General features: G+C 38.0%; 10 protein-coding genes and 1 long non-coding RNA gene across 15 annotated transcripts in view; 3 read left to right on the plus strand and 8 right to left on the minus strand.

The window, feature by feature from the left end:
- Positions 1 to 526: 526 nt before the first annotated feature.
- LOC125230136 (differentially expressed in FDCP 6 homolog) lies at positions 527 to 30,544 on the plus strand. The gene is given in 11 exon segments (XM_048135171.1): positions 527 to 759; positions 22,026 to 22,214; positions 22,874 to 23,014; positions 24,686 to 24,876; positions 26,281 to 26,326; positions 26,920 to 27,125; positions 27,510 to 27,705; positions 28,159 to 28,295; positions 28,555 to 28,691; positions 29,139 to 29,263; positions 30,131 to 30,544. Coding segments are annotated over 11 exon segments (1,593 nt in total). The 5' UTR covers positions 527 to 666; the 3' UTR covers positions 30,263 to 30,544.
- On the plus strand, positions 15,138 to 16,901 carry LOC125230132. 2 transcript variants are annotated; one of them, XR_007177492.1, is made up of 3 exons: positions 15,138 to 15,519; positions 16,017 to 16,055; positions 16,175 to 16,764. XR_007177492.1 is itself a non-coding variant. In XM_048135167.1 (3 exons), the coding sequence occupies exons 1-3, from the start codon at positions 15,948 to 15,950 to the stop codon at positions 16,789 to 16,791; spliced, it is 384 nt and encodes a 127-aa protein (XP_047991124.1). In that variant the 5' UTR covers positions 15,912 to 15,947; the 3' UTR covers positions 16,792 to 16,901. The 2 variants fall into 2 exon arrangements, 1 of the variants encoding a protein (XP_047991124.1); XM_048135167.1 differs by lacking the exon at positions 15,138 to 15,519 and having other exon boundaries at positions 15,912 to 16,055; positions 16,175 to 16,285; positions 16,627 to 16,901.
- Positions 30,545 to 30,919: 375 nt separating the features above from the next.
- LOC125230130 (dynein regulatory complex protein 10-like) lies at positions 30,920 to 33,334 on the minus strand. The gene is made up of 4 exons (XM_048135164.1): positions 33,232 to 33,334; positions 32,165 to 32,294; positions 31,552 to 31,722; positions 30,920 to 31,215 (listed from the first exon to the last, which is right to left on the minus strand). The coding sequence occupies exons 1-4, from the start codon at positions 33,321 to 33,323 to the stop codon at positions 30,997 to 30,999; spliced, it is 612 nt and encodes a 203-aa protein (XP_047991121.1). The 5' UTR covers positions 33,324 to 33,334; the 3' UTR covers positions 30,920 to 30,996.
- A 6,755-nt stretch (positions 33,335 to 40,089) lies between these two features.
- LOC125230118 (dynein regulatory complex protein 10-like) lies at positions 40,090 to 47,394 on the minus strand. Of its 2 annotated transcripts, none has more exons than XM_048135147.1 (9): positions 47,163 to 47,394; positions 46,782 to 46,889; positions 46,235 to 46,267; positions 44,922 to 45,081; positions 44,198 to 44,330; positions 42,970 to 43,119; positions 42,185 to 42,314; positions 40,880 to 41,050; positions 40,090 to 40,368 (listed from the first exon to the last, which is right to left on the minus strand). In XM_048135147.1, the coding sequence occupies exons 1-9, from the start codon at positions 47,385 to 47,387 to the stop codon at positions 40,174 to 40,176; spliced, it is 1,305 nt and encodes a 434-aa protein (XP_047991104.1). In that variant the 5' UTR covers positions 47,388 to 47,394; the 3' UTR covers positions 40,090 to 40,173. The 2 variants fall into 2 exon arrangements, with proteins under 2 accessions (XP_047991104.1, XP_047991103.1); XM_048135146.1 differs by having other exon boundaries at positions 44,198 to 44,333.
- A 1,773-nt stretch (positions 47,395 to 49,167) lies between these two features.
- LOC125230115 (dynein regulatory complex protein 10-like) lies at positions 49,168 to 72,757 on the minus strand. 2 transcript variants are annotated; one of them, XM_048135142.1, is made up of 11 exons: positions 72,675 to 72,757; positions 72,120 to 72,249; positions 70,306 to 70,550; positions 69,882 to 69,989; positions 69,758 to 69,775; positions 69,205 to 69,367; positions 68,790 to 68,925; positions 67,875 to 68,024; positions 67,377 to 67,506; positions 50,708 to 50,878; positions 49,168 to 49,482 (listed from the first exon to the last, which is right to left on the minus strand). In XM_048135142.1, exons 2-11 carry the CDS (start codon positions 72,247 to 72,249, stop codon positions 49,234 to 49,236), a joined length of 1,500 nt encoding a protein of 499 aa, XP_047991099.1. In that variant the 5' UTR covers positions 72,675 to 72,757; the 3' UTR covers positions 49,168 to 49,233. The 2 variants fall into 2 exon arrangements, with proteins under 2 accessions (XP_047991099.1, XP_047991100.1); XM_048135143.1 differs by lacking the exon at positions 69,758 to 69,775.
- LOC125230138 lies at positions 54,588 to 58,946 on the minus strand. Of its 2 annotated transcripts, XR_007177494.1 has the most exons (6): positions 58,340 to 58,946; positions 57,765 to 57,881; positions 57,303 to 57,423; positions 56,992 to 57,061; positions 56,433 to 56,528; positions 54,588 to 54,745 (listed from the first exon to the last, which is right to left on the minus strand). It is a non-coding gene; the product is annotated as an uncharacterized LOC125230138 (long non-coding RNA). The 2 variants fall into 2 exon arrangements; XR_007177495.1 differs by lacking the exon at positions 58,340 to 58,946 and having other exon boundaries at positions 57,765 to 57,931.
- Positions 72,758 to 74,043: 1,286 nt separating the features above from the next.
- Positions 74,044 to 93,024, plus strand: LOC125230341 (dynein regulatory complex subunit 2). The gene is given in 11 exon segments (XM_048135473.1): positions 74,044 to 74,178; positions 74,338 to 74,460; positions 78,956 to 79,069; positions 79,343 to 79,481; positions 80,724 to 80,947; positions 87,118 to 87,315; positions 87,833 to 88,027; positions 89,291 to 89,338; positions 89,341 to 89,442; positions 90,125 to 90,351; positions 92,806 to 93,024. Coding segments are annotated over 11 exon segments (1,650 nt in total). The 3' UTR covers positions 92,951 to 93,024.
- On the minus strand, positions 82,571 to 84,698 carry LOC125230122 (uncharacterized protein DDB_G0284459). Its single transcript, XM_048135153.1, has 5 exons — positions 84,627 to 84,698; positions 84,024 to 84,524; positions 83,741 to 83,953; positions 83,189 to 83,315; positions 82,571 to 82,790 (listed from the first exon to the last, which is right to left on the minus strand). The coding sequence occupies exons 1-5, from the start codon at positions 84,681 to 84,683 to the stop codon at positions 82,681 to 82,683; spliced, it is 1,008 nt and encodes a 335-aa protein (XP_047991110.1). The 5' UTR covers positions 84,684 to 84,698; the 3' UTR covers positions 82,571 to 82,680.
- A 1,798-nt stretch (positions 93,025 to 94,822) lies between the features above and the next one.
- On the minus strand, positions 94,823 to 95,455 carry LOC125230131. The gene has a single exon (XM_048135165.1). The coding sequence runs from the start codon at positions 95,318 to 95,320 to the stop codon at positions 94,901 to 94,903; it is 420 nt and encodes a 139-aa protein (XP_047991122.1). The 5' UTR covers positions 95,321 to 95,455; the 3' UTR covers positions 94,823 to 94,900.
- Positions 95,456 to 112,526: 17,071 nt separating this feature from the next.
- LOC125230342 lies at positions 112,527 to 132,857 on the minus strand. Its single transcript, XM_048135474.1, has 16 exons — positions 132,243 to 132,857; positions 130,668 to 130,860; positions 129,952 to 130,143; positions 128,796 to 128,874; positions 128,217 to 128,398; positions 123,403 to 123,556; positions 122,028 to 122,213; positions 121,189 to 121,342; positions 116,229 to 116,357; positions 115,468 to 115,666; positions 115,149 to 115,343; positions 114,759 to 114,837; positions 114,218 to 114,405; positions 113,772 to 113,931; positions 113,367 to 113,552; positions 112,527 to 112,876 (listed from the first exon to the last, which is right to left on the minus strand). Exons 1-16 carry the CDS (start codon positions 132,612 to 132,614, stop codon positions 112,672 to 112,674), a joined length of 2,853 nt encoding a protein of 950 aa, XP_047991431.1. The 5' UTR covers positions 132,615 to 132,857; the 3' UTR covers positions 112,527 to 112,671.
- A 435-nt stretch (positions 132,858 to 133,292) lies between these two features.
- Positions 133,293 to 144,179, minus strand: part of LOC125230135 (pre-mRNA-processing-splicing factor 8) — a 32,153-nt gene continuing 21,266 nt past the window's right edge. The window contains 14 exon segments of the mRNA XM_048135170.1: positions 133,293 to 134,359; positions 135,981 to 136,260; positions 137,534 to 137,638; positions 138,197 to 138,295; positions 138,690 to 138,855; positions 139,287 to 139,502; positions 140,148 to 140,341; positions 140,756 to 140,929; positions 141,222 to 141,335; positions 141,587 to 141,758; positions 142,518 to 142,712; positions 143,032 to 143,223; positions 143,603 to 143,763; positions 144,021 to 144,141. Coding sequence (XP_047991127.1) covers positions 134,199 to 134,359; positions 135,981 to 136,260; positions 137,534 to 137,638; positions 138,197 to 138,295; positions 138,690 to 138,855; positions 139,287 to 139,502; positions 140,148 to 140,341; positions 140,756 to 140,929; positions 141,222 to 141,335; positions 141,587 to 141,758; positions 142,518 to 142,712; positions 143,032 to 143,223; positions 143,603 to 143,763; positions 144,021 to 144,141 — 2,350 coding nt within the window. The 3' untranslated portion in view covers positions 133,293 to 134,198.

A 144,179-nucleotide genomic window follows, 5' to 3' on the forward strand; every position in this document is an offset into this window, starting at 1 on the left:
GACGATTGGGAGTCTCTACCAATTGGTAGAGCCAGATTATTCCGTTGAATATACAAACACGAATGAGATGAAGCGATCAATTAAGATAGAAAAGATAATGCGAGATATGATCATATGACTAGCCATTTTTCAGAGCTTTTAATATGTTCTTTTGTAAATGTGTAGGTAGGCGTCTATTACATATAAGTGATATAAGTATGTAAAAAGTTACTCGTACTTATATGTTTAGTTTCTATCGTGCTGCTAGTTATTGTTATCTCTGGTTTGTCTAATCCGTAATTATAGAAGTTGACTATTAAACAATTTGAACGCTCCGTTCATTTAGCAAGAATTTTCTATTGACTGTAATGTGTGGTACTGCGGATTGTCCACGAGTTTTAAGCTTACAAAGTGTACCAGATCCTGTAGGGCTTACAATGCACAGACCACAAATCATATCGGTCAGTCAAGCAAGTTGCTTCGACCATTTCCTTTCGCTTATCGCCAGTACTGTGCCATGCCAGTATGCCAGTACTCACTTCGGACGCGCGAGTGACGCACGCGTTCCATTGGAATTCAACACGCTCGTCTATTGTTTCTCAAATTGAATTCAAATATTCCGATCGCCTTTTGTTATTATATATTTGAATTGCCGGTTCGATGGTATAGTGCGTGTGATTGGTGGAAATGTCGGCGCTTTTGAAGAACGTTACAAATTGCATTTGGCACGCGTTCGATTCGCTGCAAAATAAGGATGTAGTGCATAAATCGAAGTTGAAGGTGAGATGTTTGTTTATGTCTAAGTTATGTTTGCATGCTTATTCTGATTTTGTTTGCTGTTATTTAGGCTTATCTCCGAAACAAAAGAATGAGATTAGGTAGGGTTAATCGCTGCTTGAAAGTGTGATTATTAATTTTATGTAAGTAGGTAAAGTTTATTATTGCAAAGCGTTTTTGTTTAGATTGTTTTATAAATATTGAGTCATCACTTTTGTTTACTATAATATGTATGATTTAACGTCAATTTAACAGCTATTGATTAGAGTTTGGATAAGTTACCGGAAGGTGCTTTAATTAGTTTAAGTATTTCCGAAATTAAAAACCTAAAATCAGCTGCTCTACTCCAGTAGGTAGTCGGTAGAAATTCATATAAAAATATAAAGTTAAGCAAACTTATAATCAAATTGTTGGCTGGTTTTCATATGACTCAATCTATCCTAGTTGTAGTATGTACCTATATTGTACATTCATATTACATAGACATTCAAATTATTAATGTAATCAGTCCAAGTGACTAGCTTCGATGAGAACAGAGACTTTTGTTTTGTAACAACACATGAAGAAAAAGATTGTTTTCTAAGTATTAGAAATTAATAAGTGAGTGTACCTATCCATAGCGTATTTATACTTAAGAAATTCTTTCCTCAAAACAAAAAACAAAATTTGCAAACTTATGCAACAATATCTTAATGCAAAATATTGACAAAGGTCACGCAAACAACGAACAATACGGACATCCTTCCCTTATCCAGGTCAATTGGGGTGTAAAGGTGAGAGTGAGGTATGGTGACATATCATAATGTCACTTCAGACTGTTCAAATCTGAGGGACGGGTTAGCATATAGGTCGGGCTTTCTGTTCCATTTACTTAGGCTGGTTTTAGTGTCGCGTGGAGCGGACTAATAGGCAGCGTATAATAAAGAGTAACGTACAGTATGTCTTGCGTGGGCGACGGTCGCGCGACCGTCGCCGTCGCGTCTCATACTTCCATATCGATAAGGTTTGATTTCGTATGCGTCGCATCGCCGTCGCGCAACCGTCGCCCACGCAAGCCACGGCGTAAAACGGACGGGTTCGCGCGGACGACAACATCAACTTCATGACAAATTGGTCGTGCGGATCGGTCCGCGTGACACTAACCAGCCTTAGCGTAATGCCTGAGTGGCCACTCGGAGCGGAGCGTTTAGCGGGGCGGTCAAGCATGCGTCCACCCTATAAAGCGTCGATTGGGACACTTGTACGAGCTTCAATTGTTTGACATGAACCCCACACGCCCCACTCCGCTGCGCGCCCAATATGAGCGTGCATGCGCTCAGGGGCCCGTTTCTCGAAAGGTACAAGCCTTGTATTACAATTGCGCGAACTGTCAAATCGTATGGGTTGTCATGGAAACACACTTGTACTTAATACAATGTTACGATTTGATGTTTACAAAAACAATGTAGCCTGTATTTCTCTAAGTAATCCTTTCTACAGAAATTACGTACCGAAACAAATGTACCTATTCGATATCTACATAGTAGGTACGTAATTTTATACGGACCTCTTATTATTTTAATAGCCACTTTAGGACACCAAAGTTTATTGTCACACATTAAAAGGCATTTACGTATATAATTATAATGTAAATAAAATACCGTCTTATTGAAATTGTACATAAACGACAGTCAAAACACTCGCACGAATAATTGGCCCAATTTCCATATCAGTCGAAAAATGTACATAAAAGTGATAATTGAGCAAAATTACCTTTATTAGCACTCTGTGCAACAGTGCTTTCTCGTGAAGTATTCGCCATGAGTACATAAAAAGCTCAGCAGAGCTTATAGGGGAAAGGGGACGGTCGCTTCTCCATACAAACGTAGGTACTACACTGAATATAGGACATATGAATGTTTATACATAATTTGACGTACGAGTACATAGATAACACTGATACATAATTTAACAACAGCGATGTCCCTTATTATGGCGTTGTTATTGTTATAAAAATGTGGTCAAATTGATAACTTTCTCCTTTTTGGTGTTGGTCAAAAATAGTTCCAATGCGCAGGTAATTCCATACAATTTTTAAATAGCCTCATTTTGAAAAATCAATTTATGCTTTATCGTTGACTACTTTAGTAAGTAAGTATACCACTATACCTTGTGTCAAAAGACCATTAATCATCAAGAATATGTTAATAAGTTTTTTGCAAAAATTTCATTTTTGGCACAAGATTTTATCGCCGACTGTATCTTTCTTTGAACAGTCATCTACTGGTCTCTGGTCTCCGAGACGTTTCTAAAAACCCTTACTCGATGGGTTACGACGTTTCATGACAGAGTTCCTATGACCACCTTTCTGCTCCATCAGCTCCATGATACCATAATATTGCATTGTCACGTGATTTACATATGCGTGCAAAATTTCAGCTCAATCGGAAGTGGGTCAAATTTAGCTTCTACATTTTGACGCACACTAACATACTAACAAGGCAAGTTGAATAAAAGCTTGTATGGCAGGCGATTTCGGGCGGTCGTCAACTTTCGTCTAAAAGCCCGTGCGAGCATAAAAGTACCGTTGCACTCTTACAAAGGTGTTACACTACTTACACCGTTCTTATGCACAGTGCACACTGCACACACTCATGTCTACATTATAGCAGATTACACAGGACGCGTAGCCAACATGCAACTTGTTAAGACAGTACAAGAGGGTCAATTCTCCATACAAACGCTCTCGATTATTTCCTCCCTGGTTTTTGAAGATAGAGCAATGATTTTTTGATAGAGCAAAACTTACAGTATGTCACGAAATTACGAGCATTCCAATAATTAATACCACATGTGAAAATGAACAAATATATCGTATCTAAAATAATTATTTCTCGCATCATAACATTATCTCACGTTTTGAATCGCACCAGCTGTCGAGAGTCGAGCGAGACAGAAAGACTTTCGTGTGGATTCGTTTTGTTATCACAGCGCAAGCGATCGTCACCTTGGCTAGGCTGGCAGTTCAGTAAAAGCCCTCTTTTTAGGGTTCCGTAGTCAACTAGGAACCCTTATAGTTTCGCCATGTCTGTCTGTCCGTCCGTCTCAGTAACCGTAAGCACTAGAAAGCTGAAATTTGGTACCAATATGTATATTAATCACGCCAACAAAGTGCACAAATAAAAAATAGAAAAAAATTTTTTATTAGGGTACCCCCCCTACATGTAAAGTGGGGGCTGATATTTTTTTTCATTCCAATCCCAACATGTGATATATTGTTGGATAGGTATTTAAAAATGAATAAGGGTTTACTAAGAATGTTTTTATATAATATTAATATTTTAGGAAATAATCGCTCCTAAAGGAAAAAAAAGTGCGTCCCCCCCCCTCTAACTTTTGAACCATATGTTTAAAAAATATGAAAAAAATCACAAAAGTAGAACTTTATAAAGACTTTCTAGGAAAATTGTTTTGAACTTGATAGGTTCAGTAGTTTTTGAGAAAAATACGGAAAACTACGGAACCCTACACTGAGCGTGGCCCGACACGCTCTTGGCCGGTTTTTTTTTTAAAATGCACTCATAGCACGAGATTGTATGAAGGTATGTGGATAGGATAAGGCAATATATCGACAAAGGATTAACTAGGAAAATGGAAGGCGAAAGATGTTTCCAGAAATCGGTAGGTATTCTAAATTGTATCAAACTTTAGACAGGAACCTAAACTAATGTTGGTATTAGTGCGTTTTTACATTATCCGATCCGATATCGGATGTCGGACCGATATCCCACACATTACTGACGGCCGGTCTGGCGCAGTCGGTAGTGACCCTGCCTGCTACGCCGTGGTCCCGGGTTGGAATCCCGGTAAGGGCATTTATTTGTGTGATGAGCACAGATATTTGTTCCTGAGTCATGGGTGTTATCTATGTATATAAGTATTTATATATTATATATATCGTTGTCTGAGTACCCACAACACAAGCCTTCTTGAGCTTACCGTGGGCCTCAGTCAATCTGTGTAAGAATGTCCTATAATATTTATTTATTTATTTATTTATTTAATGTTGGTATTATCTGCTCTTAAATATAATTGAGTACCTATTAGATCCGTCGGCAATAGGTATCATAGAAAATAACAAAATCACTGACTAGAGGCATCTTTGATTAGAAGCAGATCTTTTCATTATGATAAAACTGTCTACATATTATAATCGAGTTAAGTATTAAGTAAGTGTAGAAAATATTCACTTAAGTAGGTAGGTATATTTACAATGTAACTTCCATATATCTCATGTAGGTAAACAGTCACTCTGTTAGGTAGCAAATAGTAAACTTCAATATTTGCTGATTTGCATTTATGGCTCTGTCAACATTATCTATTTGCTTATCTATTTATCTCTGTATACATAGCTTACCTACTTTGACATACATATTTATTTGTTTGAGATAAATATTTTAGGCAATAATATCAATAATGATAATATGTTTTTTTGCAAAACTTTAATTTTTGGCACAAGTTTTTATCACCGATTGTACTTACCTTTTTTTCAACAGTCATCTACTGCTCTCCAAGACGTTTGTAAAAACCCCTTACTCAATGGGGATACGACATTTCATAACAGAGTTCCTATGACCACCTTTCTGCTCCATCATCAAATCAGCTTCATGATACCATAATATTGCATTGTCACGTGATTTACATGTGTGTAAAATTTCAGCTCAATCGGAAATCGGGAAGTGGGTCAAATTTAGCTTCTACGTTTTGACCCACACTAACGTACTAACAAGGCAAGTTGAATAAAAGCTGGTAAAAAGTGACATAATTATACCACCTAGTTCAATGTAGGTTTAGATGAAAGCAATTCTAATCAGTGGTCAGTGTATAGCAACATTATGTTAGGTACCGTTTTAGCAACTACGGTACCGTATCTAAATAATGTATATACCTACAGTATCGCTGTCATGTAATTGTTAGCGCATAACAAATTAATAAAAAACACGTCCGCTAATAAGGCTCGCTCGCAAAAGTCAGGGTATATTTACAATGGAAATGTCGCAAGGCGTCGACAGTCGCGCCGTTTACGGCAGTACGACATTCTCGTACCACGTCAATCCTGTAGTTGTCGATTTTCACGTACAGTCAGCAAAGAAAGTGGTTTACCACTTTTTGACTCTACTTCAAACACATACGATCAAAAAGTGGTAAACCACTTTTTTGGCTGACTATACCACCCAAATAGTATTGAATCACGTAGCACCTTTATTTTTAGAACTTTTTTCTCGTTGTTCTTGTATTAATTAAGACACTATTTTTATTTCCACTTTCTTAAAATAATGAAAGCGTTCAGTAAGTTACTAAGAACATATCACAGACTAAGTGCCCGCTATTAAAAGTAGCCCCAGTAGGTACTTAAAATGGTATGTATAAATGTCCGACCATGTAAGGGCATTGGAAACAGCACAGAACAAATAATGCGCATTTAGAGTAGTGTTTGCATAGACAGACAAATGTTAATTTTACTCCAACCGGATATCTTGGCGCCTATGTTGCAAATTAGTATTCCTTCACATTCCTAAAATAATATACCTATTACCTACATACGTTACTACACATACTAAACTTGGTTGTGAGGCGAGACACACTTGTGTGCCTACAATAACCAAAATTACGCAACTATGGGAACAAATCAAACTACTATAATATAAATAATCGTAAACTAGAACTTTCCTTTGCTAATCCGCGAATAGATAACGTGCAAGTCAATCAGTGCTAACCTGTTATAATTACTTGCGTATTTTTTACATGCAATTAATTTTCCCACCCTCTCACCGCAAAAATAAAAATAAATACGCAAATAAATATAACAACCCACCACCAAAAATACAAAACTCGACACGTGTTTCGCCTCTCTACGAGGCATCCTCAGGAGCTGATGTTGACGGTCCGAAGTCCCGCAACTGACAGTCAGTTGCACAGGCAGTGACAGTCAGTGACAGGCAGTGTCAGTTGCGGGACTTCGGACCGTCAACATCAGCTCCTGAGGATGCCTCGTAGAGAGGCGAAACACGTGTCGAGTTTTGTATTTTTGGTGGTGGGTTGTTATATTTATTTGCGTATTTATTTTTATTTTTGCGGTGGGAGGGTGGGAAAATTAATTGCATGTAAAAAATACGCAAGTAATTATAACAGGTTAGCACTGATTGACTTGCACGTTATCTATTCGCGGATTAGCAAAGGAAAGTTCTAGTTTACGATTAACATGGATTTCCGGAAAGTAACGCCTGATTCCATCGATTATAATATAAATTAAAAATCGAAATAAGATGTCATATATTAAAGAAAAAATTACAAGCACCACCAGTGGTGAAGGCCGGATTCGAACCGGCGTCTTTAGCAATCCGGGCTAACGCCATGAACCCCTAGGCCACCTCGCCACAGCGGAAGCCGTCGAAATTTCTCTTCTATATGTCATCTTTGTAACTAGGCGTCTTTGACCAACTCTAAGGGCAAGCAGTAGGTGCTTGCACCCAGTAGCGGCTTGCCCTAAAGAGCGCTTGTGCGGTGCACTCCCAAAAATAATCACAATTAAACTATAGTAATACATCAATTATGGTACCTCAAATTAATGTATTATACTGTATAAAAACTATCGCAAAAAAGTCCAATCAAACAATTACTTATATTTCCTAAAAGTTCATTAAACAGTCTATATTATAATCCGCCAATTCCCTTCTTATACAATTTCATACGCACCGCACTCAACGGAGCGCTTTGAATTGCGCTCCTATGGAGAAATATTCAGTACATTCTCTAATACGAAATTCAGTAAGAGCGAAAGAGAAGTTTAGTCATAGCTCCGCGCGTGAGACAGAAGATTATGTATGAAATATTAGGTAAATCTGGAGCGCCGCTCCTAGGGACGTTTGACCACAGAGCTATATCAAGATAGAAAGAAAAAGTATCCTATTTAGTACCGCGAACGGCAGTCTGCTCGACGATTGGATGTCAAAATTAGTTTTCCATTGCGGTTTAAATATGACGAGCTCGATTTGGCGTGCGTTCAAAACGAGCGACCTATAAACATGAAATAAATGCTAGAATAATGTGTATGTAATGAAAATAAATTGATTTGTTCTTAGAGTACGATCGATGTAAAAATAAGCCATGAATTCAAACTGTCGAGTCAATTCACATTCGTGATATCAAGTATTTATCTATTTATTCAACAGATTAAAAAGTATGCAACACAAATTAAATTACAAATACATCCATGCAAAAATCTTAAACTAACTTATATTATAAATATACTAAACTACATTAATAATTAACTAGGATAATCCAATCATAATAAGAACACCAATCAATGCGAAATGTTACACGATCGGTCTCCCTGTCAACCGCAAAGCTTTTTCCTTCTATCTCAATATAGGTCTGTGCGTTTGTCCTTGATTACCGTCTCGGTTGCACCGCGCAGGCGCGATATTCGTCGCGGTCTTCCGCGACCCGCGTATTTCGCGCGCTATTTTGTTAATTGTTAGTAAACACTAGATAAACAAGTTTTAAGGCACGCGCGGGAATACAATTTTGCCTTATTTTGAAACCGCATAATTAAATTGTTTTTATTGCAAGTGTGTGAGAATGGATGGATACAATGTGACATTTATAAAAGAGTGTGAAAAAACTTTTGCAACGCGATTAGAATTAAAAGCTAAAGGACCACCGCGGCTCGACCTTAAACTTACGCAAATATGTTTTTCAAAAACCAAAACTTTTACACGTGTTTTTAAAACGGAACAGTATGAAAAAACACCGTGGTTATGTGGATGTGAAAAAAGTGACAAACTGTTTTGCTTTCCATGTCTTTTATTTGGAGCGGGCGCGGATGGCGGAGGTGGTGAGTCTGCATGGACCGATACCGGCGTCAGTGACTTATCACATCTTTCGATAAAAATAAAAAAAAAACATTCACAATCCCGCATTCATTTACTGAATGAACTGCAGTTTTCGTCTATTCATTTTTATGTTTTACTGTTATTAATACTGAAGGTGGGCAGCTATATAAACTAAATAAAGAATATTTTTCATTGAAATTTTAACTTATAGTTGGCATTTGTTGGAAAATTGAAGCAAAGAAAATAAATGCATCCCTGAGCCAATTTAATATGATTTAAATTTAATCACATTGAATAAGTACAAACAGGAACACTAGACTTATGCCGTTGTAATAGGAATTACAAATACACAGTTAATAGTGTTGCTTATGTTACTACATACATGTAGAACCTTGGGCCTTACGATGATTATTTGAGTGAACACCCACAAATTACAGCCGCGAGCCGCCTCTGCTTGCACCTCCTATACGAAACCTTTACAGGTTTACGTATAGCTAATTAGCTAATAGAGAGACTGGTGATGCCATCTATACGCAAATATTATGGGACAAAATTATTAAAAAAAGAATTTGTGCGGAAAAGAAGAAGTTCGAAACGAGTGGCGATAAATTAAAACACGACCGGAGTGAATGATTTAATCGACACGAGTTACGAATTTCCTTGTCACACGTGTATCGTACGACGTTTTTCAATACAGCCACCCATCAAAGTTTTGACCTGACAAAAAATTAACCACTTCTCGCACTAGTGCGTAAAAAAGCACCATCTGTAGGTACTAAAAAACCATTTTAGATGTTGTAATTTAAGCACTGATACACAACTTAATAGCTCTACTTTTTATTCCAAATTTCATGGCGTCCCTGAATGGTGTCGTAATATAATAACCGTCTCCATACTTCGTCCTAGTACGAATCCTATCTTATCCTTGGAAACCAGCATTCGCTAAAATAGTACATTTCGATACAAGTGCGAAAAAGAGGAAGTTCGAAACGAGTGGCGATAAATTAAAACACGACTGAAGGGAGTGTTTTAAATCGACACTAGTTACGAATTCCCTTTTCGCACGTGTATCGAACGACGTTTTTCAGTACAGATGGACCTCCGAAGTTTCGACCTGCCATATAATGAACCACTTCTCGCACTAGTGCGTAAAAAAAACACCATCTGTACTGAAAACATACTTATAGGTACCACAGTATAATAAAGAGTACTATCGTATACTCAACAGTCTTTTTTGCTCCGAAACGTTGTCACTTCTTGTACAGTAACAAGCCGCAAAAAATAGCATATTAATAGGCGTTGAAATATTCTATTTATGTTTGTAATGATTCATCCATAAAGTTGTCTGGCTAAAATGGCTATACGGTAAGTACGTAAGGTCATACTCGCAATAATTGGACACGTATTAGTAGTAGCTGCAAATAAATAGGTATTTACCTGACGCAATATTTATGTTTGCTAGTAACTTTTTAGATTTGCGTTATACTCGTAGGGATAGGATAAGTAGAACATTCGTGATGTCGTTTAATTTTCCTTTTGCCGGGAAATGCTATCACAAACATTCGCCAAATCCTTGTACGTATATGTATGTAAAACTGTAGACCCTTAATGAAAGGCAAAAAATACGATGGCACACATTTTGTCCTCTGCAAAGTCGGTGCGAACATACCTATCTTAAATATAGATAGGCATTTGAGGCCTTTCCACATATATTAAAATCGGCTACGTGAGCCACATGCGAGCACATCAACGTAATCAACAAAGGAGTTGAAAACAGTCACCATGGTCGGATACGGCCGGGAGAGAGAGATATGCGTACCTACTAAATATCCATACTAATATTATAATATTATAAATGGGAAAGTGTGTGTGTCTGTTTGTTTGTTTGTCCGTCCTTCACGGTAAAACGGAGCGACGAATGTGTGATTTTTTAAGTGTAGACAGTTGAAGGGATGGAAAGTGACATAGGCTACCTTTTGTCTCTTTCTAACGCTAGTGAATCCGCGGGCAAATCTAGTATAATATAACTGGTAAAACAGTAGGATATTAATATCAACCACAATCATTGATAGGTTGAGGACAATCGCTTATACGTGTAATATTATCCACGATATTACCTACACTAACATCGACATAGTTTTTGCTGAGCTACCGACAGGTTTAATACCTGCATTAGATTAGGTATTACCTAACCTATTGACAAAAGTCGTTAGGGTAGTTTTAAGTAATCAAATTTTATAATCTCATCGAGTTTCGGATAATGATGATAGAGATATCTTGGATATGATTAATTGATTGATTTGTGATATGATTAAATAATTGATTGATTGTAGGTGACATAACAGGAACATATAAATATATGTAAATAATGTTAAGGACATGGCGGGATGACCTGGATGCATTTTAACCAAAATAGTGGGAAACGCCGACAACAGGGTCGAACAGAGTGAAAATAAGTCTTTTTGCAAAAATGTTATTTTTGGTACAAGCTTTTATCGCCAACTGTACCTTTTTCTTTCAACAGTCATCTGCTGCTCTCCGAGACGTTTCTAAAAACCCCTTACTCGATGGGGATACGACATTTCATAACAGAGTTCCTATGACCACCTTTCTGCTCCATCATCAAATCAGCTCCATGATACCATAATATTGCATTGTCACGTGACGTGATTTACATATGTGTGCAAAATTTCAGCTCAATCGGAAACCGGGAAGTGGATCAAATTTAGCTTCTACGTTTTAACCCAAACTACTAATAACTAATAACTAGGCTTAGGACTTTTTATGGCATACCGTGGTTCTAAAATCCATGGAGTCGACATATGAAAAATTCTCGAAGTCAAAGTCAAAGTCCAACAGTATGATGTTATATTAAATATAAATATTTATACATACTGTCACAACGTTACCTAGTTCATTTTAATCGAACGTAGTTAATTTGAGCTTGTGGTAAATTTAAGCTTGTAAAAACGAGGGAAGGCCTTTGCCCAACAGTGGGGCACTAAATGAGGATAATAAAAAAATGTTATTAAAATATTGTTCAGGAACTATAAAAATGATAATTTGTACCAGACTCTACAATGTAGAGTCCACATTGTAGCCCCAACAGCCTTGAAATGGTTCTTGAACGTTTGCGATTTTTACGTAAAAACTTCTATATTTACTTAATATAAAATGTCCTGTATGAACGACAATAGTCTTACCTAGACCTACTGTAAATATTCTTGTTAATAAATAAATAAAATAAAAAGCCTTTTATTTCTAGTTCGTACAGTGAAATATTACAGAAATTGAAAAAATATATCTTAACATTAAAATAACTCACCCAAAAAACCTTAAAGGAAGTGGCGGTACGTTAACGATGCTTCATTAATTTCGTCTTGAGCCAGGTCGAAGATGACAATAAGTTGGGCAACTTTAGTATTGAATATATCACACAGTCTACACACTCCAAAAAACCTTTAAGGGGTGCTATTATGACGATTTCTACAGGAGGTCGAAGGTCAATTTGGGCACTTTAGTATTGCATGTATCACAGGCAAACGCTCTCGGCTATTTCCTCCCTGGTTTTTGAAGATAGAGCAATGTTTTTTTCTAAACAGATTATTATTATTTTTATCTGTGTCGTGAAGGAGGAAACAGTCGAGAGCGGAACCTCGATTTTAAACATTTTTTCGCAATAATTTTTGACTGAGTTGTTCTTAATGGACTTTTTTTTCGATAAATCTAGTTTCGATAACACTAGTATATTAAATTAGAATTCCTAAATTGAAAGGGGGGCTCCTTTCCATTTTAGTATTTTCGCTCCTGTAGCGTCTTTAAAAATACAACATAGATTACTATAAGTATCATAATAATTTTCATAATAGTAGACCGAGTTAGTGTGGGCGATAGGTCATTCCTCGCTGACTCACTGTCTGACTGTTTTCGTACACAAATTATAAACTGAACATAATATAATATTTAATATGCTGCCTTATGATATGTGAATAAAGCTACTATTATATTAACGGGCGAACCGAGAAGTGTTAAGACTGAACGTAGGCGACGTAATTGATTACTATAGACAATGTTTACAGTACCGATATTTTGTCAAGGCTAACATCCTAGGTAATTATATGTATCATAAACCGTACTACTGCCATGTTATTTAAAATAAATGGTTACTTATTAGGTACTCGTTGTATTTTGCGTTTGGCCTGGCCAGCCATATAAGAGCTCATATGAGAAAAAAAAAAAACTGATTGGATCGCCGTCATCGAAATCGATGTGGAGGACTAATATTTATTTTGCGTACACAGAGAACTACCTAAATTGAACGAACCTTTTGCAGTCGAGTTTTGAGAGAAGTTTTATTTAATAATAATAAATATTATAGGACCTTACACAGATTGACTGATCCCTACGGTAAGCTCAAGAAGGCGTGTATTGTGGGTACTCAGACAACGATATATATAATATACAAATACTTATATACCTACATAGAAAACGTCCATGACTCAGGAACAAATATCTGTGCTCATCACACAAATAAATGCCCTTACCGGGACTCGAACCCAGGACCGCGGCGGCGGGTTATTTGTTGAGATATTTTCGCAGACTCTTCTTCCTACCCTTATCCCACGATAGGTATGTGGTGTCGGTACGACTTGTCTTCCTCTTCGATTCTTCTTTATCTTCCGTCGTCTCAGTATTCACTTCTTTCTTTCTAATATCCTCTTTCACACAATCCGTCTAACGTTCTTTGGGTTTACCTCTCCCTCTCCATCCATCAAGATTCATCAGACCTCTAACATTATTTTGCCTATATCTTCGCAGAAATTTTAGGTATTTCCTGCAGTTTAAAGAAAAGTACTTATAACATCTTAAAAATTGACGAAGGCTTTCATTTGATATTCATTAAGTGGATAATTTGTAGCTTAGATGGTAAAGCACTAGCCATCCAGGTGCTGCTGTGACTGTGAGTTAAGCCTCAATTCTAAAGGGGTGTGGGTGTTCTCCTATGATGTCTCAATATCTTCAAACATCTAAGACTGGTATAAGAATCACAGCGCTTATTAAGACGACATCATGTAGACAATTACATAAGGCTTTCTGTTTCCAACCACGCCTTGTTAACAAGTAGGTAATAGCCGTGATTCTAGTAGGTACATCCTGGCGGCCGCGAGTTCATTACACATTCTTACACAGATCTACTACTAATTAAGTCCCACGGAAAAGTTCAGTAAGGCTTGTACTGTTGGAACTTGAACAATAATATATAAATACAGTATATATACCTAGAAAGTACCCAAGACTTGAATATAATAGTATAAAATTTTATGTGAGTATTCATTCGTTTTAATCCATAGGTAACCCTATCGCCGGACGCCGCGCACGTGCGCACACAGGCGGATTTTCTTAAATTTCTGGCCAAAACTAATGGATTGAAGGAAACGTTAGAAACGCTGAAATAATAAAATAAAAACACAATTAAATTAAACTACAGCTTTATTTATGTTCGATTTACTGTTGCAATTTTTTTTCTATATTTTATTAGTTATGTTTTCTTACATGTCCAATAAATACTTTAATTCTTTTGGATAATCATTTATTTTTGTATCTTGTTTGTAATGTTTTCGTGAAATATCCGTTATGTAAGGATCAGATGATACTAGAAGGTTATTGAACACATCTTCTATGTTTTGGATTCGAGTGAATTTTCTCGAATAGCGTTCTCTATACATTTTTATGTCCTTATTTCTGGATTCTTGAGCTTCTTCTGAGAGTAATCCTAAAGGCACTATACAATTTCTTATTATTTTATGGCCATGAAATAAGATTTTGTGTGCAGTTGTTGGTAGGGGTACCATGGATAGTGTTTGATAAAGACAACAGCTGTCTTTGCACAATAAATTTTAAATTTATTTGGGTTGACTGGAAACGTACTTGTGAGAGCCAAAAGGATTATAAGAAATCGATATATTAAATTTTTGTTTATGCCAGTAATTTCAGCTGAATCTTCGAAAGAATGAAAAAATTTTCTTGCTGTATTCCCGTCATTGCTACTACCAAAACCGGGTTTGGGTTTGTCCACTATGAGGCCCATCTTTTTTCTAAATTCTTGAAGATTGTTAAATTTTTCCTTATTATCGTTCGAATTCCACGTTCTATAATATTCAAGCAATTGTTGACGTCATTACTAAGGAACGTTAGCTATCTACGACTTGTCATGATGGATCACGTATAGCGTCGACTTACTCACTTAGTGGCTCATTACTCCGAGATAAAGTAACGTAATACGAGGTTTGGGGTCGAGGTGCCACTGTTACAGTTACCGGCATAAATATGTGATCATTTCCACAGACTAAGATATAATAGCCAGACGTAATACGCAGTACTCATTTCTATTGGACGAATTACGCCTCGCGCTTTCCACCTAAGTATACGTGCAACTAGCGCTTTGTTCAACCAAATTTTGGCACGAAAAAAGGCGGCTAATTTGAAAAATGAAGGGCTCAGCGGCAAATTGTTTTCATAAAACGCGTGACATCCTAAACCTTGACATTGTTGGCGGAATCAGAGAACAGAAAAAAACCGTTTAGACATATTTAAATACCTAGTACAATTGATCCTTTCATTACAGTAGTTTCAGCATAGTCGATAAAATACATAGTTTATTTATTTTTGTTTTATTTATTTACACAATCCTTACATATGTTTCAGGATTAAAAAAGAGGATGAATACTGGACTAATAATCTGGTAGAAATTATTAGAAAAAGCAGGAATGAAACTGATTGGTACCCTTCAAATTCAAGCGTGATTTGTAGTGTACATTTTGACGATAATGATTTCTACACCACAGAAGGAGGACGTCTCTATCTTGTGAAAAATGCGATACCAAAGAAGGTATAAATACAGAGTGTAACAAAAATGGTGGTGATCCGTTTAAGGGCGTACTCAGTATCGTATTCTTATCAGGAAAAAGTAGATATTTTTTTTTTCGCTAAAAAAATTTTCACTTTTGTATGAGCCTTATACATATAACATATAAAAAAAAATTTGCGAAAAAAATTTTTTATCCTACTTTTTCCTGCAGGCCTAGCACATGATGGCCGCGGGAGTATGTCGCCGCGAGATAGACTACCTGTCCTTATGTCATTAATACAATTAGACAAAGACGTGTCATCTATCTCGCGGCGACATACTCCCGCGGCCATCATGTGCTAGGCCTACTGATGAGAATACGATACTGAATACGCCCTTAAACGGATCACCACCATTTTTGTTACACCCTGTATACGTTATATTATTATAATATAGAGTATGCACGTAGTATGTATTTCCTAAAAAGCGTTTTAGTAATATTTACAGCGATATTTAATTATAATTTATCGTTATTGCAGTTTTTGGAGCCTTCATGTTTCCAGGAAGAAAACTTAGTTGTAAGTAATATTAGTAATTTAGCAGCCCTCTAAAAATGTGGACTTTTGTTTTGTGCGTCATATATTTTTCTGTTGCTTTTAATGTATAATATAACACAAAAAAATATTTACTGTTTCAGGATTCATCTATACCTACAACGGAATTAAAATCAAGTACCGTGGAATTAGACCAACCTCACACATCTCAGAAACTCAATCTCACTGTGCCTGGATTGCCATTTGAAGCTGAAGTACTACTTTCTCCTTCTTTCTAACGTTAGACGGGCATTTTTCCACTTTCTATAAATAAGTAGATATATTAATACAAATATTATAGAGAATTCTCACACAGATTGGCAGAGTCCCACGACAAGCTCAATAAGGTTTGCGTTGTGGATACCTAGACAACGATATATTTAATATAGGTACAAACACTTAGATACATATAAAACATCCATGACTCAGAAACAAAATATGTATGCGTGCTCATCAAGACATCATACAAGAAATGCCCTTAAATGACGATTCTTTTTTTTTCTTATTACACTTATTATTTTATTATATACATCATTATTATTTTTTATATTTCTAGACTGGAGCCCTGGAGACAAAGAGTACACTCGTGGAAGAAAAAGAAACCTCCGACCCAAAAACTCTCCTCTATGTACAAAAGGCAGGTATCTGTAATACAATAGGTACTTACCGTAAATTAAATGCAACTAAAATATCACTGTTGTTTTATATGTTTTATAAATAACCCATTTATACACTTTTAGGATTCATCCATGACTGTACCACCTGCTTCAAACGAACGACCTTCAAAAAAAGAGTCAGATGTACATTACGTTTCATTTAATAGTTCAGAGATTTTACAACAGGTGTGCTTCAAATTTTATAAGTACCTACTTAGTACATGCATGATATTTCAACAGTAGATTAGTGTAGTGTAGAGTTTCCAGGTAGTTTAGAGGAAGAAACGTAGAGTTTCCACGTAATTAGAGGAAGAAATGTAGTTTTCAGGTAGTTAGAGGAAGAAATGTAGAGTTTCCAGGTAGTTAGAGGAAGAAAATTCCTAGTATACATTACATAAATCCTTTTTTATATTTTTAGAATCCTGATAATAATGAAGCTGCCGATATTGATATAGAAAACCCTTTGTCTGTGTTATACACTCCCAAAAAACGTCGTTTAAAAGAAACAATCATCAAGAAAGATATCCTCATAAGAAACCTACGACAGAAGTTAAGAACTGCCAACCAAAAAATTAAAAGATTACAATCTAAGAATAAATCTTTAAAAGACATTGTAAAAAATTTGAAAGAAAATAATTTGATAGACGCAGATTTATTTGGTAAATTGAATGATGATTTAATAGCGGCCAATTTGTTTAACAATTATAATAGGAAAAAATTAAAGAAAAACATCAAATACTCTCCGATCATAAAAAAATTTTGTCTGACGCTAAACTACTACTCCCCAAAAGCTTACGATTACGTCAGAGATACTTTTAATACATGCCTTCCTCATCGTAAAACTCTGAGTAAGTGGTATGGCAATTTGAAAGGAGATCCAGGATTTACCGAAGAATCTTTTCAGGCTTTGAAAGCAAAAGCAGAAGTTAGTCGAAACAAAACTCTATGCTCATTAGTTTTTGACGAGATAGCAATCAGGCCTCAGCCTCTTTGGGAAGGTAAAAAAAATATTGGGTTGGAGGACATGGGTACAGGGCCAAAAGAAGGTGCTCCTCTGGCGTCACAAGCCCTAGTTTTCCTCATTGTAGGAATAAACAACAAATTTAAACTCCCTCTGGGATACTTTTTAAGTAACTCTTTTTCAGCAGAACAGAAATCAAATTTAATTAAACTATGTCTTACTAAATGTTTTGAGTCCAATATCGATGTAATCTCTCTCACTTGTGATGGCCATGCAACCAACCTGAATGCTCTGCAATTACTAGGATGTAATTTTAAATTAAATGAATTAAAAACAACATTTAATCATCCATGCAATACTTCTCAGGTTGCATGCTTTCTAGATCCTAGCCATGTCATAAAACTTTTAAGAAACACATGGCATTCAAAACAAATTATTGTGGACGGGAATGAAAATAAAATTAAATGGAGCCTCCTACAAAAGCTAACTAAACTTCAGAATGACGAGGGTTTACACTTAGCCAATAAACTGTCAAACAGGCACATCTATTTTCAGAATAATAAAATGAAAGTTAAACTGGCCACTCAAGTTTTTAGTACAAGTGTTGCGACAGCAATGAAAGCTTGCCGAGAAGCACTGGCACTTAATGAATTTCAAGATTCAGAGGCTACAGAGAGCTTTATTAAAAAAATTAACGACATGTTTGACATATTCAACTCCAGGAATTTAACAGATTTTGACTACAAAAAACCAATTTGTCCTCAAAACAAAGATTCAATATTTACATTTTTAGAAGACTTGAAAGACTACATAGTTCAGTTAAAAATAAAACACATGACCAAGCGCAGAGTCAAAATAAATGGTAGGTACAAATATTTAATAACACGTTACTATCAGCCTATATTAGAAGCTCAGTGTAAAACCGGTTTTATTGGAACGATAATAAATATACACAGTTTGAGATATTTATATGAAACATGCATACAAAATGATAAAATCCTTGATTTCCTGCCTACATACAAACTTAGCCAGGATCACCTTGAAATGTTTTTTTCGTCACTTAGAATGCAAGGTGGTTTTAATGATAACCCGAACGTGAAGCAATTTAAAGGAAACTACAGAAAACTCTTAGCGCATTTGGAAATCCGCTGTTCCTCCACAGGAAATTGTGTTCCCATGGAACAAATAGCCATATTAAACTGTACCTCTACTACTCAAGTTATCAACACCACTACGCCAACATATCGACACATCGATGATAGGGATGACACTTGCGATTCTCTAGATTTTATGGAAGAAATCTCTGGCGAAGCCAAAGATCTTGCCAAACGATTAGACGTTGACGACCTAAACAACTTCAAAAAACTGATCATTGGTTACTTGGCAGGTAGCATTGTTCATTATGCATCAAAAAAACTGAAGTGCCAAAAATGTACTGCAAGACTTTCTTGTCATGAGAGACTGAATTTTCATAAACTGATCAACTTAAAAAACAGAGGGGGTCTGCAGTATCCATCCACAGACGTGTACGATATTTGTTGTATATGTGAGGTAGTTATCAGGAAGGTTTGCAAAGAAAACATTAAATTATATAACGATAAGCAATATGAATACATAATGACAAAAATCCAAGAGAAATTTATTGGAAGTGACAGTGTATTTAGGAGTTTAGAAAATGAACACACCTTTGCCGGAATAGAACACAAAATAAGCCTTATTAAATTCGTTGCAGAAAAATATATGTGCATTCGTTTTCACCACATTACGAAATCAGACTATATAACCCGCGCATTTTTAGGTAAAAGACAGAAATTTAGAAAAATAATACAGTTTACTGGTGTATAAATAAAACTTTGTGTGATTTTATTTATTTCCTATTGCCCCAATGGATGCATTGTGATGATTGATAAAACGAGGAGCCTAAACAGATGAGACAGCAGATTTAATTCTATCCACGTATTTATACGAAAGTAACTGTCATAATTTTTTGTTAATATTTAAGTAGGTAATTGTTAGGTAGTTATTATATCAGAATAACGGCACCCTCTTGACACTAATCATATATTTCTGGTCAGGCTTCATTTTGATTTAACATGGTGTTTGCACATGGCACATTTATTTTGAAAAATAATCGGGGTAAATTTGTGTGATATGGTAACACTAAATTGACATCGTCCGCCATTGTACTGTCACAACTGGTCTTCGGGGAAACTCTCTCTGTTATATACTTAACTCTATGATCATTTCTATACTTTGTCACATAAACGTCTTGTTTGAAATGTCATACGAAATTGTCAAACGATTTAAAGCGACAAGGTACAGAAATCATCACTTATTTATGCCGGTGACTGTACACTGAAAGCGAAGATATGGTCAAACAAGTCTTTCTGTTCCGACTATGACTTGCAAACATTCATTACATAATTTTTAAGAAAACAAAACCGCCTTCCTTTGGGGTTCTAATTTATAACAAATTACCAAAAAGCATACTAGAAATAGATCCGAGATTGTTTAAAAATGCCCTCAGAAAGTGGTTGCTGGGGCGCTGTTACTACTCAATCCAAGAATTTATGTCTGATGAAAACCCGTAATGCTCATTGATTATTTTTGCTTAATTTTGACATGTGTAATTTTACTATTATTGTTCCTTTTTTTTTCTTTTTCAATCTTCGTTATTTCCATTAATGTAAAAATAAATTTAAGTTATTTGTTGACTGCTAAATTAATTCAATAATTCTAAAATTTGCATGTTAGCTTTATATTGCATGCCTATCATAGGGTAGAACATAAGGACCTCCTTAAATGTAACACCACACTGACTGTAACAAAACTATGTTCTTGCAATAAATATATTTCTATTTCTATTTCTATTTCTGGTGATAAATACTTTCAAATGTTGGATTATGTTATCAATTCGTCTGTATATTTTTTAATGTTTGTTATTCGATATCTCCGTCATTTCTGAACCAATTTTGAAATTCGGATGATTCTGAAGTACTTACAGATGATAATGATTATCAGAACGGAACTCTAACCAGGGGCGGCTCACTCTTCATCAGCAGTTCCATTGCACCAAATGTCACTGTTCTGGACGTAAGTGCATGCTGTTCTTATAAAAATACCATAGTCACTATAAGTGTGCCGTTCAGATTTTGAGGAGTTCCGTTCTGACCATCATTAGCAGTTCCACTGCACCAAATGACACTGTTCTGGACGTAAGTGCATGCTGTTCTTATAAAAATACCAAAGTCACTATAAGTGTGCCGTTCAGATTTGAGGAGTTCCATTCTGATCATCATCAGGAGTTCCACTGCACCAAATGTCACTGTTCCGTACGTAAATGCGTGCTGTTCCTTTAAAAACACAAAAATCGCCATATGTATACCTTTCAGATTTGAGGAGTTCCCTCGATTTCTCCAGGATCCCACCACCAGAACGGGGTTCTGAGAAAAATGGGACCAATCTGTATGCATATACATTCAATAAAAAAAAAAATTTTCAAAATCGGTCCAGTAACGACGGAGATATCGAGGAACAAACATTAAAAAAAAAAAAAAATACAGACGAATTGAGAACCTCTTCCTTTGAGATTTGGAAGGCGGTTAAAAATCACGTTACCTGCCTACGACTCTCGTGTCTCTCGTGATGAATCACGTATAGAGTCGACTAACATAGTGCCTCTGTGAAAAAGTAACGCAATATGATTTGTTTTGGAATTCAGGTTAAGCCACGGCCACAGTTATTACTTAATAAATAAGACATATTGATTCTTAACCTTGTACCTGCACCTATCAGATAACTCCAGAAAATGTTATTTGACGATCAGACACTTATGACATTTTCTTATAATGAACGCTAGAAACCCAATTAGTTTCTTACAAAAGTTAAAATTACAGATGAAAACAAACAATCAAGAACTAATTGAGAACTGATTAAATTGTATGAACTCATAACGCTATCAGATAGAATATTTTAAAGAACACAAGCTTAACCCTTTGAAAGTCAACACAGCCAGTGCGTGACTCTGTCTCATTACGTGCGATAATTGACACTTCGGAGAAGGCTCTCGATATTTTAAGTACCTACTTTTCGGCTCAAAATGAAAGAGAAACATGTTTGTATAAGGATATTTAAGGGTCTACACTGGCAAATTAAAAAATAGATAAGCTTAGGCCGTGCTTAGGCCCTTGCCCTCAACGTTTAGGGAGACACATTTGTGCAAAAAAAAAACATTACACGGATTTGGGGGGTAAAAGGGAGCAGAAGTTCGCTTTGTAGGTTTTTGTCTTCACAGCATAGATTCCTGATATTTAACTAAAAACCATCTTGATATTACAGGTCCTGACAGCAAACATCGGCACACTCCTCGATTTATACGGAGTAGAGAAAGGCCTCGACCACTTCAAATCGTCTGCTGAGCTGACCTTCGACGAGTTCAAACACTACCTGCAGCATGAGGTCTTCAGCAGCCTGCCCAAAACTACCACCCTACAGGTCGTCAGAGAGTACGAGACGAAGATAAGTGAGGTAAGTCTTTTAATAATGTGAGGGTACAACATCTTGTTCGCAAAAATTTGCCTCCCCTCAACTTATGCGGGGTAGAGAAAGGCCTGGACCACTTCAGGTCGTCTTCAGATCTGACTTTCGACGAGTTCAATCACTACTTGCAGCATCAGGTCTTCAACAGCCTACCGAAACTACCACCCTACAGGTCGTCAGAGAGTATGAGACGAAGATAAGTGAGGTAAGTCTTTTAATAATGTGAGAGATACAACATCTTGTTCGCAAAGGTCTGCCTCCCCTCAACACGGGGGGAGAAAGGCCAGGAACACTTCAAGTCATCTTCAGAGCTGACCTTCGAGGAGTTCAAACACTACAGCGGCCTGCCCAAGACCACCACGCTACATCAGGTCGGTGAGACTGATAAGAACATACGCGGAACAACCATTTTAAATTACTACTTAGTTCAGATGAACTACTTGCCGGTAGCGTGAATATGATCAGCGAGTCTAATATTTGAGAAACCGAGACCTTTCAAATGCCTTAATCTGCATGATCCAGAAGATAAAATATCCAGCTTATTTCGCCGAACTCGAAATACCAATATTCGTACAGTTCTATTGGCGGCGACACGAACACCCTCTATGAAAAACTGTAAGCGGTTAAAAGGTTATTGTTATTTCCAGGTATGCTGGCTGGTATGCCGCAAGCACCACTTGAGCCGCGACAAACCTGTGTTTGACGACGAATCCGTCTTCAAGCTGTTCCGTATATTCTGCCTGCTAGCTGATCTAGTGCAGGATGCTGATGAGCCCGACCGTTATGTGGTAAGATCTATTAGATCATAAATAAAATTAATAAATAATGCAAACATTTAATTTAAGCAACTACAGGGCAAATTGTCGATCGTCTAAATGTAAACTTTCATCATTAAATGCGAGCAAAGTCGCATAATTTCCTTCACTACGCTACCAAAACAAGGACGTGGATGATGTCCGTGACTGAACAAGGCTATAAAAAGCTATAATGATAAGGATAGAAAATTCCAATCCAGTCAATACATAATGAAACGTCATTTAAAAGTCAGGACTTCAAATTTATGAAGCACAAATACAATTATTAATAAAGAAATCATTATGATTAATTACCATTTTAACCCGATAAATAACGAATTTCGTGAGAGGCGTAGAGAAAGCATTCATATCTTTTGTTCAAGCTATCCCACCCACTTTGCCCCAGAAATTAAAGGTTATCCTCATTAAGTTAATCATAAATTACAATCAATAAGTACCAACCTATCATTAAAAGCGCACATAATTTTATCGCTAAAAAGGTTGGCCATGTTTTTGTGGACCTCCCGGGACTTGTGACGTCACGCGTATCAAATGTCCGTGCGTTAATCAGACTTGCTTATGAAAGTCCATGTGGACACCATATGCGGCTGAGAAATGTCGTTGACATTTACAGTCAACGAGATAATAAATATAATTATCTTTTCTCCTCACTAGCTCGGAAACACGTGTTTTGTCCTTTAATACCAGCGGGTAAAAACGCATTTTATCCACTAGTGGGTAAAGTAATTTGACCTTGTATAAAGTCAAATTAACTGCTTTAAAATTGATAAAAGTAGGTGAATCTACTAATAAAGATGATTTACCACCTGTGAAACTACTGGAAGCAGTGATAAACGCATTTTTTGCGTTGTAGTTTCCTCGCTATAGTGAGGCGAAAAGTTTTGTGTTACACTCGGGTGCAAATGTATTTTACTTCTCGTGTGTTAAAAAACTCGCAAGTTCAGGATTCTATTCTCGAACCACTCGCTTCGCTCGTGGTTCAACTATAAAATCCTTTCACTTGCTCGTTTTTCAATTTCACACTCGGCGTTAAAATACAACTTTGCCCCCTTGTATAACAAATAACTATTGTAACTGATATTGTAGTCAATTAAGTTTTGACATAATCGTAGTGTGTAAATGCACGTACTTTTATCGTATGTTATCTAAGTTTTGGACACAAGTAGTGTGTCATATAATAGGTATATTTTATGGACGATGAAAAGGGATTGTTTTTACAAAGTAGTGAGCAGAACAAATCGAAGGAGGAGAAATGTAAAGATTAGGTTTTCAAAATTAGATACGGCGGTGCAATAGACATGAGATAAGCAAATCTCGTCAAGCACCGTCTCCTCAAACCATCTCTAATAATGTACCTATAGTTAGACTTCATTATTAATTCAGTATCATAACGGAATATCAGTAACCAACTAACCATCTCTTTGAATCGCGCAGTATTCAATAATCTGTCTGCGTAGCCGAATGCACAAATGCTCACGAAACGCTCACGATAATATTTCTTTCGTAGCTATCTATCTCTATCGCTTTTGCGTATTGGCATAACAGAGCCGGAGTACATTTCTATCTATTTCGCATCGCAGAAATGCCATTCGGCTACGGGGCCTGGTGAACTTCAAACCAAACCAATGTTTTCATGTTCCCCAGGTTGTCCTCCAGCCATCAGAAGCCGGCATCGTTGCCGAACAACTAGTCCACTGCTTAGGCCTCCGCTGGGACGCAGCCGACTGGGAGGCCCTAGGAGCCTCCATCGGACATTTCAAGTGGCCCGCGTTCTTGGCGGTTCTTGAAGCCAAGTATTGCTGCGAACAGCTGCATGCGGCTGCTTTAGTTGAAGCCGTTGCACACAGGCGGATTTTCTTAAATTTATGGCCAAAAGTCTATGGTATCAAATCAACTATAATGGTCACGTGACTTTATTTTTCTAATCTGTATGCTTCTTAGCATTTAATGACAGTCCGCATGACAATTTAAATGAACGTTTTCAATACTACCCACACTAACAAAGTATCGACTTCTGATCAAAGACTAATTACTTGTTAAAGATAAGTTTATTTATATAAGATATTATCTTATTTTAATGTGTTCAGTGCAATTTATATTATGGATTGTGAAGCTGGAGGTATGTACCTATGTTTTAATATAAATGGATATACTTTTAAGTTTGTCTGCACACAAGAAAAAAAAAGTTTATTTACAATCGGAGTTACGCTTGCCGGATGCTTATATTATGCTACAAAGTTATAAATTCAATAGAATTCCGCTATTGCGTAAAGATTTTAACAAAACACAACGTATTAGCTAAACTTTTTTGATAGTTTATATTGCTAATACGTGCTACTCTGTTTTTTATTAGTCAATTATCAAGTTGAAGTAGAAATCACGAAAATATTTAGTTTTTATTTTTTCTTTGTTTTTAGGTTCATCTTCTCAGGATATCATCATAAGCCGTCAACAATTGCTTGAATATTATAGAACGTGGAATTCGAACGATAATAAGGAAAAATTTAACAATCTTCAAGAATTTAGAAAAAAGATGGGCCTCATAGTGGACAAACCCAAACCCGGTTTTGGTAGTAGCAATGACGGGAATACAGCAAGAAAATTTTTTCATTCTTTCGAAGATTCAGCTGAAATTACTGGCATAAACAAAAATTTAATATATCGATTTCTTATAATCCTTTTGGCTCTCACAAGTACGTTTCCAGTCAACCCAAATAAATTTAAAATTTATTGTGCAAAGACAGCTGTTGTCTTTATCAAACACTATCCATGGTACCCCCTACCAACAACTGCACACAAAATCTTATTTCATGGCCATAAAATAATAAGAAATTGTATAGTGCCTTTAGGATTACTCTCAGAAGAAGCTCAAGAATCCAGAAATAAGGACATAAAAATGTATAGAGAACGCTATTCGAGAAAATTCACTCGAATCCAAAACATAGAAGATGTGTTCAATAACCTTCTAGTATCATCTGATCCTTACATAACGGATATTTCACGAAAACATTACAAACAAGATACAAAAATAAATGATTATCCAAAAGAATTAAAGTATTTATTGGACATGTAAGAAAACATAACTAATAAAATATAGAAAAAAAATTGCAACAGTAAATCGAACATAAATAAAGCTGTAGTTTAATTTAATTGTGTTTTTATTTTATTATTTCAGCGTTTCTAACGTTTCCTTCAATCCATTAGTTTTGGCCAGAAATTTAAGAAAATCCGCCTGTGTGCGTTGATGAGATATACGATGTGTTTATCGAGGATATTATTAAGAAGGTATGTAGGTTGGTAAATATGACCAAATTGAGAAACCCACCTCAGTCAAACTATAATGCGAGTCGCTGGGAGCTTTCATCGGGCACTTCAAGTGACATTAGTAGCAGTTCTAGGTCTTGGGATCAAGTACTTATGTAACTGTAAGCATGCGGATTATAACTATAATCAGAAAAATCTAGAATTTACTCGTAAGTTGCTCCACTTGCTCCGCTCAGCTCTATATCTGTCCCATTTAACCACGGGCCATTTTTTTTTTCAAAGTTGTCCACCCCGCTTTTTTTGTAACATGGATATTTTTTACGCGATTCATAGTCGCGAGGTCTTTCGATCCTGATAGGAGAAAAAAATGTCCCAAGATTTCCATACATTTTTCAAACCTTCCATTCCGTTACCGCCATACAAAATGTATGAAAAAATGGTAACGGAATGGCAAAAAACCTTGGGACATTTTTTTCTCCTATTAGGATTGAAAGAGCTCGCGATTCTGAGTGGAAACCACATAAAAAATTCCAAATAAAAACAAGTGGGGTGGACAACTTGGAAAAAATGGCCCGCTTAGGACACTTAGACATTATTTCTTCGTAATTTTTCAGGGCTACCTGTTCAAACGAGGGTACCTGCTGCCAACCATGCGCGAATACTGGTGTGTGCTACAGCCCTGTGCCCTCACATACTACAAGAGCTCGGCGCAGAGAGAACAATGTGGTCAGTTCTATTCTTAACTTACTGCCACTCTTACCACTGCAATGAAATCATCATCCTCCTTGCGTTATCCCAGCATTTGCCACGGCTCACAGGAGCCTGGGGTCCGCTTTGACAACTAATCCCGAGGTTAACCCGAAGGGTAAACTAGACCTTATTGGAATTAGTCCGGTTTCCTCACGATGTTTTCCTTCCCCGAAAAGCGACTGGCAAATATCAAATGACATTTCGCACATAAATTCCGAAAAATTCATTGGTGCGAAAGCACGTACTTACCGCTAGGCTACCAGCTGCAATGAAAGCTGGCAGAAAATCTTGCTGCCTTTGCTGTTTCGTTTCTCTTATTCAATAGGATCTTCTGATGGTTCACTGCGGCCGCCTACACATGATGATGAATGAGTGCTTAAGCTTAAAACTGTAACTTACGTAGAATCGAGAGAGTAGGTACTTGTTCATTGTTATGAATAATATTGTTAATTTCTTTCAGGAGTCGTCTCCAATGGGTATCAGCGCTAAAGCAAGCGGCGGCAGTATCAGGCGGGGCGGAAGGCTATCAGCGAAGGGCGCGGGCAGGAAGACGAGGGGCGGGCGCGCGGAGGGAACGCGAAGCGCGTGAAACTCGTGCGAGGCTGCAGCATGAAGTTCGTGCGCGATTAGCAGCAGAAGCGCAGGCGCAGGTGAGAACAACGGGTAACAGTATTAAGGGGGTGTTGATTGAAGTAAATGGGCAATGTATATGGAAGACATAGTGCGGAAGAGCGGGGGGAATGCGAAGCGCTTGAAACTCGAGCGAGATTGCGCAGGTGAGGACAATTAGTAATTACAGACGGTTCGATAATGTCGGCGATACTATACCATCAATCAATTGGTGAAATCCAGCGTGAGGCGCCTGAGACTAGTACGGAACTATCGGTGAGGTTGTTCCACATGAGGTGGAATCACTTGGTATACTTCCAACTCTCCGTTTTGTGACCACCTCGACTAAATTTGCCCATTTACGAATAGGTACTTGACAAGCATAAAAGTACCTACTTGTTATCCATTAGGTTAGCAACCTCACATTAAAGCAGAAGAAAAACATTACTTACGTTAAAATTGTTGATGAAGCATCTATTGAAATTTATTTGCAGGAGTTAGCAGAACTGGCACAACAGGACAACAAAAAACTGGAAGAATTAAAAACAACGCAAACAGAACTAGAACGGCTTCTACAGGAAGAGACTCAAGCAAAACGAGACGAAGAGATCGTTCGAGCTCTTCAGGCTAGGTAATCACCACCAAGGGAGAAATGGGTTCTCAAAACTGAAAGTTACAATTTACAAGCGGAAGTCTCTTTCGTGGGGCCGATTTATCGAAGCTACAAGTTACAATTTACAAGCGGTAAATTGTAACTTGTAGCTTCTTGTATTTAATGTCTAATATGACAAGTTGGAAACAGACTTCCGCTTGTAATTTGTAACTTTCAGTTTTGAGAAATGGGCCCCTGGTCACCAGAAACTGGTACATATTATAATTTTACCTTTCAGAGTTTTAGCTGAAGAATGGGAGAGAAGAGAAGAACTAGAAAGACTCCAAGAAGAGCAGAATAGAATGCTGGAGGAAGAGCGTCTAAAACGAAAACAATTTGAAAAACTTCAGGCTGAAAAGGAAGCTCAATACAGAGGTAAGACAAACATGGGAACATAAGGCTTGAGATTGACAACACTTCGCAAACCCAAGGTATGATAATTATTGTTTAGTATCCGGACTTTCTAGTTATTACTTTAAAGTAATAACTAGAAAACATGTAATAATAAAACAAAATTGGTTATGAATAAAGGGCTTTAATATAATAAATCCGGACTTTAGGTACGAATTCCCAGATTCTAATTTGCCTACATTCCTAAATGGGGCAGGCAGAGCACATATAACGACTCAATTTTCAGTGGAACTCTTAGCAATTACAGAACGCGGAAACGAAAAACGAAACGAAAGAACGAAATTGTGATATTGCAAAAGTTGCTAGCTCATCGCCTACACCACAACTGAACCCATAAATTACAGCTCATTTCTGTGACACCCACGGGAAAAAGTAAATGCAAAAAATAGAGTGATTAATTAATGTTTTCAGAAGCAGAAAAACGTCTTAAAGAGTTGGAGGAGGAGAAAAGAAGACTCGACCAGGAGCTTAAAGCAGCTCAGCAGAAGATATCCAAGACTGACCACACTGCGAAGGCTTTGCACGTACAACTCAGAGTAAGAAATTGTTTTTGCGCTTACTCTTAGACCTAGGTACTACAGAGACCGTATGTGTAGCTTTTATCTCTTTAATCCTTATGAAAATGGAGGGTTAACCCTCGGGTTAACCCAGCATTTTAGATGGAATTTGACAGTTGATAGCCCACTAACCCTGAGTAAGGCACTGGTCCCATCGGGAGCTAGTAAGCTATGAGCTATTGGCTATAAAAACGAACAAAAGATAAGCACTCCCGTGCAAATAAAAGAGACACGGCGATTTTGATAGCTCACCGCTGGGCGAGTAACTATAAACATCGCCGTGTCTCTTTTATTTGCACAGGAGCGTCTATCTTTTGTTCGTTTTTATAGCCGATAGCTCATAGCTTACTAGCTCGCGGTGGGACCAGTGCCTTAAGTGGTTGGGCCTTAGAAGCACCAACGAAATTTTGGTGAAATCATTACCTAAGTCCGTTTTCACATTATCCGATCCGATATCAGATCCAAGAGAAAAAATCAAAGATGATTTAATGTTCAATATCCAAGATGGCGCCTGTAATGCTTAGGATATCGGTCCTACATCCGATATCGGATCGGATAGTGTGAAAACGCACTAATGGTACTTGTAAAATCTCGACCATCTCTCCCACCATGTATTCCGTCACTCTAAAGCAGATATAAACTTACTAGCTTTTTCCCGCGGCTTCGCTCGCGTTAGAAAGAGACAAAAAGTAGCCTATGTCACTCTCCATCCCTTCAACTATCTCCACTTAAAAATCACGTCAATTCGTCGCTCCGTTTTGCCGTGAAAGACGGACAAACAAACAGACACACACACTTTCCCATTTATAATATTAGTATGAATATCACGTATGCTTTTGGTTACAGGATTTGAAACCAGCAGTATTAAGGTCTCGCCGAGCCGTGTCCTTCATGCCAACCACCAAGAGTTCCTCCGACACGCTCATCGACCTCAGAGCCATACACTGCAAGGTCTTCGACGATGAAGACAATTTATGATCTGATTAAACACTCTTAGTCTTAGTTATCCTCCTTGCGTTATCCCGGCATTCGCCACGGCTCACGGAAACCTGGGGCCCGTTTAATATTTAAACTAAGTATGAAATATAATTATTACCTATGCATTTTACTACGAAAAACCCAACTTTTGTTTCTGTGGTACGTTTATGAAAATATAGGCAACTTGTAATCTGAGCTATATAATATAATACTTAATTACAGCGTAGCAAATCTTTAATATAGCCTACCAATTATTTGGTTAAATAAATTTGAATGTTTTTATTCATATTGTTTTATTATATTACTTTATAAACTATAAAATAAGAAATAACCTAGTACATTATAATCAAAAATTAAATTAAAAAGTAACTTTAAATATGCTACCTACTCATAACAAAATTAAATCTTTAAAAATCAACTAACTTCTCACTGTGTTTCGTTGCTTTGCGCGTGTGGCTAATGAGGAAGCACACTCAAAGGTTATGACAGATGACGCCACCTTATTAGTCCATTGCACAGATAAAGAATTTCATACGTGAGAGCGAGGAGATAATATATTTTTCTCTCACACATATGAAAGACAATGGCACTTGCACAGGCGCCGCCTGGCGGGATAAAATGTCAGTGTGCCTCCTCATTGTACTAACATCATGACAATCAGCATCTCCAAATGGCCACAGATCAAAGGTTATACTTACCACAGCTCCTACACAACTCCAATCTAGACCCAAATATTATTGGCCTTCAGCTGGAGTTTCTCCGCCTTCTTGCGGCTTGCCTTCTTTCGGTTGATTCTTGGCTTCCAGCTTGGCAGCTTTGGCGGCTGCCTTTGCCTCAGCTTTCTCTTTTTTCGCTTGTTTCGCGGCTGCTGCAGCAGCCTTCTTAGCTTCAATTTCTGCTTTCCTTTCCGCTGCTTCTCTTTCAGCTTCCATTTTCTTCCTTAGTCTGTTCAACTAGAATTCGAAAACGTTTAGACGTTAAAATTATACTTTTTGTTTCAAACGATTGCGAAAATCATTACCATTCCTTTTACAGGCATATTATATTAAATATGTTCTGTTACTGACGGCCCTAGTGCAAGATTCATACAATATACCCTACATTTCCTAACTTTCTGTGTTGATGTGAGTTAACAACATTCAATACCAGACAAAATATGGCGCACTATGTCAGAAACCGCTTGCTTGTTTGGAGAGAACACGCCCAGCGGGTTCTCCGGCATCTGAGCAAAGTTTACGAGTGCCCACCAGGTGGGTTCTTGGTTGCAAAAGTGTTAAAAACAAAATTACCTTCTTCTTCTCAGCTCGGTTCGACAGAGTAGTCCTCCACGCGACTTGTATAACCCTCGCGGCGTGCTCAATGATGAACGCGTTCAGCTTATTCGTCATCTCCTGGTGGTACTCGGCTTCTCGTTCTGCCATCAGTGGCTCGAACTCTTTGTTTTGGTTGTCTAATTTAATCTGTGGAGACAATGGCATTGCTTGATGAATAGGGTCTAGTAGGAAGTCCTTTCATATTAAACTATTACTATTTGATGAGTTGTCATTTGATATGATGTGCCATTTTGGGGAAGAAAGCACACTTGAGAAAGAAAACAAACATTTTGAGGAAACCGAACTAAATCCTATTTTGCCAAATAAACAATGTATGATCCTAATACTCCTAATTAATTAACATGGCGCAGTCGGTAGGATCCGAACCTACGTTCCCAAAAGGAATCTGATTTCCATTCAGAAACAGCAGAAATATAACGTCAGGCCGTCCTTTTCATACTACTAATTTGTTATCGAGATAGGGGATATCGCACCGATGCGATAGTTTATCACACTCTAGTGCTACGCCTGCTTGAACTTGTTGCCAAAGTTTCTCATGAACAGTACCAAATGGCAGAGGAAGAATTACCTTAAGGTTTTCGATCTGTTCGACCTCGTCTTCGTACATCTTGGTCAGATCATCCAGTTCTTCCTGCTTAGCGGACATTTCCACGTCATACTTCTGCAGCCAAGACTGCAGTTGGGTTTCGCATTTCCTTCTGAAAATGTTAGAATAAAAATATAATGGCCTATTTTGCCACATGGTGGCAAACAAAGATACGGCCCGCCTGTTGGTAACCAGTCATCGTAGCCAATTGACGCTTGCGAAGATGTTGCCAGAGATGTTACATACGATCGATATACAATATCATCTATAAGAAACGATTAATTACCTAAATTTGTTTTTCATCATGCAGAAACATCTGCGAGCGATATTACATATTTTTAAATTAAAGGAAAAATGGAAAAAATTTACACCTCCGGCAGGACTCGAACCTGCGACCTCTGGCCTTGCCGGGGCCATCCCGCTTCCAACTGCGCCACGGAGGCCTGCTGGATGTGTGCGAATTTATCCATGCCTTCCCTCAATTCTCAACCGCCCTAGGGTGGCGTTATAGCAAACATCTACTCGTAAGAATAGATGTTAACAGGCACTGAAGTCTCAATTTACATTGAGAATTTGCCAGTAACAATGTTCTACCCATACTAAATTTGTTTTTTATCATGCAGAAACGTCTGCGAGCGATATTAGATATTTTTAAATTAAAGGAAAAATGGATAAAATTTACACCTCTGGCAGGACTCGAACCTGCGACCTCTGGCCTTGCCGGGGCCATCGCGCTTCCAACTGCGCCACGGAGACCTGCTAGATGTGTGCGAATTTATCCAAGAATTTATCCAAGGGCAGAGGTCGCAGGTTCGAGTCCTGCCGGAGGTGTGAATTTTTCCATTTTTCCTTTAATTTAAAAATATGATTAATTACCTACTTTATTATTTACTGTAACGTATAACGTTTTGCCAAATCTGAACTGAAAACTAGGCGAGAATTTCAATTTTTCTATAGTCAGTCGATGATTAGATATCCTTACCTAGGCAAAGCTAGACGAAACGGCAGTAGTTTTCGAAATTACCCACCTGAAGACACGAAGTTCTTACCTGCGATCCCGCAGTTGTTTCTCAGCCAACAGACTGTGATGAAGCAAGGCGTGATAAGCATCTTGGCTCTCAATCTCTTCCTCTTTCAGCATCTGGTACTTGACCGTGTGCGCTCGAGTGGCTAGCACCATTTGGCGTTCAGAGTCGAGGCTGCAAGGGTGTCAGATTTTCATAAAGAAATGCCTATAATGGTCTTATCCGTTCGAGCTTTGTCTACTAATTAGTTAGTTATCCCGCCTCATAAAAACCCACAACCGCTTTTTTAGGGTTCCGTAGTCAACTAGGAACCCTTATAGTTTCGCCATGTCTGTCTGTCCGTCCGTCCGTCCGTCCGTCCGTCCGTCCGTCCGTCCGTCCGTCCGTCCGTCCGTCCGTCCGTCCGTCCGTCCGCGGATAATCTCAGTAACCGTAAGCACTAGATAGCTGAAATTTGGTACCAATATGTATATCAATCACGCCAACAAAGTGCAAAAATAAAAAGTGGAAAAAAATGTTTTATTAGGGTACCCCCCCTACATGTAAAGTGGGGGCTGATATTTTTTTTCATTCTAACCCCAACGTGTGATATATTGTTGGATAGGTATTTAAAAATGAATAAGGGCTTACTAAGATCGTTTTTTGATAATATTAATATTTTCGGAAATAATCACTCCTAAAGGAAAAAAAAGTGCGTCCCCCCCCGTCTAACTTTTGAACTATATGTTTAAAAAATATGAAAAAAATCACAAAAGTAGAACTTTATAAAGACTTTCTAGGAAAATTGTTTTGAACTTGAGAGGTTCAGTAGTTTTTGAGAAAAATACGAAAAACTACGGAACCCTACACTGAGCGTGGCCCGACACGCTCTTGGCCGGTTTTTATGCTATGAGTACAAAAACCTAACATTCTGTAATACCTCGAGTTTTACAAAATGGACTAGCCCGATTCTGCTTCAAAAACTTGTTAATTCACCAAAAACCAAATAATAATTTGTATTATTACTAGCTTTTGTCCGCGGCTTCGCTCGCGTTAGAAAGAGACAAAAAGTAGCCTATTTCACTCTCCATCCCTTCAACTATTTCCACCTAAAAAATCACGTCAATTCGTCGCTCCGTTTTGCTGTGAAAGACGGACAAACAAACAAACACATACACTTTCCCATTTATAATATTAGTATTGGATCTCTATGATATGATATTATTTGGATTTACCCATGAATATTGTTTATGATGTTCTGTCAATGCAAAACACGGATCTATGCTCTCTGTCAATATCAATGGTGTCAATGATTGAAATAAAACAACCCTGGGGATATTATATTTTGTATAATCAAACTAGGCGTGTGACTTGTTCACTTTTCCACTATAAATATCTAGGTCATCATCCTCCTTGCGTTATCCCGGCATTTGCCACGGCTCATGGGAGCCTAGGGTCCGCTTTGACAACTAATCCCAAGATTTGGCGTAGGCACTAGTTTTACGAAAACGACTGCCATCTGACCTGCCAACCCGAAGGGTAACTAGGCCTTATTGGAATTAGTCCAGTTTCCTCACGATATTTTTCCTTCACCGAAAAGCGACTGGCAAATGTCAAATGGCATTTCGCACTTAAGTTCAGAAAAACTCATTGAGCCGGGTTCGATCCCGCGACCTCCGGATTGAAAGTCGCACTCGCACATTCTTACCGCTAGGCCACCAGCGCCTACCTACTACTAATGTAGCTGGGTACCTACTACTTAATGTTGGAGATTAACGTACATTTGTTTTTTCCTCTTGATAAGCGCCTTATGATCGCTAAGGGCGAGTTCTTGCTTCAATTGTGCTATCAAGTCCGTCTTTTGTCGCATTATACGCTCATGCACTGCTTTCTCATCGTGCAGATACTTTTTATCTTCTACATTGAAATGAACAATATTCGTTATTAAAAACTGATGTAATTAGGTAATTATTACTCTTCTTAGGCCCACTTGCACCAACCACTTACTTAACTCAGGGATAGTGGCGGGTGGTCAACTGTCAAATTCCATATAAAATGGTGGGTTTAACCCTCCATTTTCGTTGGTACAAGTGGCCCTTAAGCTAGTGATTTTTACAATATTATTATGTATATTATATGGATTACAAATGTATTTCAAAATACTGGAAAAGTTTTTAGTACCAGACCTAGTTTTAAGAAAATATTACAAAGAAACGAATAAAATCACCGCTTAAGACGAAAACCTATCCTTGAAGAACAAAACAATCTCTATCTGAATAACAAGTCATTAATGGTAATCAACTAACCACAAATTTTGCCCAGACATTCGTTGTTACTCTTCTCAAGCCTCCTTGTGTTTATTATCGCTGAGATCTCCTCTGCAGCCGTGGTTTTCATTTGCACCACCATCAGGTCACGAAACTGTTCCAACTTTTGCAGATACTTCACTCCGGGGGCGGGGCTTTTGACCTAGATCATTGTAGCTAGTGTCTCATCCCTCACAAGGCTATTAAAAGGCGACTAAAATGCAACGCGTACTTACATAATATTTACTAAACTTCTAAACTGATGTGTCTATTAGATATAAGTAGAACATAAAATTCGCTATGTTCCGAGGTGGGCGTAAATATTATATTAAATAGCTGCGACACAGATTAATACTAATGCAGCTGATTACGAACAAATTTGTTACTAAATGTATGTTATTATGTTCAATAAAAATCTTTTAATCTTCAAATATATACGACTAGAGTCGCGTGCGACCAGCAAGACAGTTTGTGCGTCTGATATCAAACGCAATGTCGACGCGTCTTGTCGTGTTTACGAAACAAAATGATTAAATATGTCGGATACTCACACGAGTTACAAGCGACGCGTAGTGTACGCGTTTGAAACAAAAACCGACTGAGAGTCGCTTGAGTAGCCTCGTGAGAGATGGACCTAAGGCATGATTGGATAATTCTGACTAGTTACTTCAAAATAAGAAAACCATTATCCCATCATTAGTTCGCTTTAAAAGTCGCCCCACATTTTGAAACCTTCGGATTTGCGAACTAACTATCTTGCCTTGTTCGTAAAATCAATCGTGGAATGTTTAAGTGAGCCCATATACATTCAACAACTACTTATTGTTTTTCCACACAGACTCTTCTTAAATATTGGAAAAATAATTATTTGAATATTAAATAAATAAATATTATAGGACATTCTGGTAAGCTATATAATCATGGTAAGCTCAAGAAGGCTTGTGTTGTGGGTACTCAGACAACGATATATATAATATATAAATACTTATATATATAGAAAACATCCATGACTCAGGAACAAATATCTGTGCTCATCACATAAATAAATGCCCTTACCGGGATTCGAACCCGGGACTGCGGCGTAGCAGGCAGGGTCACTACCTACTGCGCCAGACCGGTCGTCAATATTGGAACTAGGTACTCATTAATTACGTTGCATCGAGATTCGAGAATAAAATAATTAAGCCAATCGGTCTTCATTGCGCGAAGGACAGGATCGGAAAAATCACATTCAATTTCTTCGTAGACGTATTCAAATTTACTTACGGGATTTGATTCACCGAAAACCTAGAGTGGGAAATATCAAACGCTATCATAAATATCACAAAAATCGTAATAGAAGATCAAGAAAATATCCAACACAGTACTCAAAATGTACTTACTCTATTTAAATTTTCGGAATATGACACATGCGTCGGTTCCTTGCTGCATCTTGGAGGATAGATTTTTTTCATCTGCGAAATAGGGAGTGAATAATAGTAGGAAGCATATTTACTGCGATGTTGTACATTAAATCTTGACCTCAAGCAAAGGATTATATAATTGAATCCTAAGCGTAGCGAAGTATCCCAAAAAAAATTCTGCACGTAGTGAGGGATTCAAATATTAACGCAAAGTAGAAATCATTAATACACACATAATTAATCTAATATTTTCACAATATCATTAATTCAGGTAGTATTTATGTTCTAAATATTAAGTTAACCTAAATAATGTACATATTCAATTGAGAAAAATCTTGTTCTCAAACAAAAAGGTGTATGAAACTTGTCTCCTGAAAAAATTGACGGTAGGTCTTCTCTAAAGCCGTTGTCACGTAGCACTATGGGATATGGTAAATATCTCCAAATAGACTTATATAATAGCACTAATAGTAAGAGTTATTGACCTGTTCCGTGATTCTTTCTACGTGCGGTTTCAACTCCGGGTAGCTGCACAGAGTGTACATCATGTAGCACAAGTCAGGGTTGACACGGTTTTTCAATGATAAATCTCCCTGAAATCAAATCATAAAGCATTTAATTTCTAACAAAACACATGAGTTTCTAAACGAGTTGTTATAAGTACAAGTTTTGTATTTCGTCAGGCAAAAATCTGTGGAAAATCTGTGCGAAATGCTTATTTAAAAATTTGAAATAAAAACGCTAGAAATCTGAATCCAGTGGTATTGGCCACTCGTTTTCAATGTTAATATTACTAGAATTTAAGTTAAATAGCTATAATAGTGATGATTATTATTTGGCGAAATATTACGAAATACAGATATTATAATGACTTGATGCTGGACTGAATTTTTATTATAATCATATAACTACTTGTTATCTGTTAATGGTTAAGATATTTATATAATAATATTTAAAACAATCCTCACCCCCTGAATATCTTCCGCCGCCGCCATGTTCATAAGACTCTCGGAGTACAACAGAGGACTGTCATACCGGTACAGACCAGCATTAACAACCTCCAAGTGCTTCTTCGTCATAATGTTGTCCAGTATTCTCTCATTCAGCAATGTTCGAATGCAGATGGCTACTTTAGTCTGGTATACCAACTTATCCAAAGACTTTGTGATGCGGTCTGCTTGGATATTGCATTCCATATCGATCGGAGAAGACCCTGATAATGAAAACTACTACTTAACCTCATGGATCCCTGTCAATTTTTTGTGCTTTTGAATTAAGAACTAATTTTATTCTTGTAAAAGTTCAAACCCTATGAGCCTCAAGATACTAAGTATACAAGACCCAGACTGCGCCTCTCAATGCAATGAACAGGCAATGTGTGGTCCTGGGTGCGTAGCCGAATGGCACAAACGCTCACGAAACGCTCACGAAACGAAACGCTAATAGATATCTATCCCTATCGCTCTTGCGTATTGGCGCGACAGAGCCGGACTACGTTTCGTTTTCGTTTGGCGTCGGAGAAATGCCATTCGGCTACGGGGCCAGGTCTCTCATCTCACGCTTAAATCTGTGCGTGCGGAACGCTACAAATAGAGAAACATGGCGGGAAACCATTAGAAAGGCTCTGGAGAATCAAAGATCTTAACTGTACCATACAGATGACCTCGGCTGCTAAATTTCCTGGACACTAATAAAGTTCCTCTTGCAGTCAAGTGAAGTGCATGTAAGTGGGTTGTACAGATTAGCACGGCATTTATAAATAATCATCTTGGTAAGTCAATATTTGATACTCTAGGAGTTAAGACGTAGTATTGCAATCACGAAGACGCTTTTCGGTGAAGGAACGGAAGGAACCAGACTAATATCAATTAATGAGATTTGTTGTCCCATCTCTTTCGGGACGTCAGATGGCAGCCGCTTCCGTAAAAAACCTGACAACTTCTGGAATTAGATACCACTGCTAAGAGCACCCAAGGCTCCCATGAACCGATGCATAAATTCGAGAAAACGTAGATGAAAGTGACTATAATTGAGTAGTACTGAAAGGTAACCTACCATCGTCTCTCTCCGCTTCATCTTTAGCCCCAGAGTGTACAGAAGCATTACTGCTGCCAGTCTTAGAGCTGTCGGAAGTATATTCCGACAAGGAAGAAGCTGATAGTTCCGTCATTTTCAGTTGAAGGGCACTGTCTAAGTAATCAGATGGATGTCAGTTAATTATTCGTAGTTATAAAATTCTCGAAAGCAGAAAATAAACGTAAAGAAAAAAAGAGGAATTCGTTGTGAAGGATGACAACTTGAGAACTTTCATGAGAACCATAGACATCATATTCATACACATGATGATTCAAATCAAATTCAAATTCAATTCGTATTAAAACCTCATCAGGAGCTAGGTTATCGTCGATACTCGATAATTGACTCGATATTAGTTACTTAACGGTAACCACTTAAATATCAATTTGCTTAGGTATCATCAAGAGATTTTCCTGCTAGTTTTTGGCTATTTTGCCTTATTTATGTTTACATCAAAGAATATAATACTCAGTAGAAGACATTACCTATACATGTACAGAAACTAAAGCACGGCTACAATTTTTGTACGGAGCAATACTCTTCATAACCCCAAGAAGTCCAAGACCATTTGTATCTGCTTCCTTCCTTTTCAAAATCACTTACATGTACAAACGCCATCATCTTATTTACGGTCGATATCGATAAGATTTTAATATTCAATTAATACAAAAAACTTAATTCCATGATCGCCATCGATTACCGACTTAAGAAAAATTGGTTCCTGCTTACCGATTAAATTTCACCATGTAAGAATGCTTTTCTTCGTTCAGATTCAACATACCTACCTTCGCTCTCACTGTAACTATGTAATTTTTGCTTGCTTGTTATCAATATCATAATAAAATAAATACAAATCATAACGTCTGCTGTCATCTTTTGTATGTTATATGATATATGATGTACCTAATTTCCTCGGTGCAATAAAGCTATAAATAAAAGTTATTTGTTATTTGCATTTATTATTTTATTCCAAATAACACAACAAGTTAAAAATAAAGTACAATACCAACATTAAAACATATAAACAAAAATTAAAATAAATCTAAAACAAAGGTAATCTTCAAAACATTACAAAATATATCTTTTAAAAATAATAATTAGGTAATTATACAAAGAAAAGATGCTAGTTGATAATCTTCATTGTGTCGGTACATGCTCAAAGCCAGCACAAGATAGAGAAAATGAACGACAACAGCTGAAGCTTATTTCTCATCTTCCTGTTGTTTTTCTTTATTAGCTTTAGCTTCTAGTTTTGCAGCTTTAGCTGCTTCCTTAGCTTCTGCTTTTTCTTTTGCTCTTTGCTTCTTTGCTAGCAGTTCTTGTTTCTTGGCTTCTATTTCTGCTTTTCTAGCCGCCGCTTCTTTCTCCGCCTCCATTTTTCTTCTCAACTTTGTCAACTGAAAATTGAGTGGAAAGATAAAATTACAATTTGATTATTTTGTATGGAAACATATTGCGTTTTTATTTTTTCTTTGATTAAAATAAACATTCTTTCATATCTGAAATAACCTCTCCAAACACGACGCAACGTTATAGAGAGACAATAAATTTAAAATAGAAAGAGCATTAATTATTTTCGAGTCGATCAAAGTTGAAAATGTGCACGTTACGTTAATGGAACTAAAAGCTGGAGCCGTAGCCGAATGGCATTTCTGCGACGCGAAACGAAAACGAAACGCCGCGAAAGGTTGGCTCTGTCGCGCTAATACGCAAGAGCGATATCTACGAGCGTTTCGTTTCGTGAGCGTTTCGTTTCGTGACCGTTTCGTGAACGTTTGTGCCATTCGGCTACGCACCCTGGTTAGATCACTGACTGAGGCGGCATGGAAAACAGTGTCAGATACTAAGATTCTTTACAAGTTTTATTGGTCCGACCATCACCCATTAAAATAAGATGTAATTAATTACCTGTTTCTTTTCTTCGCGATTCTTACACGTAGTGCGCCAAGCATACTGGATGACTCTGGCCGCGTGCTCAATGATGAAGGTCTCCAACTTGGCCGTCATCTCTTGGTGGTATTCTCCCTCTTTCTCCTCCATTAGCGGGAAGAACTCCTTGTCCTGAGCCGCTAACTTCAGCTGTGGACATAATATTCAGTTATTAAATTTGTCTGTTAAAGAGTGGACGGGTCAGGAGGAAGTTGAAGACCTAGGCGAACTTTTCTTGATCAAATCGGGGAAATATTGCAAAAAGGCCAGGTCAGAAGTACTCGAAACCGACGAGCGTGTATGAGAAACGTTATGAAGTGTATGAAGCGAAAGTGGTTTGTCAGGATCGTAGTTAATGGAAATCCGTGATCTCTGCCTACCCCTCTGGGAAACAGGCGTGATTGTATGTATGTTGTTGTTTGTTAAATTAAAACATGTGCCATGAACTAACTGAACTAATCAGTCGTTTAAATTTTCACGATTATTACACACAATAACTTTTAAAAAATCGGAACTTCTCCGAGACGACGGGGACAACGCCATCCCTGAAACTTTGGAGGTTAGTATTAATAAGTACTTTTAATAATAGTAATACGCGATTAAGTCCTGATTTAAACGGTATTATGAACTAATATCTGGGCGACCGAGCTTCGCTCAGTTCTATTTTAATATATCACGTCTTTAGATAAAAAAAAAACTCTTATAAATACAAAAACAAAAAAAAAAGACAAAAAACAACAACTTAATTTCTGGCCGGGATTCGAAACCCTGACACCTACGATCTATCTGCGTACATTAGACCGACCTCGTACGACTGAGCTAAGCGGAATCGATGCGCGCGCGGCGAAATTAACGACCATATTTTACGTTTACTAACGTAAAAGAAAAAGTCACGAAAACTCGAAAATTTGCGTTTTCCGGGATCTAAGGCTACGCTAGATCCATTTTTCACTCCCGAAAACCCCCACATAACAAATTTCAGCGAAATCGTTAGAGCGATTTCCGAGATCGTCGGTATATATAAATAAATAAAAAAATAAATAAATATACAAGAATTGCTCGTTTAAAAGTATAAGATTTTGAATAATTTCTATTTGTAATATTTATAGGCCAATACAGGCGATTTGTAACTCAACCAAACTGCAACTTACACAAGACTTATTTATTTATCCACGTTCTAAGCTTATTTCGATGCGTGGTTTGTATCTAATTTTGTAATTATCAATTGTAAACCTTGAGCTAACTCACAATAGACCTTATGCAGAAATATGACGTTTTTAGTACCTTCAGTTCCTGGCATTTCTTAAACTCGTCCTCGTACTCCTGAGTTATCTCATCCATCTCTTCCTGCTTGACCGCCATTTCTGCGTCGTATTTCTGCAACCACGACTGCAGCTGCGTTTCTGCTTTCCGCCTAAGGTTTAGAGCAATTGAGAGTCCCCTTCAATAACTATATGTATTAATAAGATTTGTATTACGCCTACGATCTCTTGTTTTTTTTGAAAAACTGCTACCATTTTTTCGTCCAGTTGTAATATGACTGTAATCCAATATCCTGGGACCTAGGCTAAACCTAGAATTTGCCATGGAAATTGGAATCTTGGCATCCAGACGTGCGAAAAAAAGTAGCCACATCTCGTGGCCCCCTGAGTACGCTACGAAGTGGATTCGTCCTTGATAGCAAACCATGACCGGCCTTTTCAGATGTATGGGAGCGTCTGAGCTTAGCTAATATCGAAGGGAATGAATGAGACGCCATGAAGAATGATCACCAAATCACTATATGTCGAAGGAGCATTATACGGTGATGATTTCATACCAGCTTATGCTTATGTGCGAAATGTCATTTGTTATTTGCCAGTCGCTTTTCAGTGAAGGAAACATCGTGAGGAAACTGAACTAATTCCAATAAGGCCTAGTTACCCTTCGGATTAGAAGGTCAGATGGCAGTCGCTTTCGTGAAACTAAAGTCTACGCCGAATCTTCGGATTAGTTGTCAAAGCGGACCTCAGGCTCCCATGGGCCGCGCCAAATGCCGGGATAACGCAAGGAGGATGATGGCTTCATACCTGCGATCCCGTAATTGTTTTTCAGCATGCATATTGCCAGTGAGCGCTTTGTCATAAAGCTCTCGGCTCTCGACCTCTTCCTCCTTCAGCATTTGATATTTGACCTTATGGGCTCGCGTGGCCAGTACCATTTGACGTTCAGAATCCAGGCTGCAAAGATGTTCCTTGATAAGTATAGTGAATCACAGAACACATCGAAAGTTTAACATCAAACATGAGCTTTTAGAATTGTCCTACACCATGCTTAGCTAGGATAAATGCACTGATTTAATCATGCTGCCAATTTTATCACTTATCCACGTGGATAAGACATCTGTCACTCTCACACTGACATACTTGCTAAAGCGTGACGGATGCTTTATCCACGTGGATAAGTGATAAAATTGGCAGCATGATACGCCGGCAGTACCTGGGTATCGCCAATGATCTGGCAGGAAAGCATGGTCGCGCGACCATAGGCCTATTTCTCAAAACTGAAAGTTACAAGCGGAAGTCTCTTTCCAACTTATCATATTAGACATTGACAACCTCTAGTAAATTTGTAACTTGTAGCTTCGAGAAATGGGCTCCATGTCGCCGCGAGATAAATGATATAATGTCAGGCCGTCCTTTTCGGCCGTATTTATAAGTGCGATAGGCACGGCCTGATGTTTTATCGTTTATCTCACGCGATATTGCCTGCCTGGAGTGTAACCAATAATCATATTATTTCAAAGTGCGCTTAAAGTTTTAAATCGCATTGTTTAGTTTGACCAGTGATTACTCACAGAGTACTTACATCTGAACGTCTGCCAAGTTACACCAGTTTGACAGGACTGGCTTCCATCGAAGCCAATTGACCCATTGTTTATTTATTTATTTATATTGGGTACTTCATAAAATCGTACAAAAATATGAATAAATTAAGACTTTTGAACGATTCACGGTTACTTTCATTAGACTTGTTACATTGACCGGGATGATTACCTTATTGATTTTTGTCGAGCTCCCTATATTTCGTCACATTTACATGCATCATTATCCCGAAAAATCAAATAGGTAATCACGGTCAACATCCCGGTCAATGAAAGTACAGTCAACCAATTGGAACTCTAGGCCACTGTAGAACTATGTCGTAGTGACGTTATAAATCAGATTGTAAGAAATCTCTTACTGCATGTCATTATGACATAGTTGTACAGTGGCCTAGGGTTCCAATTGGTTGACTGTACTTCTTAAATATGCTTACACCTGTTTTTTCCTCAAAGCGGCAGATTTTAGCCCGTTCTCTTTTAGCTCCCGTTTCAGCTGAGCTATGACTTCCGTTTTATGCCGGACTTGCTTTTCGTGCTCTAGTTTTTCATCCACGAGCCTTTTTTGGTCTTCTAAATCAATAATGTTAATTTTAAGTAAACATACAATTATAAGTAACCTACCGTCAATATCGTAAAATTATGATAATTTCTTTACAACGATTCGGTTGAAAAATATTAGGTATAACACGCTCTGCAACAGAGCCCACGGAATAGCCATATTGACCCTGCTAATACAATAGAGATTTGATGATTTGGAATTTTTTAGAGTTGGTTGATCGACGTAAATATTTCTAGGGATTCCCTAGTAGGGAAGCTAGGGGAGTTTCTAGCGAAGGGGGAAACATGACCCTACTTACTAAACCCACTCCGGCATTTCACCCTCTTTGCCGTTCGTGAAGGCGCGCTGGAATCGATGATGTCAATCACTACGGTGCCCTCCGGCATTGCCCGAGTTTACGACCAGGGCAGGGCACCAGGGATCAGAAACCCTTGACCCCCTCCCTGGCATCAAGCATGGGGACAAGTCCCATATGGCTCGAGGTGAGATAGTGTCCAACCCCTGGAACGCCGTTGTCGAAAATTTGCTACCGAATGAATAACCTTCAATATATTAATTGCCGTTTAAATTGTCTGTAACATATCTCTGATAAAATATACCTGCGATTTTCACTAGACAGTCGTTGTTGCTTTTCTCGAACTTCCTGGTACGGATTATAGCTGAAATCTCCTCGGCAGCCGTGGTTGACATCCTCTCCACCATCAGGTCACGGAACGTCTCCAGCTTTAGCAGATAATTCAATCCATGCGAGGACAGGCACTAGAAATAGTCATTTTTCTACTTGTGGACTGTAATCTGTCAATTAGGACACCACAGACTAAACTATAAGTGCTAACTTTTCAGTGTTGGATACTCTATGGCAGTTCCGACTCAATTATAATAAGCTCATTATAGTTGACTTTAGTTAACTGTAATAATTTCAAAAATAGAACTTCATACAATTTCTATACTAATTTGCAAATTTTCCTGCATCTGAAACACATTTTTTTTTATCAGTCGCGTTATCGGCCAATCAGAGACGGTTATTACAAACAATTGGTTGCTAATGTTGATACAACGGTGAACGACTCTATTAACATTAATTTTAACTTGCATGAATGATGATATTTCCGTCCATTGATGATGAAGATGATGACTCGTAGAAAAAGTATTGTATACAATAGTGATATAATTAAGCTTTTCACTCTCGTACCGTACTATTAGGCCACTCAGCAAGCTTCGTGGCCTAAACATGGTACTCGACTGAAAAGCTTTGTATTATATCACGATTGTATAAAATACTATTATGTGACTGATGCATAATGAGATGCATTAAAGATGAGTAGGTAGCGTCTCTCGCCTTTCGGATCGTTTCATAATAAGATAATAAGAGTGTTTTAATGCCTAATTATGTACAGTTGCATACATAATTCTATAAAGGTATGTACAGTTGCATACATAACTTTTCTATAATATGTACAGATATATAATAAGTCTTTCATTTCAATGACAATTTCAGATGGGGACTTAACCGTCCATATAATTTTTCGGGACCGCTTTGAAGAACGCCTAAAGGCGTAGTGTGTTGTCGTGTCCGCGACGCCAGCAACGCCTAAAGTTGCTATGGCGGACACTGTTAAAGCAATTGCCTTGCTGACAGGATAAGGTTTATTTTCGTTGTTTACTAGTAGAGGTATTGGCGTGTAGGCCACAATTTGACGCGAGAGGCAAAGCATTCAGAAGGTTAGTCGCGTATCACTAGATCACATATTCATTCAACTGACCTCCAACGTTTCAAGGACGGCGTTGTCCCCGTTGGTCTCGGAGAAGACTGTCTGTTTCATTAAGGTCAAAGTTCCTATGCTAATGTGATGTTGGTTTTAGGAACACCCGGTATATAATTAGTACAAACAATACACAATGTAAAACGTACCTGTTCTAAGCAGCTCAAGTTGTCTATTTTCATCTGAAAATTACGCAGCCATATATTGCATCCATCAATCAAACACTTGAAAATATAGTTACATACAGGATTTTCTTTCATTTTAACAATAGGCAAATTTTAACAAAATATAACCTTCGTATGGAAAACTCCCGCAGAGATAATTTCTTTTCCAGTAGTTATTTGTTTTACAGGGGAGCAAAGTTCTGTTGTTAACCGCACGTGCCAATATTGATACCCGAGTAAGCAAGCGAAAGATTCCAATAATGAAAAGCGAGCGTTATTTTCAATGGTATGGGTCAGTGATTATTACAACGTTTAGAAAGGCAAGCGCTTTATGAAGACAATTGGCCGGTAAGCCCTCCATTTATCAAATTTGCCGCCGTTTTTTTAGTGCCAAGATATGGTTGACTATCTATATTTATCAGATTTCAGCGAAATTATCTGCACATTGTTTGTCTTAATATAACTAGAAATCCTCGCTGCGAGAGTTTGCTGTAGGAAAGGTAAAATAAAATATTTTCTGATGAAGACTAACTTTTTCCACGATTCGTTCCACATGAGGCATCAACGCCGTATAGTTGGTCAGAGTACACAACATTATACTTAGGTCGGGGTTCACACGGTTCTTCAATGACATGTCACCCTGAAATAACAACGTGTTGCAACGTTAAAATGAAATACTACCAACGTCGGTTGCTAAAAGGCGCCGTGAAGATCAAAGAAATTTTCACGGGTACCACGGCGGTCACGGTGGTGTAGCGGTCCAACATGTTGGAACCAGTGATTCCGGCTTCGCCACCAGTTTGGCTTTTTCTTTAGTGTATGGTAAGTGCGCCTATTAACACGTTCGGCAGCTTACTGCTATTAGAAAATAAAGAATAATGTAAAAGAAAAAAGTTTCATAGCTCATGCTTACCGCTTTCACATCTTCGAAAGCAGACATATTAGTACAACTGTGAGACGCAATAGGGCCGTCGTACTGAAAAATAATAAACGCAATGTCGTCCAAATCTTTGGGGCTCAAAATTTGTGCCAATATTGGATCACGCATCAGAGCAGGAATGCTGAGCGCTAGCTTCGTCCGGTACACCAGTTTGTCCAGACACTTTGTGATGCGCTCTGTTTGGATGTTGCACTCCATGTCTATTGGAGACCAATCTAAAACGAAATAAAGAGAAAAAGAGAATGCATATACAGGTACATAGAAATACTAAATCTAAAGCTTTCCTGTCTGGGCAGGACAGTTTCAATTTGAGGCAGATAGGGTGAAATGATTTATGTAAATAAAACCTCTTTAGTTGAGATCCCTTTTAACCGATGTAGTTTCCATCCTTAATCAATAAATCTTCCGAGCCAAGCTGTTTTTAGGGTTCCGTAGTCAACTAGGAACCCTTATAGTTTCGCCATGTCTGTCTGTCCGTCCGTCCGTCCGTCCGTCCGTCCGTCCGTCCGTCCGCGGATAATCTCAGTAACCGTTAGCACTAGAAAGCTGAAATTTGGTACCAATATGTATATTAATCACGTCAAGAAAGTGCAAAAATAAAAAATGGAAAAAAATGTTTTATTAGGGTACCCCCCCCTACATGTAAAGTGGGGGCTGACATTTTTTTTCATTCCAACCCCAACGTGTGATATATTGTTGGATAGGTATTTAAAAATAAATAAGGGTTTACTAAGATCGTTTTTTGATAATATTAATATTTTCGGAAATAATCGCTCCTAAAGGAAAAAAAGTGCGTCCCCCCCCCTCTAACTTTTGAACCATAAGTTTAAAAAATATGAAAAAAATCACAAAAGTAGAACTTTATAAAGACTTTCTAGGAAAATTGTTTTGAACTTGATAGGTTCAGTAGTTTTTGAGAAAAATACGGAAAACTACGGAACCCTACACTGAGCGTGGCCCGACACGCTCTTGGCCGGTTTTTTTTGTACTAAGCATGCAATAGTTAACGCTCCGTTTCGTATCGTAGTAATTTCCCTTCATCGCTCTTTCGTATTCGCGTGATAGAATAGAGCCAATGAGGAGGCACACTGACATGTTATCCCGCCAGGCGGCGCCTGTGCAAGTGTCTAGGTATGTCAATGTCACTGTCATTCATATGTGTGAGAGAGAGAAAAAATATTATCTTCTCGCTCTCACGTATGAAATTCTTTATCTGTGCAATGCAAGTGCAAATTACTAATAGGGTGGCGCCATCTGTCATAACCTTTGAGTGTGAGATATTTTAATTGGAAGCTCCGGCTCGGCTGTGGAATGAGCTCCCTGCCGAGATATTCCCGATCAACTACAGTATGGAGTTCTTCAAAAAAGAAGTGTACAAGTTTCTAATAAGTCGGCATCGTGCATGTGACATCCCTTGAGTTGCAGGCGTCCCTAGGATACGGTGAATGCTTTCCATCATACGGACCGTATATGACCACGAAGCGTCAACGATTTTAAGTTATGCCTATTAGAGGCCCTGATACGCTACAATATGGCTATTTTATGGCACATACCTGCAATTTTCTCAGATTCATCTTGATCCGTCAACTGCGAAGTGATGCTACTGCTGTTCCCTGTGGTCTCAGACGGACTCTCAGATACAGATTGGAATGATTCACTCATCGTTATAAAATATGATACAGAAGATTATCAAAATGGTATAGTGTAAGAAATATGAATAGCAAATCTATAAAAATAAATCCTTAAAAAACTCCATAAAAACTTATAAATGCTTTCAAAGCAAAACAAAAATGACACTGTCAGTGTCGTAAATTTCAAGATTTGTCAAGTATGTATGATGATTAAAAAATATATCCAAAAAGGCGGGAGCAGTTTTGTGAGTTTTACACCAAAAACTAAGAGATGTAAATTCAACGCTTTATTCAATAAAATATCTAAATATATTTGTTTTATGCCTTCAAAATCATAATAAGACTCACCTTCACTGTTTTAAACAAAATCTAAAAAAAATGACGAATTAACGTTTAACATGATCAATAAGCCATCACTTTTTAGCAGTCTTTTGTTTCTTTTTTGTATCTACGCTTTTGAACGGTTTCTTTATTTTAAGCTTATTATCTTTTATTAGAGGTTTGTTTATTTCAGGGTTATCATCATTTTTCTGCTCCTCATTCGTTTCAGGGCTGTGATCAGCTTTAACGACTTTGTTTAATTTTTTAGACATTTTCTTTTTCCGCAGCTTTTCAGCTTCTTCCTTTTCCAATTTCCTTTGCTGTTTTTGTAATTTCCAAAGCTGCAAATATATCTTCCATTAAGACGATACGGTAGGGGTCAATTCTCCATACAAACGCTCTCGACTATTTCCTCCCTGGTTTTTGAAGATAGAGGAATGATTTTTTCAACACAGATTGTTATTATTTTTATCTGTGTCAGACCGTTTTGATTTTTTTGATATTCTGCTTTTTAAAGATTCTAGAGCCAATCACAAATTTCCAAAAACGGCCTTTTTCATTGTGGCGCAAAAAAAGGTGTGATACTCAAGATTGGTAACAATTAACCAAAAAAGCTAAACGGTCCGACATAGATTATTTCATTGTTATTCAGATTCTCAAATTTCGTTCCGATTGATTAAGTTTTGAAGGAGGAAAGAGTCGAGAGCGGAACCTCGATTTTAAAGATTTTTTTGAAATATCTTTTGACTGAGTTGTTCTTAATGGACAATTTTTTTTCGATAAATCTAGTTAATAACACTTGTATATTTAATTTCCTTTTCATTTTAGCATTTTCGCTACCGTATCCTCTTAAGTAAACAGACACACAACGTGTATTTTAGTTACTGTATCCATCTTCGGACTTCATTATCAGACCGCGTTATTGATATGAATCATATGGCACCTATTATATGGTCAATACCAAAGTTATGAAGTCAATAAATAATTGAGTATTTTTTTATCTTGTTTTACAGATCGTTTAGAAAACGGACAAATGAAACTTTAAACAAATGCAAATAAATGTTGAAATGACTCATAATAATTGTAGCCTAAACCAGAAAATGTTAATTACCTAACACGTTTTGCTCTAACTGTACGTATTTGTATCTATTTATAGTATATATCCTACAATCAAATATAAACCACGAAAAAAAAACAAGTTATTGATTAAAAAAATCATTTATTAAGTACTTAGTTAATTACATTATTTGTCATTACGCTTTCTTCTTTCCCTTTTTACCTTTCCCTTTCTGCTGCGTGTAAAAAAAGAAATGAACACATGTAAGAAAGACATATATAGCTACAACCGGCAACAAATGTGGTTACGAAAGAGATCACTAAAAAAGATGTAGATAGATCATAGACGTACAATTTACGTTAGAAGCGTTCAACTTTTTAAACATTAATATTCTTTAATATTTTGCTTACAATATTAATAACTTATTTTTTATAATTTGACATACATATAAAAGGTATGTACATATTGTACATGTACATTACAGAGATATTGATTTCTGATTACATTACCTTCTTCTTTTCAGCTCTGTTGAGAAGGACTTTGCGCCAAGCCGACTGGATGACACGTGCAGCATGTTCTAGAAGGAACTTCTCCATCTTCAGTTTCATCTCTCTGTGATACTCTTCTTCTCTCTCCGCCATTAAGGGAATATACTCTACGTCCTGGAGTTTTAGTTTCTCCTGAACATGAAAGAAAACCTTTACGAACATTCTCGTAACTTATTTCTTAAATGAGCGTGCTATTGTTACTTTTGAAGGCCTCTGACTTAAATAACTTTAATTAAATTAGTATACATTTACTACGCCTCTTTGCTATCTCTGTTAAAGAGGCTGATCATAAGCCTTACCCACGTGTATGTTGGTGCTCGAGTCGTGGTGGTGATACTGATAATGAATTGATGATATTTTCAGTGTGCCTGCATGCGTGATGACACTACTCGTTGATCGTTCACATGTACACACACAGACATGGAAAAAAGATGCGCGACATCTACAATTGTGTGGGTTTAAGAACTTGCGACAAGCGTATTCAATACAAATCGCCCAGCATGTCTGGCCCCGTAGCCGAATGGCATTTCTACGACGCGAAACGAAAACTGTAACAGAACAAGCATCTATGACGAGGAAATGGACTCGTTATTACATATAAAACTTACGGCGAATCAACTTTTCCTTGACCAACTTTTTGGTGCATATTTCCTTCGGGATTTCATTGAATATTTTAACAAATAATATCTGCGAAGCTTTATCACATGTTTAGTTACGTCATCACTCATAAAATTCACTATTATTTGATGCACAACTTATTGGAAAAAGCTTATTTACAAACTATATTCACATGGATGGATTGTTGACATTGACAATCTGATCTGACAAACGAATGACGTTCCGATATTGCGTCTTGGTTCTAATTACAAGTCAGAGAGGTAATAATCACTGATATTGATTATTATACTTCCTGAATATATCATTCAATGTAACAATTAGGAACAAATGTGATCTTTCATTGCGAAGTTACTTACTAAATTGATTTAAACAATCTTTCACAAAATAATATTTACGTAAAAATATTTACGAAACACTCCACTATTGGACTACATAGGTAACAATATCAATAGCTCTGTCTCTCTCTAAAACACGTGCAAGCATGCAGATGTTACTACTGATAGGTAAACGATTATTTGCTGAGAGAACATGGACGTTAAATGTATAGGGTGTACGGCTTAGTAAACAAACCAGTCTCCATTATGTCCCCAGTAGGTCTCCAGTCTCCATTATGTCTCTGTTGTGTCTCCGGTATGTCTCCAGTCTCCAGTATGTCTCTGTTATGTCTCCATTGTGTCTCCAATATGTCTCCATTATGTCTCCAGTCTCCAGTATGTCTCTGTTATGTCTCTGTTAAGTCTCCAGTATGTCTCCGGTCTCCATTATGTCCCCAGTCTCTGTTGTGTCTCCATTAGATACTATAAAAGGGTCGGAGCGAGCCGACGCGCGTCATTCTTAAAATATCTACAAGACTAACAGTGTCTCTGGCTTTCGTGTGTTACTGGTGAGTGAAGTTGTTCTGCTATTATTTCTCTGTTTGTTTTTACTTGGAAATTATTCTAAGTGATTGTAAACTTTGAAATTGTGTCTCTGTTTGATTGTGCGGGGACAATATCGTCGTACAATTGAATTTAGACCTGTGGTGGAATTGCTTTACTGTCAGTTGTGGGGTTATTTTAGTGTCCTATTTATAGTGTAGTGTTACATTTAAATTGATGTGTATAGTGAAGTTTTCTGTGCTTTGTTTCATGAGTGCCGTTAAGCAATACAAAGACTGGGTCGATGTATGGCTGGTGCTTGGAGATAAGTCTGTGTTTGGTTTTGTAGGGAGTAATTCCTGCAAAACTAAGCTTAGATTATAGCACGTAAAGGAAACTTCACTCGTTTGTTTAGTTGGTCAGTAAAATTGAATTTAGTAATTTTCTATGGGGTTATTTTGTGAAAGTTATAAGCCAGATCATTGTTTGTGACAGACTGTTGTCCGGCTAGGCGCTTCTTCCCTTACGGTGTCAAATAAGAGGCGTTTAGGGGTCTTTTTGTTCCAAGTGGAGGGCTTGGGCGCCTTATTTATACTTACAAAAGGCGTACTTTCTCACCGGTCTCAAAGAGTCCAACTGTTAGATGGAAGTGAGGACTTTCACGATTGACGAAAGACATTAGGAGTAATCCTTGCTCACTGAAGTCGGCAGTATTTGAGGCTGGGGTCCTATATATATTTATATTTATTTACTCGGTGCTCTAGTCCATGCTGGCGTTGGCCGCTGGGGATTTCGGTTGTGATCGATCCACATCTAAGTAAAGTTGATCGCAGCTGGGTCTCTCATGTGGCTGGTACCGGTGTGTCCTAGAATACTGGATATATACACGGATAGGGCGATCTACTCTCTGCTACCCTAGCCCGCGGGCAAAAGCAGAGGGGGGGATCTAACCAACACAAGCCTATAGGTTGCCTATCTCAGCTTCGCTGGCTGAACTGTACAGCTCTAGTAGGGATACACTTGCGCATATTCTGAACACAAGATCTATGGTAAGTGATGGTCTGTGTTTCAGATATGCTAGAGTAGGGAAAACGATAGGACTAGGGTAAAGTCACACACTATTTCTATGAAAGTAGAGTTCTTTTATGATTGGTCTTGGAATATAATTGGTCAACGTGTATTGTGGAGAAATAATTTAACTACTACTATTTATATGGTTTAAATGGACTTTAAATGTGGTGTTTACTATCTTAAAATATGTGGTAAAACTGGTAATTTATAAAATCTCTTATTACTTAATTTATTTGAGTGAAATTAATAATTGTGGTAGCAATTTCTGATTTTTCGGTGTGGCTGCGGGACACTTAGTGTTGCTAACTAGGTTTTTCAAGGTAAATTCTATCAAGTTGGTTAGAGAAACAAACTATTCTTTGGAATAAAAAGCATAAGTTTGTTATAGGGCCCAGTGGCATGCGAGCGCCGTCCACTGATGGAAAGTCAAAAGCTTAGAAAAGTTAGTAGACTTGCTTAGTTCTTATAAAAGTTAGCGACTGCTCGGTGTTTCGATAAAACATTAGAAAGATCGAGAAGTTATGGTCTATTAGCAGTATTGGGGAACGGGGGGTTTAGCTAGTGAAAAGAAACAAAATAAAAAAGGGGTTAGTTTGTAGATAGATAGCCCTTCAGGCTTACTTGCTTAGGATGCCCGATAATGTGGTTTGATTGGGCCTAAGGATTCCAGACGGTATCGCAAGTTCTCACCCCAAACCGGAATCGAAAATAGAGCGTAGCCGATGTTTTCTAAAATATTTTTTAATATTTATTTCATGTAAGTTTCACTCACTAATTTCTATACTAAAAATTTCTTCATTACGTCATTAATTTTCTCACTCATAACTTTCTAGGCCTAAATCTGATAAAATACTCTTCTATAACACTATATTTTTATGCTACAATAACCTTTATTCTTCTTTAAAATATAAATAAATAAAATTTTAAAAATTAGTCAAAAATACAGCTGATACTCATTAAAGGATCTAGGTTATCGCGGTTCACGTCGAAGGGTTCTACTTATTCACGCTAGACGATCACAAGGCCAAATTTACGGGGTATATTTAAAGGGGGGTTAGCTATACTGTTGGTTAGCCAAGTAAGTAAGTAAATAAATAAGGTGAGCGGACATTTCAGTTACATTTGGTTCCGTGACCAAGGGATCTAAGATGTGCTCTGTAGAACACATCTTGGATACCAAGGTTTATAAATAAATAATAGGAATTAGCCTTACCAGGCTACATTTGTTGTTGTGAAAACGAGTGGGTGTGCTGTATTTCTTGACTTATTTCATCTCTAAATAAAACTCATATACCTAATATTTTTATTCAATCGCTATTTCATAAAAACTAAAATAACTTTATCGTTAATAAACAAGTCTGTAGTATTTTCTTCCATTGTTCATTCTTGCCGCGTTCCGAGCGAAGTCATGCATCAGTACAGAACCAATGATATTTTCGTTTTCCTTTGGTACCTGAAAAATAAAAAAAAATAAATTAAAATAGCGTAGTAAACATAGACAAAATCTATTTCTAGGAAATTAACTCATAATCGTAGTGGTTGAACTAAATATCGTCCCGATTAGGCCATTTGATTTGCATTGCTACGTAGCAATTGTTGGCATTGGCACATCTTGACGTTCCTTTGCGCCTGTGCGTAGTACTATTATTTATTCTGTGTCTTAATGTATGTTTAATGGCTGTTGTATAGGCGGGGCTAGTACGTAAAATACTAGGTACTTATAGAAAAAATATTCATGTACCTAAAATAAAAGAAGGCGCGGAGCTGTAGTAGTTTAGAAGAGTTTCCCACCTAGTAATCGGAATTGGAAACATAAGTGTGTACACTATGTATAATAGCAATAGAATTTCATGTCAAAACAAATTGTGCTCTATCGGCCTAGTACATTTTCATAGCAGGTTCTGCCATCTTCAGGGCTATTTTGAAAGCTTTACATCACGTTTGCGCTTTACATTGGAGATCGGATAGCTTCGATGCTGTCTTATATAGTCCATGAACACTCTCTGATGTTATGTATGTTCCTGGAAGACGTCTGTTATACAGAATTTCATTTATAGGCAGGATAACTACTAGTTAGGACAGTAAGTAGGTCGTTATCATAATCTAGGTGTAAGACTATATTATCTCAGATAACCTAGGATACCTAAGCCCTAGATTTAAGACCTAGTAATACAAGAAGATAGGCTCTAGTCTAATGGCTATGGGGGCGCGATTATTCATTGTCGCGCTGAAGTACAATATTATATGGGGCGTCCCGCCATTTTTCTATGAATGCTGAATAGCTACACGCATGTGGTACTATGACAAGTACACCCTTCGATGGATGGTTTGTTTGCATTTCAGTTGTAACTCTATAATCTATAAATTGGCTCACAGGATTTCATACATCATACAATAATTTGGCATATTGTTTGTACGGTTTGTACCAAATATTGTCACTGTAGTGCAGCCGTGAGAAGAACAGGTTTCTGTCTGTTAAGATATACGTATTAATCATGTTAGGACTAATTTAGTTCATTAGCTTATAAGTCATCATATATTTTCATATTACATCCGTAGTAAACAAGCATATGTCCCTCTTGATGGTGAGAGGTCACCATAGCCTATATCTGCCAATTATTTCAATAAATTAAATCCACTGTACGAATTTCAACTTTCTATACGCATATATTTTTACTGTAGTAACACAAATAAGTATGTATGTATAAACAAGATTTTCAATAGCTTCATATGACATGAGTTCGATACCTCACATGATAAGCTGTAGGCTAGTCTAAAATAGTAAGTGTAAAACCATACAATCATTATGTTCGGTAGATTGTGTACACAGCTTTTATACAATATTACACAAGTCAGGAGTATGCCAACATACTGTACTTCATTACAACCATGTCAAACATATCCTACGAAATATTAGCATTACCGGCATCTGGGAGGTCGTACCTCGCCATACCTTAACTCCACCACTGCTTGATCATTGTCACAATTGCTTAATGAATTTCATGAAAATTGATTGAAATTTGTAATATTCCTGTTAAGTAGGCATAGATAATAAGCACTATTATCTTTATAAAACCATATTTTACTGAGGTTCAGAAATCGTATGTAGTATGTGGTACGCATTAAGTATGTAAACTTACCTAACATGACCGGGTCCAGTCTGATTGTCGGATTACTTTGTTGTTCAGTAACATTGAGCATGAGCTGGTAGTGTAGATCAGTGAGCCTTTAGTACACTGAAAGGAAATAGTCAGACATTAGAAATTTTCATATATTATAGAATAAGAAAAGGGTTTTGTTTTAGAGTTAGGTTCTGCCAAATAGGGTTCAATATTATTTCATTTATCTACTCACGGGGGCGCGTCCCTTAATTTTGGAACTAAGACACGCCCGTGAGAAATATTGTGTCAGAAAATACAAAGTATACAGCAAAATTTACAAAAAAAAAATATTAAAAAGTTTGAGAACCTCTGCCTTGCAGTTCATAACTACATGAGTTAGTACATAAATAAGTTAGTAAGAAGTTTGCTTAGCCAATAAAATGAGGATGAGTCAGTTAAGTTTGATTTTTACCCGGTAGCTCATGCCTCGCCGTCTTGCATACTTCGCTTAAATTTTCTAGATATAATATTAAGGCCATGAGCTGCTCACTTTTAAAATTTAATAATTAGAATGTGTTATTATAATATAACATAGTACCTTTCATCTATATGAAGACAGTAGATATATGAAAGAAGGACCGGGCTGAAGCGGTGACTCCCGAGTAAAACTGAAATTGAAGATATGAAGGGGTTAGTTAAAATAGGGGATTAATTTTAGAAAACTTAGTTATAAGTATCACTAAGATCGCATATTTTCTATCTAGGGCATTCATGGTTCAGAAAAAAAAAGGAACGACCATATCCATTTTTCTAAGTAATGTAAAATTTCCTGCCGAGTCGTTTTACTCACTAAGTAGGGTTAATTAAGTTAAAAAGTAGCTTTTTAGTGGCAATGATACTTGTACTTACTTGACGATAGTGCAAAGACGGAGTACAGTCCATAAAGGACACACCGACAAATTCCTCGGTCAACCTGCATGTTGCCGACAGCTGGTTGATGTTCTTCAATGATGATAACCCATTTCATATACTGAAAATTAATACATACATTGTTTAAACTCAATGTAGCAGAAATAAAATCTATGCTAAGTCTGGATTTTTAGTCTACATAATTTTATTTAAGTATCAGACGTCAAGTTTTATCTTTGAAAAATACAAAATTAAAGTTTGGACAAGATTCAATGCTTATTTTTAAATGCCATGACATTCGTTTGAGGTCCTACAAATATTATTTTCCATAGCCCATAAGCCAGCGTTTCAGAAAAATAATTGAGAAGTTTATATGTTGGTACGGAAACAACGTTACAATTTCCAAGAACAGTTAGGTAGCCTAGATCAAATAAATTAGTCGAACATATTTTTAATGCTTACCGTTTAACCAAGGTATGTTCAGTTTCTATAAATATTGATTTCCATAAATTTGTGGCAGATGTGTAGAAATATCGGGCATTGTAAACTTTCCAGAGAAATTCCAATTAGATGTTGAAACTGAAAAATCGAACAACCATGTAAACCTCATTGAAAGTAACAAATATATTTTGTTAGTTAGGCCTATTTCACATACATTTAGATCCTCTTAGGGAATGTGAAAGTCAGAAATTAACGTGGGAAATTTACTATAATTAACTTATCTGACGACAGAACAATGAAATAAGCAACATTTCACCATATATATTCGGTCTAGTCGTTGTAGTATGTTCTGCCGGGTTTCGAAAACACATCAAATAATAAAATTGGTAAATTGGTAAATGGGTTAAATTGTAGCGTAGGCGAGAGGCTGGCAACCTGTCACTGCAATGTCACAGTTTCGTTTTCTTTCAACCCCTTATTTGCCAAGAGTGGCACTGAAGCTTTAGTTGTTTCATGTGCTCTGCCTACCCCTTTATGGGATACAGGCGTGATTGTATGTATGTATGTATGTATCAAATAATAAAACAAAAGCTTACCTTTTTTTGCAAAGCTGCTTTTGGAGAAGGCAATTGTTCACTTTATTAGTAGAGACATAGCCCGATAAGACATCCTATACATGGGCTGTTTGCTCATTAGATCATGAGTATGAGCACTAGATTCTTCTATTATCTTGATGAGAAACACAACTAAACACATGTCCATTGCATTCACGTTTTTTTTTCCCAACACGAACGTTCATATTGTACATAAAATAATGTCATGTCAATTTCGTAACCTCACTTTCGTTATCGGAAAATTACATTGCAATTGCAGTTCGGAGTTCAATTTGATAAAACAGGCTCACTTTGTCGACAAAATTATTTAAAAGTAACGCGTGTTTAGGGCAAATAATGTTTTGTTTGCATTTTCTTAGTTTGCAAAATGACAAAATGGCGAGTATGGACGGCTCATGACCGGCGTCGGCGCCGAATTGCCTGTCGGTTGTTTAAGCCGATTAAAATAAAGCAGATATTTAAATAATTCTAATTGTAGATCACGTAATTAATGACGAGCTTATAGAAAACAAAAACGGATCTGCTATTCTTTCGCGAATAGAGCGGTTTGGCGATAAACATGGCAGGTAGATTAGAGAAAATAATTTAACCACAGATATCATATATCTTCGCCAAAAGGTGTTCTATCGGTGACATTACACAAACTATCATTGTTTTTAAGTTGGTACGCTTGATCGGTCATACAATTTTCGACAAAAGATATTCAGTAATTCAGTAATTTATTGTCCGGTGTTGTCATTTACAAAACCTTACTTCACTTTTCTCTACTTCATTATAGTAAAATTAATACAATAGGTGTATTTAAATACAAAAGATTTTGTTAATTTAATTTTCTATTGCTTAAATCACATCAAACTATTCAAGTTGTGTAGATTCTGAACGGTATTTTGTAAATAGGGCCTAACACATGTCCCCTTACAAGTGCGGTCCGACCGTCTGTTAGATCCTTAAAGAATCTCACAATATATTTTTAATCTGGTCACACTTTTGTAAACCGATGCGCACACGCAATTTCCTACGCATAAAGGCAAACCTACACGATAGTTTTCGTTCGATTTCAATAAATTATGAAAAAAAAAAAATCAATTATATATTTCTAATAACTAGTCAAATATTTGAACATTATGATAGGCTAAATTTATGATATCAAATAATTGTTTTGTTGATTTAATGTTTGTGACTACACAAAACACTTTAGTGTGTTTACAATGAAAATACGCCTTATACGCCCATGAGGACAATTGTAAAAGAAAAAAAAAACGGTTAAGGATGACAATATTGACAGTGACAGTTCCTTACGAAAAAAATCTGAGCGCGAAGTTATTAAATTTTATTTAAGAAAACGATTTCACAGAAATTACAGTGTTGTGTAGCTTCCAATAATTAGTATAGTTGATTGTGTAGAAGCACGTGTGATTTTTAGTGACGTCTTATTATCAGACGAAGAGAAATGTTAACTACGGTTTGAAACGAAGAGCTCTGTTAGTGAAAACATAGTAATTTCAATTAGTTTTAGGCCATAATTAGTTAGTTAAAAGAAGGTGTTAGTGCAATAGTGCAAGACTTGAGTACATGGAGACAGAGTTAGCAACAGTTTGGACGCGAAAAATATGAAGTGAACATTGAGATATTTCGTGGGACGTTCGAGTTGAAGTACCCGGCTTTTGATGTCAACTAACGGAGGAGTAAGAGTTTTTGAGCCTGGTCTCATACCTGCTCATAGGACCAATGTGTTACTGAAGAATTTCAATATGATTATGTTGTTAGTGGTGCCATATTATGCCACACTAAACAGAAGAATGGAACAGAAATGCCGATCAAGAAAAATACATATATGTAAGTGTTCAAAACCCCAGTTAATTTACCCTACGAGTATTTTTGTTTTATCAAGCAAACAAGACGGAGTTTTATAGTCTGCAGTAATTTTTGAGTTAGAAAAATTAAAGTCACTTAGCGATCAGACATCATATTTGAGGAAAATGACAAAAAAAATAAATTGTAGGTGAACGTAAATGAGACGTACGTCTCATATGGTTAAAGTACCTAGATGGTCCTGCAACCTTAGTTGGCATATTTTTTTTTTTTTGGAAAATATTTTAACGCTTGTGATTTTTATTTTATCTTTCCCTCTGTTTATTGGAAGTCTTTAACTTAACTTTAGTTTTAACCTAAGATAGATTCTTACCACAGCAGTGTTCTGTCATTGAACATAGTGGATCAGCGGGGACGGTGGAAACATGCGGTGAAAACTTCAGTGTGTGTTTAAGTGCATGCTTAGTAACGCTAGTGAAATAACAAGTGTTTATGATATTCGATTTATGCAATATTTTATTTTTTGACCAATGATTGGACAAATAAGGACTAGCCAACTTTAGAGATGAAGAAATATTCATTGGTTTCAAGTTACTTGCTGTGTTCAAAAATAAGTAACTGGATCTTTTGCGGTTATGCTGATTGTGATCAAGTGTGCAACGTGTCTTCGGAAGAGGTTTCATGGTGTCCTGGGTTATGACACCGACTGAGAAGAGAATAGTTAGGAAGATCTTGAAATATTACCTACTTGCGTCGGACCAGGGCCAGTGGAAATGCCTCTGAGGAGGGTCAGCAGGATTTAATCATCATCATTAGCTACTCAAGAACTCATCATAGAACTAGCCAAGTATGAAGGAGAAAAAAGGAAGAGAGACACCATGACCAAGTTTCTCAGCCCATTGTCGTGTTTGTTAACAATTTTCTAAGTTTGCTGCAGCTGCAAATGCCATGAAGAAGGAATAAATTGTCTGAGGTTACAAAAGACTGTCGGGGCATGTTTTACAATATTGAAGACACGGACATAGAATAGGACAATACAAGTTTTAAGCTCGTTTCAAGAAAAATTCATTATTTTGTTATATTATTATCCAATCAAATAAAAGTATTTTGAACCTACTTATGACATCATTTTGTATTTTATCATAAGGCAATTAAAACCAAAATAAAATTTTGCAGATAGTTTGAAAAAAAAAAAAGGGAATATATTTTATCAAAACCACATCAAATTTGATGTTACATTATATTTTACAAAAAATATCAAAACCATATCAAAATTAAGGATACATCATATTTTGCGGGAAAAAATTGAAAATATGAAAACCACTTCAAAACTGCAATTACTTTTTTTTTTTGCAAAATTGTATTATGCGTTTATTATGAACATTACATGATGTGTAATGTAAATTCTATGAGTACATTGGTTACAAGTCAATGACTTCTTAGTAAAGAATGTTTATTTATTGCGACAAACTTATGTGGAACATTATTATTTTTCTTTCTTATCATCATCATCATTATCATTATTTTAAACGTGTCATGATTTCTTCAAAATTTTATTGAGATGCAGTGTTATTATTATAGGGGTGGTAGAAGTCAAAATTTTGTCTGAAATTAATTTTATTTCTATAGTGATCTGTGTGATAAAGGGCTTTATTGGCTAGCACATCGTATAGTTTCTCTGTCATTTAGTAGTTTCGTTCCTAGGATTATAAAATGGTGTATGGTGGATGTAAATTTATAATACGGATTTTTTTTTATTATCTAGATAAAGAAGTCGGTTCATTATATGGACAACAATTTTTTTTTTTTAAATCTTTATTTTGTAAGAAGAATGTATTGGATATACATTGTATGGTTAGATTATTTTAATATAACAATAACTGGACATCATAGTAGCTAGTCTGCCTGGGGTAGACGTTAGGAAAATCGAGATTGGTGGAAAAGCTATTTTTCATTTCAGTTATTACAGTTAGCAGTGATATTTATTATTTATGCGTTATCATTTATTACATTATATAGGGTGGTATACTGTACAATATCGGTAATCACCAGTGCAGATCCTCGTTTCTAAGCATAACTCGGTCAGTATTTTGTTCTACAAAGATCGGAGTAGGGAGGGCTACTATTTTGTTTAAGTGACTGTACTTTTATAAATTTTTTGCATTTTATGCTATCAATTTTGCATTGAGGAATGTAATAATGAACAAAAGACAGGGAAATTGAATACAGGGTAGAATCCTTACAGTGATTGACTGTGAAATAAAAGATGTTTACATAAAATGTAACATTTTGTTTCGTACGAACATTTTATTTTTAGTATGTGCATCAAACAATTTTCACACATTGTCAAATTGTTTGCGGTTAGTAATTACTTTATAAAATTAAATATAGATGTATAAAATGAAACCTATCATAAATAAATTGAAATTTTCTTTGCCTTCGAGTCAGGGTAGAGTAGGGTAAAATGGGATAGGTAAACTTTTAAAATTATTATCTAGTTTCTATTTCTATTTTTATTCTTTATTTTGATTACTTTTAAAAGCGCTGGCTTTCTGTAAACAATCGAGTGAAAGCGTAATTGAGGAGGAATGAACGAGTGTATGTGTATTGTGTATAAGTTAGAGGTGATGAATGCTTATAGATGTATGTTTGATAGATTGAATGGCTGGATATGACGGATGTAAGATATGAAAGTGTGTCTCGAATGTTTTATTTTATGGAATGAGTGGATTGATGCAGACAGACAGCGCTGGAAAGTGGTCAAAACTAGTTTGGTCGGAATTTGCGGGGAACAAACAAGGGGGGGAATTTTGGGAACACATTAATCATAAAATTCTTATTGGTTAGGTTAAAATCCAATGGATTCGACCCATTTCAAGGGTAGTTTTTTATGATTACTACTACACAAGGTAATAAGACCCATACGAAAACCACACACCTCATCTTGAATGGGATGTATTTGACAATCGACATATTTAAGGGCCGATATCGTCTAGTGAGAACGAGGCTCTTTTCAATAATTGTTTCCTTGTTATGTTTTCCAATTGTGGAGTTTAGTATCATCAAATCATTTCTTCATTTGATCATGATATGGTACCAAGTTGAGGTGTATGCATGCATGAGGTGTGTGCATGTATGCTTATGTCATTTAAGGTTTGTTTTATAAAAAAAAAACACATCCAAACAAATCTTAAGTCAGTATATTTTATTCAAGTATGAGACATGCGCCAAAGCATGTGGCTGGAGTGATTAGGTAGAGAAATTGGTTTGAGTTCCGACAATGGAGATTGAAGGCTCTGGACTTACAATGAGAGCTCTAAAGGTTTCTTCGTAATTGCGTGGGAAGTTATTGTGAACTCGTTGAAATTATTACGATAATTATTCCGGTCCAACAGTGTGGATGGAATGAATATTCGCCGCGACCGGGGAACGAGCTAGCAAGAACGGGTTAGTAGGACCTATCAGATTCACAACCTGATATCCCTGGCGGTGCGTGGACTCTGGGAAAGGAGTTCTCATGGTTCATTGTCGAGACTCTGATGAGCTGATTTCAAAACTGAGTCGCTAGCAGTCGTATAGTATTGGAATACACACCACACAATTAGAAATGGGGGGGGATATTTCCGACTGATCTAGAGATATTTTTCTTTTATTCAATTTTATTGCTTCTTTTGCTAAATAAGATTGGATTTTTTTACTAACCACTTTGTATTTTGTAAAAGAAATCCAATCTGGGGGCGAGTTGTAACAGAACAAGCATCTATGACGAGGAAATGGACTCGTTATTACATATAAAACTTACGGCGAATCAACTTTTCCTTGACCAACTTTTTGGTGCATATTTCCTTCGGGATTTCATTGAATATTTTAACAAATAATATCTGCGAAGCTTTATCACATGTTTAGTTACGTCATCACTCATAAAATTCACTATTATTTGATGCACAACTTATTGGAAAAAGCTTATTTACAAACTATATTCACATGGATGGATTGTTGACATTGACAATCTGATCTGACAAACGAATGACGTTCCGATATTGCGTCTTGGTTCTAATTACAAGTCAGAGAGGTAATAATCACTGATATTGATTATTATACTTCCTGAATATATCATTCAATGTAACAATTAGGAACAAATGTGATCTTTCATTGCGAAGTTACTTACTAAATTGATTTAAACAATCTTTCACAAAATAATATTTACGTAAAAATATTTACGAAACACTCCACTATTGGACTACATAGGTAACAATATCAATAGCTCTGTCTCTCTCTAAAACACGTGCAAGCATGCAGATGTTACTACTGATAGGTAAACGATTATTTGCTGAGAGAACATGGACGTTAAATGTATAGGGTGTACGGCTTAGTAAACAAACCAGTCTCCATTATGTCCCCAGTAGGTCTCCAGTCTCCATTATGTCTCTGTTGTGTCTCCGGTATGTCTCCAGTCTCCAGTATGTCTCTGTTATGTCTCCATTGTGTCTCCAATATGTCTCCATTATGTCTCCAGTCTCCAGTATGTCTCTGTTATGTCTCTGTTAAGTCTCCAGTATGTCTCCGGTCTCCATTATGTCCCCAGTCTCTGTTGTGTCTCCATTAGATACTATAAAAGGGTCGGAGCGAGCCGACGCGCGTCATTCTTAAAATATCTACAAGACTAACAGTGTCTCTGGCTTTCGTGTGTTACTGGTGAGTGAAGTTGTTCTGCTATTATTTCTCTGTTTGTTTTTACTTGGAAATTATTCTAAGTGATTGTAAACTTTGAAATTGTGTCTCTGTTTGATTGTGCGGGGACAATATCGTCGTACAATTGAATTTAGACCTGTGGTGGAATTGCTTTACTGTCAGTTGTGGGGTTATTTTAGTGTCCTATTTATAGTGTAGTGTTACATTTAAATTGATGTGTATAGTGAAGTTTTCTGTGCTTTGTTTCATGAGTGCCGTTAAGCAATACAAAGACTGGGTCGATGTATGGCTGGTGCTTGGAGATAAGTCTGTGTTTGGTTTTGTAGGGAGTAATTCCTGCAAAACTAAGCTTAGATTATAGCACGTAAAGGAAACTTCACTCGTTTGTTTAGTTGGTCAGTAAAATTGAATTTAGTAATTTTCTATGGGGTTATTTTGTGAAAGTTATAAGCCAGATCATTGTTTGTGACAGACTGTTGTCCGGCTAGGCGCTTCTTCCCTTACGGTGTCAAATAAGAGGCGTTTAGGGGTCTTTTTGTTCCAAGTGGAGGGCTTGGGCGCCTTATTTATACTTACAAAAGGCGTACTTTCTCACCGGTCTCAAAGAGTCCAACTGTTAGATGGAAGTGAGGACTTTCACGATTGACGAAAGACATTAGGAGTAATCCTTGCTCACTGAAGTCGGCAGTATTTGAGGCTGGGGTCCTATATATATTTATATTTATTTACTCGGTGCTCTAGTCCATGCTGGCGTTGGCCGCTGGGGATTTCGGTTGTGATCGATCCACATCTAAGTAAAGTTGATCGCAGCTGGGTCTCTCATGTGGCTGGTACCGGTGTGTCCTAGAATACTGGATATATACACGGATAGGGCGATCTACTCTCTGCTACCCTAGCCCGCGGGCAAAAGCAGAGGGGGGGATCTAACCAACACAAGCCTATAGGTTGCCTATCTCAGCTTCGCTGGCTGAACTGTACAGCTCTAGTAGGGATACACTTGCGCATATTCTGAACACAAGATCTATGGTAAGTGATGGTCTGTGTTTCAGATATGCTAGAGTAGGGAAAACGATAGGACTAGGGTAAAGTCACACACTATTTCTATGAAAGTAGAGTTCTTTTATGATTGGTCTTGGAATATAATTGGTCAACGTGTATTGTGGAGAAATAATTTAACTACTACTATTTATATGGTTTAAATGGACTTTAAATGTGGTGTTTACTATCTTAAAATATGTGGTAAAACTGGTAATTTATAAAATCTCTTATTACTTAATTTATTTGAGTGAAATTAATAATTGTGGTAGCAATTTCTGATTTTTCGGTGTGGCTGCGGGACACTTAGTGTTGCTAACTAGGTTTTTCAAGGTAAATTCTATCAAGTTGGTTAGAGAAACAAACTATTCTTTGGAATAAAAAGCATAAGTTTGTTATAGGGCCCAGTGGCATGCGAGCGCCGTCCACTGATGGAAAGTCAAAAGCTTAGAAAAGTTAGTAGACTTGCTTAGTTCTTATAAAAGTTAGCGACTGCTCGGTGTTTCGATAAAACATTAGAAAGATCGAGAAGTTATGGTCTATTAGCAGTATTGGGGAACGGGGGGTTTAGCTAGTGAAAAGAAACAAAATAAAAAAGGGGTTAGTTTGTAGATAGATAGCCCTTCAGGCTTACTTGCTTAGGATGCCCGATAATGTGGTTTGATTGGGCCTAAGGATTCCAGACGGTATCGCAAGTTCTCACCCCAAACCGGAATCGAAAATAGAGCGTAGCCGATGTTTTCTAAAATATTTTTTAATATTTATTTCATGTAAGTTTCACTCACTAATTTCTATACTAAAAATTTCTTCATTACGTCATTAATTTTCTCACTCATAACTTTCTAGGCCTAAATCTGATAAAATACTCTTCTATAACACTATATTTTTATGCTACAATAACCTTTATTCTTCTTTAAAATATAAATAAATAAAATTTTAAAAATTAGTCAAAAATACAGCTGATACTCATTAAAGGATCTAGGTTATCGCAGTTCACGTCGAAGGGTTCTACTTATTCACGCTAGACGATCACAAGGCCAAATTTACGGGGTATATTTAAAGGGGGGTTAGCTATACTGTTGGTTAGCCAAGTAAGTAAGTAAATAAATAAGGTGAGCGGACATTTCAGTTACAAAACGAAACGCCGCGAAAGGTAGTCTGGCTCTGTCGCGCCAATACGCAAGAGCGATTCTTTTCGTGAGCGTTTGTGCATTCGGCTACGCACGCAGGTCTCGTTCCTTCCTATTTCCTATACTCGTATCTGTTGATCAAACACAACACGGATAGCTCTCGGTGTTGGATACTATGAAAAGACGCCGTGATGTGCAATTTTTGTCTGACATTAACATTTATCTAACCATTGGTTAAATTTTGATACTGTACAGAAGCTTTTTTCCTTATCTTTTACAAAAACTTTATAGACACAATACAATCTGCCAAGCATTGCCTACCGTCAGCGTTAGCCTTTAGATATTGTTACCTCTAGCTCCCGACACGCGCGCACTTCATCATCATACTTCTGCTGGAAGTCATCCAGCTCTATCTGCTTGTCCGTCATCTCAAGGTCATACTTCTTGATCCAGGAGAGCAGCTGTGTCTCCACTTTCAACCTTGAGAGTTGGTATAATTAAAGATATATGTACCTAAAATAGGATGCTCTGCTAACTTAGATTTTCTGATTTCATCTCATCAATTTTCGGTTTTAGTCAGAAACAAGAATTTTTGTCACTGTCAGTGTTATTCAACAGATTGTAAACAAATAGGAATAAATGATTAACTGGTGAAAGGGCAAAAGCAATAAGTTGTTTGTTTTGTTGCGGTTGGATCCTGCAAGGCTACATAAGATGCGGCTTACTCTGTCTCAACGTCTTTTGAACAAATTAAATTTAACCCAACTAACAAAACACAACAACAAATAAACCTGCAAGAAAAACATTCGAATGGAGGATAGCACGCAGGCTTGGCCTCCTCAACCAACCTGCGAGCTCTCAGCTTTTTTTCTTCCTGCACATGAGTTGCCAGCAAGGTTTTGTAGACGCGCGTTGTCTCTGCTTGCTCGTCTTGCAGGATGTCATTTTTCACGGCGTGCACGCGACTGGCCAGCACCATTTGACGTTCAGAATCCAAACTGAAAAAATTAAACAGTTATTGTGACAGGCAAGCATTTATGGTCGCGCGATAAATGATTTAGTTTACATCAGGCCGTCCCTATCGCACTATTTGACGACCGGTCTGGCTCAGTCGGTAGTGACCCTGCCTGCTAAGCCGCGGTCCTGGGTTCGAATCCCGGTAAGGGCATTTATTTGTGTGATGAGCACTGATATTTGTTCCTGAGTCATGGATGTTTTCTATGTATATAAGTATGTATTTATCTATTTAAGTATGTATATCGTCGCTTAGCACCCATAGTAGAAGCTTTGCTTAGTTTGGGGCTAAGTTGATCTGTGTAAGGTGTCCCCAATATTTATTTATTTATTTTTATTTGTAAGTGCCGATAGGAACTGCCAGATATTTTATCATTTATCGCGCGATCATGCTTATAATTATACGCCTGTACGGGAAGCACTATATAGTGCGATAGGGACGGCCTGCTATTTTATCGTCTATCGCGCGACCATGCTTCCCGTGCTGATTGCATTTATATCTTAGCAAGATGCGGAATCATACTTATATCATTAAATTAATAGCAAGGATAAGATCCGATTTGCTTACGGTACTTTCAAATCGTTTCCTGATCGCGGTCGAGTATATAAAATACACTCAAAAAGCACTCAAAGATTTTTATTTTTCTGGTTTTCCAGAAAGACAGAAAAACAACAGAAAAAGGAAGATTTACAAAACTATCTGAATTCCTTATTTTTTGGCTGTTTAGGTTTTTTTCTATAGGTCATACATTTTCTTTTTGATATCCTTGGAAGCTTCAGCCTGTATTTCTGTAAGCTCTTCCTGTAGTGACTTGATCTTCTGTCTTTTCTCTTCCATCGCTGCATCGAAGGCTTCTTTTTCAGCCTCCATTGCATCAGATTTTTCTGTAAAATAATGAACATAGGGGCATTTAATTATCTTCGGATCGTAGTACAGTCACTACCACAGTCATTTTTGGACACTTACTAATATGAATCTCACATGCTTCCACCAAACCGAACCGAACCTTAATTAGGTATCGAAGCTAAGAAATTATCTTAAATGTCAGAAGCCAACAAAAATCATAGCAATAATATTCAGTTATCAATTTGTCTTTTCTGTAGGCAAAACCAACAAAAGAAATCGCTTCCTTGTTCATAACTGCGCTTATAACTAAAATTTACCCTTAATACTCTTGATTAGTTTCGCATTCTGTGCCTCAAGCTTCTTCGTCTTTAGCTTGGTGGCCAGCTCCTCAGCCGCTGTGGTTGACAGCTGCCTCACCATCAGGTCTCGGAACTGCTCCAAGGTCACCAGACAGTCCAGGGATGGCGACATGACGCCACCCTGTTGATGTTAAGTACAGTACAGGAAAATAATTTTTTGGATGGCGTGTTGATAAGTCGAGATATTTTTACTGCAATTTTAATTTAGAACATATTTTAAGTTTTATGGTTCAATTTTGTTCCGTCCTTCCGACGGATTTATCAAGTTCCTCACGACTACCTACTTAGTACAAATTAGAAAAAAAGAAGTTAGACCTTTGCTTGGATCTGGTAGAAGACGCAGATGATTTTCATTTGTTTTTATGTGTTCCGCAAGTAGGTATATTTATGAGGAAAATACATATGTATATCATAATTATCATAATAGCTGTTGTGTGCGTTGTGTCGAGATAGTGGCGTTGATTGCGTATAGATGGCGTGGACAGTAACGAATTGTTTTAGAAATATTTACCTGACAGTCATGTTTCATCTGAAACAAAACAAATTATGTAATGTATTGTATGTAATATGATTTATGATAATTAATAAGTAAACACGTTAGCAAAATAGACATATTAAATAGTATTGTTAAGTACCTTATCCACCATTTCTTCGACTATAGGCTTCAGTGCAGGGTAGCTAAACATAATGTACATAAGGTGACCCAATTCAGGATTCAATCTGTTTTTCAGCGTACTTGCTCCCTGAAAATAACCATTTATATTAATATCAACTCAAAAACAGCTAGCAGTATTACATAGTGTCTAATTTTTTTTTTATTTTTTTTTATTAAATTTATGTTGACACTGTAGTTCATCGGGAATACCTCGGCAGGGAGCTCATTCCACAGCCAGAGCGTTCGTGGGAGGAAAAACTGTCTTTGGTCAATTCTAAATTTGCATGTGACTCCTTGCAATCCGTTTTATGTCACTAGTAGCATGCCGTATACAAAATGCTACCCAAATCTAATTTATGTTGAAAGAGAAGAGATTTTTTCTTCCATCCGCTTCTAAAACTTACACTTTTAATGTCCTCCAAAGCTTCCATATTAATAAAACTATTAGAATACACCGGCTTGTCATACTGCTCAAATATGAAGACCAGGTCATCCATGTTCTGACTAGACAGTATGGAGCTGAGGGTATGGAACTCCTTGACTAGGTTCGGGAGGCAAATGGCTAGCTTGGTCTTGTATACGCACTCGTCGAGGATCTTGGTTATGCGTTCTGTTTGGATTATGGCTTCTAAGTCCACGGGGGAGACAGCTGGAATTATTGTTAGTAGGAGTGAGTTATTTTTATTCTTCACACTTATAAAACGAGTGAAGGCAGGTCATACAAGATTAGCTGGAAGAGATCCCTTAAAGGGATAAGCTCGCCTTTGTATCTCTGTACCTACAAATTGTATATAAACTGTTGTACACAATAAAGTGATTACTACTACTATGGGAGGCGATGGCTGAGATATGCGGCATACTCGTGAACGGGTGCCCTCTGTGAAGACCGGCCTGTTTAAGCTTTCTGGAGCTGTTATAACTTAGTAACTTTAATTCTAATTTTTATTAAATTAGGACCACAGAACTTAATTTAGATAGAAGAAACAAATTCATATATTTGTATAGAGGCCGAGCGTGTCAAATTTTGTACTGAAGTTGATTCTTGCCTGTAATTTTAAATATGTCTCAGGCTCTTGATTGTTCATAATTTTTGTGTTGTTGCAATTGAATATCACGTAACGAGGCATTTTTTATGTTTTGGTTGACTTCAACTTACAAAAATTGACGCCCGAAAGCTGCAAGCTGCGAGTCTTTACGGACAACTCAGTGGATTTCACTGAGTTCATTTGACACGCTAAGTAAATATGTTTGCTTTATCTATGGTATATATGACATCTGTGATTAGGACACTTTGTTCGGTTGTCGTTTGTTTCCTTTCTTTTAGTGAATATTTTAAATATATGTTTTTTTTTTTTTTTTTTATTATAAATGGGCTTACTCTTGACCACAGACTAGCCAAAGGCAAAGACGTGGCCTACGATGGAGTGAGCTCGCCCAGAAGATGCCTGTTCACTCTTGATTTGAAGGTTGCCGGGTTATATGAGCTCGGAAATATAGCCGCCGGCAAGGAATTCCACTCCTTGGCAGTGCGCATAAGAAGAAGCAAAGCGCTTCGTGCGGATTCGTGGAATATCCACCAAGTAAGGATGGAGACCGGCCGTGCGTCTAAGAGTCCGATGGTAGAATGGGGACGGTGGAATAAGTTCGTGTAGCTCTTGAGCACACTCCCCGAAGTGCAACCTGTAAAACACCGACAGACTAGATACTGATACTGATCTAGATACTAGATTTTGACTCTTTGAGACTAATATACATCTCTAAGGAGAATTAGATTAAGTATACATTTTATCTTTAGTTGTGACATTTAGAGTCATTTGCACCTCTAAAGTAATTTTAGACTTTTTTTTGTATTTGTACTTTTTATATTTAGTGTAGTTCTTGGTTGTAATTCGACACTTAGAGACCTTCTACATCTCCAATTAATTGTATAGAGTTAACGTTAGTTAGAACTTAGAATTAGTATAAATGTTTATAGCGGGATGTGGGATATGCAATTATTATTTATGCGATTACTTACTCAAAGCTTGCGAAGTGAAATAGGAATAAAACTGTTAAAACGTATTAAGTATATACTCCTCCATTGTGGAGTCAAAATCATCTCTGGCGCTGGGATAGCCTTCACTAAACGCAGATCCGCTAGCGTAGACGTCAGTATCGTCAGGTCTATAAGTGTATTGCCCTGACTAATCCCCCACCTACATTTACTTGTGTTACTTACTCTCCTCCATAGTGGGGTCAAAGTCATCTCTGGCGCTGGGGTAGCCTTCACTAAACGCAGATCCACTGGAGAGTGACGTCATTGACGTAGGGGTAGCGGTAGAAGTGGATTGCCCTGATTGAACCTCCATCTAAAAAAACGTTGCAAGTAAAGTAAGGGATGTGTGCGACGTGAGACTTTGAAAACTTGAACATATAATTAAATTGAATATTTTTGCTGCTAAACCCTGTCAAAAAACGTTGATAACATGTAGGCTCTGCAAAATAAATCCCAATTTTGTTAAAAATGCACCACATAGATAAATAAACTCGGTATTGTTTAGCGTCGAAAACTTTTGGTAAGGCTTTTATTATAATTAGAAGAAAATGAAGCCATAATCAAATAAACCGGCCCTTAAACTTTTACTGTAACTGAAAATAACGATATATTCACATTTTTTAAATCTTTAAAGTAGGTACCTATAATCAGCGAAAGTGCTAATTAAGTTAGTTAAGTACTTAGTGACAGAAGTAGCGTAATTAACTAATTATCTATTTAATTGCGATTGATATTTACCTTTTAAGTCTGTTTCGTTTCACACGTTTAATATGTTTCAGTGTTCTGAAATCATCGGCAAAAGGTAATTACCTACATCATAGGTAAACTATAACTTCATTCAAATACAATCGCTGATAATATTCTGTAACGATTTTGTATTCAATGTTAATCAATAACAATAAGCATATGTCGCGTCCATAGCAACTGATAACAGGTAATCGTAGCTAATGTGTGTTCATAGCAACGCATGATGCGTTGATATAGAAATAACAATATCGCGCGTATTTTGTTGGTTCCCCTGTCATTGATTAGCTGCAGTGGTGCATAAAGTGAATTACACATACCTACTGAATGAAACTGAAAGGCAGTGAAGTGCTAAAGCCGTAACTCAAAATTAAGTAATTGTAACTCAAAAGCTTCCTAAGTAAGTATGCAATTAATTTAATTTCTTAAATACTTTATGTTCCACAAGTTCCACAACTTATTATAAACATTTTTTCCGGCCAAATACACCAGTAAGCGATACTTATATCAATGGTTTGATTACTTTCAGAAATCTGTATTTTAAAGTTTTGAAAATAATATTGCGAACTCAAAATAAGGTTTTTACTTACTACTTTTTACATTTATAATATTCGAAATTTAAGTTAGTTTTCTACTAAATGAACTATGTAGAATTATTATACAATTATTAACATTTTTTCCGCTACCTACCTACTACTTTTATTAGAGTAAAAGTTAGGTAATTAAGGGGCTCCCCACGGTTTTCATCGATTTTTGACAAGTTTTGAGTTGAAACTCCTAAATTTGCTCTACAGATGGAATTAGAAAGCCAACGGCCATCGGTTCTTCAATCTTTCATCTCTATTCATAACAGGCATAATTAAAAAAAAAATTTAAACATGGTCTAAAAAAACACTTTTATCGAAATTTGATTTTAGTGAAGGGTATTACATAATACATGAAAACGACATATTTGGATTTACCTTTGGCTTTTCGAAAAATTTAAGAGAGATGATAATTTTAAAGTAATTAAAACAAAAGTTTTGACCAAAAAACCAGTATTTGACCGTAAAGTTGTTCAACTCCGATGGCAAATATCACAGAAACAATGAGCTGTGATGTAATTATGAGACACTATTTTGTTTAAAGACGATGAGGCTTTAGACTCTCATAATATCAATGAATTCAAATCGTAGGTCATTGGCGCAAGGAACGCCATTAATTGCTGCTACGTGTCCATTAATTATTAGGTACTTAAATATTTTGTTAAACTTCTCATTAATTCTCTTCTCATCATTAATTTTGATTATAATTTGCACATAAACGCAACATGCAAAATTTTATTGTATGTATTGACAGTTACGAGGATAAGAAATAATTCAAAATGCCGAAGAAAGGGAAGGTGAACAAGCTCGCGCGCATGTCCGACGAAGAACGGGCTCGGTACTTACAACATCGCGCCGATATAGAAGAAGAGGCGCGCAGGCGCAAGCGAGATCTTATCGCACTATTCATCAAGGTATGTGCGTTTTCACATTATCCGATCCGATATCTGATGTCGGACCGATATCCTATACATTAAAAGCGCCATTTTTGATTTTTGCCTTTGAAATCCTTCCGACATCTGCTATCGGATCGGATAACGTGAAAACGGTCTAAAGAATCAGATAAGAATAAGATGAGGAAAGTAAGAGAAAGAGACAGAATAAATGAAGAACGTTCTCAATACTTACAACATCGCGCCGATATAGAAGAGGAGGCGCGCAGGCGCAAGCGAGATCTTATCGCCCTCTTCATCAAGGTAAGAAACAGATAAATATGAAGAAATAAAAGAACAATCAGATTAAATGAAAAACGGGCTAAATACTTACAACATTGAGCTAATATAGAAGAGGAGGCGCGCAGGCGCAAGCGAGATCTTATCGAGCTCTTTATCAAGGTACGATTCAGATAAGTATAAAGAAAGTAAGAAAACAAGGCAGATTAAATGAAGAACGGGTTTGATACTTACAACATCGAGCTGATATATAATAGAAGAGGAGGTGCGCAGGCGCAAGCGAGATCTTATCGCCCTCTTCATCGCGACATTATTGTTGTTGTATTAAGGTATGAAAATCATGAATAACGAATTCTCGAAGAACGTGCTCCCTATCTACGGCATATATGCTACGGCATATAGTTATAAGCATAGCATCTTATCGCACTCTTCAAAAAAAAAACCGGCCAAGTGCGAGTCGGACTCGCCCACCGAGGGTTCCGTACAAATTTCTTTCGTACTCATATTCATTTATTTGTAACGCCATTTTACACGTCAAGATTTGATTTATATACTTAGAGAATAAATAGACAGAAGATTGAAATTACAAAAAGTTAGGCAATATTCACATAAAAAATGAACAAAAATATTTTTCTAATTAGGTAATAAAAAAATTGTCATATTTAAGTGTAGAACGGGTGCTCGACAATTTTTTAAGCGATACTTAAAGTTCGACACACTAGGCGCTTCAACCACATACTTATTGCGGCAATTTATTATAGACGGCAGGGTCCATCAGACCATCACATGTGTTAATTTGTTGGATTTCGCCAATTTACGGTCGATACCTACTAACTTTCCGGCATTTCGAGTGTTGTACTTGGAATACATGTTGTTAGTTTTGTCACAGAATATATAATAGTACAGTTTTGTATGCTGCCAAGTTCTGTCTTACATAAATGGCTACCTGCATTATAACTATTGCAGGCAGTGTAAGGATTCTTATTTTTTAAAGAGTTCTTTGGCCGGAGTGTGTACCTACAGGTCGTTTCTGACAGCTCGTTTCTGAAAGCGAAATTGGTCTCAAACCTTACTACTGTCAACTCTGCAATTCTCTATTATAACATTTATAACCTTGTGTGTTACTGTGTTTGTTGTCCCAAATAAATTAAACAAATTGAAACTGTTTCTTCCATGTCATCTGGATCAGATGTGACAACTGTATCTTAGACAATATCCTCCCCGCCGTTATCATCAGTGTCTTCCTTTATCCTGGGGGTGTCGTTGACTTTCGGTCCGGAGGTAGCGGGTTCAAATCCGGCTCTTACCAATTACTTTTTTCTGAACTTATGTGCGAAATGTCATTTGATATTTGCCAGTCACTGTTCGGTAAAGGAAAACATCGTGAGGAAACCGGACTAATTCCAATAAGTCCTAGTTTCGGGTTGGAAAGTCAGAAGGCAGTCGCTTTCGTAAAACTAGTGCCTACGCCAAATCTTGGGATTAGTTGTCAAAGTGGACCCCAGGCTCCCATGAGCCGTGGCAAATGCCGGGATAACGCAAGGAGGATGATGAATGGGGATGGGCACGGAACGAAAGCAACTTACTGATTCCTGTGCAAACCAAAGTAGGTACCATGCAGCTGCTTCGGAAGAAATACTGAAGTTAATATTTTGCCGGTGCACTACAAATTGTAGTAGTGGTAGATGTGGGTGTGAGAAGGCCTTTATGTACAGCTAATTGTATTGTTACCTGTTGTGTGAATGCATTTATACAGCATCGTAATACAATCATGTTCATGAAATACATATTTTACACGTTTATCACATACATTTGTTGTTTAATTTCGTTTTAAAGTCGTATAATTGTTCAACAGTACATGACACAGAAGCATATGTCTACATATTATGAAAGGTATTTGAATGATCTACAAGATTTTTTAAGAAAACATTTGTCTAAGATAAATATTTTTGAAGATATGGAGCAATGTATGAAGCAAAAAGTGGGGGGAAAACTATTTTTAAAAAATTAACAGTTTTTCGGAGCTCATACCTAGATAATGGTTAAGAATAAAAAAAAAGTTTCCAGATCAAAGTTATAGAGAATTTTATAAGCTTTCGAAGTGTAGTAAACCAAAATTTCGTATGACGCATAGTTTTTGAAATATGAGCAAAAAACCAAAAAATGGGACCTTTTTCATCACCCCTCTTCGAGCTCACGTCCAAAGTCCGAGGACTTTTAGTATGTATGTCTCCTGACTACCCCTAACAACATCCCATAGTGAAACTTTCTGCTTTCGGCCATTCCACCTAGACCCCCCTTTTGAGCATTCATTAACTGATCTAATAATAAAGAGTACTATCGTACAGTATGGCCACCCCCGCTCCCCGCTGAAAGTGCCGCCAACCCCCTCTCGGTTACCTCACAGTTACCGCCTGTCAATAACACGAACATTCGACCTGTCATATTTCACTCATACAAGCATAGTACGTTCACCTACACAAGCTAAGACTGTGTGCTAGGAATGCGCTTCTTTCAATATATTTGATCGCCAGTGTCCGAGGTGTGCTAAGAAGCAAAGAAGATCGCGTATTATAGACTCAAAGTAAAATGTGTAATCACAGTGCATAGACTGCCATCTCTCGACGTAGGCTTAAGACTTTTGAACCTCCGTTTTGGCAATTTGGCCCATATTCTTAGCTTGATATGTTTTAAAATATCAAATATATTAGCGCCATCTAGCTGAGCCCTTCTTCTGTGTGGTACTGAGGTAAGTACGTTTTTTTCTTAGACTTTATCTGTCTATACGGAGTGATATATGTCTTTGGCTAGAAGTATAGGTACTCTAATGAGCATTATTGTATTTAGCGGCGTCTCTCGGCAAAATTTACTAAGTAATTTACGCGACTTGAACTTGTGCGAACCTTTAGGCATGGAAAGTCACATGAAAAGTTGTCGAAACTAATAATAGATGGCGCTGCATTTGAATTTCTTGACTGATAACTCTAATACTAAATTGAATATACTCTAAGGTAGAGCAGAGTCTAACTGGGGAAGTACCTCCGCTTTACAAAAGACCGCAGTCAAGTAGCACTAGACCTTACTCAATGTTGTGTTCCTGCCGGTAAGTAAGGCAGCCAGAGCTCAACGAGACAATAGATTGTCCTTTGAGTCGTCGGCACCCAGGCCCCTTCTAACTACAGGTTTGTACAAGTTTCTAATGAGTCGGCAACGCACATGTGCCACTCCTTGAGTGGCAGGCGTCCATAGGTTACAGTGACCGCTTTCCATCAGGCGGACCGTATGCCTGTTTGCCACCTACGTGGTACAAAAAAACTCTCGACGAATTCACCTTAAACATTAAAAACTAAATCAAAATCGATTGATTCGTTCGGGAGCTATGATGCCACCTGGATGCCACAGACAGACAGACAGACAGACATGTCAAGCGTCAAACCTATTATTATTATAACACTCCGTCGTTTTTGCGTTGGTGGTTAAAAATAAGAAACCTCCTTCAAAACTATAATAAAACACAAGTTTCTATGAAAATTGGTCAAGTGCGAGTCGGATTTCGACATTTCCATACAAACAGGTCATGAGCGCCTGACGAGATGTAATGGCAACGTACACTAAATTTCGTATTTTCAATTTCGTATATTTCGGAAACGATAAGAGATAAAGCAAAATAGACTTCAGATTTTGGTTGTCGGTGGCACAATGTTTTTGTTTTCGTATATAATTATACACCTTTTTTTGGACCTATGTGGGCAATATTATGGTCAGTGAAGTTCTAAACGGTCTTAAGCGCCTCCTTTTTAGTAGGAACTTAAGTCATTTTGGAAAATGAATTTTTTTTTAACAATTTCTGAAACAAAACGAAACAGAAATTAATTTCTTTTGTACCTGTCCAACGCGCCTACACAATTTTAAGACGTTTAGTAACTACTTGCAGCGGCAGTGAGTGAAATTCGTAATCTAAGTTTTTTTCTCTTAAGTTCGACTTACGCTTGACTGTAGATTTCTGATAGGTTTTCCTGTAATCTACAGGTAGAGGGCTATCTCGTGTATTTTTTTGAAAGTTTTACGCTAAGTAGTTTCGGAGATAAGGGGGGGGGGAATGGTCATTTTTTGCTTATTTTCTTAAATTACTTCTAAATTACCGAAACAAAAAATATAAAAATATATATTTCAGATGCTGGTAAAATGCTCTTTCATTTGATATGTAACACAATATAGTTTTAATAACTTTGATTTTTAATTTTCAATTTTACCCCCCAAACGTGACCCCTGTGATTAAATTTAATTTAATTAAATTACATGTCCGTCTTTGGGCCACAGGTTTACATACGTGTGCCAAATTTCAAGTAAATCGGTCCAGTAGTTTCGGAGAAATCGGCTGTGACAGAGGGACAGACAGACACGCGAGTGATCCTATAAGGGTTCCGTTTTTCCTCTTTGAGGTACGGAACCCTAAAAAAAACGCGCTGAGAATATTTGTTAAGAAGCATTTATTTTAAATTTAATTCCTAATTCACAGAACAAACTCGACAAGGAGCAAGCGTTCAGTCGTACAAACACAGCAAAATTAAATCAGGCCTGGCGGTACATTTTGCGTCGCGTAAAATGCAAGCAAATGGCACTAGAGATACAGGTAAGCCACTATTCTAACTTGCCTGTTTTTATTAAAATCGAGAGGTACGATTCGCCAAATGGTTATGTGACAAGTATTTAATTCTGCTCTTAGATTTCCTTAGCTTCCTCTTCAAAGTGTGCAACCATCAAATGCAGTTTACGTTTATTCATTTGATCTTACGCTTAGTTTAACCCTATACATCTTATGAATTAATTAGAAGCCCTTAATTCATTCATTGCCAAGACCCAAGATTAATTTTGTATCGTCGCTAAAGAGTTCAAAGATTTACAGGGAGCCATGAGCAGTTTCAACTTCATGGTGGAACGGAAAGATCGGCTACTAGAGTCGCTATCGAGAGCAGTCGAAGACTCAGACGAGCAACATCGCCGCGCCTTTCAGGCTCACACTGAGACCTTAAGCTACTTCCTAAGTAAGCCCTTTTAACCCTTAAATGCATGAATTTTTCTTTTAACGAGATATTAATATATGTGATAGACAATTGTTTTCTGACTCTGGGAAAAATAATAAAAAAAATATCTAAGATCGATTTTTATACTAAATCAGTGTTAGAAGTTAAATAGACCAAATCTTATTTATATAAATATATCGTCATTGGTAAGTTTTATTAAAAAAAAATGGCTACTATTAAAAAGGTACACTATTTGTGATACCTTTATGATACAATGTTTAAACATAAACTAATTACTAACTCCGAAAAAATCAGCCTAAATCACATAAGTACTAAAAATCGCCATCGTCCCGTTTTTTCATACTTTTCCGCCATTTCATCTTAATCCTTAAAGAATAAATAGTAAATCATTATATTATTTAATTTATTTAATTGTATATTAAATAATAATAAATACTGAATGATAATTAAGCTATAAATGTGATTTTGGATATCTACATATTGAGATTTGAGACACAGGCCATCAAATATTTGATGCATATATACATCACCATGCATTTAAGGGTTAAGCCTTTTACATAAGCAAGCTACGGACAAATCTCTTTAGGTACATGAGCAGTCTTCATTCCACAAGGGCTGGTTGTTGGTGCGTTGCGCGTTGTCGAGGGCAGCTATCACCATCTCCGATTCCAAGCCCATACCTAGACTTTCAACTAGGTACTTCCTTAGTAAGCTCTAAGTATTATTAACAATACATGACCAGTCCAACTTCACGGAGGAACGCAAGGACCAGTTGAAGCTTTAAGTAAAGTCGTAAAACTGTTGACCGAAGAGCTGGCGACTCGCAGATAAGCATTACAATACAACGGTGAAATGTCGCTAGGCTTCGCAACGTATCTATGTAACATAAAAAGACAGACTAGACAGACTATGTTACAATACCTCAAGAGCATATTTTATCTAGATTTAAGCATAGTTATTAAGTTACAGATATGCGTAGTCTTAGTTAGGTATATGCTTAGCTAGTGTTTTTTTTATATACTAAATAAATATCACATTTCCCATATAATTTCCAGGGTACCATTGAAGAAGAGATATGATTTGTTTTAGATTTTCTTTTGTTAACAATAACTTAAATTTACCCTTAATGTACCCCTTACGTTTCATTAAAGTGTTGGCTTCGGCTCCAAACACGCCTCCCAAAGGTCCGAAATACCCTATGGTTTCCGTGATGGGAATTTAATTTGCAAACAATACTTTTAGACATAGGTTCCCAACGTCTCGACAAGCTGCAGACGGAGTACGAGCATCAAAAGAACAGTCTTCTAGACAGCTGGGATAAAGAGGAAGGGGACAAAATAGACAGCCAGGAGCAAGCTGAGACCAAGCTGATGCTCATCACTTACATCCAGGATCGGGACTTCCAGGTGGAGAAGAAAGAGAAGGGAATAAAACGAGCGACTGCTAAAAATGATGCAAGATTAGAGGTGAGCAAAACGTAAATAATTAAATATAATAGGCACCGGTGTTTAAATTTATTCATAACTAGCTTTTGCCCGCGTCTGTGCTCGCGTTAGAATGAAACAATTCAACTATCTCTACTTAAAAAATTGCACCAAATCGTCGCTCCGTTTTGCCGTGAAAGACGGACAAACAAATAGACACACACTAGACTTTCCCATTTATAATATTAGTATGAATTTTGGTAGTATTTATTGATTGGATTATTTATAAATTTCGGTGCAGCAAAAAGTAACAATAGGAAAACACATTCAATAAAATCAGTATAAATAATAAATGAAATAACCACGAAGCAATGACGCAACATGTTGTTTAGATAGCTGAATTTAATTTTATTATGCGTAAACACCATGTATACATGCTTTAGATGGACAGGCGCACCAAAATGATAAAATGTATGATTCATTACAAACTGTTATTATACTTTTTCATATACAGGGTGTAAACCTAATACGGGCGAACCACTTAACGGTGGTAAGTATAGGACATAAAAAATGGAATTAGATAACTTTTACTTAAAATTGAAATATTTTTTTATCCATACAAAATAATTCGGCCCGCAACGTAATGCAAACACACTCGCGTTAACCGCTGGTTGACAGTTGTCATTGATTGTCATCGCAACCACGTTGCTGCTGGGAAATTTTTCAAAAAATCATTATGGGGTGAAAATTTAAAGTAACTCAAAAACACCTCTTAATTAATGATAACAATATTGATTTATATGCCTGGTTTCATTTATTGCCCTTATTAGGTTTACGCGCTGTATTGTAAAGTAACAGTCTTTTTTAAAGCGTCCTCCACACTCGCGCGCGTATCGCGGCGGCGCGATGCAACGAACGCGAGTGTGGATTCGATACGCAGAAAGAATCCACACCATTTTTTCAATGATTATTTTTGTAAACTGCTATAAGATATAAAATAACTTTAGGCTAGGCTTGTCCAAAAACGGAGCCTAATTCATAATTCATAATTTCTTTATTGCATCCATGGTTACATCTAGGTGTTACATATTTATATTGGTTTCACATGGACCCTGACTGGGTACAGCAAGTCTTAAATCTAAATTATGCTAGGTATTGAATCGATTATAATATTACAATATTGAATTTAACAAGGTAATTATGTAAAAGTATATAATAGGAAACAATGAAATAGGACATAAAGGTAGGTATGTCAAAAAAGAATTAAAATTATGAATGTCACTTGAAGTTGCTACGTATACCAAAATAGATAATATGTCACAGAATATTCAATTAAGAGGGTAAGAAAATAAAAATAAGATTAAAATTATATTAATTAAATTGGCGTGTGTAAATTTGAACTAAAACTTTTCATCATTGCATTTTCATCATTCTTTCAGCATTCATTTTCATCATTCTTTTCATCCAAAAAATCATTAAGTTTATAGTAGCACTTACTTAGTAATAAATTCTTCAATTCGTTATTAAATTGTTTGTGTGATGTCTGAGTTTTAATATCGTCACTAAGTTTATTATATATTTTGATAGCCATCATTTTTGGGCTTGTTTTGTGTATGTGTAGTTCTGAACGTTCCGGTGGACAAATTCAAACAAGTATTGCATTGATTAAATTGTATATTAAACCCATAGTAAAATTGACAAGGATAAAAATCACATTCAAATAATAAAAGTATTAGTATGTATGACACACAAAAACGGTTAACAATAGCATGTGTTCAGTATTTAATTTTGAAATCATCTTTCCAATCGTCGCAGTTCGCGCGGCCCTTCTCAGATAAACACATCATCAAATTCTTTGAGAATTCACACTTGTCGTCTGTGTTTTCTGAAAAACAAAGAATGCTTTCAATCTTGCAGGTTGGTACCTAGGTGGTAGGTATCTAGATTGCAAAACATAAAGTTCCTTCATAATTAATTAGTAATTTAGTAAATAAAATATAATAGTACATTACGATACAAGTTTGAAAAGAAGGAAGTTCGAAACGAGTGGCGATAAATTTAAATCGACACGAGTTACGAATTTCCTTTTCGCACGTGTATCGTACGACGTTTTTCAGTACAGATGGCCCTCCGAAGTTTCGGCCCTCTTTATATTCAGATGGCCCTCTGACATATAATGAACCACTTCTCGCACTAGCGCAAAAAAAAAAGAAAAATCACTTAAATCGTTACAACTATGAAATCGTTGACTATGGATAAAATATAAATTTAAAAGTTCATTACCATTATAAAGTATTTGAAAGCACTCATCGATAGATTCTTGTAGAAAATCTTTCAAATCTTCATTCCTGACGTCTTTTGTTATCGCGTGTGTTACGAGGTACCTATCTGGCATGCCGTTGTCTCCAGTCTGAAATTCAGTTGTAAAATAAGCACTTAAGTTTTGGAAATTTATAGTGTAGCTAATGGGAATACCTTATGGTGCTAAAAAAACAATAGCTATTAATTAGCTATTTATCCTGGTATTAGTAGATAATATGCCGCATGTTATCGTATATTACATAGCTTTATTGGCTTTATACTTTCCTTGTTCATATTAGTCCATTACTAAGGGCCAATAGCATCAACCACAGTTGATAGACACATGAACGTCATATAACAAAATCTAGTCTATAGAAGTTTCCATACAAAAAATAATCCGAACGGTAAATTCAGCGACACTGTTTGGTGCAACTGACCCCTAAGCCCATCTACCTAATTCTTATCTTGATGAAATGAAATCTATAATGAAAAAAAAAAACAAAAACAAAATGACCACTAAGTTTAATAAAATACCATCTCCAATTCCTCGAGGAAGCAATGCAGCACGCATCCTTTATTATCGCTATCCTTGCTGGAGTTGTTCTCATTGGAGTTCCTCTCGTCGTTCCCGTCTCCAGACCGCGAGGAGTTAGGGTTGTATTGGCTACGGTACCCAGAGTTCTTGCTAGGACGCTCGCGCCGGTATCTCTGAGAATTCTGCGTGGAGCGGTACGGATTAAAACGATCCTAAAACACAAAAAATAAGTTGTACCTACTATACTCAGCTATTATCCTCAATTATTTCTTCAATACTTACGTTTCCATATTCTTGACTATGAAAATCTTCTCTGCCGTTAATCATGTCGTCTCGCCTATACCTATCGTCACGTCCCATCCAATCATCTCTACTACTCCTATCATTTTGACCATCCATCCTATCACCCCGTCCACCCATTCTATCATTCCTTCCATCACTCTGATAATGTCTACTGCTGCCTCTTTCATCGCTATCCATTCTGTCCCTACCTCCCATACGATCTCTGCTCCCCATTCTATCGTTTCTACCTCTATCGTAGCCTCCATGATCGTCTCTATCATGATCATGTCTATCAACTCGACTGCCTACTCTGTCTTCTCTACTCGATTGTTCGTCTCTCATGTCCCAGCGATTTTGGTTTTTCCTCCTCGATTCTCTCCAGTCCTGGTCAGAGTATCTGCTGTCACTTGAGTTTCTTCCTTCATTTCTTCTCACACAGTTCATGTAAATCCTTTTCAGTTCATCTTCTTTGGGACCTCCATCCGATCGGCAATTGAGGGCCTGTTTTATACGACAAGAAATATCACGTTTTTGTCGATATTTTTGTAATAACTGGTTATACGAAGAGTTAGGTAGGTTAAAGTATCAGTCAAAACTACTCACAAAACAATGCACGATCAACACACAAAGTATGACGAGGCAACATGTGAAAAGCCGCATCTTCACGCGGCTGCACCAGCGACAATGGTGGCGGTGGTCACGCAGCATCCTATTATAACGAGCTCCACGCATCACTGCACGAAGGGTCACAGTCAAACAACAGCCAAATAACTTAATTATCTAATGGACTGCGGGATATGGAAGTGAATTTCGTACTTCTTTATGTAGATTTATAAATATGGGTAGTAGTACCAGTAGTATAGGAGAAAAATTTCACACCTAAGGATGCTGAAGGTGAAGACCATGCGAAGTGGAAAAGGCTAGGCCGGGAAAACGCTAGGTTAAAGAATAAGAATGAAAGTATAGGTAAGATATGAGTATACGTAAACATTAGTCTTATATTGTATAAAAAATGTGTTGAATAAAATAGTTACCTAGCTACTTATCTCCTTTAAGTCTATTATTTTGTGTAGGTACTTTTAATCTTTTCTATTGAAGCTGGCTGTAAACTCATACTTAATTTTAAACACCTTAATATGTGACGTCATCTGGGTAAAGGGACCTTATTGTCGATGGCGCTTACGTCCCGCGGCGTCGTATTTGTACACGAACATCGCTCATAACGCCGTAAGCGCCATCGACAATAAGGTCTCTTTACCCAGATAATGTCACATATTTATCTCGTTATGGTTAGTTTAGGTAGATTTTGATGTAGTTTAGCCCATAAATGGTACGGCTGATAGATTTTATTAGGTATTAAGAAGGAGATGGATATTTTCTTTCACTGGGCATAGAGTGATGGGTGTAGGTTTCCCTTTCCATAATCATTCAGTAGTTCTACAGGAAAAAGACTGTTTAAAATGAAAGGATTTTTCCTTCTCTTGGCTCAAACGACGAAAATATCATATATCATACTTTGAATTGCGAACAATCTGTGCCCCATTTCATATCACTGGCATGTCACGCACAATGGCCATGTCACCGAACATCTGTCACGGCTGTCACTGTCAAATGTCATCTTCAGAGCGGAAGCGTGCGGCTAATCACCGGATGTCGGTCATGACCAATCGAAAATTGCGATGAATCGCCATCATATGCTTGACATGTTGTGGCGCCATGGTTCGAAACATAAGGTGAAATACCCCATAATGGACGGTGACGCCATTATGGACAAAAAAACACAAATCCTTAAAAATAAGTATCTAAAATTAGTTTCTAAAAACTGACGGCTATGTACCATAAACTAGAGTTGTAGAGCTGTTTCATTTTGAAGTTTCAATTAATTCGGTTATTTCTGAAGGATTTGGCGACAAGATAAAATTCATCAGTTTACTGAAAAAAAATATTAAGACGAATTCTTAGTAATGCTGCTAAGAGAGTTGAGTTCATGTATAAAATAATAAAAAAATAATACTCGGTGTAAACTTGAATGCGTTTTACTTACTGCATTAAGCATGAGATAAGGTATAAAACATACTAGTTTGTTGCTCCAAATATATAAAGAAATGGCGTTATTTTGCGAGTGTCCATTACTGGAACCGAAAAACTGCCTACCTCCTATGATGGACAAGGAACAATTTACAAAACCAAAATTTACAAGAAACAATCCTATTTTAAAATAACTCTAATTGTATTTATGGTATATAAAATTGACTCATTGAGTATCAATTGGCTTTAAAAGTAAAATTTTAAACTTATTTCACTGTCCATAATGGGGGATCCATTACTGGAGAACTGCCGTCCATAATTGGAGAAAACACACCTAGTTTTAATTTGTTAAGTATGAAGAAACTATTAGGAGTATCCATTCTGCAATACGCTTGAAATGTAAAAGAAGGATAGGACATTCAAGATTTAACACGCTTAGCGGTAGAATTTCTACATTTATGAGTGAAATATCAAAAACAGGCGAAAATTTTCCTTAAACTGTCCATGATTGGGTCCGTTACCTTAATACCTACTTTTCAGTACATTTGGTGTTTTTCCGCACTAGTTCGTAAAGTACTGCATTTCTTGTCAGGTCAAAACTTCAAAGGGCCATATTATTTACTGGAAAACGTCGTAAGACACACGCATGCGAAGAGGAAATTCGTAACTAGTTTCAAACTTCCTCTTTTCCGCACTTGTATCGTAATGAAAAATCCGCGCATGGCGTGAAGAACTCGATAAGGACAATAAGTCACTCGTAAGGACCTAACAAAGTTGATCCATTAACCTCTTGATTTGTTCTAAATTCAAATTTCAATAAAAAAATATCTTCATTCCACCAACGAAATTTAGGTAAAAGGTAGATATGATTTTTTTTTTAAATATGGTATACTTATCTATTTATTATCCCCAACTACCTGTCAAACTTCTTAATACGAAGATTTCAGGAGCCAGATTAAAGAAAATCGCTTTTAATCTTATTGAAATATAATAAACTAGATACCTAACTAAAGTACTTTCGTACATACTTTTCTAGCTACTTACACGTTTACCTCTTTGTTTCTAGCACGAAGAAGAAATGAGAAACCTCTGTCGACCAAAGAAGCTTCAAATAGAGATGTACTGGCACCAACTCCGGGAAGTATACAACTCTTACTTGGAAAAGTTTAATCCAATCATGAGCCACTACAATAGTCTGCGAGAAAAGGACGACTTCTACCAGAAGGATATAGCTAGGAACGAGATGCAAATACAACAAGCTTCGGTAAGAATATCTTTATGGTTGAAAATTGTTATATGTATTTATATTTTTGCGGCCTTCGAAGTAACTTAAATTATTATTGCAGGCGACTATAAGTAATCTAAATTGCAAAATGTAGGTAACGTAGAGTACCTATAGTTATAATTGTTATAAATTATACTAGTCCATGTTATTAATATATATTTATTGAAAAGGCGTTTAGGATATCTCTTGAGCACACCTAGCACACAGTCTGAAGCTCGTGTAGGTGAACGCGTAGGTACTATGCTTGTATGAGTGAATAAGACGGGTTGACTGTTCGCGTTTTTGACAGGCGGTAACTGTGAGGTAACCGAGAGAGGGTGGGCGGCACTTTCAGCGGGGAGCGGGAGTGGCCATACTGTACGATAGTACTATTTATAATACGTCTTGAGCGACCTCCTTCGCCTCCTAAATAAATACACTATATTTGATCGATTTTCAGGAACATAAAGTTTCCATTTCTATAATATTTTCAAACATCCAACACTTTTATTTTCAGGAATTGATTTTAACTCTGCAAAGGGAATGGGTGAAATCTACAAACACTATGGCCGCGAAGTTAAAAAGAATGTTAACGCACAAAGAGGACTTGGCAAAGAAGTACTGGCAGATGAAGAGAGACGCAAAGATAGAACGGAGCAGGACGGAAGAATATCTGGCAACGATGGTGGATGCCAGTCAAGACGCCACCAAAGTACGTTACATATCAAATATTTTTTTCATCGAGATTACTTATTGATGTAGGCGGTCGGGGTGGTGTAGCGGTCAAACACGTCAGCCGCGATAGCTGGAGACCCGGGTTCGATTCCCAGCTTCGCCACCAGTGGGCTTGATCGCTTTTTCTTTAGTGTGTGGTATCTATTTCAGTTTATATGATTAGATTGAATTAAGTTTTTGGTGTGAGACACACTTTTTAATTTTACAAAACAAATAAAATGCGATGTAAGGTGAAATACCCCGTTAGCACTAGAAAGCTTGAAATTTGGTACCAGACGGTATACGGTGACGCCATTATGGACAAAAAAACACAAATCCTTAAAAATAAGTATCTAAAATTAGTTTCTACAAAACTGACGGCTATGTACCATAAACTAGAGTTGTAGAGCTGTTTCATTTTGAAGTTTCAATTAATTCGGTTATTTCTGAAGGATTTGGCGACAAATAAAATTCGATCAGTTTACTGAAAAAAATAAAACGAATTCTAGTAATGCTTTTGAGACCATTGTTCATTAAAAAAATAAAAAAAAATACTCAAAACTTGAATGCGTTTTACTTACTGGATTAAGCATGAGATAAGGTATAAAAATACTGTTTGTTGCTCCAAATATATAAAGAAATGGCGTCAGAGTGTCCATTTTGAGAAAACCTAAAACCCTACACCTGAGCTATGATGGACAACGAACAATTTACAAAACCAAAATTTACAAAACAAACAATATTTTAAAATAACTCAGGTATTTTATTTATGGTATATAAAATTTACTCATTATATCACATTGGCTTTAAAAGAAAATTTAAACTCCATTTCACTCCATGGGGGATCCATTACTAGAAGCTGCCATAATATTGGAGAAAGAACATAGTTTAGTTTTGTTAAGTATGAAGAAACTATTAGGAGTATCCATTCTGCAATACGCGTTGAAATGAAAGGATAGGACAAGATTTAACAGCTTAGCGGTAGAATTTCCATCCCTATCAAGTGAAATATCAAAAACAGGCGAAAATTTTCCTTAAACTGTCCATGATTGGGTCCGTTACCTTAGGTATTTTTAATAGGTTGTACGTTCAGTTACAAACCAAACAAACGAAGAGAAATATCTGAACATTTTCCATCCACTTTAAATATTAGTTCCATCCACTCATAAAGTTAGATATTTTTGTTCGCGTTGTAAACGTTGATGCAACTGAACGCTGATTACCTAATATCAGGATCTACATATTGGAATAAAAATTGCAGCGTCTCGAGGATGTAAAGGAGAAGTTGGATAAAATATCGCAGATGGCAGAGATATATGCCGCAAGTACGAGGTGGAAGGAGACAACGATGTGATGCAGAGCGAGGGAGCCGGGGAGCTGCTGGAGTTTGAGAACCTGGACGGAGCTATGGTCGTAAGTTCCCAAACTTTTAGAAATTAAATTTAAAAGATACTTGCAAAACTTTTTAAAGGTATAAAAATGGCAAAAAATGGCCGCCAATGCCGCCATTGATCGTCTCAGACATAATGTAATAGGTATGCATTATACTTATAATAGGACCTATAGATACTTATATTAAACTAGCTTTTGCCCGCGGCCTCACTCGCATCAAATTCGAAAATTGTGGAATGCTTCATACAAACTTCCCCCCCCCCCCCCCCCCCCCCCCCCCCCATTTTAGGGAAGTGGAGAGTTAGAAAGAGACAAAAAGTAGCCTATGTAAAGCCGGGTCCGCTGCAACGTGTTTTTGAGCTTTTGTAACACCTAACATGTTTTCCATTTGTCGCGGCAAACATGTTTGAGTGTTTTTGCTAACAAAAACGCTAAAGCCACGCCCCTTTTATGAGAAAAACATGTTAGGTGTTAGAAAAATACAAAAACACGTTGCAGCGGACTCGGCTTCACTCTCCATCCCTTCAACTATGTCCACATCACGTCAATTCGTCGCTAAGTGTTGCATTGAAAGACGGGCAAACAGAAAACAGACACACACATTTTCCCATTTATAATATGTATTAGTATGGATAATCTGCTTAGCATATCCCCACTCAATCATCGTTTACCTACTTAAAACCACGTGTTTATATTGTTCTAGAACGAATACAAGGAATACACCAAGATGGACAAGTTGATGCTAAAAATGAATAAAGTGAAAGTCCAGACAATTTGCCTTCGAGCCGAGAAAAATAAGCTGGCCAACGAGAATGTGCAGCTCAAGCATTATATCAAGAGGTTCTTGACAGAGTTGGCCCTGAAGGGGACGAAGGCTAGGCCGCATAGTGTAGCCATGCCGACAAAGAAGACGGAAACTGGGAGACCCTTGTAAGTATTGATTAAAAGGTTTGTATTTTTAACAAGCATTATATCAAGAGGTTCTTGACAGAGTTGGCCCTGAAGGGGACGAAGGCTAGGCCGCATAGTGTAGCCATATCGGCAAAGAAGACGGAAACTGGGAAACCCTTGTAAGTATTGATTGAAAGGTATGTATTTTTAACAAGCATTATATCAAGAGGTTCTTGACTGAGTTGGCCCTGAAGGGGACGAAGGCTAGGCCGCATAGTGTAGCCATGGCGGCAAAGAAGACGGAAACTGGGAAACCCTTGTAAGTATTGATTGAAAGGTATGTATTTTTAACAAGCATTATATCAAGAGGTTCTTGACCGAGTTGGCCCTGAAGGGGACGAAGGCTAGGCCGCATAGTGTAGCCATATCGGCAAAGAAGACGGAAACTGGGAAACCCTTGTAAGTATTGATTGAAAGGTATGTATTTTTAACAAGCATTATATCAAGAGGTTCTTGACTGAGTTGGCCCTGAAGGGGACGAAGGCTAGGCCGCATAGTGTAGCCATGGCGGCAAAGAAGACGGAAACTGGGAAACCCTTGTAAGTATTGATTAAAAGGTATGTATTTTTAACAAGCATTATTAATTATTATTAAGGGTTCTTTGACAGAGTTGGCCCTTAAGGGGACGAAGGCTAGGCCGCATAGTGTATCAATGCCGGCAAAAAAGATAGATGCTGGGAAAGCCTCGAATGTATTCACTAAAAGATCTGTAATAGATATCTTATACTTTTAAACGAGCAATTCTTGTATATTTATTTATTTATTTATTTATACTGACGATCTCGGAAACCGCTCTAACGATTTCGCTGAAATTTGTTATGTGGGGGTTTTTGGGGGTGAAAAATCGGTCTAACTTATCCTTAGGTCCCGGAAAACGCGAATTTTCGAGTTTTCATGTGTTTTTCTTCGCGCGCCATCTCGTGTGTAGTAGTTGTACTGTTAAGACAAAATTCTTTCGGTCGATGTAAGTACTATTTATTGCAAACACTAGATGGCGACACAGGTCAAGGCTAAAACGAATAGAAAAATACACTATTTCAGTTTTTGTGGCGAAACGCGCGCCATCTCGTGTGGAGTAGTTGTGTTGTTAAGACAGAATTCTTTCGCTCGATGTAGGTACTATTCATTTTTGAACTAGATGGCGACACATGTCAAGGACACGAAACAGAACCGAGCGAAGCTCGGTCGCCCAGATATTAGGTATTTAACAAGTAGGTATTACATCAAGAGGCTCTTGACCGAGCTGACCCTACGAAGGCTAGGCCGCATAGTGTATCCATGCCGGCGAAGAAGACAGATGCTGGGGAAGCCTCGTAAGCATCTCAAGCTAATCTCAAGTAGATTAACCAACAGGTTAACAATTGATTACCTAAATTACCTCCTTCTAGTCCATCACTTCGGTGCCTCTGCTTCTCAACATGAGCTTCGGATACGTAGTCACATTTACTTACATATTCAGGCTCCGTAGCCAAATGGCATTTCTGCGACACGAAACGCCACCGAAACGCCGCAGAAATGTCTGGCTCTGTCGCGCCAATACGGAAGAGCGATAGAGATAGACAGCTACGAAAGAGATATTATCGTGAGCGTTTCGTGAGCGTTCGTGCAGTTGGCTACGCACATAGGCTAGTCACCTTGGCTCGGCGCTTCCCACCCACGACCGTGTCAGGTCACATATACCTACATATTATAGTGATCGGATCGGATTTTCCGCTGCAACACTGGGTGAATGACCTCAAAGTATAAATAATATAGGAAAGCCCCGGGATTCCACAACTTGCGTTAATTCAATAAACTTGAATAACATTTTGACACATTTTCTACTTGGCATTTCACAATGTTGCATCCAAATATCTGATCACTGTTTTTTATGCGATAGGAGGCAAACAAGCACAGGTCACCTGATGGTAAGCGATCGCTGCCGCCCATGGACACCCGAAACACCAGAAGTCGTTGAGGTGCGTTGCCGGTATTTAATATGGGTATACGCTCTTTTCTTGATGGATATTATGGATAGATTGGATAAGTATTCGCTCAGGCAGGCAAGCATGGTCGCGCCGTCCCTATCGCACTTACAAATAGTGCGATAGGGACGGCCAGATGTTTTATCATTTATCACGCTACCATGCTTGCCTGTGTGGTTTAGGATCCTACATCTCGCGAGTTTGTATTAGGCTGGTAAGTTGTATCTAAAAGTCTAATATTAAGGCGCCTGTTCTTTACGTCACCATCGCCCTGCTCTTTTGCTGCTCCCGCACTGAGTTGGAGTGAGTCCCTGAACATTGCGCCATCGCGCTGTCCCTGTGACTCCATGTTATGTAACATTTATAACAGCCCAGTGTGTGAGCACCATTTGAAAATATAACATAAGTAATTAAGTACCTACAGGAATAAAAATACAGCACTATCTCATGCTAATTGTAACCATTACAGGGATCGCCCAGTAACATGCGTAGAAGGCGCCCTATCGAACGCAGTCCTTCACGAGAAACGAATGAAGTTAGAAGCCCGGAAACAGAGGGAATGCGCCATACGATCTTATCCCCGAGTCCAGTGCTGGATAGACAATGCTTCTTAAAAATATTTTTCCCCTCACTAGCTCGGAAACACGCGTTTTGTCTTTGTCCTTTAATACCAGCGGGTAAAAACGCATTTTATCCAGTAGTGGGTAAAGTAATTTGACCTTGAATAAAATCAAATGAACTGCTTTAAAATTGATAAAAGTATGTGAATCGGGTAATAAAGATGATTTACCACCTGTGGAGCTACTGGATGCAGTGATAAACGCATTTTTTGCGTTGTAGTTTCCTCGCTATAGTGAGGGGAAAAGTTTTGTGTTACACTCGGGTGCAAATGTATTTTACTTCTCGTGTGTTAAAAAACTCGCAAGTGCAGGATTCTATTCTCGAACCACTCGCTTCGCTCGTGGTTCAACTATAGAATCCTTTCACTTGCTCGTTTTTCAATTCCACACTCGGCTTTGAAATACAACTTTGCCCCCTTGTATAACAAATAACTATTACATCATTTGGCATAGTCAATGATTAAACGTAAGACCCTATGCCTATTGCCAACCCTATGCCCTTAATGTCTACAAATGTTTTTTTTTACTTATTGGTTATTGTAAAACTTGTAAAAATTAAAAGCAAAAATCTAATGCACACCTTAGAGTAATTTCGAACCACAGAAATGCTCGGGTAATTTCGAAAGGCGAATTTTTTAGAAACGGATTAACGAAGTTAATTATTTGATTAACGGTGCCCAGCTATGCCTATGTCTTATATTTATTACAAGCTATTTTATCATGTTGCTATGTTTATAAATACCTGTATAAGTACTTGTCTGCACAATTTTATTATTGATATTAATTTTTCCTGTTACATAACAATTGTAATTATTGCAACTGGCGGGTATTTCAACTAATCAGAATATTTTCTGTTTTACATACACATATACATGCATGTCCCTGTCCACTGAATTTTTGTGCCATATGTGAGCAGTGGACACATTTGGCACTCTAGTTAAGAGTCATCATCCTCCTTGCGTTATCCAGGCATTTGCCACGGCTTACGGGAGCCTAGTTAACAATGTAAAACATGGAAAATATTTTGATGTATTGAAATTACCGACCAGTCATAATCGTCCCCTGTACCATACCAAATTATTAAGGGCACAAAAACTAGCACAATGATCCTAGGCTATAATTATTTTTGCTGCTGCATTGTCATCCAAACTTATCTTTTAACAATGTTATGCTTTGGCTCCGGGCTATTAAATAAAGCTGTCTTTGTGGTCCGCATAAAAAACAATTACAGTCAGGCTGATCTAGATAAATGCAATACTTGTATGAACAAATGACAAATTAGGATCCTGCTCATCTATCTACCTCTACTTACCGTTCTATCTATCTACCTTTTAATTTAAAAGTTTTAATAGAAAATGGCATAAAATGTTATTAATTATTAGTGATCAGGGATATTGGTGATTGGAAAGCAGCATGTATACAATATTGGTTTTGTTTAAAAAAGTAAACCTGCCTGGCAAGTATGGTCACACTATAAATGAAAAAACATCGGGCCGTCCCTATCACAGTCTTTGTAAGAGCGATAGGGATGGCCAGATGTTTTATCATTTATCACACAACCATACTTGCCTGCCTATAATATTCAAAAAGATTGTATACATCAAAATGTAGTGTTGAAAAAAAGTTGTCTACAAAATGAAGATTAAGATAAGTCACTTTAAGCCCAGGGCCCTAATGGCAACCAATTCAACAATCACTGATAATTATGATGTACTCAGTTGCTTAACTTAAACTGATAAATCCATTAGGAAGTATCAATCTGAACATCTTTTCTTAATACCAACATTTCAAAACTGAAGGTAGGATTCAGCAGTTTGAAGTAAAGCAACTAAATTAAAGGTCTGAACATAAATTTAAAATACCAAATGTTTATATGATTTTTATTACTGAAATGTACAATATAAGAAACTTACATGCTAATTAAAATCTTTAATACAGCTGCAATCATTCCATGGGCATTACACCATTTAAGCCATTTGATCCTTCATCCCCGAGGTTCCAGGGATCATCCAGGGCTGCTAACAATCTCGCCAAGCCTTTATGTCCTTCCACATCAACATTTTTTGTCATTTCTTGATTAAACGGTACATATTCATCGCATAGAATGCTCTTCCCTTGGGACACGCCAAATATCTCGTACCAGCCTTCTAAAGGCTCGTCTAAGGGCTTCCTCAACTTGATAAGTACTTCTTGGTCATCGACAGTCTTGATGTAAAAGCCTTCGCTTGCTGATACTCTAGTGATTTTACCCCAAATTGCCACTTTCGCGCCATTTCTTTGTGTGAGATTACCGGCAGTCACGTATGGAACAAACTCGTCGTTATCCGGGTACTGGTTATCTTCAAAATCGTCGTGATCGCCCATTGTCTTTGTAGTATTAATGTACGACTGGAGAACGTATGTTAGGATAAAAATTTCAGATAAACGATAAAGATTAAATTTTCACCCGAAAATTGGTTATTTTCTGTTTGACAAAAGTCAGGTCAGAACCACAGATTGTATAGAGCAGCGGTCTCGGTATGGAGATTAGAAATATAAGGAGCGAAAGCTTTAAGTATCAGAAGTGCACATATAAAAGAAAAGATAGGTGGCGCTGCAATCGCAGGTGCATAATGGCCCCTGTACACACATGGCCAACGGTTCCACCAGCCCTTTGTGAAACCCCTTGGCCAAGATAAGAGCCGCTGTTTACACATTGGCGAACCAATCACTTGGCATTGGCTCTTCATGGAAGATGGACGTGGAATGGAAAAGTCTAGGAAATTCTAGGTCATAGACGTTGTCAGAAAAATTTGATTAAAAAATAATAACCCCGTAGTAAAATTAAATTATTTGAAATATTAACAATTTTTTGAATATTCTGATAAGAACATTTATCTTTTTTAGGAAATACATTAAACATTTGCAAGGTTATTTTATTTCCTAAAATCTACACTATTATTGACATAGATAAACTTATTATTTTCGTAAATATTTCACTACCGTCCTCTCTGACGGCTGACGACCAACTGAATGAAGCGCCAACGTGTAAACGCAGTTGGCCATTGGCGCCAAGATCCTTTGATGTGTGGACAAAAAACCGACACGAATCGGTTGGCCAGCAAGCGCAAGCGCCAACTGCCAACTTACGGCCAAGTAGCCCTCTACACACATGGCCAAGGGGGTTGGTGGAACTGTTGGCCATGTGTGTACAGCGGCCATTAGGGTTTGACAATTTCTTTGCCTTCTCGGTAGTGACCCCGCCTACGGAGCAAGAGGTCCCGGGTTCAAATCCTGATGAGACCTTTTTTATTTTTTTCTACTAATATTTTTCTTGAATTATTTTATTTTTTAATATCCAAAAGTATTTTGTTTTGTTACAACTTTTCGAAATTTCATTCGCAAGACTTAGGCCGGCAACAGACAGTCTTAAATTTCATAATCTTAAAAAATCATAATCTTATGAAATCAGATCGAGTGCACGGATTCCCATACAATTTCGCAACTGTCCACACTAGGGATGTTACGAATATTTGCATTCGCATTCGCATATGCGAATGATTCGCATTCTTTTAAACATTTGCATTGACATTCGCATTCGCTTCAAACGATGCGAATGTTTTGCGAATGCGAATGTGTGCAAGTCGCAGCTTGTTCCTCGCCCGCGCCGGCCGCTCCAATTGCTACTTGTCGACTGTCGACTCGCGCATGCGCAGATAGGTCAAATTCGTACGGCGTGAAGTTCGTAGTAGTTCGTACTCGGCATTTTGACCAATAGTAAGCATTTTAAATTTTTTACCTAGCGGGTTGTTGGTGATTGCTTGGTTTTTATTTTGGTTTTTTACGCACATTCGCATTCTGAATATTCGCATTCGCATTCGCGAATGTGACACATGCGACATTCGTGACATCCCTAGTCCACACACAGTCTTATTTTTTAAGATTATGATTTTTTTCAGATTGATCTGACAGATTGCGAATAATTTGAATTTTAAGAATGTGTGTGGCAAGGCAGTCAATCTTATTTTATAAGATTATGATTTTTTAAGATTATGAAAATTAAGACTGTCTGTTGCCGGCCTTACAACATTACCGAAGAATCCTATGATGGGGCAAACAATGTAAAAGGGCTTAAGTTAACATTTGTATGAATAAAACAATAAATAAACACAAATAAAATACACAAAAAGAAAATTAATGTATAATAAAAACAAAAAGCAAAAAGATCGCTGTCAGAATCGAACCCGAGAACATCTGCGTACGAAGCCAGCGCACTACCATGGGACTACGGCCGGCAACAGTCTTAAAAATTCATAATCTTAGCCTCCCCACAGACGAGTCTTAATTTTCATAATCTTAAAAAAAACTTGTATGCAATCTGACAGTTCAAACTGACACTGACAAGACACTGACAGATTTGAACTGTCAGATTGCATACAAGTTTTTTTTTAAGATTATGAATTTTTAAGACTGTCTGTGGGGAGCCTTAGAAAAGATTTGTATGCAACTAAAAAATAATAATTAATAATAATTAATAATAATTTGTATTGTAGATTTGTAAGTACCTATATTATAAATACATGTACGTTTCTTAGAAATAAACAGATTAAATTTTTTTAATTTTTTTTTTAAACTGACAGTTCAAACTGACACTGACAGATCTGTCAGTGTCAGTTTGAACTTCATCAGACTGAGCAAGTCAAGACGTAGGCCGGCAACAGACAGTCTGAAAAATTCATAATCTGAATTTGGATTTGTATGCAACCTTTCAGTTTGCATACAAATCTTTGTTAAGATTATGAATTTTTCAGACAGTCTGTGGCGTGCCTTAGCACCACAAACTACTAAGAAAATACTACGTATATAATAAGATACTGCTTAGCACTATAAGGGTCATAAGGCTTGCCACAGACAGTCTTAAAAATTCATAATCTTAAAAAAAAATTGTATGCAAACTGACAGTTCAAACAGACACTGACAGATCTGTCAGTGTCAATTCGCATACAATTTTTTTTGACGTGATAACGTCTAATAACTCGTTACTACGGGCTGCATGCACGAAAAAGATGACGTCATTGTCCCGTTCCGCAAGGCCCGCAAGCGAGAGCAAGTGGTTTGTGTATGGACGGTTGGGGTATAAGCAAAAGGGGCCCGATTTTAGGACTTAGAAAAATTTTGTGAAAAATTTTCATTTATTATTTTTGAGTGTTTGTAATTTAAAAACATGAAAGATTGCATTAAAATAAGCATCTTTTATAGAATGAAGTTGTTTGAAAAACCTACTTATTTAGGAGTTTATTAGAGCAGTACGAAGTTGCGAATTTTCCCATAGTATTTACTAAGGCGCCAGAGAGAAAATTTACGACGATTTTTTTTACCAATATAACCTATGTTAATATTGATAAATCATATAGAACACGTTTAAATAAGGATGTTTTGTTATATAAACTTTTTCTTTTCCATTAATATTTACTGAGATATTAGGGTTCTAAGATTAGTAAATGGCACTAGCACTTTAATAAAATTAACGCGTGTCTCGCAAACGGTCTAGGATACAAAATGACGACTTTTATATAGGTATAGGTTAGGTTCGTTAGGTATCTTCAAACGGCCGAAGGCCAAACTGCACAGAATAGGAGCCTCCGTCGATATCGCTTTCTGTCTCTGGCGCCTTAGTAATGCTACGGGAAAATTTTGCAACTTTGCACCACTCTAACTCCTAAATTAGTAGGTTTTAAAAAAAACTTTAATTTATAAAAGATGCTTATTTTAATAATAAGAACAAAAAAACGTGAAAAAAGTCCCAGAATCGGGCCCCTTTTGCTATACTCTGACCGCCCCTGTCTATACTACTGTAATGTTTGACGTTATCACGTTAAACTACCGTCCGTAAACTGACTTTACAGACAACCAATTTTGAAGATTATGAATTTTTAAGACTGTCTGTGGCAAGCCTAAGGCTGGCAACAGACAGTCTTAAAAATTCATAATCTTAAAAAAAATTGTATGCAAATTGACAGTTCAAACTGACACTGACAGATCTGTCAGTGCCAGTTTTCATACAATTTTTTTTAAGATTATGAAAATTAAGACTCGTCTGTTGCCGGCCTTAGGGATGCTCAGTACGGTACGGTTATGCACGAACAAATCGAACAGGATTTGACCGAACCAAGAACGCAGTCCGGTACGCCCGTCTGTTACTTTCTGTCAACTCTAGCATGACCGGCAACTACAGAAAAAAAAACAATTCAAATTTCTAATCTGAATGTCTACTTTTGATATTCTTGTTTGTTTTTATTTTACTTGAATGACCTCTTGTAGAAGTGTGATTCTCTATAACCAGATTTCTATGCTGCACCTAAATCGCTCGTTTGTTCGCCAGCCATCGCGGTATCTTTTTAGTTTTAGTAGGTAGTCTGTGCCCATCACAGAACCAGAACAGTGGTGCCCATTGTTGGAGTGTCGGAGTATAGTATCTTCTTAGTAGTTTGTGGAGTAAGCTGTGCTCCGGCAATTTCATTTTGAATCTGAACCTACAACTACGGAGCCACTTATCGACCTCAGCGTGTCAGTCAGCCATTCAGGTTAGTGTTTGCTAAAATTATGAAAGGGGACGGCCCTTTGATTAAAGTAAAATAGCGGAAGATACGGCACGTCAATACTATAGCTAGGAACATACTACGCGGACGTCCGTCGTAAATCGACCGCGACCGCGACCGATCAGTGTGCACGGGCACCAAAACATCCAGCGAGCTAGATTTCGATCGGACGTCCATGCGCTCAAGGCCACGTCCACGTCCGTCGACCGATAGTTTGTACGGTTATATGTAATTTCATTGTCCAGATTCCCGTCCGCGGTCGATTTACGACGGACGTCCGCGTAGTATGTTTCTAGCTTAAAGCTAGGAACATACTACGCGGACGTCCGTCGTAAAACGACCGCGACCGCGACCGAACAGTGTGCACGGAACAAAACATCCAGCGAGCCAGATTTCGAACGGACGTCCATGCGCTCAAGGCCACGTCCACGTCCGTCGACCGATAGTTTGCACGGCTATGTGTATTTCCATTGTCCAGATTCCCGTCCGCGGTCGATTCACGACGGACTTCCGCGTAGTATGTTCCTAGCTTAAAGCTAGGAACATACTACGCGGACGTCCGTCGTAAATCGACCGCGACCGCGACCGATCAGTGTGCACGGAACAAAACATCCAGCGAGCCAGATTTCGGTCGGACGTCCATGCGCTCAAGGCCACGTGTCTGTGCCCATCACAGAACCAGAACAGTGGTGCCCATTGTTGGAGTGTCGGAGTATAGTATCTTCTTAGTAGTTTGTGGAGTAAGCTGTGCTCCGGCAATTTCATTTTGAATCTGAACCTACAACTACGGAGCCACTTATCGACCTCAGCGTGTCAGTCAGCCGTTCAGGTTAGTGTTTGCTAAAATTATGAAAGGGGACGGCCCTTTGATTAAAGTAAAATAGCGGAAGATACGGCACGTCAATACTATAGCTAGGAACACACTACGCGGACGTCCGTCGTGAATCGACCGCGGACGGGAATCTGGACAATGACATTACACATAACCGTGCAAACTATCGGTCGACGGACGCGGACGTGGCCTTGAGCGCACGGACGTCCGATCGAAATCTGGCTCTCTGGATGTTTTGTTCCGTGCACACTGATAGGTCGCGGTCGCGGTCGTTTTACGACGGACGTCCGCGTAGTATGTTCCTAGCTTAATTGTCAGCTAATAAATGGCACTACACACTACTACATACAAGAAGACCCACACAGCTATGTAAATTTACGCTATTGAACGACAGAGACACACCGATTTATTACGACGGTAGTGCGAACGAGACAAACGCGCGCATCGAGATGAGCCTCTTTCTTGTGTCATGTCAAAGCTCTTTAATAAAGATTTAAAAAAAAATGTCATTGCAAAGAATCAAGAAGCGTCAGCAGACAAATTGGAGTATAAGAATTATGCAACATATTTTTTATGAAAACAAAATAAATTACTTATTATTTATCACTTTACTATTTTGCACTGTGGAGCGATGTTTGGTTTGATGTAAGTAGGGTTTACCAAAAAAAAAACATAATTATGAGTATATTTTTTTATATTTATTACGTCTTATTTTTAAACTAAATTATGAACTTATTAACCAAAATTTAGATGAGGCACTTTTTGCCACAACTGTCAACAATATCTTATTTGATACAGACATTAGAAAAAAGCGCGTGGAGTTCCTCCGCGCGAAAGAAGTGAAACTTCGTAAAATTGAAATGAAAATATAAGAGCTTGATGACATGTATCTCACTTAGGGTTGCAAAAAATACGGTTTTTTCTGGCTTAAAAAAACATGAAAAAAAAACCGTGAAAAAAAAACCAGTTTTTTTTCTGGAGTATGTTTTTTTCTAAAGTACGAAATCTCAAAATTTGCAAAGCAGTTATTACTTTTATACGGTTTTTTAGACTTAATGTTAACTATTAAACGAATTTAATCAAATAACTTAAAGTTCTGGTCTTATAAAAGTAACATTTACGAAATCTGTAGTTGGTAGTTATCACTATTTACTGTTGGCAACACGACCGCCTCTCCACGCTGCACGTAGCATCGGGGATTCCCCAATAAACGTTTGTATACTGAATGTTAATCGTATTAAAATGTACGTTATTGTTATTGAAACACGTTACAACAATACAAGTCACGAAAAACCGTTATTGTCGAATTATTTGTTCATGTGAAAAAAAAAACATATTTAGAAAAAAAAACCATGGTGCTCGGTTTTTTTTTTCATAATTCTGAATAAAGACATTTGTTTTTTTTTCTATTTGCAACCTTAGGGTTGCAAATAGGGTTGTGAGTGAGATTAGTCTCACTCACAACACACTATTACTTTTTGAAAATATGAAATGGCAGAAATTGATGGAACTAAAATAGTGACCTCATATTTTTTCTTTAAGACAAACTTTATTAAAATTGCTTACGATAGGGTACTTTCCTATACTTAGAATAATAGTTATTTACAAAACTTTTCCCCTTACTGTAGCGAGAAAAGTCGAGGCGTCCAGTCTGGCTCTTGTCGTTGTTTACGCACTACAATAAGCCTTTTGTGTCTGACAAGTTCATCTCCAGGAAAACTAGAAAACAAATAAACATATTTGGTGCGAGTGAATTAAAAAAAAATCTTGTTGATAAGGCAAGCATTTTTGCAACAAACTTTAGTTGATCATTATTTTATTATTTGTAAATAAAAATAACAAAATAATGTACTACTAAAGTTTGTTGCAAAAATGAGGTCAAATATCATTTAACAAAAAAAACCGGCCAAGAGCGTGTCGGGCCACGCTCAGTGTAGGGTTCCGTAGTTTTCCATATTTTTCTCAAAAACTACTGAACCTATCAAGTTCAAAACAATTTTCCTAGAAAGTCTTTATAAAATTCTACTTTTGTGATTTTTTTCATATTTTTTAAACATATGGTTCAAAAGTTAGAGGGGGGGGGGACGCACTTTTTTTCCTTTAGGAGCGATTATTTCCGAAAATATAAATATTATCAAAAAACGATCTTAGCAAACCCTTATTCATTTTTAAATACCTATCCAACAATATATCACACGTTAGGGTTGGAATGAAAAAAAAATTCAGCCCCCACTTTACATGTAGGGGGGGTACCCTAATAAAACATTTTTTTCCATTTTGTACCAAATTTCAGCTTTCTAGTGCTAACGGTTACTGAGATTATCCGCGGACGGACGGACGGACGGACGGACGGACAGACAGACATGGCGAAACTATAAGGGTTCCTAGTTGACTACGGAACCCTAAAAATTATATAATCAATCAACAATCAATACCAGGTAAAAGTTTTATTATATAAATTATTTATTATGATCAACATTTTCTTAACCCGTCACCACACAGGCCCCCTTTCTTCCCGTGGGTGTCGTAGAAGGCGACTATGGGATATGGGTTAAATTGTGGCGTAGGCGAGAGGCTGGCAACCTGTCACTGCAATGTCACAGTTTCGTTTTCTTTCAACCCCTTATTTGCCAAGAGTGGCACTGAAGCTTTAGTAGTTTCATGTGTTCTGCCTACCCCTTTATGGGATACAGGCGTGATTGTATGATGATCAACATTTTATGCTGACGCTACCGCGAATGCAAATCTCAAAAGGCAATCTTTGAGCGTCATTAATGTATCATGCGTATTTGGTCGCACGTCAATGAAACTTATATTTCTATCCCAGGGCCACATTTGAGTGGCGCGTCACCTATCTTCCGCTATTTTACTTTAATCAAAGGGACGCCGCTTATTATAAATACAAAGTTAGTCACCATTATCCTCTTAATCAAGATTATTAGATAGGATTTTTATCGTACGTCGATTTTTTAGGCGCCACCTATTAAACACTATCATAATAAAAATAAAAACACGCAAACATATTTCCGGAAATTATGATTTTCGCCACTTCAAGGCTGCGAACAGCGCCATCTAGTTTTAAGCCTAAAAGGCACATACAATATACATTTCAGGGGTACGCTTTTTTGTTACTATACGTCAGTTGGGTGTCTTATCAGTTTTGATTATTGTGACAAGGACAAGTAACACGTCAGAATGCATTTTATTATTTTTATTTTTAAAAAAGTATCAGCCTAGATAAACAAAAAGGTGAGTTTATACTACAAAACTAGGTTCGAACTAATTTATCTTAACAATCTAGGTAGGGTAACCACGTTGTGACAAAATAATAGGATTTTTTTTACACTACGTCGGTGGCAAAACAAGCATACGGTCCGCCTGATGGAAAGCGGTCACCGTTACCTATGGACGCCTGCAACTCAAGGACTTAGGAAAATAATGATACTAATGATTATTAACTAGCTTAACAACACGCGACCAAACATAGCGTTTTAGCAATAGGAAGAAGAGTTTGAAAAACATGTTTTGTATTACGTTCATTGAAACAGCCTGTGGATGATACTGAACCCAAAATTATAGAAAAGTGTGCACTGTGCATACCTTCATTTTACCCAATATTTTCCTAATTAAGTTTCCATAACTCGCGCATGTCGCGCGAAGGTCTTCACAACTGAATGGGTCGCGAACTCGCGGCCACCGACATGGACATATACCTACTTGTATTACTTCTTGTAGGTACCTACTGAGAGCCTGAGACCAAAGAGTAGTATAATACTCAGACTGACTGAAATGTTCGTAGGCACGTTTCCGTGAAAATACAATAGACGAATGATTAGGATATTGCACCTACATAGCCTTATTTTTGAGATTTATAGTAACTTATTTCTAAGCAGTTTGCGCTATTGATAACTTTATGAGGGATAAGGTAATATACCTACATATGATTATTCATTAGAGAACTAACGGGTACTAACCTATTTAACTGAATGAATAATTAAAAACAATATATATCATGATTATTTATTACTATTAATTATATTACAAACTATCATCATCGGTTTAAAACTATTCAAATAAAAATAAGCGCGTTACAAAACACGGAGAAACTAAAAAGCCAAAAATAACAAACCTTTGAATTCAGATTTCTTATCAGATTGCAATAATCTAAACATCCAAATTATAAACAAATCAATTATTTTTGAAGTCGTACCAGACCTGTTTGCCCCTCCCAACCATACGCAGGCTGGCCCCGCCTTCAAAAATAATTGATTTGTTTATAATTTGGATGTTTAGATTATTGCAATCTGATAAGAAATCTGAATTCAAAGGTTTGTTATTTTTGGCTTTTTAGTTTCTTCGTGTTTTGTAACGCGCTTATTTTTGAAGGCGGTTTTATTTTTTGTTAAAAAGTTAATTTATTTGTTGATTTTTAGTGGTTCCTAGTGATCTTATATGTATCAGTCCGAATATATGTACAGTAGTGAAAGAATTATCCTTTAACTCCTAACCATTGAGGAGTTGACCTTCCATCATCAGCTCAGCCACATAAAATTACTACCGTCAGGCGTAAATACTGGTGTACCTTTGAAAAATACACTAAAAACCTTACATGTGCCTATAACATTTGAAGAGTTCCCTCGATTTCTCCAAGATACCATCATCAGACCCTGACTTGGTGTCAATGGGACCATCTCGGGGTTATACCCGTTCGATCAAAAAAAAATTTTGAAAATCGATCCAGGATTCTCGGAGATATCGAGTAACATACATACAAAAAAAAAAAAAAAAAAAAAAAAAAAAAACATTCAGTCGAATTGAGAACCTCCTCCTTTTTTGAAGTCGGTTAAAAATAAAGCGTCAGCGGTGCTGCACCTCGATGTATTTTGACCCGCCACATTTTAACACTTTAAAAAGTCAGAAACGGAATTTTGTGCTACAACGGCGAAGCCCGGTCGTCCAGCGTCAGCTTTTCCCATTATAGATATCGATGAAAATAAGTCTTTGAAACACTAATAATATTATGTGTATTGTCTCGCTAGGTGGTTGGATCAAGGGTCAGATGCAGAAGGCGGTGATCTTGGACACGGCGCGGATAGTCCGACGGTTCCTCTCTCTGCAGCCCTAACCACCGGCAGCTTGGGCCCTGCCCCGCTGCTGGCGGCACCCTAGGTTAGGTTTTTTATAATGTGTTTATATATTTTGTATTGTTTTGTATGTGGTTTTGTATTTTACTTTTATAATCATACTAGCTTTTACCCGCGGCTTCGCCCGCGTAATAAAAGTATTCATTAAGATTTTCATTTGGATCCTTAGGTTTCTCTGTAGGTATATTTATCTGCGATTATTTCGATTGCACATAATACTTTTGCTTGCAATGATTGTAGAAATATTACACATCGACCACAGCGTAGGTAATTCTATATACGCTGGGGAAACCTTTATAAACATCCCACATAGCCCGTATTTCGACACTATGATCGGTGGGTAAAAAGTACTTTTTTCTATTATCCCTTACAATTTTTTACATTTTGCTTATACTTATCGCAAACGTAATCTTCAAGCAAGCAAACAACGATCGTCTTAGAGCACATTGATTGTAAGAGACCGCCGACCGATTATCCGTATCCCTCTAACGATACCCATATTATCCGTATCCGTATCCGTATCCCTATCCCTATCGCTATCGCTATCGCTATCGCTATCGCTAACGCTAACGCTAACGCTGTCGCTATCGCTATCGCTATCGCTATCGCTATCGCTAACGCTAACGCTATCGCTATCGCTATCGCTATCGCTATCGCTATAGCTATCGCTATCGCTATCGCTATCGCTATCCCTATCGCTATCCCTATCGCTATCCCTATCCCTATCGCTATCCCTATCGCTATCCCTATCCCTATCGCTATCCCTATCGCTATCCCTATCGCTATCCCTATCCCTATCCCTATCCTTATCCCTTATCAAGATGTTTAATGATATAACACTTTAAGTTCTCGCGCTTTGTACACATATTTAAAGTCACATACAGGTCGAACGCGATTAATTAACATTATTTTTACCTTTTTTCCCAACGTTTCGGCCAGGTTGCACTGGCCGTGGTCGCGGAAGACTGACGTCCCAGCAAAATGTCACCGGAGATGTAAACAACACAAAACTACCCGATATTAATTTATATAAATGTTCGGGGTAGACAAATAAATATAATCTACCCGCTTTTAGTTAATGTTTATTTCCCACCATGTTTATTTTAAAGGTAAAAATAATGTTAATTAATCGCGTTCGACCTGTATGTGACTTTAAATATATGTTTAATGATTTCTTATCAAGTGCTAAAATATAAAGTTTCATGGTTTTATCTTTTAAAATTAAGAAATCCCATACAAACTTTCAACCTCTTTTTCAACCCCTTCATGCCTTTTTTCGAAATAAAAAGTAGCCTATGTTCTGTCTCAGGGTCTAAAGATTGTCTCTTCCAAATTTCATCAAAATCGGCTGCGTGGTTTAAGCGGGAAAGCGTAACAGACAGACAGACAGAGTTACTTTCGCATTTATAATATTAGTATAGTATATAGTATATTAGTATAGTATTAGTATCATATTATAAAACCTAGCCTAAGAATTAAAATGAATAAAGAGAATATTAGAGTGTATTGTATGTTCATAATAAAATTAAGCTTTTCAAAAGTCGCAGATCTCGACCACGACTCCTCAAAGGACTTGAATCCTGCTGCCTGCTGGAGATAGAGAATTTTCAATTTTTCCCTTTTTTAGGGTTCCGTACCTCAAAGAGGAAAAACGGAACCCTTATAGGATCACTCGCGTGTCTGTCTGTCCCTCTGTCACAGCTGATTTCTCCGAAACTACTAGACCGATTTACTTGAAATTTGGCACACGTATGTAAACCTGTGGCCCAAAGACGGACATGTAATATAATTAAATAAAATTAAACGAAATTTAATCATAGGGGGCACTTTTGGGGGGTAAAATTGAAAATTAAAAATCAAAGTTATTAGAACTATATTGTGCTACATATCAAATGAAAGGGCATTTTATAAGCATCTCAAATATATTTTTTTTATAGTTTTTATTTTGGTAATTTAGAAGTAATTTAAGAAAATAAGCAAAAAATGACCATTCCCCCCCCCCCCTTATCTCCGTAACTACTTAGCGTAAAATTTTTAAAAAAATACACGAGATAGCCCTCTACCTGTAGATTACAGGAAAACCTATTAGAAATCTACAGTCAAGCGTAAATCGGACTTAAGAGAAAAAAACTCAAATTGAGATTTTCACTCACTGCCGCTGCAAGTACTTACTAAATGTTTTGAAATTTTGTGAGCGCCATGGACAGGTAGAAAGAAATTCATTTCTGTTTATAAATTGTTAAAAATTTTAATCATTTGCCAAAATGACTTAAGTTCCTACTAAAAAAGAGGCGCTTAAGACTGTTTAGAATTGCACTGACCATAATATTGCCCTAATAGGTCCAAAAAATGGTGTATATATACGAAAACAAAAAAATTGTGCCACCGACAACCAAAATCTGAAGTCTATTTGCTCTATCTCTTATAGTTTCCAAAATATACGCAAAATCTTTAAACTACAAATCTAGTGTACGTTGCTATCACATGTCGTCAGGCGCTCATGACCTTTTTGTATGGAAATGTCGAAATCCGACTCGCACTTTACCGATTTTCATAGAAAGTTGTGTTTTATTACAGTTTTGAAGGAGGTTTCTTGTTTTTAACCACCAACGCAAAAACGACGGAGTGTTATAATAATAATAATAGGTTTGACGCTTGACATGTCTGTCTGCATGGCATCATAGCTCCCGAACGAATCAATCGATTTTGATTTAGTTTTTAATGTTTAAGGTGAATTCGTCGAGAGTTTTTTTTTGTACCACCACGTAGGTGGCAAACATGCATACGGTTCGCCTGATGGAAAGCGGTCACTGTTACACATGGACGCCTGCCACTCAAGGAGTGGCACATGTGCGTTGCCGACTCGACTCATTAGAAACTTGTACAAACCTGTACTTAGAAGGGGCCTGGGTGCCGACGACTCAAAGGACCGAAGGAAGGAGGAGGAAGGAAGGAAGGAGGAAGGATCTATTGTCCTAATTACTTCCGTAGGTCCTCCAGTCGTCAGCATACCGCACCCTCGTTGAGCTCTGGCTGCCTTACTCACCGGCAGGAACACAACAATGAGTAAAGTCTAGTGCTACTTGATTGCGGTCTTTTGTAAAGCGGAGGTAATTTCCCAGTTAGACTCTGCTCTATCTTAGAGTATATTCAATTTAGTATTAGAGTTATCAGTCAAGAAATTCAAATGCAGCGCCATCTATTATTAGTTTCGACAACTTTTCATGTGACTTTCCATGCCTAAAGGTTCGCACAAGTCTCAAGTCGCGTAAATTACTTAGTAAATTGTTCCGAGAGACGGCGCTAAATACAATAATACTCATTAGAGTACCTATACTTCTAGTCAAAGACATATATAACTCCGTATAGACAGATAAAGTCTAAGAATAAAACGTACTTACCTCAGTACCACACAGAAGAAGGGCTCAGCTAGGTGGCGCTAATATTAATATTTGAAATTTTATGGGCCAAATTGTCAAAACTGAGGTTCAAAAGTCTTAAGCCTACGTCGAGAGATGGCAGTCTATGCACTGTGATTACACATTTTACTTTGAATCTAACTCTATAATACTCGATCTTCTTTGCTTCTTAGCACACCTCGGACACTGGAGATCAAATATTTGAAAGAGGCGCATTCCTAGCACACAGTCTTAGATCGTGTAGGTGAACGTACTATGCTTGTATGAGTGAAATTTAATATGACAGGTCGACTGTTCGTGTTATTGACAGGCGGTAACTGTGAATGAATGAGAATGAGAATGAGAAATCGTTTATTGCCTGTTAATGTTTACATCTTTTTGTTCCCGCAGGATTGTGTCAGCTGACTTATGTCTAGGGAAGATCTGTGTAAGCTGAAGGTGTCATGTCACGTATGAGTTAAAGATGTTAGAAAGTATCTTACAGTTTTTATGTTTACCTACTTAATTCTAAGAGGACGAGGAGCCGCTGCCCCGCGAGGCCAACGTCTCATGTCTTTATTAATAAAATATTCAATTTCGCCAATTCTATTGTATGTTAGTAATGGGTTAAATTCTCCGTGTGCCAGGTAAGCGTCCCCAGGTGTGTCTAGGTCTTCTATTCCCAGCGATGCGATCTTGTCCAGCATTTTGTAATTTAGATCTGCTGCCCGGAGGTGCCATGCTTCTAGATCTGCCATTTCCCAGAGGGTTTCTGTAGGGAGACGTCTAGGAAATTGACCTGCACCCTTCAGCGCCATTCTATATTGCCTTTCGATTTTTTGAAGGTTGGAGTTACTGTATCTGGCTGGATAATAGCTGCACCACGCCATAGTCCATGATGGGAAGAATACAGGCTTGAATTATGGCTAGTTTGACCTCTAGATTAGTCTTGGCGTGGAAGCCGATGATGGGTCCCAGAGCACCTCGTACCTGTTTCAGCTTCTTGACTACTTTGTCTGTATGTGGAGTCATTTTAAGAGTCTTATCGAAAATAACTCCCAGATATTTTATTTCTTTTTTGTATGGGAATGTCTGATTTTTTATTTTAACCGTCGGCTTGAATTTTTTCTTTTTTGTGAACAAGATGCATTCTGTCTTATCTACGTTGCATTTAAGTCCCCATCTGTTATAATAATCCACAATGGTTTCAGCTGCCCATTCCGCTCTCATGGTGGCGTGATCGGGGTTAATTGCTCTGTTTAAAATACATAGATCGTCAGCGTATTGGGATAGCTTGAGACCTCGTATTCTGTCGTGTGAGTCCCATATGTCGTAAACGAACAGGTTGAAAATGACAGGGCCAAGGATCGATCCTTGAGGCACCCCATGCGGTGCGTTCTTGGCCTGCCCACGGATGGTTCGAAATTTCCCTATAAGCAATCGGTCTTCCAGGTAATTTTCTATTATTTTAATAATGTTTATAGGGACATCAGCATTCTGTAATTTTTTTATTAGGCCTTTGTGGTTAATAGAATCGAACGCTTTGCTTAGATCTGTGCTTATCATGGATACGCTTTCCCCTTGTGCCAAGGCATCCGTTATTATTTTACCCGTGCGGAGAATCTGAGTGGCGGTTCCTCTGAATCTGGTAAACCCATGTTGAAATGGTGGTTGTAGCTTATCAACCGTGCCTTGTAGCCTTGACAGTATTAGTCTTTCGCATAACTTTCCCATTATGTTAAGTAACGTGATAGGTCTGTATGAACTGGCTTCTTTGTGATTTTTGCCTGGTTTATGCAACTGTGAGGTAACTGTGAGGTAACCGAGAGGGGGTTGGCGGCACTTTCAGCGGGGAGTGGGGGTGGCCATACTGTACGATAGTACTCTTTATTATATGGGCGTAGCGCAAGAATCGTCAGTATCTAACATACTTTTTTCACTTCTCCTCAACGACCTACCGGTTGCGATACAGGCTGCCAACATTTTAATGTACGCCGATGATGTTGCTGCCATAGTTACTGCACCAACGTCTGAAAGTCTTCAGCGAGCCTTGAATGAAACGACAACTCAGCTGTCTCAATGGTTCGCATGGAATGGCTTAGCTTTAAATCTCAAAAAGACTCACTTTGTGCATCTTTCGGGCCGCATGACCACGCCGTTGATAGTTCATAATTAATGAGAAAATACTTGAACAGGCATCCACGACTACTTTCCTAGGTTTAAAGATTGATCAGGGCTTAAAATGGGACCAGCAAGTATGTAGATAAACCGTGTGGTAGTCGGGGCAGTGCGTGCTTTGCCTTAGGTCGAGTTGCAAAGTCTGTGGCTCGAAAAGTAGCCCGGACATGCTATTTCGCCACTGTCCATTCATTAATACAGTACGGTGCGGAGCTCTGGAGACGTTGTGCTGAATGGGAGAGGGTCTTTCGCTTTCAGAAACGAGCTGTCAGGATCGTTGGTCAGGTACCTGTAGACAGTAGACACTCCGGCCAAAGAACTCTTTAAAAAATAAGAATCCTTACACTCATTACACTGCCTGCAATAGTTATCATGCAGGTAGCCATTTATGTAAGAGAGAACTTGGCAGCATACAAAACCAGGGGCGGCTCACTCCGCGATTCTATCGCCGCGCTACAAGTACATGTCAGCGGCCGCGAGTTCGCGGCCCATTCATTGGCGACGACCTTCGCGCGGTGCAATAATAGTTATTTATAGAATCATGAACTTGCGAGTTATTTATAGAATCCTGATTTTGCGAGTTTTTTAACACACGAGAAGTAAAATACATTTGCAGCCGAGTGTAACACAAAACTTTTCCCCTCACTGTAGCGAGGAAACTACAACGCAAAAAATGCGTTTATCACTGCTTCCAGTAGTTCCACAGGTGGTAAATGATCGTTATTACTAGATTCACCTACTTTTATCAATTTTAAAGCACTAGTGGATAAAATTTTGTGAACATCAAAGGAGTGAGCCTTCTGTACTTGTACTATTATACATATATTCTGTGACAAAACTAACAACATGTGTTCCAAGTACAACATTCGAAATGCCGGAAAGTTAGTAGGTATCGACCGTAAATTGGCGAAATCCAATTTACGGTCAAATTAACACATGTGATGGACCCTGCCGTCTATAATAAATTGCCGCAATATGTGGTTGAAGCGCCTAGTGTGTCGAACTTTAAGTACCTATCGCTTAAAAAATTGGCTGGTCGAGTTCTACACTTATGACAATTTTTTTATTACCTAATTAGAAAAATATTTTTGTGCATTTTTTATGTGAATATTGCCTAACTTTTTGTAATTTCAATCTTCTGTCTATTTATTCTCTAATTATTATTGTTGTATGAATATTATTTTTTTAAATCAAATCTTGACGTGTAAAATGGCGTTGAATGAATAAATGAATATGAGTATGAGTAGTATGATTATTTTAAGAGTTTTGAATGATTCACGGTTATTTTCATTAGACTTATATTGACCGGGATATCACGTAATACACATAATCACGGTCTATATCCCGGTCAATATAAGTCTAATGATTATTTTAACCATTGAAAGTTTGTACGGAACCCTCGGTGGGCGAGTCCGACTCGCACTTGGCCGGTTTTTTTTAAATAATTAGCTCGTATCTTGCAAGTCTGCTGTCTGCAGTTAAGTTCGTATTTACTTGTGCGCACAATCTATAAGACTAGTTGTCTACTCTGGTATAAATGAAAATGCATGTAAGATATTTACAGAACCAAAATCTCTCATGATTTTTATGAAGCCGGTTTATCACTCCATTTCAAGTTCCCGTGGCTGGCATAATACTTTTTTTCTTGGACTTCAACATCACTTGTGTCCGTTACGGAATCAAGAATTTTTCTTCTGCTGCTTCTGTTTCTGTCGCTTACCCGCGTACTTTCAGTATTGCTGGATTCAACCGGCTGCCATTTCCGTATTAAATCATGTTCAATGCCGAACCTGAAATATTAATGCATAATTAAAATACGTTCTCTATTCTCTGGGAATCAATCACCGATTACCACACCACCTAGTTCTAACCGACCGGGACCGACAGTCCGACAATGTATATCCAAGACAACGGATTGTCAGGCCACTGCCTACCCTGATCGAAACTTATCAAGCGGTCACAGTCGGTTCGTTAGTGCGAAACTTAACTGGAACTGATATGTTATTATTATTAATTACGTTTAATGAATTTTCCTATTAAGTGACAGGCTAATATTGTCAGGTGAACTGACAAATCTGGGTCCTTGAAAGTCAAAGTTTTCAATTAAGTTCCTTTTACGTTTAGGAATTCAACGAAGGCATGGAAAAATCGCACGCATCCAGCAGGCCTCCGTGGCTAAGTATGTCATGGCAGCTGAATCGGTAATGCCGAAGGTCGCAGGGTCGAGTCCTGCTGGAGATGCGAATTTTTCCATTACTCCATTAATTTAAAATTGTGTACCTTTTACAGAGTTTTATGATAATGCTCCGCTTGCAAATGAATATTACGAAGATAACCAGTCCGGTGAATGAATTAAAGACGTCTGTAGCGTACCACCACACGGAGTCATGTTCGATCACGGCACTCACTACTTCCAAAATCCAGTTGAGTCCCATCACGAGGGATAGTTTAAGGTAGAAGCCAAATCTATGGAATTAACACATTTTATTAAATTCGGTATTATAAGTATAGACTAAAAAAGTATTAGAAGTTAAACTTTTGTGAGACGGGTTTAAACATTGAAACCACCTCAGGTAACCCACCCCACGTTTAGGTATACCATCACTCTTGGAGACATGCTTTGAATCTTTCGGAGATGTGTGATTGATCACGACGCTGTTGGCCCTAGAGTGAGCTTAATGTTACCTAGTCTCATCCTTCTTGTTGCTCCGGCTGTTGCCAGGATTGTGCTGAGCCACGCCATGCTTGACACGCCATATGTTGTACGCGGTCATCAGAAACAACATGATGTTGATGCAGGTCGTCATTAAGATCGGGCAATACAAGTACAACAGCAGTTCGTCATCTGCACAGACAAGAAAACTGTTTTATAGGTAATGAGAACTTACTTACTTTTACAATTTTTCAGTTGTCGCTTACCGCGCGATATTTCGCAAAGTGGTTCAGCGGCCATGAATAATGAAATTAACTTTCTTAAAAGTCAGCTGTTATTACGTCGGTGGGTTCAGAAATAGCAACCCGTAAAAATTAGAAAATTAGCAGCTCCCGTTTCATACTTAGTCAAATTATAATTTAGAAGCTATTATGAACAAAAACAATTGTCAGTCGGTTATCTCGATGTGGGTACTTACCTTCGATAAAGCACATTTGATTCTTGTAGTTGGATTTAACGAAGTTCGGCAGGTGCGTCAAGTCCAGGTTCTCGACAATGATGATGAATAGGGTGAGCAACAGTGGCGCACCCCAGGCGTACAAACTGTACCAACCGAACTTCACCAGTATACCTCGCCGATGGATCAGACGCATCTTACGGAAACCCCTGTGATATAAACATATCTTCTTAAAATGTTGCTTATTGTACTGTATTGTATTGACTGTATTGAAAAATTGACACAAACGATCGTGCACAAATCGACAAGCGAAATTGTAACTTGGATACGCCCCTGCAAAGAAATATCAAGGTGCTTAAAAAGTGAATAGTACATCTCACTAAGCTGATTGAACACTATAATTGGATAATTTAAGCGTAAGCACGTTTGGCATTGTAAAAATAGGAAGTATGCTATGCCATGCCATGCCATTAAGCCATGTGTTGGTAAATGCGAGTGCAGCCATAACTTTTATTAGATAATGACAATAAAAGTTAATTTTAATTTGATAACAATCATCTACCTCATTGACCACCAGATGTCGAAGGACATGACATTCATCCATGTGAAACTTGCCACCACGGTGTAATGCGCCAGAAGGCCTAAAACACAAAAGCACATTATTGAATGTTAAATTATCGTCACAAGATAACAAAACTGTTTTCGTTTTTAAATCAATAGTCCACGTGATTTTTTTTAGATTAATTGCTTTACAATACAGATTAAAAACGCCAATGCGTTGATTATGGACTACATCACCGTTGTAATGTTTGGGTGCACTGAAATTTGGCGAGAAGTGACGCCAGATAGGGCAATGTGGCGAAATCTCGTGTCGGAGAGGCTACGATCCTTTTTGGGTCAGAGAGCCAGTGAACTACTTAAGTAAACAATATGCTTGTCTTCTCAATCGTACCCATCCATACGCACGTGGCCTTCGGTATCAAACGGTGTTTGATAAGAAGGATCTGCAAGGCCCTGGTGAAGAACGCAGCGATGAGGGAACACACGTATGTCATCATCATGATGCCCGCCAGGTTATTCCGCAGCTCCTTGAGCAGCACGTAGACCGCCAGCAATAGGAGAAGGAATACGCAGGAGACCAGCATCCCTGCATCAATTATTATTATGAAAAATCGGACTCTCTGTAAAGAATCCGCATAAAAACATATTTTTATTTCATAAAAAAAGGTTTTAGATAATATCTGTACGTATAGTATACTCGCCCAACTTACCACTAGTAGTTAATGTAATTTTGTCAAATGGTTTCTTTTCTTCTTCACCACCAACCTGCATTCTGAATACCAACTTGGGTTCTGAAATTTTGCCATCTGGCTTCAGGCTGATCTGGTGCTCGATGCAAACATTGCCCGGTGGAATTTCGACAAACCATTGATTTAAATAATTTAGGCGTCTTACTACTGCACCACCGCTCTACGAAAGAAGACATGATACACTTTCAGGTACCGTAATTTGGGGCGAGTAAGGTTCGCGGGGGACTTGGGTTACGAATGGGGCGAAAAGGGACGAATGGGGGTGAGGTGATATATTAAAGCTACTGGTACAGAAATAATGTATTCCAATTTAAAAAGGAACAAGATATAGTAATATTCATAAAAAAACAATCAATCTTTCAAAATCACCTTTCCCATCTAAACTTCAATTACGAGGGACTACGGGGTGAGATGGAATTTTCCTTTTATCATCAAAGTTATAAAATGGAACAACACAAAATAAAAAAATAACTAAAATACAAACGTGCGGAACACTTAATTATAGTTTGCATACCTATGTAAACCTACCAATATTGTTTTACCGGATGGTCTGATTGGAAGATCAGCGCTGGAAGTCGTCAGCAATATGCTGAGATTAGACAATTTCGTAGCACTTCTTGTTTGTCTTCTTGAGCCAATAATTCAGCCAAGTTAGGTAATTAAAACACCACACACAGTTTAAAAAATATAAAAATATGAAAATTATGAACAAAAGAACTTACCTCTAAAATATAAACTATATAATCTGGTTTCGGAAACGAACATTCTGTATCTACAGAACATTCGTAATCGAGGAGGAACCCTTCGTTATAAATTAAAGTAAAATTATCCAGTTTTTTGTGGACTCGTGTATGTATTGTTTCATATTATTCTTATAAAATACAACGTCGGAGTAATCATGTAGCTGAGTAAAGTTATATAATTTTGTTGCAGTTGTTATATTTAAGCAGAAATGAGATTTACTGGAGTCATCCATCGTTTCATTAAATACTAAAATGTTATTTACCGGGCAGCATTTGGCTACGCACGGTAACTCATCATTGCACGACTCCGTAATATTAATAGTTTTACTAATGTCATTTCCATATTTATAATCACTATCACAACCTCGTACGACGTAAAAAACTGTGCACAACACAATGACTGCTAACATCGCTATAATTTGGATTAGAATATTGGTCCTCTTCGATTACGCATATGAGGTGAACTGACATAAGAATGTCATATTATTATATTACAATAAAATACCTAAATAATGTTTCCTTCCCTATACTGTAACTTGACTATATTGATCGACCCTTATCGTAATAAATATAATAATGTACCTCACTATAATAAAATAAGGATTGAAAATTTATTACCCATCTGTCTATTAATAATAGTACATTGTGCAACAAGGGGAGGAAGTTGAATATTACTAACGAGAGTTAGTTAAATCGCGACGGCTTGCCGGAGCGATTTAAAGACTCGATACAGCCCTGTATTTTTGTTATTTAATTGCTTTTTCATATCTTTTAATATTTAGCTCAACTATTATTGGGTAAAAGATATAAAGAGTCAAAAAACAATGTAAAATAAATGTCAATATCCTACCGACTGCGCCAAGCAAAAATATTTATTTAGACAAAGGAACAAATAACACACGTAAGCTTTCTAAGACTGATTGTTTATTCATCTATCTATATCATCACATATGAAAGTATATGTGAGTGTGCACGGGAAAATGTCCCACTTTGTCGATTGCTATAAAGCCGCTTTGTCCGTTTATTCATATAAAGATACAAGTAAATCTCGCCTTAATGGTAACCGACAAAGTGGGACGTTTTACTTAACACAGTCACATATTATGATAACAAGTTAATATATGTAATATATAGTAGGGGGACCAGGGATGTGAAACATTTAAATTTGATTTAATGTGCAGTTATGCAGTAGATAGATTTTTCATGTCATGTCCCTTTTGGAACCACTATATTACGGATATATTTACAAAAAAAATAGCTAAAGTGTAGAATCAAATAGTTACAATCACTCCCTAGGGCTGACCTAGGCGAACTTTTCTCGGCTAAATCCGGGAAATATTGCAAAAAAAGACCAAGTCAGAAGTAGGTACCCGTTGGTTTCCAACGTGCATGTATAAAGAACGTTATGAAAGTGCGTGAAGCAAAGTGATTTGTCAGAATCCTAGAAAATGAATCCGTGATCTCTGCCTACCCCTCTGAGAAACAGGCGTGAAATAATATGTATAACATAATAACAATACATATAAGGATATAAAAATGCATAATTCAATTATAGTTAGCTACAGCTTCGATACGGAAAACCATGGATTTTCCCTGGCTTCAGGAAATTCTAAAGTATGTAATTATTGCATTATATGTAAAATCACAATTTATTTCATGACAATGATTGTTATTCTTATTTTATTAACTTACTTCAAAAAGGGATATAGTTCTGGTATTCCTAGAGTGTACAAGTTTCTAATGGGGTGGCAATGCGCATGTGACACTCTTTGAGTTGCAGGCGTCCATAGGTTATGGTGACCGCTTTCCATCAGGCGGACCGTATGCTTGTTTGCCACCGACGTAGTATATAAAAAAAACGTCTTATATTAGGTATGCTTCAATGGTTTTTGTCTGATTTTAATTTTACTGATATGTATATGTCGGCGGCAGATCGAAGAATCCGGCAGAACACGAGATTCCTAGGCATATCGTGAAACGCCGCCAAATCATGATTTGGCTTAGTAACATTCGCCATATCGTTCAAAACTCACCGTTTAACGATTTGCCCAGTGACGTTTAAGCAGATCGTGAAATTCCTAGACATATCATAAAACGCCGCCATTTCATGATTTCACCAAGTAAAGCCCTCAAGTGGCATTTAAGCAGATCATGTGATTCGTAGGCATATCATGATACGCCGCCATATCATTCAATACTTATGTAGGGTGTCCAAAAATTGAAGTAAAAATGCAATAAACATAATAAGTACTATATTTAATTAAGTAAATGTAACGAGACTTACTGTTTTTTGACATTGTGCACATAATACTTGTGACTCACATAAAATGAATGGAACTGATGCTCAAAAGCTTCTTTTGCACTTCTATTTTCCATAATGATACTATTTTCGGTGCTAAAATCGTTTTGTTGAGGCGCCGACATCTTTCAATTGGTAAACAAACACCGCCATAGCATGCGCTGCATACGCAGCGCTACCAATAGCCAAGAAGCCAAGAAAGAAACTATTCTACGAAGTGCCCGCTATAGAGCTAGGAATATCGACGAATGCGTTGCTCTAATCGATCTGCCGTATTGTTTATCAGGCATGTCGTGATACGCCTGGCCAACTTTTAGGCAATTCATGATTTGGCGGCGTTTCACGATATGCCTAGGAATCTCGTGTTCTGCAGGATTCTTCGATCTGCCGCCGACATATACATCGTTAACTACCCCAGTTTCAGCCAGTTTGCAATACATTGGGCACTGGGCAGTACCCGAATTAATATGAAAGTATGGTCCGATGCTTCATAATCAGGAGATCATACTGAATAGTGAATGTATCGATACTTACCAATTTGACCCATATCAAAAACTATATTTATCAAAACATTATCAACATATTAAAATATCTCAATTGCACTTATGCTCATTGAAAACCAATAATGTACATAATTAAAAACAGACTATTGTATAAAATTTAACCTAAAACCATAGATTAAATATAACAAGATCATACCATCCCATACATTAAAATGCGACCGCCTAAGACCGCGCTTACACTCCACCACACATAGATGGCGCCACAAAAATGTCTTGTAGCTTTCTATTATACTTGTAGATGGCGTTAAGTGTCACTTTTGACATAGATTTACGGCTCGGAATTGACACTTAATGCCAATCTACAAATAATCGGTGGCAACAAGGCATTTTTTGTGGCGCCATCTATCCATCTATGGTGGAGTGTAAGCGCGTTCGTAGGCGGTCGCATTTTAATGTATAAATAAATAATAAATAAATAAATTGCATTTATTTCGAACAAAAGTCCATATTTTGTTAGTAATACATTAACACTTAGATCTAGGGTTAGTAAAGAAACATAAAATTAAAATTAATATAAATTTACACACATTGGGTATAGGATGGTATGATCTTGTTATATTTAATTTATGCTAAAACGAACTTATGCTTAATTTACCGTGTTTAAGTGGAAATAGATTGTGTTACAAGGGAGCAAAATTACATATTGTCAGCGAGGACGTAAATTGAATCCTGAACGACGCGAAGGGTTTTATAATTGAAAGCTGAGCGTTGCGAGGAATTTTGAAATATAGTCCTGAGCGTGGAGAGGGATTCAAGTATTAATGCCCAAGGTTGAAATGATTTTACTAACCATGTGAATGTGACACCATTTGATTTTCACGTCACCTATGAGAAAATAACCATGTTGAAAATATTAATAATCGATGATGTACAAATAGTACCTACACTTATTAGCAAAAAATAATCAATCAATTAAAAACCGTTGAGTAAAGGCAACTAAAGTTCTTGAACAGAAAAGTGCCCATTTTGCTCCCTCCTAACAGGGAAAAAAGACCCCTTTCCGAATGGGTGATGTGAAAACTGTTTTGGGTGACCATTCGGAAAGGGAGCTTTTTGCCGCGAGATTACTTTACAACATATAATATTAAAATTTCCCAGTGCCCCCCTCCCTCTTGTTATTTATTCCATAAGTACATGGTTTACATAATAAAATTGTCCATATTTATAAAACTATTTTGTACTTCCTTCACAGACATTAGACGTAAATAAATTTAATGTATCTAATCTACTCTATTTTTATAATGGAAACAGTCATTCATAAATAGAGTAGATTAGATACATTAAATTTATTTACGTCTAATTATTTATTTTAGGATTTATAATGGAAACAGTCATTCATATCCTTTACAACAAACAAACTAATATACCTAGGTCATCTAACTACGAGTCTCTGATTATTGAAAATGTTCTGAAACACCGGTACAGCCAGCGACACCATGTTATATTATTAATGATCAGACATGGTCTTAAAGTATTTATTAAATTAAATACAGAGATCATGAACCGATTACATAGCGAGTCGGCATCAAAATACAAGAGAGTAATTCAGTGTTGCTATATCTAATAGTCTACACACAATTTTCCGTGCCATCCCTGCATCCTTTATATTCGCTCAGCTTTCTGTTTAATATCCTTGTACGTCGGCGTCCGGTACTCGATATCACTGCTGACAGTTTGATGGCTGACCGGCGCTTCAACTGAGCGAAGGAGGCTTACATAATGTGTGCGAGTTTACCGTGCCTTCCCATCCAGCTTTATATTCGTTCAGATTTGTGTTTAATATCCTTGTATTTAATATGGCAGCCTCGTGGGCCTTTGCCAATGACAAGTGTATTACATAGATATAAAAAACACCGATGTGTGCATGTAAGTGATTAGGCCTTCACGTTGCACCGGAGCATGATGGCGGCCGGGACCACGAACTGCCGAGTGATTGATGTCCGTAGAATTGGATATTCGCATCTCCAATCGAATTCTTCATCAACTGCACCCTTTGCATAGGCTATTTACTGCATATAGGAGCGAAGGAGGCTTACATAATGTGTGCGAGTTTAGCGTGCCTTCCCATCCAGCTTTATATTCGTTCAGACTTGTATTTAATATCCTTATAACTCGGCGTCCAGTACTCGATATCGCTGCTGTCAGTGTGATGGCTGGCCGGAGCGTCGGCGGCGCGCGCGTCGTGAGTGCGCGCGCGCACGTACTCTACGAACTTGTTGTTGACTGAGAACCTTTATGGAAACAGAAACTGGAATCAGCCAAGAATTAAAATGGGTTAAAAGCAGTAAACAATTGATATTACGGCCGGATCACGACATTGGTCTAGGGCGACAGTGACGAGCGGCAGCCATAGGAACGGAAAGTCCCATCGCTGTTGTGTCTCGCTCCTATCTATGGCCGCCCGTAACGCCTTAGACCAATCTCGTGCGTGGTTGAGTTCACCCTTAGAGCGGCCTCAGACATTCAAAATTTTTAGATACCGGCCTTTCCTACATTGACCTTACCTACACAGTAGAACCAGCAAGGACTATCATATTTTGGGAGACTATCATTAAATTGCTTTTAGCTCTGTAAAATTCGAAATCAGTGTTCATTCATGATGTATTTTTTTCACTAGGTAGGAACATTTTTTAACACAATCAGCCAATGACTACGACCGTTTATTCTGGGTATTCGCCAAGTGCAGCAGTTTGCTGTGTGCCCTAAAGGACATATGAGTTCAACCGGGTATTACCCAGGCCAGGCACAGGGTAAAAGTCACTAAATATTATGAACGCATCTGTTCGTCCAAGGCTGTGCGTTGGTGGCAGTGAAGGTGTTAAATACGTAGGTACTTAGTACATTAAATTACTTTGACACTGATTTCAAAGAAATGGGCATATGTAGCGGTAAACGCATGTTATTAAAGGTACGCACCTGTCACATAACCGAAGAAAGATCTTCTTTTTACAAGCAAATAAAAGGAAAATGAATAGTCCAATGAGAGCGTTGTAGAGGTCGGAGATCATCCAAACGGCAGACTGTGTGTGTACCAGGTTGCTGATCACCTCCAGAATCCAGGACACGCCCATTAGCAGAGACAGCCTCAAGTACACCCAAAACCTAAAAAAAATTAAACCTCGTAGCCTGCTTCATAGAGATAATTTACCATAGGTAAGGTACCAGTGCTCGACACGCTAATATAAAATGTAAATATTGGGAAACGCCTTGCACAGACCAATCTATCCCCAGACGTGCTAGATTGACGTGACTATGAGTGCTAGGCGACAATATGTATATACTTAAACAGATATAGATAAATACATAGGTACTTATATACATAGAAAACATTGACTAAGGAACAAATATCTGTGTGTTCGTTACACAAATAAATGCCCTTACCGGGATTCGAACCCAGAATCATCCGCTTTTCAAAACTTCGCAAGCAAGGTCACTACCGAACGCACTATGCCAGACCGGTCGTCAAGACGACATACGACTGTCACATTTATGATTCAGTGTTTAGGTGAACGTTTATTACTTACAAATAAGAAATACTCAATTCATCACTGTTTACTTTTGCCACTAACTTTGCAGGTGACAAAATTGATGATTTTAGATCTTCTTCACTGGAATTGCCGCCCTTTTCATTTGCCTACGGTTTGATGTACAACGCCAATCAATAAAGAACACGATTTAACAAAAACACGAAACCAAAAATAACGGAACTGAATACATGTAATACAAGTGTGCGGTTAAAAGAAATCCAATGATCATGAATTTAAGGATTGCTATCCAAAGAATCTAGAGCTTAAGACTGGTCTGGAGTGTTGCAAGCCTCCATAGGCTACGGAGTCTGCTTACTATCAAGCGGGCCGTATGCTTGTTTGCCATCAAAGTAGTATTAAAAAATCTGAGAACTTCGTGAAATTCAGAAGGGTTTGAATTAGAACTCATTTGTTTTTAAAGCATTTACTGCCACCCTCTTTTCCTGGCCATTCGCCATCGTGCCACACTTTGCTGTGTGCCCCAAACGCACATGTGAGTTCAACCGACCCAGTGCATCCAACGCACATAGGTATGAGTTCATACTATTTCATACAGGAATATATACTTCAAAATGCAGAACTCATATGCGTCGAAGGCACTGGATGAAAGTCACTACATACTATGAACGCGTCTGTGCGTTGAAGGCACTGGGTGAAAGTAACGAAAACGTGTATATGCGTTGGTGGCATCAGTGAATGCGTTAATGCAATATTGAATGCTGATCAGTATAAATTTCAAAACTAATACAATTTTCCATATCAACCTGTGTTCGTTGTTCTGGTTGCTCGCACTATCCTTGTACTTGTCGATGCCTCGCTTGATCTGCCAGATGTTGTACGCAGACATCACGAACAGGATCAGGTTGACGCAGATCAGAACGAAAATAGGTATGCTGACGTATAACAAGTGAGTATCCGCTGAAAACATACAATAACATTATTAACTTTTTTTAAGTAACGTAGGACCATGTTATATAATAATTAGGGCCAGTTGCATCAACCGCATTTGACAGACACAACATCGTCACGCAGCAGACGACTATGGAACTTCCCATACAATAAAATTTAACGAACGCTTTAACAGTGACAGACGATTTGATGCAACCGATCCTTAGTAACATAACTAAATATTTCAGGACGAAAAGTTTCGCACATTGATTGTCTTGCCTGACTGCGTAGACAATATGCCAATCGATAACGTTCCGTGGAAAGCTAAATGCAACTAGCTCTCTAATATGAGAGAAATTCCTTCAAATCGCTAAGGAGGGCGAACAACTGGCCCCGTAGCCGAATGGCATTTCTACGACGCGAAACGAAAACGAAACGCAATACGCAAGAGCGATAGAGATAGATATCTACGAGCGTTTCGTTTCGTGAGCGTTTGTGCATTCGGCTACGCACGCTGGTGTCTTGTCTATGCACCTGCTTGATTATATTGCTACCCTGATTATGATACTGGTGGTCAATGGCCGATACAATTAGGTATGCTTGAGCGAGAAAAAGTAAATGTAGAATTTCCTACTGTAGTAAGTACCCTATGCGTTTATTTATTTTCAGTAGGTACAGATGGTGTTTTTTTACGCACTAGTGCGAGAAGTGATTCATTTCTTGTCAGGTCGAAACTTCGGAGGGCCATCTGCACTGAAAAACGTCGTACGATACACGTGCGAAAAGGAACTTCGAAAAAAACTTCCTCTTTTTCGCACTTATATCGTAATGTGCTGCTCTAAAAACCCTTACATAAAATTTTGCCACAGGCTATAATATATGAAATTATGGAATTCATACAATTAGTCCATGGGCCAGTGAAGAAGTCGGTATAATTTGGGGGTACTAAGTTTCCTTTTTACAGCAGTTAGGTAGGCTTAAAAGGATGTTAAAAAACCATGATTGCCATCTCAAAATGGTAGCTAAACAAAATGGCCGCCAATCCAAGATGGCGGATATTGAGTTTTAAAAAATCGACCATAACGCCAGAAGTATTGGTCCGATTTCAATTTTCTTTTTTTCAAACGAAAGCTCTTTTTATGTACTCAAATACTTGTCATATTCATTGTTTCGATAAATTCAACCATTAGTTAGTAATTAACGAAAAATGTAAAAAAAATATCTTTTTTTCTAAGACTTTTTGTCAAAAATCATGTTTCTACAAAATATCTTGCATATTTTAATAAATATTTAAATGCAGAAAAATAGTGCCATTAATCACCTTTAATTTGATGTATAAAAGATACAGACTTAATTTACAAAAACACATAGAGGCTTAATTTTAATTCTGTCTTCGTTGAAATTCACCGTTGTGCATACAGTACTAAAAGCTTCAGGTCGAAGTTGTAGATTACTAATATGCTGTTTTTAGTATATTTATTTATTTATTGAAACTTTATTGCACAGTAAAAATATACAGTTACAAAAGGCGGACTTCATGCTACATTGCATTCTCTACCAGTCAACCTTTAGGCCAAACAGAGAAGACCAAAAAAGGTGCGGGATATGTAAAGAACACTAATAAAGACATGATTATATATAGTTATATGATATTTCTGCAATTGTACTTACAATTTTATTAAGAAAAGAACTGAACATGATAGTATCCGAAATCCATTAGCTGTCAGAATATAATAAAATACGTCATAGGACTCATAGGACGTAAAGTACAGTTTTAGATATTTGATTATATGTATAAAATTTCTTTAGTTATGCAGCGCCAACCAACCGAGATAATACAAAATAAATAAACTAGACATTGTTGAGTTCCTATCTCATCACATTATTCTTTTGACCACCATGGTGGGATATTGCCGTCGTTGGAAATGCTTCCTAAGGACGCTAACCATGGCCATCAGTTTTGCCAATTACATTTGGGACCCATGCGGGCCTTCTTAACGCCTAATTTTGCTCAAATAATCGCGATTCACGTCTGTCTGGTGTCCGGGGCACGACATATTCTTTTTCACTATTTGGCGTTTAAAAGGTTAAGCGATCTCTGATCCGTGTTCGAGAAAACTTATATTTAGTTAAAATAATCCTTGCATACAAAAGGTGAAGAACACACCCCAAAAGAAAAATATAAAATATATATTACATATTACACACTGATCAAACATGTTGGTCTTCAGTGACTGGTATTCTGGCCCTTAATACGTCCTTTAGCCTAGAAAAGGCATCCAAGTCCTCCCTGTGATCTCCGCCGGCAGCGAGGCCGACCCAAGTCTCTGTATTGTGTATGGTTCGCCACAACTCGACGTTTTGTGCCTATTTTGCGTGATGTGGGGGATTTAGCTAGTCCTGCCCGCTTATCTCCTCGAGAAATCCTATTAGACCTTTAATGTTGAGTAGGAGAACTTTGGAGAGGTCTCTCGGGGATCCGAGATGTTTTTTCCTGTATGGAGCCACTCACTCCATCACCAGGTGAGAGGCACCCTCGTCACAGGGGAATGTTCATAGCATCTGTTATGAAAATATGTTTGTTAAATAGTCTACGACCTGTTCTGACATTGATGGTTACCATTCTCATGCGGACTTTCCCTAGTTGAAGCAGCGTCTTTGTGAGTTTTCCATTGATACTAGGCTTGGCTTGTTTGAAAGCAGCATTTGATCTGGTTTTGCCAGTGTGCTGTGTGTAGTTTCCTATTGAGCATACCTTGTTGAGGGGCATCAGGAGAATCGGCAGTCGACCCCAGCTGCCTGGCCAGCTCGTAGACCACATCATCACCTCGAGATCCACTGTGTCCTTTGGTCCATTGAAGGATGATTTTGTTATTATGACTTACCTCTGTTAGTCGTTTATGGGATTCCTTAACCCAAGCTTTATTGGTTGTTCCGGATAACTTGTCCTCTGTTACTTGTTATAAAGGCTGATATATGGAGCTTTGGATAAGCCTGTCCTTGCCGTAACTTTCAATTTGTACATATGTTTAACTACTTTAACCCAACACTCACCGACGGCATACAGTTCCTCCAGCATCTGACGGGGAACATGTGCTTCTTTGAAGATGACGATGTTATCCGCATATCGAAGATAATTGAGGCATACATTTATAATCTATCATCCCTATTGAGGCTTTTATAAATGCTTTCCTGTTTAAAAACTTGGCCAAATTGCATAACCCCGGAGTTCCTCTCTAATAATTGAGATTCGTCGATACGGGTGCAAACTTTTCTTCTGATTCAATAGCAGGTTGCATAGAAACATTCGCATTTTGGTACACCTGTTATGAAAATTCAACTCACGGTAATTAAAACGTCTGTTATTAACGTCTAACATTTTTCGTTCGGTAATGACCAACAATACATGTTAATAATATTTGGCTCTACTTTAAGCGGTGATAAATGTCTCAAAGTTTGTCCAACCGGTATTTCACGGCTTCGTTGTTTAGCAATCGGTAAAATATAGGTAAGGAATATCTATTAATGCTGTACTAAAGAACATTTCTAAAGTTTTCCCGAATTCTGGGGGTGCTCTTCACTAACCCGCTCGTGCGTAGGTTTTTTTTTTTCAAATCTGAGAGTCCTTGAATGCGGAACGATTTTCAATCCGGAATACGATCTTAAACGCGAGATGATGACGGAGTATTCCGTCTCCCAAGCACAATCGAAACAGAATTGCATTGCGAATTCGCGAATATATGAGCGAAATTAGGCATTACGGAGTCCCAATTTCATTGCATTTGGCGTCCGTATCGTTGGCGTCCTTGGCAAGAATTTACGGTGACCACCGTGACCGTCCGTGGCGGTCAAAAGGTTAATGGTTTTATCTTGACAGTCTCGACACATGTTCGTCATATACCTAGTACACTTAAATACTTAATTTTCATCATTGAGGTACACACATATGGTATCTAAACAAATTTTATCCTAGTAGGTACTATCGAATACCCACAAATTCATGGATACTATCATGTTCAATACTATTATTATAATTGTACAATTGCTAAAATAAACTAAAAATAGCATATTTGTACTCTACAACATCTTTTAGTACTGTATGCAGCCTAACTGCACACATCTTTTAGTACTCTATGCACTCCAACCTGAAGCTTTTAGTACTGTATGCACAACGGTGAATTTAAATTTAAGCCTCTATGTGTTTTTGTAAATTAAATCTGTATCTTTTATATATCAAATCAAAGGTGATTAATGGCACTATTTTTCTGCATTTAAATATTTATTAGAATATGCAAGGTATTTTGTAGAAACATGATTTTTGACAGAAAGTCTTAGAAAAAAATATTTTTTTTACATTTTTCGTTAATTACTAACTAATGGTTGAATTTAGCGAAACATAGAATATGACAAGTATTTAAGTACACAAAAAGAGCTTTCGTTTAAAAAATAGAAAAATGAAATCGGACCAATACTTTTGGAGTTATGGTCGATTTTTTAAAACTCAATATCCGCCATCTTCGATTGGCGGCCATTTTGTTTAGCTACCATTTTGAGATGGCAATCATGGTTTTTTAACATCCTTATAAGCCTACCTAACTGCTGTAAAAAGGAAACTTAGTACCCCCAAATTATACCGTTTGGCAAAATTGGACCAGCTGGCCCATGGACTAAATAAAGTAAAAACAATTACGATCAAAGTAGCACATGGTGAACAGGTGCGGCTGCACGAAGTTGGGCAAATGGCTAAGATCCAGCTGGTCGACGGTGATGACGAAGAGCGTGGCCAGCGCCGGCAGGCCCCATGCGTACGCGCAGTACCAGCAGAACTTGTACATTATGCCGCGACGGTGGGTCTTTGATTTGCGGACTCGCCTGGAATTAGGAAAAAAAGATTACGAACAATATGATTAGCAACGTAAAATTATGATCAATCAAACACGCTCCCTTTGTCAGTGTTTTTCAAATTTTATGTACACCTAAGAAACTACTACTAGGATTAATTTTGAACGGAAATGTTAGTCGGATCGGACACCTACCTAAACTATTTATTTTACGTAATAAACCTGTTATAGCTTATAAATAGGCTTAGTTATATGAGAGCATGTCTCCGCCAACAAACTGTTTTTACAGTTTGGCGGGCACGTTAATAAATGTAGCCGGTTATTTTTTCTGAATAAATGATTTATTTATTTTTTATTTATTTATTTTATTTACTAAATAGGTAAATAATTTCGAATTTAATTTTAAGAATAACAAACATAGGACCTACCTGAACGTCCACCAGATATCAAAAGACATAACATTCATCCAACAGAAAGTAGCTATCGTCATATAATGGAATATTATTGCTGAAACAAAAAAACAACACGTTTAACACATTAACCCAGGTGTCCCAGGTATCTAGGACCAATCTAATAGTCGCTGAATTCTTCCTAGTTTAAAATTTAAGCAGACTTAGAATTTTAAATAGGCGCACTCTCAGCTATAATAATTATGATCCATTTTTGGAACGAAGTTTTTCATGAAATACGTAGGTCCCACACAGTGCGTGCACGCAACACAGCCATTCGTCGACAACACTTCACTCTCGTTCCCGAAAACGTGCACGATTCTGATGAAGAAGAACGCCAAGTATGTCGCCATGCACGCCATGAGTATCAAGCCGACCAGGCTGCGCTCGGGCAGTGCGTACACCGCTAGCAGCAAGACTACCAAGATTACTTACTTAGTGCAACACAGCCATTCGTCGACAACACTTCACTCTCGTTCCCGAAAACGTGCACGATTCTGATGAAGAGGAACGCGAAGTACGTCGCCATGCACGCCATGAGTATCAAGCCGGCCAGGTTGCGCTCGGGCAGTGCGTACACCGCTAGCAGTAAGACTAAAAAGATTACTTACTTAGTGCAACACAGCCATTCGTCGACAACGCTTCACTCTCGTTCCCGATAACGTGCACGATTCTGATGAAGAAGAACGCGAAGTATGTCGCCATGCACGCCATGAGTATCAAGCCGGCCAGGTTGCGCTCGGGCAGTGCGTACACCTCTAAATAGCACTAAGACTACCAAGAGTAATTACTTACTTAGTGCAACACTTTGCTCTCGTTCCCGAAAACGTGCATGATTCTGATGAAGAACGCGAAGTACTTAAGTCGCCATGCACGCCATGAGTATCAAGCCGGCCAGGTTGCGAAGCTCGGGCAGCAGATCATACACCGCTAGCAGCAAAACTACCAAGATTACTTACTTAGTGCAACACAGCCATTCGTCGACAACACTTCACTCTCGTTCCCGAAAACGTGCACGATTCTGATGAAGAAAAACGCGAAGTACGTCGCCCTGCACGCCATGAGTATCAAGCCGGCCAGGTTGCGCTCGGGCAGTGCGTACACCGCTAGCAGTAAGACTAAAAATATTATTTACTTAGTGCAACACAGCCATTCGTCGACAGCACTTCACTCTCGTTCCCAAACACGTGCACGATTCTGATGAAGAAGAACGCGAAGTACGTCGCCATGCACGCCATGAGTATCAGGCCGGCCAGGTTGCGAAGCTCGGGCAGCAGAGCGTATACCGCTAACACGAGGAGTAGAAACACGCATGATACTAGCAGACCTGAAACATGAGTGGGATCATATCACAAAAGAAGGTACTTAATTTCTAAATACTTATTGAAAAACCAGTCATGCCACAATTATATGGCAATGCTATATAATTACAGCTTTATCTAAAATCGAGAAGTGGATCTAATTTAACTTGCACGGTGATTACCGGTGGTAGGCGGTTGCCTACAGCCAGCTACGTAATTCGTAAGCGTAAGCTCTCCATATTTCTCTTCTTTAGTGGCGCGACAGAGCTAGACTGAGTTTCAATTGCCAACGTAGCGTCAATGATTGTCTAGCTAAAGATAGGCCGGTAGCCGGAGTGGGTCCTTTGCTGGGTGGGTTAAATTGTGGCGTAGGCGCGAGGCTGGCAACCTGTCACTGCAATGTCACAATTTGGATTTCTTTCAACCCCTTTTTGCCATCTAAACCAAGAGTGGCACTGAAACTTAGTAGTTCATGTGCTCTGCCTACCCCTTTACGGGATACAGGCGTGATTATATGTATGTATGTAAAAAAGCTTGTAAAACGGCTTACCGTAAGCACTAGTCAACGCTCGGCGGTTCGACGGCGGCGGCTCAGAAGGGCGCGCCAGACAGAACAAAGGAGTCTTGTCGGACTCAAGTTTGCCGTCCAGTACGGCCACCTCGTTCTCGATACAGAACTGGCCCGGCTCGAACATGGTCCATTGGTGCCAGTAGTTACGTCGCCGCATAGTCCATTTGCCATTCTGAAACACAGCTAGGATAACTGGGGACAATCACAGGACAACGAATACAATCAAATGAGGTGAATAAGGATGCCGTGGTGAATAGGTACGAGACTTATAAATGAAATGAAAGCCTCGTCCCTATTCACCACATTTGACTAGTGGATTATGCTACAAGGGAGCAAAATTACAAATTTACGGTAAGGGCGTAAATTGAATGAACGAAGCGAAGGATTCTATAATTAAATCCTGAGCATAGCGAGGATTCTAAAACAGAATACTGAGTTTAGTGAGGGATCAAATGTTAACGCCAAAGGTGGAAATAATTTTGTTACCATGTGACACAGACTGCTTTTCACATCATGATATAACCAATCGAGAAAATCCCAAATTAAGAATTATCGCTGTTGTAAATGCAAACTCCTTTCGTTGCGTTAATGGAACCCATTATTTTCACAAATCATGGTCACCGAACTTTTTAAGAAAACGGCTTTTATAGTTCCTTGCGATATCTATGTATGACGCAATGACGCATTTACCCCATGTGACTCATTTTCCTCAGGTGGCCTATTTCAGTTTATAGTTTCCATATTTCTGTCACGTAGGTACTTATTTTTAAACATACGAATCGATGTAGCTTCCCCGTCATTTGCGATAACAATCAACACATAGGTACTTACCTCTTATCTTATCATGGTTTTGAATAATCGATAGTTATCGTGTAAGAGTACTTATTTATAAGTAAACTTGTTCCCGCTGTTTCGTCTATAAAATTCTCTCCCGCAAATATAAAATAAATTCGTCTTAGGGTGCATTCAGACATAGAGATCACTTGCGTCCCTGTGTAGATGTAGCATTAGGAATATTAGGATACGGCAAAAAAAGCGAAATTAATAAGTGGCAAGATCGTCGTGTCGTCTCGTTTCTTCACACTTGTTGATAAGAAAGGGATGGTACGAAGATGTTGCCACTTTTTAATTTCTATTATTTTTTTGCGAAGATGTACCTAATTATTTACTAAGTAGGAAATAACCTAACCACAAAATTAAAAATTTGAAAAAACCCCCGACCGCGACATAGTATAGAGTTTAAACATGGCTAAGAACACTCCCGACTAACTCAGCTTTCAAACAAAAAAAAAACAATACTAAATCGAAATTGGTTCATCCGTTCGGAAGCTACGATGCCACAGACAGACACTAACACACACAGATAGACAAACAGACAGACACGTCAAACTTACATATATAACACCCCGTCGTTTTTGCGTCGGGGATTAAAAAGTAGTTACAGCTCGGCAAAAAAAGCGAAGAAAGGGATGGCACGAAGATGTTGCCACTTTTTAATTTCTATTATTTTTTGCGAAGCTGGAATTAAGTAGGAAAAAATATCAATCATCTTACCTCTAAAAGATAGGTGTCGCTGATGCTATCAAACCGAAAACATTGATCACTAGTAGTAAAATTGGCGACATAAATGAGATTAAAGTCACGCACGCTTTTCTTCGATTTAACAACTTTCCTCTGAATATCTTCATTATAAATACTGAAATCTGAATAATCTTCAGGGTTTTGGACACCATATTTTGCCACTTTACGACTATCGACACATTCACGGATATCGTTGTCATCTTCATCGTAGGTAACGAGCATTATTTGTTTTGGAGGACAGCATTTTAATATGCAGTCGCTGGATTTGCAGGTCTGCGTTGAAGCCGCGATACTTTGTTGTAAACATAGGCCTAAGGTTATCCAGACCAAGAGTTTACCAGCCATGGTGCATAGGCTCAACACACGCGCGGTCAATACGGACACTTAATTGACACTCGTAAATCAGTAGGTAATTAGAGCGAAGGAGGTAAATCTATTAAGGCGATTTTACCCATGTACAAGCGGTTTCCATGTTATGTTATGCGTAAGCTCTTAGCACTTATATGAAAAATGCATCGCTGTTATCGTTCATTTTTATATCTGCGCCTATGCGGTAATATTTTAAATTAAGGAAAACGGTAATAGCCGCATTGGGGTAAATTCGAAAGTTACATAAAAATCACCTTTATTTCAATCATATCATGATTTCCCTTTCGAAATTACCCGACCGTTTTTGTGATTCGAAATTACACCAATGTACATTACTAATATTGATAGGGAAATAAACTTAAATTCACAAATTGGTTCGAATGAGATGTCTACTGTAAAGATGACGCTAATTGTTATATTAGGTAATTAAAAATTAAAATAACGTACATTTAATTCAGATTTACATAAAGCCTGTCTTACCCTTAATAGGTATCGTCATCAAAGCAACGTCATACCCGTAATTACTCATTAATTTAAAGTAAACAATGTATTTTCTTTCCTGCTTAATACAATTATTCATTTAGTGGGTAACCACCGTCTGTACCTAGACAAAGGATCATGTGTGAGCTTTGGTGAATAATAAAAAACCATTTATTATGAAATTATTCAATTTATTATCCTTAATAGCAAAACGCTTACAAGTCAACATCATTCGTCCACATCACTTTTCAACCGGTATTAGAATCCATTAAGGTATGTTTTGTTTACGACCAAATAACATAAAATAATATCCGGATAATTCACCATTTATTTCTTAATTTTATCACAAATTTTGCGGTTCGATCGCCGACGCATTATTTGATCATCATAGTCCACACTTTCATTCGCAAAGTGGTCAACTCAAGATGGTCTAACATTTTAATACTTGCTGCAATTAGCTTGAAATCTTTCAACATCTTCCGCAGTGAATATGTTTAGGGCATCCACTATTATGAGGTGGCTACAATTCGTAGGGTTTTATCTATAGTTATTTTACAACGCCACTATATCCACCTGCTGTCACTGTCAAATTACATTTTTTCAAATATTTTTTTTTAACTTGGCAACTCAGGTTGTACTCCGTGCTTACAGAGGTTACAGTGGAGACATTGTAACCTGTCAGTGTGCCCTCATTAGCAACGCTCATATAATTTTTCGTTACGTTCTGAGCCCGTTAGCGGATGAAATCATTTTTGTAGACGGTGTCTGTTTTTAGACTTCCTAGTTTATTAAAAGGCCTATGTTCGGGTACAGCTCGATGCTGACGCGGATAGGTGAATGAAAATATGTATGTGTATAACAGAGTAACCAATAAAATGGTAGCTCTCGAGAGTTTCGTATATCTATCTACACAGGGTAGCCAAATGCACAAACGCCCAGGCGCTTTGCGAGCAAGACTGCGTTGCGTCTAGCGTCGTTGATATCGTCATTTCGGCTCAGCCGGCAGGTGTCAGTCACAATCAAAGTGTTGTTGATTCCATGAATGGCAGGTCCCATGAGCCGAGCTGTAGCTGTAGTGGTTTACGCGAAGTGGTCCTCTCGGTCGGCGGCGAGCACGGGCGCGACGGCGTCCTCCATGGCGGCGAAGTTCATGAAGTGCGCGGGGCGGTGCACCTCGTGGTAGAACTCGCGCGGGTTGCCGAGCTGCACGCCGTACTTCATGTTGGGCTCGTGCCGCACGCCTGTCGGAAGGTAAACTTGTTACAAACTACTACAAGGGTAAATCAAAATAGGTTAGGGTACTTGTCACAGATCAATACAACAAGATGGCCCTTACAGGGCGACTCGCGGTCACCAAGCATACGACAAATCAGGTTTATAAAAGTTTGAACGCGTGCGACACCGATCAGTAGCGCCCAAGTATACGACCCGCTAACAGTGTCCGTGTCCGCTCGGGAAAAAATCTTAAATAATCAATTTTGGTTGCAAACAATGGTCTCTTACAGCATAAAGTGGTGTGGCAAGTCTTCTAACACTTCTACATGTAAAAAAGATGGAACAACATTCCACAGTTAAGTCAAATTAATTATTTTGTTGAATATTGTTTATTGTCCGCGGAGTTCATTTATACTGGTCAATATGGTTGTGCTGAGCGGCGCCGAGGCGCGTCCATCCCTCTTTACCGAGTTAACAATGTGATATGCTATCCCTTTCACGTAAACGACTAGGCATGGGGCCATGTTAGTTTATGTCTGTTGCGGGAACTTCGTACTGCCGTTCGTACCATGTGCTACCATTTTATGAAATATAAAAGAAAGCAGATTTGTAATAGTGAATAATTATCTAGAATCTGTAGTCTGTAGTGGTATTTAGTTCATTGATTAGTTTAGAATATTTAGTTGGTTATTTAACTTAGTAAACGTAAGTAAAAATGCACAGTTTAGTTATTAGTTACTAGAATGATTTTTATTGAGATGCTATCACAATTATCATCCTCCTTGCGTTATCCCGGCATCGGCATTCGCCACGGCTCATGGGAGCCTGGGGTCCGCTTTGGAAACTACTACCAAGATTTGGCGTAGGCACTAGTTTTATGAAAGCGACTGCCATCTGACCTTCCAACCCGAAGGGTAACTAGGCCTTATTATAATTTAATTATAATATTATAATTTGTTGCAAAACAAATTCACCACAGTACTGGTACCGGTACCATTGTCTATAATAGACATGTCCCATTCCCATCCCTACTGCTAATCATAAAGGCGCGCCATTATTTGAAACGACCAATGGCAGCACCGTGCGCGCCCGCCTCACCCCGCAAGGATTGGTGATTTGCGTCTCGAACAATATCGCTTGCATTTGGCTTCTAGTGGGGTGTTCTGTGGTACTTGTATAGTGTGGCGTTCCCACCGTCCCGTTGTATAGTATAGATTATGACTTGTTATATACCTCTATTAATTAATTATATAACAAGTCATAATCTATAACAAGTCGAGGAATAAAATATACCTTATCGGCAATTTGAGCGGTTTTCCGTGTATTTAACAACATAACGGAAGCAGAGGAATAATGAATAATAGATTTATTATTTATTTATCCTGTTAAAGATAGCATATCCAGCTAATTATAGTATTCCCAACTGTAATATAATAGTAAAGTATTCCAAAATAAACGATCAGACAGCAACCTCTGCACGCGCTCATAGTGGCTCGGGATCGGGACCCTAAAGGGCTCATACTCATAGTCCTTTAGGGTTGTTCCCGCGGTCCATATTACGTGCACCCCACTCGTAGCCCGACGGCGAGACCTTGTGTATGATTGTCCTTGCTAAATAAATCCTTGTATAAATACAAATGCACTTACCCATGAAATTGTAGTTCCAGCTGCCCTGCGAAGGCACCATGAAATATCCAAGGAACCGGTCAGACAGCAACATCTGGACACGCTCATAGTGGCTCGGCAGATATCCTTTAGGATTATTTCCGCGGTCGGTATTCCGTGCACCCCACTCGTAGCCCGAGGGCGTGAGCTTGTAGGCGGTTAACGAGCAGGAGCCGGGCGTGAAGGAACAGGTTATGATGATGGTCTTTTCGCCGTCCCAGGACGGGTTTTCGGACATTACTTTGGCGTGTGTCGTGATGTCCTGTGGAATAAACGTACGTTTTTGATTACAAATTATACATTTATGTGTGTATACATATTGATATACCCTTGAACTGTAGGTTTTAGGAATTTCGTTGCGTCTATCACTATTTTAAGTTCAAAATTCTAAGCAAGTAATTCTCAAATTAATTTAACATTCTTATATTTATACATCTGATGTATGTTTGAAACAAATGTTAATGATTCACATTGTTTGGTTCAAAATGAATTATAAATTCCTTTATTGTAAGCAAACACGGAAAATAGATATTTCACAATATTACCAGATTGTATAAATTTATAATTGTTATTCTTTAAATATTTTAATTATGGTTAATCATTGAGGCGGGAATGTAACTTGGGAAACTTTACAGTGAAATCATTCAAGGATAATGTGGTATTCAAAAGAACTGGTCAGTTCATTGGGAAACAATGAATCACCGCCAGCTACTAATAATTAAAATAGGAGTACCTCGCGGGGAATTTACTATATTTGATACATTTCTGGTAGAAAACGTGTCAAAATTATAGGTACAGGCACGTATGACATATGCATTGTATGTATATACGTAGAAATATTTTTACAAAAAAATACGAAACTACTATTTAGATACTTATTATCACAATTAAACACATTTTAGCTTGATGATATTCTATGTTGACTGTATGCAATAACTTTCTTCAGTCTCAAAAAAGCCCAATCATATTTTGTATTTTTTTTTTTGACAAAGGGATAAGTCATAAATTATTAAGAAAATATAATTATTAATAAGACCTTTGGACGCCACGCTTATCGGGTGCGGTGCGGTGAGTCAACATGAACCGTGTCAGAATAATTTACGAAGGTATAGGAAGGGAGGGGGGTTCTGCCTTAGCGGTGAATAGGATAGACGGGGTATAGTCCTTCCCATGACGGAAACCATAAGGTATTCCGGGCCTTTGCCCGCGGAGCCGAAGCCAGTAGAGGCCGTTTTGACACTTTAATGAAATGTAACCGAGCGGCAGCTGCCCTTGAATGTGTCATGGGACGCACGCAGAGGCAGCAGCCAGGGTGTAAGGACTATTTGGAATCTAAAATGAACTGGCTTATGAATATGAATGAAAGTGATGGATTATTTTTAAATGATAAATGGGCTTTCTCTTGGACAGACTAGCCAAAGGCAAAGACGTGGCTTACGATGGAGTGAGCTCGCCCAGAAGATGCCGGTTCACCCTTGAACCTTCAAGGTTGCCGAGTTAAATGAAGTAAAGACAGTATAGTTATGATGAGTTACCTGCGGCGAGAGCTGCGGCAGCTCGTTGGGCTGCGTGTGCATCCAGCCCAGCGGCTGCAGGTGCGCCAGCTGCGGGTGCTTGGGCAGCTGGCGCGGCAGGTGCACCTGAGGGCGAGGATACACAATGTTAATATACGACAACTAATAGACTGCCTTCACCACTGGTTAGCACTAAAAAAAATGGTTGTAAGATCGAGAAAACGTGTGCGTAGCCGAATGCACAAACGCTCATGATAATATCTCTTTCGTAGCTGTCTATTTCTCTCGCTCTTGCGTATTGGCGCGACAGAGCCAGACTACATTTCTGCAGCGTTTCAGTGGCGTTTGGCTTCGAGAAATTCCATTCGGCTACGCCCCTTGATCTGCTTTAACCCCTGGAACGCCGTTGTCAAAAATTTGCTATTGAATTTACAACTTTCAATCTCTTATTTACAGTTTAAATTGCCTGGGACAGAATTGCGAGCGAAATCTTGACGCTCTCGCGGCAGAATCGTTCCACTCACTACGCAATCTTGGCGTACTCGCTTACAAATCGCTAGTGTGATAAAACCCTTATTCGCTTCAAGTTTAGACTGGATAACATCTTCCTACATTACTCACAGAATGAAATCAATTATCATATTTATTTTATATCGAAAATTCAGCATTTGTGTGAGATCTTACCTGTTGATGTGTACCCCACTGTGGGGGCAGCACTGCGCAGTGCACCTCGCGGACCATGGGGTTGTCCGGCGGTGACGTTCCGTACAGGTAGCACGCGATCTGATCAAATAAAAATGTTTACTTATTAGAAATAACTAGTAAAGGAACAAGAAGTTTCAGAGTTGGTATGACTTATTCTGGCTTAGTTAGACACTTTTCTTTATATCCACTATAATAATCAGTGTAAGTCCGTTTTCACATTATCCGATCCGATATCGGATGTCTGAAGCATTTCACTGGAAAAATCCAAGATGTCGCCTGTAATGTATGGGATATCGGTCCGACATCCGATATCGGATCGGATAATGTGAAAACGCACTAAGGTGTAAGTAAAAATACAATAATGCCTATTGTGTAGCAGATAAAAATATTTTATTTTAATGATTATACATATTTAAGAATTACTACCAAGAGTTACATCCCTCAGAAGATATTAAATAAATTAGAAAATTACCTGTGCTCTCAAATCGGAGATAGTGACGAACTTCTTAAGCAAATTCTTAGGAAGAATGTATGTGTATCCGCTCTCCTTGATATCGTCGGAGCTGACGTAGATGTGGTTCGTACGAAGATGCAGGTTCGTGGCAGAGATGGCACGGACACGCCATTCCGTCTTTGAGCTGTAACGAAATAGGAGCTTAACATAGTTACGTACGTAACCATTTACTTAAGCTACGCACGCATTAATCGTATGTTGTAGATCTATAGAGTTAAAGATGCAGTAGGTTTATAGAGAAAACCAGAACACGACCTTCGTGAATATATTTCAATGCTAAGAACAAACATGCGTTTCACAAAACCTATGGGCACTTAATAGTTAAAAATAACAGAGCAGGAAGACAGAGCGACATTCTGTCTTCCTGCCCCATTTTACTGCATTTTTACTTCATCTACTATTAGTGCTTCAAAAGTGCTGGATAGCGCATTTGATTACACGCAACCAGCGGCGTGGCGGGCGAGAAACACTGGCCTGCTGTGCGTATTTTTCTGTGATAAAAGTTTGTCATAAAGGAAGCCGAGTAACTCTACGAGTATAAAATCTAGTCCGTACCTGAAGGTCTGCGACTCATAGTTGCTGGTGGTGGAGGTGATGATCTCGTCGCCGTGCTTGTTGACGGTGCGCGTGGTGGTGGCGGTGAGCTGGCTCTGCTCCTTGCTCTGCTTCTCGATCTCGGCGATCTGCTGCCGCTGCGCCGACGGAGCCGAGATCTCCATGCCGAGGATGATGTCGCGGATCTCGGATTGGGTTAGTGATGCCACGTTTACACTGGAAAAGAGAGGTTGGTTAGGTACGGAAGAAAATTTAGTCAATATCTACATTCTGGTTCTTATGGCACGAAAAAGTTGAAGTGGGACCGAGCTGGTCTATCGAATGACTTGTGGGCCAAGATAACCATAAAGTGACGAGTAAAACCGAGGATCCGGCAGACTACATGGGCGATGGCGGGATAACCTGGACTCATTTTTGATTGGTTGGCCAGATGTAGCACTAAACAGAGAGGAATGGAAAAGAGGGGGGGAGGCCTTTGATACAGTTAGGCTTTGAATAAATATTAATAAACAATGGTATGGGACGACGACATAAAAGTAGGCATATACTAATCAGCACCGATACGTCAGGCCGTCCTATTCGCACTTACAAATAGTGCAAAAAGACGGCCTGACGTTTTATCGTTTATCACGCGACCATGCTTGCCTGCCAGGGCAGGATCATCTTTTTAATTATCCCATAAAATCAATATCCACCTATCGTCCTAAAGTCTATTGGGTCATATGACATTCATGTTATTAAGAAAATATTTCGAGCGAAGAGCATTCTTTTCTGGCTTCCGTCTACTTGGTGCTTGGTTTAGCAGTTCCATCAGCTTGGTGCACTTATGAGATGTCTTTGATGGAGAGAGGGTATACTCACTTGTTCTTCTTGCCGTAGTCGGCCAGGATGAGGTCCTTGAGCTGCACCTCGACCTTGATCCAGTCGTCGTCGGCGAGCGTGGGCCAGATGTGGTGCGGCTCGGTGAGCGTGCTCTTGTCCGGCTTCAGGAGCACCTTGGTGCGCTCGGTGTTCACGTGCAGCGCGCGCAAGATCAGGATCAGACGGCTGAACGCCTGTGGCAAAATAAAAATATATAAACACGCAAACTTTAATGTCATTCCTCCGCAATGCCAGGACGTTTGCACGGTTCACAGACACGATGTTTGTCTTTAAATTCAATCAGTTATACCAGATTCAAATAAAAATATTGATATTTGTGATACTTAACTTTGTTTTGTCATTGTTTGTAGTTTTATAATTGTTTTCCTAGTTTCATATGTCCAATTTTGTGTTCAAAAATTTAAAGTTACTGTTGAAATGTAGGAGTCTTTATGTCCAGCTTATTAAATTTTATATAAGTTTATAGCTTGGTTCATCAAGGTGTGACCTTGGTTTCATATTCAAGTATAGGTCCCTGAACTTCTGAACCAGGTATATGACCAAGCCCTTGGGTCATGTTGAGGAAGTAACCAGGTGGTAATACTAACCGTGTAGGAGGAGATGGTCTTGAGCCAGTCGTCGTACAGGTTGAAGAGCACCATCTGAGGCTCTGTAGCCTTAAGGATGAGGTCTCCGAACTTCTCCACCTTGAGACACGCCTGGAACGGAAGTTGAAGCTCCGATCCTTTGATCACGATGTTGGGGAAATCTAACAAGTGGACCTGCATAAAGAGCAACACATTATATAGGCGAAAGATGGGCACATCAACTTTTTAAATATTTTCTGCGCTCCAACATAAACGACTACCGATAAAAATTAGACAGTTTCATAGAACTTCTGTCTTCCATGGGCATGGGCTCATAAAGTTAAATATTAAAACTCAAAATCAAAAGATTGAAGACTGTTTTTGTTGAGATAAGACTCCTGGGAGTTTCATAGCAAAATGGATTACAATTATTCTTTTCATTTACTTCTTTTTTTATCAAGAAATACTGCACGTAGAAAATACAAACCTCAAGAGGATCCAACATTCCCTTCCTGGTGACAATGATCTGTTTGGGCTGCTCCTCCACCGGCAGCGAACGAATCAAAGCCGCTACTTCTTCGGCGGTCTTCCATTTGGCGAGCTATTGGAACAGAAACGGTCAATAAAATATTTGATCGGCCATAAACAATAAACATAACTCGTTGGGTGTAAATATTTGACGCCTTTCACCACATCCGCCACACCACATTTTACTCTGATCATGCCAAACCGTCACAAAACGACTGCACCATAAACATCAATTTAAATGTAAATGCGATGTGTATAATATAATAGCACTTTCACACCTTACGATGACGGAGCAAAGTACGCTTAAGAAGGTTTGCGAGTTACCTGTCCAAGACGCTTCTGTCCGGCCCACACGCTGGTGTGGATGATCTTGAGGAACAGCTGGCCGGTGCGCGGGTTGAAGATGAAGATGGCGCCGTTGATGGGCTTCGTGGTCAAGTTGCCCTCGAATGTCTTGTGGATCGTCACGCGGTACACGTTGGTGTCGTCGACGAACCTGAGTAAATGTTTAAACCATTGTGAAAACATGTAAAACAGTATACCACAATACCATTTTCAGCCGCCTAAATGCCGGCATCGTACAAACACTTTGGGTGTAATTTTTTCGCAGCATGCTAGCCCTGGTACAAATAGAACACGCGCCAATTTTTCGGCGCCACTGACCTCTGCCCGGGTCTCTCTTGCTGCCCCCTAGCCAGCTGGCTAGCCATACCAGGCCGGAAACAGACGGGCTGTCGATCACTTAGTGCGTTAATTCTAGTTCATATGCGTTCCTCGCTCGGCCAGTTGGATTAGGCTATGTGTGTGTGGATGTTAGACACTCACCGACTCACAGACTGATAGTCGCTCGCGGAGCACATAAAGCGCAGGGTCGCCCTTGATCACAGATGTGCGTGTCAAATGAACTCAGTAAAATCCACTGAGTTGTCCATCTTTAATTGCAGCTTGCAGCTTTCGGGCGTCAATTTTTGTAAGTTGAAGTCAACAAAAACATTAAAAATGCTTCGTTACGTGATATGTATTGCAACAACACAAAAATGATGAACACTCAAGGGCCTGAGACATATTTAAAATCACAGGCAAGTAACAACTTCAGTACAAAATGGACACGCTTGGCCCCTATACAAATAGATGAACTTGTTTCTTCTATCTAAATCTAGTTCTGTCACCTTGATGATCTTGGCTATGGCCTACTAGATCAAAGGCTTGCAACCGTGGGCTAGTTAGTTATATATGTTACTGCATAGACACTTACCAAATGATTTGGTTGGAGAATAGCTCTCCATAGTTCTGGCTGGAGAGGTAGGGCTCAGTGGGCTCGGAGGAGTACAGCTGGAGAGCCTTGCGGATGCGCTCGCGCAGCACGTACAGCGCGGGGTTGGCCTTCATGATCTTGGCCATGGCCTGCTGGATGAGGGGCTTGCAGCCGGGGAACCAGTTGCCGTATGCGCTAGGAAATAAAATGGAATTTAGTAAAGATCACATATGACGAGCCTTCTTACAAAATTAACAATTGGTAGTAGTAAGTACACACATTACGAGTATTTTATGGAATAAGTACGTTCTCACAGACTGAGCCGCTTCACGGTGTAATTTCCTTCCGTCCTTTCTTCGTATACATTTAAACATTCAAAATAGTTCGATAGTTCTGTCTAACGCCGCAAACTTGCGACATAATCTAGTGTTATCTGTGCAAGTTGTAATTGTAAGCCAAGTCAATGGAACTTGTGTGTTGTGCTATCGCCTGTGTGCTGTCTAGTGTGTCTCACCTGTGCAAGTTGTAGGCCAGGTCGATGGCGATGAGCAGGCCAGTAGGCGAGGGGTAGATGGACATGTTGTCCGTGGTGTAGTCCAGGAACTTGGCGCGGGCGTAACGCTCGATGTCGTGAGAGTCGTAGTCGCCCCAACGTAGCTGGATGTCCAGCCAGTACTTTTGTGTGGTTGTGTTGTCCATGGTGTCCCTGTGGGATAATTAGAATCAGTAAGAATCAGCCGAGAGAAGAGATATCAACTCGAGCAACATTCGAGCGAAGTATTCAGGCCATATCATATAGCAGAAATCTATCTGATTAAAAAAACTCGTCCTCTTAGCCTTTCTCCATTTCTAGACTTTCATAGACATTGTCCTAATATTTTACCTCAAAAGTAAATGTACGCAAGGAACTCCTGCTCTCTTCACAATACATATCTATTACTTTTTGCGTAAGTATTCGCTAAGAACGGAATAAGCACAGAAGAAGTGCCGCTACATAAGCTTCTGATGTCACCTAGTCTTTTGTTAATATTTACCAAATTTGACAGTACTTTTACTACTATTTATGAAATTCAACCATAACTTACTTGGTATCAGCGAGTAGCGAGGGCCGGGACACGTTCCACTTGTAGGCAGAGAACAGCAAAATGTCAGCACAAGACGAGTTCATCTTGTACGATTTACGGGGATGGATGGTTTCCTTCTGGACTGTCTCAATTTCCAGCGCGTCGAGCTCTTGATCGAATACCTAGTGAAAGGGAAGCACAACTATACAAATTGTAATTATAAACAATATTTCCTAACGAATAAGCATTAATAACAACAGTTACACAGTCGTCATCAGACATATCGGAACAGCCAAGATGCTCATTAATTACTGCACCATTCTGTTCAAGGTATTGAGGTGTGTGTTAAGATAATTGTGAACTACCTTTGGGCACTCCGTTATGGTGACAGTACTGATATATTAAAGACGGTAAGACAAAAGTAGTATTAAGGACTTACTTGGCACAAGTCCATGACGATCGACTCGTGGACCTTCTGCCACAAGTGAGCTCTGAAGATCTGGATCAGCGAAATCTTGAGCGTCGGGATCTTGCCGTGCATGAAAATGCCGGTCAAATCAGTTGCACCTGTCACCAAAAAAACTTTGTCAAAACTGTA

Source organism: Leguminivora glycinivorella, chromosome 10, assembly GCF_023078275.1.
Source record: "Leguminivora glycinivorella isolate SPB_JAAS2020 chromosome 10, LegGlyc_1.1, whole genome shotgun sequence".
In the NCBI taxonomy this organism is placed as follows: Eukaryota; Metazoa; Arthropoda; class Insecta; order Lepidoptera; family Tortricidae; genus Leguminivora; species Leguminivora glycinivorella.

Excerpts from the sequence above, each read along its gene's own strand:
- LOC125230342 (XM_048135474.1), bottom strand. The coding sequence starts at position 132,614 with ATGGCTGGTAAACTCTTGGTCTGGATAACCTTAGGCCTATGTTTACAA. Across the intron at positions 115,667-116,228 it reads ATATAGTTTATATTTTAGAG|AGCGGTGGTGCAGTAGTAAG; the intron begins GTAAGTTCTTTT and ends CTTCTTTCGTAG. Across the intron at positions 112,877-113,366 it reads ATCATAAAACTCTGTAAAAG|GTTCGGCATTGAACATGATT; the intron begins GTACACAATTTT and ends TTAATATTTCAG.
- LOC125230130 (XM_048135164.1), bottom strand. The coding sequence starts at position 33,323 with ATGCTGAAAGAGGAAGAGATTGAGAGCCAAGATGCTTATCACGCCTTG. Across the intron at positions 32,295-33,231 it reads AAACAACTGCGGGATCGCAG|AAGGAAATGCGAAACCCAAC; the intron begins GTAAGAACTTCG and ends TAACATTTTCAG. Across the intron at positions 31,723-32,164 it reads AACAGATCGAAAACCTTAAG|ATTAAATTAGACAACCAAAA; the intron begins GTAATTCTTCCT and ends TTGTCTCCACAG.
- LOC125230118 (XM_048135146.1), bottom strand. The coding sequence starts at position 47,387 with ATGGAGTGCAACATCCAAACAGAGCGCATCACAAAGTGTCTGGACAAA. Across the intron at positions 46,268-46,781 it reads TGGAACGAATCGTGGAAAAA|ATGAAAATAGACAACTTGAG; the intron begins GTTAGTCTTCAT and ends CGTAATTTTCAG. Across the intron at positions 44,334-44,921 it reads CTGTCTAGTGAAAATCGCAG|AAGACCAAAAAAGGCTCGTG; the intron begins GTATATTTTATC and ends TTATTGATTTAG.
- LOC125230115 (XM_048135142.1), bottom strand. The coding sequence starts at position 72,249 with ATGGAGGTTCAATCAGGGCAATCCACTTCTACCGCTACCCCTACGTCA. Across the intron at positions 70,551-72,119 it reads TGACCCCACTATGGAGGAGA|CTGTCTCCCCCGTGGACTTA; the intron begins GTAAGTAACACA and ends CAATAATTCCAG. Across the intron at positions 69,990-70,305 it reads CTTTGGAGGACATTAAAAGT|GGAGCAAGTACGCTGAAAAA; the intron begins GTAAGTTTTAGA and ends GGTTATTTTCAG.
- LOC125230131 (XM_048135165.1), bottom strand. The coding sequence starts at position 95,320 with ATGGGCGATCACGACGATTTTGAAGATAACCAGTACCCGGATAACGAC.
- LOC125230132 (XM_048135167.1), top strand. The coding sequence starts at position 15,948 with ATGTATTTCCTAAAAAGCGTTTTAGTAATATTTACAGCGATATTTAAT. Across the intron at positions 16,056-16,174 it reads TCCAGGAAGAAAACTTAGTT|GATTCATCTATACCTACAAC; the intron begins GTAAGTAATATT and ends TTACTGTTTCAG. Across the intron at positions 16,286-16,626 it reads GATTGCCATTTGAAGCTGAA|ACTGGAGCCCTGGAGACAAA; the intron begins GTACTACTTTCT and ends TTATATTTCTAG.
- LOC125230122 (XM_048135153.1), bottom strand. The coding sequence starts at position 84,683 with ATGCGGCTTTTCACATGTTGCCTCGTCATACTTTGTGTGTTGATCGTG. Across the intron at positions 83,954-84,023 it reads ATAGTCAAGAATATGGAAAC|GATCGTTTTAATCCGTACCG; the intron begins GTAAGTATTGAA and ends TTTGTGTTTTAG. Across the intron at positions 82,791-83,188 it reads CTTTCAAATACTTTATAATG|AAAACACAGACGACAAGTGT; the intron begins GTAATGAACTTT and ends TTTGTTTTTCAG.